The 138,700-nt window shown below is 37.6% G+C and overlaps 14 protein-coding genes and 1 pseudogene across 17 annotated transcripts; 10 read left to right on the top strand and 5 right to left on the bottom strand.

Moving 5' to 3' along the window:
• Nucleotides 1-385: 385 nt before the first annotated feature.
• Nucleotides 386-5,718, bottom strand: LOC145205254 (uncharacterized). Its single transcript, XM_080077929.1, has 4 exons — nt 5,601-5,718; nt 5,229-5,412; nt 4,945-5,162; nt 386-4,605 (listed from the first exon to the last, which is right to left on the bottom strand). Exons 1-4 carry the CDS (start codon nt 5,644-5,646, stop codon nt 842-844), a joined length of 4,212 nt encoding a protein of 1,403 aa, XP_079934055.1. The 5' UTR covers nt 5,647-5,718; the 3' UTR covers nt 386-841.
• A 3,331-nt stretch (nt 5,719-9,049) lies between these two features.
• On the top strand, nt 9,050-14,021 carry LOC145205604 (uncharacterized). Its single transcript, XM_080078337.1, has 4 exons — nt 9,050-9,065; nt 9,138-9,312; nt 9,614-9,843; nt 10,054-14,021. Exons 1-4 carry the CDS (start codon nt 9,050-9,052, stop codon nt 14,019-14,021), a joined length of 4,389 nt encoding a protein of 1,462 aa, XP_079934463.1.
• A 6,828-nt stretch (nt 14,022-20,849) lies between these two features.
• On the top strand, nt 20,850-23,173 carry LOC145205603 (uncharacterized). The gene has a single exon (XM_080078335.1). The coding sequence runs from the start codon at nt 20,850-20,852 to the stop codon at nt 22,878-22,880; it is 2,031 nt and encodes a 676-aa protein (XP_079934461.1). The 3' UTR covers nt 22,881-23,173.
• A 29-nt stretch (nt 23,174-23,202) lies between these two features.
• On the bottom strand, nt 23,203-30,576 carry LOC145203683 (tRNA-dihydrouridine(16/17) synthase [NAD(P)(+)]-like). Its single transcript, XM_080075947.1, has 16 exons — nt 30,422-30,576; nt 29,789-30,026; nt 29,485-29,641; nt 29,308-29,420; nt 29,111-29,244; nt 28,906-29,042; nt 28,657-28,775; nt 28,480-28,572; nt 27,225-27,298; nt 27,065-27,149; nt 25,521-25,625; nt 25,237-25,389; nt 24,945-25,029; nt 24,422-24,568; nt 23,645-23,833; nt 23,203-23,460 (listed from the first exon to the last, which is right to left on the bottom strand). The coding sequence occupies exons 2-16, from the start codon at nt 30,008-30,010 to the stop codon at nt 23,348-23,350; spliced, it is 1,926 nt and encodes a 641-aa protein (XP_079932073.1). The 5' UTR covers nt 30,011-30,026; nt 30,422-30,576; the 3' UTR covers nt 23,203-23,347.
• A 156-nt stretch (nt 30,577-30,732) lies between these two features.
• LOC145203688 (mitochondrial fission process protein 1-like) lies at nt 30,733-32,195 on the top strand. 2 transcript variants are annotated; one of them, XM_080075955.1, is made up of 6 exons: nt 30,733-30,951; nt 31,117-31,186; nt 31,289-31,413; nt 31,506-31,605; nt 31,785-31,926; nt 32,029-32,195. In XM_080075955.1, the coding sequence occupies exons 2-6, from the start codon at nt 31,123-31,125 to the stop codon at nt 32,096-32,098; spliced, it is 501 nt and encodes a 166-aa protein (XP_079932081.1). In that variant the 5' UTR covers nt 30,733-30,951; nt 31,117-31,122; the 3' UTR covers nt 32,099-32,195. The 2 variants fall into 2 exon arrangements, with proteins under 2 accessions (XP_079932081.1, XP_079932080.1); XM_080075954.1 differs by lacking the exon at nt 30,733-30,951 and having other exon boundaries at nt 30,963-31,186.
• A 2,404-nt stretch (nt 32,196-34,599) lies between these two features.
• LOC145203685 (tricarboxylate transport protein, mitochondrial-like) lies at nt 34,600-39,156 on the top strand. Of its 2 annotated transcripts, XM_080075949.1 has the most exons (10): nt 34,600-35,059; nt 35,369-35,562; nt 36,111-36,212; nt 36,385-36,490; nt 36,921-37,059; nt 37,427-37,511; nt 37,583-37,679; nt 37,878-38,001; nt 38,372-38,445; nt 38,691-39,156. In XM_080075949.1, the coding sequence occupies exons 2-10, from the start codon at nt 35,388-35,390 to the stop codon at nt 38,806-38,808; spliced, it is 1,020 nt and encodes a 339-aa protein (XP_079932075.1). In that variant the 5' UTR covers nt 34,600-35,059; nt 35,369-35,387; the 3' UTR covers nt 38,809-39,156. The 2 variants fall into 2 exon arrangements, with proteins under 2 accessions (XP_079932075.1, XP_079932074.1); XM_080075948.1 differs by lacking the exon at nt 34,600-35,059 and having other exon boundaries at nt 35,337-35,562.
• Nucleotides 39,157-39,422: 266 nt separating this feature from the next.
• Nucleotides 39,423-42,672, bottom strand: LOC145203686 (FGFR1 oncogene partner 2 homolog). Of its 2 annotated transcripts, none has more exons than XM_080075950.1 (5): nt 42,456-42,672; nt 42,199-42,340; nt 41,455-41,599; nt 41,260-41,344; nt 39,423-40,426 (listed from the first exon to the last, which is right to left on the bottom strand). In XM_080075950.1, exons 1-5 carry the CDS (start codon nt 42,513-42,515, stop codon nt 40,130-40,132), a joined length of 729 nt encoding a protein of 242 aa, XP_079932076.1. In that variant the 5' UTR covers nt 42,516-42,672; the 3' UTR covers nt 39,423-40,129. The 2 variants fall into 2 exon arrangements, with proteins under 2 accessions (XP_079932076.1, XP_079932078.1); XM_080075952.1 differs by having other exon boundaries at nt 39,423-40,414; nt 42,456-42,671.
• A 319-nt stretch (nt 42,673-42,991) lies between these two features.
• LOC145203687 (uncharacterized) lies at nt 42,992-46,049 on the top strand. The gene is made up of 4 exons (XM_080075953.1): nt 42,992-43,337; nt 43,407-43,556; nt 45,020-45,136; nt 45,792-46,049. The coding sequence occupies exons 1-4, from the start codon at nt 43,125-43,127 to the stop codon at nt 45,915-45,917; spliced, it is 606 nt and encodes a 201-aa protein (XP_079932079.1). The 5' UTR covers nt 42,992-43,124; the 3' UTR covers nt 45,918-46,049.
• Nucleotides 46,050-53,966: 7,917 nt separating this feature from the next.
• LOC145205118 (uncharacterized) lies at nt 53,967-58,558 on the top strand. The gene is made up of 3 exons (XM_080077766.1): nt 53,967-54,589; nt 56,565-56,765; nt 57,617-58,558. The coding sequence occupies exons 1-3, from the start codon at nt 54,283-54,285 to the stop codon at nt 58,234-58,236; spliced, it is 1,128 nt and encodes a 375-aa protein (XP_079933892.1). The 5' UTR covers nt 53,967-54,282; the 3' UTR covers nt 58,237-58,558.
• A 3,204-nt stretch (nt 58,559-61,762) lies between these two features.
• Nucleotides 61,763-84,705, bottom strand: LOC145204242 (choline transporter-like protein 2). Its single transcript, XM_080076731.1, has 21 exons — nt 84,626-84,705; nt 84,292-84,357; nt 83,491-83,541; nt 76,100-76,222; nt 75,462-75,552; nt 74,314-74,398; nt 73,656-73,862; nt 73,107-73,265; nt 72,616-72,749; nt 72,250-72,391; nt 71,812-71,914; nt 71,403-71,502; nt 70,610-70,790; nt 69,712-69,791; nt 69,125-69,222; nt 68,778-68,865; nt 68,118-68,316; nt 64,890-65,007; nt 64,468-64,586; nt 64,020-64,104; nt 61,763-63,472 (listed from the first exon to the last, which is right to left on the bottom strand). Exons 3-21 carry the CDS (start codon nt 83,537-83,539, stop codon nt 63,360-63,362), a joined length of 2,274 nt encoding a protein of 757 aa, XP_079932857.1. The 5' UTR covers nt 83,540-83,541; nt 84,292-84,357; nt 84,626-84,705; the 3' UTR covers nt 61,763-63,359.
• Nucleotides 78,737-80,599, top strand: LOC145204243 (uncharacterized). Its single transcript, XM_080076732.1, has one exon. The coding sequence runs from the start codon at nt 79,179-79,181 to the stop codon at nt 80,439-80,441; it is 1,263 nt and encodes a 420-aa protein (XP_079932858.1). The 5' UTR covers nt 78,737-79,178; the 3' UTR covers nt 80,442-80,599.
• A 466-nt stretch (nt 84,706-85,171) lies between the features above and the next one.
• On the top strand, nt 85,172-86,364 carry LOC145203847 (eukaryotic translation initiation factor 6). Its single transcript, XM_080076175.1, has 2 exons — nt 85,172-85,263; nt 85,339-86,364. The coding sequence occupies exon 2, from the start codon at nt 85,392-85,394 to the stop codon at nt 86,130-86,132; it is 741 nt and encodes a 246-aa protein (XP_079932301.1). The 5' UTR covers nt 85,172-85,263; nt 85,339-85,391; the 3' UTR covers nt 86,133-86,364.
• A 3,090-nt stretch (nt 86,365-89,454) lies between these two features.
• On the bottom strand, nt 89,455-91,791 carry LOC145203844 (poly [ADP-ribose] polymerase 2-like). Its single transcript, XM_080076173.1, has one exon. The coding sequence runs from the start codon at nt 91,197-91,199 to the stop codon at nt 89,574-89,576; it is 1,626 nt and encodes a 541-aa protein (XP_079932299.1). The 5' UTR covers nt 91,200-91,791; the 3' UTR covers nt 89,455-89,573.
• Nucleotides 91,792-92,457: 666 nt separating this feature from the next.
• On the top strand, nt 92,458-134,627 carry LOC145203845 (GPI-anchor transamidase-like). Its single transcript, XM_080076174.1, has 11 exons — nt 92,458-92,656; nt 92,963-93,013; nt 93,077-93,168; nt 93,351-93,409; nt 122,754-122,830; nt 123,950-124,061; nt 127,280-127,376; nt 128,122-128,239; nt 129,147-129,257; nt 133,595-133,773; nt 134,239-134,627. Exons 1-11 carry the CDS (start codon nt 92,564-92,566, stop codon nt 134,423-134,425), a joined length of 1,176 nt encoding a protein of 391 aa, XP_079932300.1. The 5' UTR covers nt 92,458-92,563; the 3' UTR covers nt 134,426-134,627.
• Nucleotides 134,628-136,175: 1,548 nt separating this feature from the next.
• Nucleotides 136,176-137,381, top strand: LOC145205602 (intelectin-1 pseudogene; annotated as a pseudogene).
• Nucleotides 137,382-138,700: the final 1,319 nt, after the last annotated feature.

Below are 138,700 nucleotides of genomic sequence, written 5' to 3'. Positions count from 1 at the left end.
ATGATTTAAAAAAAAAACTGAGTTGTGTTAACCAGATAAGCAACTTGATGATTTTTGTACTTAGGCCTACCTACCACACAAGAAAAAAAATTTTAAAACGCCCATGATAAGCATGCCGTTTTTACCAAAAAATACCGTGTTTCGTTATGTGGTCTTACATTCTCATTAACATGCACCCACACTGGATGCTGCAAACCTTCTGCTAAGAGCGATGTAAAAATAGACTGTGGGAGGATATTTTTTTTGTTTTTTTACTAATGATTGGTTCCCGGGTCCCGGCTTGTAAGTTTGTGGTCGCATAAAAAATATTAGCATTTTTCCCGGGTTTGCGAAAGGCTCCATCTAATTTTTACTAACTTACTAGGCAATGTCAGACAAATAAATAGCCAATTGACTTGCTTGTATTTCTACATTGCGCAAGAAGGATAAGTTTTTCGCACAATGTTAGCTAACCGGTCATAAAAAAAAACAATATCGAGTCCATATGATATTTGTTAAAATATGTGCACGCAACAAACGTATCAAAAATTTAGGAAAGGGGTAATATATTGTGGATGGTTTTCCACTAGTGACTTTGTATCAAAAACCTTTAATTTATCACATATGATATTTGAAAGACTAGCCTACGTATGTACAAGCACGACAAAAAGGCGGAAAAACCACCAAATGCTCTACCATGAAACGCGTGTATATAAAAGGTAGTACAATAAAATCACAAAAGAGCGAACGTTGTTATTGTTGCTTATACAATACATTTAATCAAAGGCATACAGCCATACACAAAGAGTTGGGCATGTCGCCTATAGCAAAGTTAGGTTTGGTGGTAAGGCTCCAATACACGCTAGTTTGTCACAGGTTGTATGCATCGTTGGCACTTTTTTCCAGTCTCCTTAAGTGTTATGACATCGTAGGAAACGTGGCAATTTTCGCAGCGTTCTTGCCTCAAAATGCGAACATGAATCGCTTCTGCCCCGTTGTACGTATGAAATCCAAGATAAAACTCAACTTTGGTCTTTTGTGTTGCGTGAATTTTTGCTAACCCATACTTTTTTGGATTGAAGTACACTTTGACTGTACATTGTGTATTCGGCCCCAACGAATCCACTGCAATGTGTCCGATTGACTCTTGTAGGACGTTGATAATACTTCCAGTCCAGACTTGTAGCTTCTTTAAAGCATCCTGGCTACTCCACAAAGCGTCGTGCCATTGCGTAAGTTTCCGTACAGTGACCTCGTGGTTGTCGTTTATTGCCTCCAATGTTTTGTCCTTGCCAGTGATATGGCCTTTTCGCATGCACTTGAGCGTTTCTTCTGACTTTTTGAGGTAGCTTCCTTTCTTGTCTACGTCGCTACCGAAAAGAGCAAGCATAAAATTCAGCACGTAAATGTAAAAGCTTGCCAGGTCGTGTTGCTTTCTAGCTTCCCACTGTTCAACCAGTTTTAGCACATCCTCAAATTTGTATACATTCTGTACGCCGGCGTAGCGTATGTATTTGAGCAGAATCATCATATCGACAGCAATGGACACAGACACACTGGGGTGTGACAAAATGTCGTTAATCAGCCGTTCACTAAGCTCCACTATTTCTCTTGCAGTAGATGCAGGATCGAAACAACCATCTTGGGAACCCACTTGTTTTTTAAGACTATTGATCTTGTAGGTTATATGGCTTCTTGCCAGGTTTACGCTGAGGTGAAGATCTTGTGTAAGCTCATACCTTGGTTTTAGATTCATGAAGACTTTTGTGTAAGTTTTGTAGTTTTCCGTATAGTTGCACCTTGCCAATTCCTTCTCATTGGAGTAGAACTTACATTTGTTAAAAAGTTGATAACACGTGGAGTACGATTGGCCAACGAACTCCGCTGTTTCAATTGGACATGTGTCAAGGGTTTCCAAAACGGATTGAGCGCAGGTATCGAATTTTTTACGGACGTGCTGAGCTATCAGGAGGCGCGCCTTTATTTCACCCATGTAACTGTATGACAATTTAGACCTTGCAATCATCCTGGATTGGCGAAAGTGGTCTACTGCTTTCTGAACATTCTTAGTTGCCTGGTCAAGTTGACTTTCCTGTTGACGTAGAAGATGTTTTGCGCTGTAAATGTACCCGTACCCAAACATGTTGTGTGTGCGAGCTAATTCCAGGGTTTGGGATTGGGAACACGACTCTATTGCAGCATTCAGGGATCTTTCAGCTTTTTCAAACTGCCCCTTGCTGCTATAGAATCTTCCAAGGTGGGCGTGGAAGTTCCCATTTTTAGGGAAGGCTTCTGTCAAGGCCTCAAGAACATCGATTCGATCTTTATCGGCTGGTACATCATTGAGAAATCGGGAATAGCTACTCTTCTGTGCCTCACCATCGATAAATGTGTAGTCACGTCTTATTATCATACCTGTTAAAGTCTCGACAAGTAAAGGTGAGTGCCTTGATCCATCAACATTTTGAAGTTCTTTGATAAAATCAATCATAAGCTTGTGTAATCCCTTGGCAGCTTCGTTGGAAAGGTTGGCGGAAATTTCTAGTCCTCTGTAATGACCAGCAGGCAAAAGAACGTATTCGAGTATTTCCTTAGCTACCTCGTCGTAAATGATTTTCCATTCGCCATCGTTGATTAATGTGATGAATTGCTGTGCTCTATAGGGGATGTCAGTCCATTCAACGACTCCGTTTGTGCCTAATAAGCATTGAAAAGCATTTTTATGGATTCCTTGCTGACCATAGTGCAGCAAAAGCGACAAGTATGCTATGACTTTTTGCCAGGGAAGAATTTTCATACGTACAGTTCCCATGTACTCTTGGACGTATCGTTTTATGCCCTTGTAGTGTTCCCCAAAAGCTGTCAGGCCGAACTCGTACATCTGGAGCCCTGTTCGAACCGCCTGGCTTCCTAATTTCTCTAGAGCTGCTTGGTTGTTTTCTGGTACATACCTAACCAGCACTTTACAAATCTGTGTCGCTTCTTTGAATGTGACGACCCCGGCCAGGTTGACTAAATCACGGTTCGGCTCCAGTATGTTTCCACACGGGTCGTGGGTTCGTTGTACGTGGAGCACTATCAAGTTTAGGTGCAGACGTTTGCAATACGGCAGCAGTTCGCAACTACTGCCACCATCTTGAATGGCAATAATCGGCATCCGCGTCTTTTTGTACAAACTCTCCAAACGATCAATGGTTTCGACCACATTTACAGGAAGACTCAAAATGAGACACGGAGCAATAGACTTAAGCTTCCATATTAACTGTCGAAAGAACGTTGTGCCACCCCCACTTGGTGTGTGGTATACATTAAACACTTTTGGTTCGCATACCACGTTGATCAGATTCTGTAGGCACCTAATGGTTTCTTGCAGCATCTTTCTTTCCACAGCTATGTTTCCATGGTCTAAATCATCCCAGGTCACCAAACCGCCATGTAAGAACTCTGGTGTGGAATCGAAACGCTCTCTTTGGGTTGGTGTTGCTCTATGTTTTATCGGTATCAACTCGAATTGCTGACCGTACCAGGCCATTTTTGCCTCATCGATTTGTACAACACACTTTTCCCCGTCTTCTGTCCTTCCTGGGACACTTGGTGTTTCTTCATACGGCTCTTCCGGCATAATATACGAGATACAGGAAGCAACTTTATCCGGAGAAATAGTGATCACTGAATCTTGAAGGTCGTACTTTTTTACGATCTTGACAAGCTCGTCGTTATGTTGTTGCACGCAAAGAATTACTTCCACAGGAAACCCTTTGATGCCTTTAGTTTTGAAATTCTTTCGAACAACACGTAATATTTCTCTCAAATAATCGAGACTGTCTTCGTCCAAGTCATACCACATTACCAGAAATTTAGCTTTTAACGTAGGGAAGCAAAATGAAGCCGTTTGTTTCATCACTGTTTCCAAATCATCCTCTTGGTCCCATTCCATAAACTTTCCACCATGTACAGTACTTGGTTCTCCGACGTGGCCTTTCACAAACAGCCAATCGGTAGCCAATCTTTCCAAATCCTTCACTGGTTCGGAGAGAGTGGACAGAGTAAGGTGGCGCTTTTCAGACATAGCGATTTCAACATGGTTTAATAAACCTTCTTGTCGACTCTGGGGATCCAAATCGAAGACTCGGAGCCATGAAACCTTTCCGAACGATGCCAGGTCAAGCGTTGTAGGGAGTTTAGTGCTTATCAAAAAATGTGCAACTGCTTCATTTACGGCAACAGGTCTTTCCATTTGGTCAATCAATTCTTGCATACTTTTACCTTCTTCCGTAGAGTCTGCATTTTTACTTAACCAAAGTTTTGTTTTTTCTTTCCTTGCCGGATTGCAGATTTGACTTTGAAACGCAATCCTTTCTTCAACCCGATTTTTCCAGCTTTTGAAGATCATCTTTCCTTCGTCAGAGAGACGCATTGCTCGGTTTGCAAGCATTTGCAACAACGGATTGCCCTCCAAAAACTTCTTTTCCCCTCCCAGTTGCAGGTTGGCAAAGGAGCCGTACGTTTTGGTAAACTTTCGAATTACTGTCTTGCGAAGTGTTTCAATATCCGGATCTAAAAGTGATGCGATCAGAAGGGAACCATAGAGCTTTTGTTCCGACAAGTCATCACGACGTTCGAATTCTACACAAAAAACATTTTTATAGCAAGGTTAGATAAACCTAGCCCAAAAACGCGCTTGTTCCATCAACAAAAGGGACACCGCTACACTTTTAAAATGGTAATCTCTATTGTAAAATCATGTAGACCTATCATTTTTTGCCCTTTACGGTAATATCAGTTCAGTTAAAAGATGGAGAATAACAATGTAAACGTAAAAACGTCTGAAATTAATCCAACAGTCAATATCTGTGAAATCGGTTGCGTAACCAAGAAAACGTTATAGGCTTGACCAAGAAAGCACGACCACAAAAATCTACAAACAAGAGTTCTTCAGTAATTTGGGCTATAAAATGCACCAACCATGTTCCTTGAAGGTTTCAACATATTGTGTAATCTCCTTTGCGACTTTTGGGGCATCTGATGAAACTTTTATGTGCTGCTGCTTTTTCAGCAGTTCACAGTTGGCCTTCTCTTCTTCATAAAGTATTAAAGTTCTTCTGCTAAGCAAACCTTCAGGAGAGTAACCTTGGAGCGTACTTTGAAGCTCTTTACTGAATTGTTTGGTCAAAACCACAATGCTGTAAAATAGAGTGAATGTAATTGAAGACCCACATTTGTAAAATGTCAGTTTTTCAACATTTTACCTATGCTTTGCATGGCGTATGCTGGAAAGGAGGTTGAGGTGCTTACTTCTTCCGGCGATTAGGTAACCCCTTACGATCGAGTAATTAGCTTCCAAATGCTTCTCAATTTCGCTAAGATATTCCAAATCTTTATCATGGCCAATCAAGGCAATGTCACCATCTTCCAAACCAGACGAAGACGCCTCTAAAATTGACAACTTTTTTCAAGACTTGTTATCCAATATCGCCATTTTGCCCAGATTAAAATGACATTTTTTTAGTTTGACTATAATCTATAAATCGTATGAACACTGTACATATTGTGGTCCTACTGCTTCATTAAGTCGTTACCAGCTACAGTGTAGATATAAACTTCATTAAACCTTTTTTTACCTGATTGTTCATCACAGGCTGCTGCTTTTCCGTGGTCTACCTCCATTTTGTTTTACACCAACATTGTAAAGTTCATGCTGTAGGCTATTAGGCTAAATTACGTAACTTCAACGAATTTTGCTGTAAGAAAAAGTTTACTTTACTATTATTTGTGACAGTTTGAGTAACGTTATTTCTAGTCAAACATTTATACCAAAACTGTCAACTAAAATGTAGCAAATAACCTACTGACACAGCTAAGATAAACTTTAATGAAAACAATGTGTTTATTCCCATTGTTCTTGCAGCGTATTAGTGTATCTGTTATCTCAAAAGAAGCCGTTAATAGCCACTAGTCATGTCACTTCTTGTTACCTACCTGTCTGCTAGCAGTGACGCTTGACTTTGCTGTGCGTTACTGACGCGATGTATGCCTTTGTGCGTCGAAACTTTATTCCGTCACCAGGGTATTCCCCGAAGTATGGGGTGACATGAATGCCGTGAAGCAATCATGTGAAAAGTGTGTAAACAGCAAATTCTGATTCTGTTCATAACACCTCTACTTCGTTAGGATGAGGTGAGGTGATTTTTTGTTCGCCCCAACACCAACCTGAAATGTGCGGTCACACCCTACTACACATAGAAATATCAGATCAAAGTCTAACCTACTTATAATTTCTAATAAAAATTGTTACGTTCTACAAAAACTAGGTTACCTTTCACCTAACCAATTCTTTTTAAAAAAATCTTGTTACGTGTGGTTTTAACAATTGGAATTGGCTACATGTTACAAAGTAGGATTATTTCGAGATAACCCAACATCGTTGTTTCAACAAAAAAGCAGAAAACTGATCACGGCCTATAAACAGTACAATGATAACAAATACGCTGTCAACTCGCTGTTTAGATTTACTCGCATAAACCTAAAATTTGTTAATTGGGGTAAATTTTAATTAGCCTACCATCACATGAAACCCTCTGGCATAATGCAATAGCATTTGTGCACTGACATCACAAGTAAGAGAGACCAATGTAGGCTAAGTAAGTTTATTTCGCACAAAATATTCGAACTACAAAAACAAAATAAATTGAAAAGAAGAATGTGCGTGGTAGCGAAAGACTCTGTGGTCACCGTGTCAGCAAGTTGCTTATCTGGTTAACACAACTTCGTTTTTTGTGAAAATTAAATTTTTCCCACGTCGCCTTAATTTCATACAAAACTATTGCCCAATTTTATTTACACCAAAGCATGTGGTAAATTAACCCCGAGTTGAGAAACTCTACGTTACATCAGAGAAATACCCCAGTCCTATTAAATTCCATGATTTCCAAGTGCTTCCTGTGCGTAATTCAAACCAACTAAAGTTTCTTCCTTCAAGCGTGAAGCTCACAGACCAAAGTTATGCCCTGCTGCTCATCTAACAAAGTGAGGTGCGTACAACACGCAAAGCTATGGACCGACAAGAAATTTAGGGAGTGACAAGGCCACACTACAAATGTTATATTGTGCCAGAGTCACAGTCAAGTTGGGTTGAGTTTATTTCGCTTGGTGAAAGTTACGTTCATCCAGCGAGTACATAAATAAGTTTTAAATGTTAATGTTGTAGTTTAGTTTTGGTCGATTCAACAAGCACACCAGCTGCAAATTCAGATCGTTATATTATATATTTACACTTCATAATTCTTGATACTATAGTCACAAATAATGTTAGCTTACTAAACAATTTTCCGCAAACTACACAGCCCAGAATTGCTTAGTTGATTTTTGTGTTCATGACCAGCTCGTGAACGCGTATGAGACTGGTCACGGCTTCAAGCAGCCCAAGACGGGGAAACCCAGGTAGCTGTACACTTTTGTCAAACATAGCAACCTGAGCGCCACTGGCACAAGAGGTTCAGAGATTGCTGGTGTAGATCAGTATGTAACTGATAATAAGATTAGGTGTGTAAGATTTATTGTGTTTTTTTAATGGAAATGATGGTATAAAGGTTTAACGACGATGTAATTGTTGGTGTAACTGTAAATAAGAGTGTAATTACCAATCAGTAAAAAATAAGCAAAAATGTAAAAGCCTTACGTCACAAAGCAGTTTTCAAAAATAGAAGCTTGCAATGTACGTAGTTAGCATTAGGCCTATCCATAAATCTCTATATTCACAAAAACAAGTGAGCTAAAGTATAATATAAGGCAGGGGTGTGCAACCTTTTTCGTCGGTGGGCCATATAATCAATTTCGGACATCAAGCGAGGGCCACAAAATTTTTTTCATGTTCCGTATTTACACTTTTTTACCCTCCTGTTGGTGCGGCTTGCATTATAATATCATGTCGATATTATTTCCACACCCCTGCGTTTTTTTATTTTGCGTTTAAAATCAACGTTAAAATGTTAGGCACAAGTAAGTTTCGTCGCAACACTGCCATTCACAACAAAGTAATTGTTTACTAGGCAAAGAGGTATATTACGTCACATTCGGTATAGATACGCAATAAGCACCCAGTGCGAATAGAAGACCATAGGTCACGGTCAATTAAGTTCCATGCGCTAGTTTAGCTTATTCTTGTTCAAATAGCAACTTAGGAAATTCCGAACACTAGCGTGGATTTTTTTGTCAAAATGTGCATTTTGACTTGCTCTGAATCAGAGTGTTGTTGAGGGCCACACTAAACGGCTTGGCGGGCCGGATTGTGGCCCGCGGGCCGCGGGTTGCACATCCCTGATATAAGGCCTGTAAACAATGGATATTCCAAAATTGATCTTGATGATTAGTTGCGTGGGTAAATCAGCAGGGTTCATCATTGATAACAACCGGAAATATTTGTGCATGCTGGAACGTCATGCAGTAAAAGCACAGGTTTGACAATATATAGGCTTAGTGCATGTGTCTAGAAGGGAGTGAAAGAAAAATACATGGCCTTGAAACCGCTGCACCCAATTATTAATTATTACTCTAAATTGTACCGACAAAATAAGCAGCAATAACAACAACCAATATGTTAAACAGGATATAAAAGGTAAAAGACTAAATAGCCAGTAAATTTTTTTTGCAGTTCGTGCATAGTTTAAGCAGACACTAAACTTCAGCAGGAAAGGTTTATTCACTTGGACAGGTGTAATCAAATGTACTTAGTCTAACAGCGTAGGCGACATATAAGGCTGAGAAAATAGTTACTTAACCACCGACAATACAAGTTACGCAACATCTTGTTTTGTACATCAAACCGTGGTCGTTGGTAGCCTACTTGCTGGAAAAGAGTATGCTAGTTTTGCGTTACATTTAAAGCCTTTGACTTTACGCAATGAATACGCTTGCGATGTCAAATTATCTTGCTGCTTTACACAGGTATAACATTATTTGATTATAGTTTCATACAATAATGCCTTACATGTACTTGCCACCATCCAAAAACGTTGATTGGAAGTAGGAAAATAACTTGTAAATAGCCACTCGCCGTGGGACAAAGGAAACCATGGACAGTCAATCATGTACGTTTCTATGAATGTTTAACATTACATTAGTGTCTTTATTTTTATGATTGTTTTCATGTCGTGATGTAGTTTCATCCTCGGGTGTAAGCGACGGACATGTATCTATAATATGCAAGCAGGAAAAGTTCAAACACAAAATCGAGAGGGCATTGGAGGCAAAACATTATACAGTCGTTAATAGTTGCGTTCCAGGAAGAACAAAAATTAAAAATGCCATGTCTCTGGCAAGGCACGGAATGACAAGGTTAGATTACGTATATATTTTATGAGTTCAATTATATCAACAATACTCTTGCCATGCCGATTGGCCAAAAATGTCTTCGAAAGGCGTACTATAACTGTGACCAACAATTTGTATTTACATTCCCTTTGTCCAAAATTGGTAGCTGTTGACTTATACGAAGTGAATCTTAACAACAAACACAAAGGTTTTCATAGCGCTACGAAAAGGAACAGATAAAGTTTCATCTCAGCGCTAGGCGTGTACACACGGCCATGAGTGTACGTCTTTAACAAACTGTAAACCAGCCCTGTTACATGTTCAGAATCGTCATTTTTAAAACGAAGAAGCTCGACGATTTTCAGCAGGAGCTTGCTCCGTTGATTGGACCACCACATCTTCCATTTAGTTCAACCCTCATTCTGGTCGACCAAGCAGTAAATGCAAAACAAATTGACAGCTACCTGCGACAATTTCAACGACTTAAACTGGGAACAGATATCAATGAAATTGTCATGCAAATTTCATTGTACATAGAAACTGCATTCGAAGCAGGTAGATTAGATAACATGTTCATTTACGTTTGCAAGAAATCGCAGCTATTTAGCTGTGCAATTAAAACCTGCGGTCACATAACCAAACAAGTTTTTTAAAACTTTAGTCTGAAAACTTTTTAGTAATCTCTAACGTTTGTTTTTAGATTGGGTTTGCATTTGACTCCATAAAGAGATTTGTTTCATAAGGCTGTAAATTCTTTTTTACCAGAACTTCAAAAAACGACGGATATGGGAAAAAAGAACAAACTCTTTGCTGAGTTACTTCTTTGCTTCAGTTGTATGAAACACTACGCTCAAAACAGCATTTCCATTTCGGAGTTTGCTTCGACGTTTGAACGTTTGCACGGGGGCTTCAAACAGTTGCGGGTTGGCAGCCTGAAGACGTTTTTCACTAATTGCGCATACTTTTTAATGAATGGCGAAAATGTGTCACTGACAGAGGAAGGTCTTGCACGAGCAATCGAGAGCCTGAAAAGAATTAACGACACTTCAGCCGGAAGGTTAACCAAACCGCAGGTTGTTTTTGAAGAGCCGTTATCACAAATTCTAGGAGAAAGTTCAAACCAAAGTTCCAGCAGTTTTTCTTCGAGCCAAGAACCTGAATTTCAACCGTTACCCGCAAATGTCGACAACTGGGTGGAAGCTATAGATTTTGATAAACCTTATGAGCCCGCTGACTCCAGCCAATATCCTTCAACAGGAGATATTGGATCTTTTTACAAAACGTTGGATCTTGCTAATCCGTGTAATGCCTTTGTTTGTATTTGTAGCAAAGTCGAGTGTCACGACGAACTACCAAATGTTGCTAACATTCCCTGGCTGCACGTATTTGATTTTGACCCACAAAGTCGGGGACAAGGTCTTCTTGGTTCTGTTGAAGAAGCTGTTAAGGAACAACGGGACTTGACCATTTCTGTTCTCTCTGATGGTGTCCACCTCACGTCCGACAGAGCTACCAACTGGGTGTTTATGAAAGGAATGGAAGACAGAGCCGATACCTTGTTTGACGGCACCGCGTACAAATGGCAACAAACCTACCACACTGAAGTCCAAGACCAATGCAGCAGTCTTCTTAACTACTGCATTTTTAGTAAAAGAGCAGTTCTGCTCATACTTTGGAACCAGGAAGATGAAAACGAATCAAAGTGTTTGCAATACTTTCTGACACAATTTGATCGCATATTCAGTGAACGTTCTAATGCGCTGTCGTGGAAACCTATTCTTTGTGTTCCGTCTTTTCCAGAAAAGGGCACAGCTCTGGGGCAGATTGTTGCGGATTTGGAAATTTCCGATTCCCAGATTTTTGTGGTTGACCAACCAACGGTCCTAGACTGGCTAGCGCGCTGCCCACGTCCCCAAAAAGTTCAGCTAAACGGCGTGACCTTACCAAAACGGAATGAAGATAACAGCACCGGCGAAACACCGCTGTCAAAACAACAACTTGCTTGGTTTAGTCGGATTCTGGAGATAGTGCCTTCATCTGTGCATGACGTCACAGAGAAAAAGGTAGGGGAAGATTTTGTCAGAGGTGGAACTTTAAGCTGGGACGACATTACTATGAAGGAAGTTGCTGTTGAAAGACAAATACATAAAAGTATCTACCACCACATAAAGCACGAAGCCATTGACAAATGCAAATCAACGGTGATACGGATCTTTCACTCACCGGGTGGTGGAGGAACAACATTAGGCAGACAATTGTTGTGGTCTTTGAAACAATCAGCACCATGTTGCATGGTTGCTCCAATGGCCATTCTTCCCTTTCAGGGGCTGATTGAGCGGATTGAGGTCATGTGCAAATTGACAGAGCTTCCAGTCGTGATATTGGTTGACGGAAGAAACGAATTTGAAGTTGAAAGGTTGTATGCTGCCAATCGCCGATATGCGGTCATAATAATCCACGTACAACGGTTTTGCATTCGTATCAAACATGCTCAGCGGGTAAAAGGGGGAAGTTGCTATCTAGAGGGCAATGTTACCGAGTCAGAAGCACGCAAGTTAGCTGACGTATTTACTAAGTTTGCACCAAAAAATCATAAAGCGCTGCAATCTCTGTATCAGGACGTAGCAAATAGAAAAACCAACAGGGAAATGTTTGAGTTCGGGTTGGCCGCCTTCAACCACGAATTCAAGGGGGTTAGAAAATATGTGCAGGGATACATGGGAACACGCGGTGACGCACTAGAGCCATGGAAAAAGATTGTAGTTTACCTATCATTATTGATGTATTACGGTCAGTGCGGAATTCCGGGTCAGGTTTTTCGACGAATAATCCCGAACAGCGGAGAGTTCCTTTCTCTTGATGATTTGACGTTCGGAAACAAGTTTATTAATAACCATGGGGGTCACTGGAAAATCAACTACCACGCTGTAGCTAGAGAAGTCCTCGAGTTCGCTTTGACAAGAGGGACGCCATCTAACGAAAACACCCGGCAAGGAAGGCTGTCCACCAACGCACAAATGGGGTTACATACACTTGTGGTAGAATTTATAGGATATTTAAGATCAGTGGCTGGAAATAGTCAACCGGATAAGTTGTTAAATCCCTTGGCTTACATGGTGACAACACGAGACTACAGATATGTCGATGTTACAGATGGCACTGAGAAAAGATGTTTGCTATCCAGACTGCTCGAAGACGTTGGCGATGAAAACAACAAAATTCGCGTATTAGAGGAGTGTACGCAAGCATTTCCAGAGCACTCCGAATTCCATGCGCATCTTGGACGCCTATGTAGCATCTACAACCGTTTTGAAGAAGCCGAAAAATCGCTTACTAAGGCTCTTGAGCTTCACACAAACAAAAAATTTCAGTACAAAAACGATTTAAACCAAGATAGGAAAGACAACGTCCAAGGAAGACTTCACACGATGTTTGGATATTCATACTTGCGCAAAGTTGAACACCAAGGCAAAGGAGGGGACCGTGTGGGAGCGCTTGTATCAGCAAAAGAGGCTGTGCGTCACTTTGCGCAAGGGCTTCGCTATTCTGTGCACAACAGGTTGTACGGTTATTTAGGAGAGGTCAGAGTGCGCCTTATAATGGTGAAAATGTTTCAAGAGAAATACACAGTTGAAAAGGCGTTTAGCAGGCAAGTACAAGACGTCGATTTGCAACTTGCGGACTTTGTACAAGAATCCCACGCAGCTTGTGATCAGCTACTTGTCCAATGTCAACAGTACACGAGTCCTGAGGAGTTGCGCAGAAACAATCTGTACGCCAATTGCGCACAAAACTTTAATTCTTATTTTAAACACACCAAGGTTTCTCTGCAAGGATTCACGGACGGCTATTGCCTTAACGTAAGATTGATAAGAAGCAAGATTGCGGCCATTAAAATGAAGTCACGGAACGAAGTGAAGTATATGGATGACATAGAAACCAAAGAAGATATTCTCGAAGTCGTTAAACTTCTTAGTTCCACCACACTTAACATCATGTCAAATGATTACCGGGACGTTTTCGTTAGTGTCGAAATGCAAGAATGGCTTGATGCTATACGGCACAGATTGGTGCCAGACCAGTATGATCTTATTGATGTTCTGCATCGTGTGGAGCAATGGGAATCAAGAAACGAATTTGGATTTGCCACATTCTATCTATACGTGGTCAACTTTCTGCTAGCAGTCTATTCACAAGGTCAAAAGCTCAAAAAACACTACCTAGAAAGGTCAAGGGTTCTAGCCATGAAGCTGCGTTCACAGTATGACCAGCATCTTATAAAAAGCAAAGAGCTACTAGCAGACCACGACAAGTTGACAGTAAGAAAAATAATTTCAAGAAGGGGTATGGGTTCATGGAACAAAGAGAGAAACACCTGGAGTAGACAAAGCGTTACAACAAAACTTCGGGTCTGTACAGGAACCATAGTAAAATCGGATCGACCTCTGATCGGTTTTATATCATTGGATGTGGAAGATCCCATAAAAAATTGCCCAATCAAGATATACTTCTCACCAATAAAGTACGAATTGCATGGGCATCGGTACACGGAGAAAGCAACAAGAGTGGAGTTTTTTATTGCATTCAACACCAACAACGGGGTTGAGGCACAGTCAATCCAAAAGTTGAGAAAAAGGCGATGCAAAGTTTGCAAAGTTTCCACCGAGGTTATCACGTTAAATCAACCTGAAAATGGGAAATGTTCGAAATGCGGCCACATGTTTTGTCAGTGAACCGCATCGTGGTTTCGTAATTAGTGACATCAATCTTATATACAGGGTTGCCATCTTGAGCCTAAAATAAGGACAACTGAAAAAAGTTTCCATACGAAAGGAAACAAACGAACGCTTTCGAATAAAGCTTTCCATTTATAAGACCCGTGACATATCACACTCCATATTTTAGAAACAATTTGTTCTGGCAACTCCTTGTTCGTAGAAAACCTCTTGTGCATCTCACGAAAGCTAAGATCTAAGTTTACTTTCAATTGTAGCCTGGATTTGACTTAAAATTGTCGAAAATAAGACAAAATAAGGACGCAAGTCAAAAAGAAGGACATTTCTTAGAAATAAGGACGGTATGGCAACCCTGCTTATATAGTTAAGCACTATACACCATAAGTAGTGACCTATCAAGCGATGGCTATCGGCACGTACTAATCATTGTAAAAAAGTTTATGAATGTCACATATCGAGCAACTAAAATTATTTTTTGAAGAAACATTTTTTTTTGCTCTGGTTTAAAACCAAACCAAATTTAAACCAAACAAATTGTTGAACAAAATTGAATGAATCTTTCTTTGTACACTTATCATTTTGCCCGATATGTTATTAGGCTGTGTTGATGGATTGGAATGGTCTGTGCTTAGAGATTGCTACATTAGCATTTTGACTACGAACCAGCAGTTCTGACGTAGAATTAAGTATGATGTATATCACCGCCACTCTTATATCACTACGTTTGTATTTGTCCCATCTTGAATTGCGTGTTTTTATAGTTTCACTTATTATGCGTACACTAACGTTCTGTGGTAAAATTTACTAAAATACTTTAACGAAGTACCGAATTCATATTTAATCCTGAACCCCCTAGACTAAACTTTTTGTACATTCATAGGCCTACACAATGAACTTCGGTAATTTGAATCTATTTTTGTACTTTAAACTTGTTCCTTTAAACATCTGTTATTGTTGGCTTGCTTTGTTCGGATAATGTGGTGAAAATGTTTATGCGAAAGTAGAGTTTTTATGCATTTTTGCTTTGATGTAGAATGAAATGCCACTTGATGTATACTGTACAGGTATTCTACTTCAATTTTTTTTTCCAAAATTGCACTTCTTAAAAGAATGTATATCCGTAGATTTTTGTTTGTTTAGCCGTTGAGTAGCAATATAGCCCGAACATCAATATTTGGGGCTTTTTAGCGTTGAGCAAAGAACCCCTGGAATGGGAGGCTTTATTGTTTAACCGTTCCAAACTGTGTATGTACGCTATGGACTAGTTTAGAACGCTAGCAGGGTAATTGGTGAAGCGGTAGGGTCAAACGTAACAATCCCTAAATCGCAATGTTATGTCAAATTTTTTTTTGAGGGAGGAAAAGTTGGCCCCGTACAGAGAGCTGGCAAAAAAACTGCCATAGGACAATCAGGTTACAGCGACCGACAAAAACTGAAAAGCAACAATGTTGGCGAATAAGTGAAAATAAAAATTTACTCACGTTTGCACAGTTCAAGAACCCAATTTATGTGCAAGAGGGGGAATTATTTTGTGCGGTTATACTAATCTGAAACAAGCCACACAGGCACTGTCGTGCAATTTAAGGCCGGTGCACACACGGGGCGATGAATACGATTTTTGGTCGCAAGACCTAAAACTATATTGACGTGAAACTAAATCGCGGTTCCTTAAAAAGACCCTACAATATTGTGGCCGGGGTCTTTATTTCTGGTAAACCATGTATGATAGAACGTTGCAAAACTGTAGTAATTTCGGGGTGCAGAAAATTAAAAAAATATTATTTTTTAATAAAAAATGATAAATTTTGTGACAAATCACCCGGTACTGTTCAACAGCAACAAAACCAAACACTGTTGTGAAACTAAACCGAGATTTACTGCCTAAAATACCAAAAGCCTTCCATCATAAAGTTCTCCGGGAACGAGAAAGACCACAGTTTAATAAATAATTGGTGGCCTCAATCTAGATTTCGTCTAGGGTAGGCTACAGGCGAGGCAAATTTTTACTTTAGGGCAAAGGTTTTCAAACATTTTTACCTTTTTGTCATAACAGTCCATTCGCAATTTTCTAAAACAGTCGCGGTCCAAGCTAAATATGTTTATGAAACTGAATATACCTAAGCAAAACAAAACCAGTGGTTAACAACTAAAAGTTAATCTATTCTTCGCAAACGTTTTACCACAACAACATGCAGGATAAATTTTATATTAGTTTCATAAAATTCATTCACGTAAGAATGTTTCAAAGGCAATTTTTACGTCACAAATACGACTTAAACAATAATGAAATTTTGCTCGAACTAACGCCTATTTTGTTTAGTGCTACCATATCTGAGTGGACCAAATTCCCGACAATTTCAATAAATACCTTTTTGAAACCAAATTGGTGGCATATTGCGTTTCAGAGAAGCGTGTATCAAAGCGCGCAAAGACAACAGTAAACCTTTTGCAGAAATAAGGAAGAAACCAAGCAGTCGGTTTTAAAAATTAACGTAATGAGGGATTTGCCCCTTTGTGAAATTCGAAACATCCGGTTGGCTTTGATCAACCGGTATTGTATCTACAATATTACCACATACCTTAATGTAGGCCTAATTGAAAGTCGAACCTTGATGGATTGCCTTTCTTCAATGGGCGTCAGTCTTAGTATTTACAGACTCCAACAGTCTAAGAAATTCTCCGAATATGTTTTTTGTTCCAACTTGCTACAGAGCTGGAAATCACCCCGTTCTTTGCTGTCTTTAACATTGGTTTTATCCAATGCTTTCTGTCCAAACATAGAGCAACAGGCTATTGCCAATGTTTCTTTTATTTTTAATATTTGCCCTTATCTCATTCTTTGTCATTTGTAGAAAGCTTTGGCAAATAATTTTTTGACATGTGAAAATTTAGACAGGCCTGTATTTCCAATTCCACACTGCAGTAGACAAACTGATGCGGCGCTTGTAGTGTAAAGTAGAGGATATGTGGCATTCGTTACAATTCACCGGTAGTATGGAAAAAACGAACATTGCCCGGTTATACACTTAGTTTTTGTGTACTTGTGACGCGCGTGTGTAACGCAAAACTCGCTCTTTGTGTGCATGAAACGTGGCAAGCATTGCGAAGATTTGGATACCGAATTTTGAGTGCATCAGTGTTGCAACCAGAGGTTTTGCAATTTCCAACGAAAAGACAAACAACGACACAACAAACGACTTCACGTTGTTCCAAACATCTAAAGCAACGTTTTGTCTGGCGTGCACAATTACATGTTAATTCTATGTGAAATAATAAAATATACAACCTTGTACCAAAACTAGAGCCAAGGCTACTATTGAAGAAAAGTTCATTCAGCCGCTTAGCACAGAACCTTCGATACAAGGCATTAGACTAGCAAAAAAAAATTAAAAACGAACACAATCCTTCGCAGCGTATAGGCTAACTAATGTATTAGTAATCTAACCCAGTGGTTCTCAACCGCCGGTCCCGGTCCGCGTCAACTTTTCTGCCGTTCCGCCAAATATATTACAATTTTAAATCTCAACTGCAAAATGGTGTTGAAGGCTTGTCCATTGATTAAAGAAATAAAACACCCAGTTTTAAACTGATTTAGAATTTCTCACGTTCCGTAATTTGCAGCATTGTGACGTAAGACAAAGTTAAGAGTCTACTTTGGACTATGTCGTACGTCACAATGCTGTAAGTGTGCTGTAAGGTGCCAAAATGTTTAAACGTGAACTCATTCAAGGCCAGTTGTATGTGAACGCTGAAGACTTCTGAACGAAATTTACCCAAATATGATAGTAAGACGGAGTCAAGCAAAAGTATTATCAAGTTCTTTCAAAAGAAAACCAACAGTGAAAATCAAGTTAGTGGTACTGGTGAGGAAAGAGGAAGGACTAGCCCTACTACTTCAGTTAGTGGTGAGTTACTGGTGAGGACAGAGGATGAAACTAAACCTACCGCATCACATTTGCAACGGCTTAAAACGATCATACAATGTTGTTATGGATTGCGCAGAAACGAGCAAAAAGCGAAAAGGAAACTTCATAAGGCAGTACGATAATAAGTAGTTGGAGCACGGTTTCACTATTGCTCGTAGCAGTGAAACAGTACCACTTCCCATGTGCTTCGTCTGCGCCAAAATACTTTCAAACGACGCAATGGAACCAAGCTTAGGGACATTTTCACTCGCGGCATAGCAACCTCGTTGTAAAGCCTCTTGCGTATTTCAAAAGATCACTGAGCGAAACTGAAAGAACTGAAATGCTAAAGATGACGGCTGATAAAGCCAAGGAATCGAAATATTTCGCTATACAACTTGACGTATCTACAGACTTAAACAATTGTGCTATTCTTAATTGCTTTGTTCGGTATGAAAATGAAGGAAGTATCATTAAAGAATTTCTTTGTTGTCTTTAAACTACCTTGACGGGCGACCAGTTCACAAGTATTTCAGTCTTTTAATAATTATGTGCAAAAGCAACTTTGATAGTGGGGAAAATGTGTCGGTGTTTGTACGCGGTGCTGCTAACATGACTAAATATCATTCAGGTGTAACTGTGAAAATTAGAGAAGTGGCAAACAAAGATTTGCTGATCACACACTGCGTTCTTCACCGGGAAAGCTTATCTGCCGAAAACTGTCTCCTGAATTTAACGACGTTATGAACGGCGCAGTGAAGCGAACATATTCAGCCGCTTAAACGACCTTAACAGTCCTCTGTAAGGTACGCACACCAACATATCTACACTCCGTAACAAAACTGATGCTTTCAAAATGAAACTAGCAAGGAGTAGCAATACACAGAAAGACGATATCGATATGTTTCCAGTTTTTCAAGACTTCGTGACAAATGCTTCTGTTAACATAGGAGAGTTATTTGCTGTTATAAGTCAACGTATAAAAGAGCTAAGCGTCAGTTTTGACAAATATTTTCCAAAAACTGCAGATCCTCGAAAGGGAAACTTTTGGATCGTTAATCCTTCTGCAAATAATTTCAATTCATGCCATCTTAACGCGATCGAGAAAGAATCGCGGATCTAACTTTTCTGCGACCCCACATTGATGTCCAAGCATAAAGATTTGCCATTGTCACAATTTTGGATTTCGCATAAAAGTTTAGACAGGCACGTTTAAAGTTGTTCATGCGCCATACCCTTTTTCTGTTGCCGGTAGCTTCTTACTTCACCAGTACGTCCACTTCGTTTTCTTACAATTTCTGTTAATTACTTGCATCTATTATACAAAAGTTCAATTGAAATGTGCTACTAGGTCATGCATTTGATAGTTTGTTGATATTCAACAAGAACATATAAGTGGAGTTGGCAGTAGTATACAAAGCTTACAGTTCAGGCTGCCAGAGTTGGATGATGTATTGTAGAAAGTACACAGTGAACCCCTGGTTATGAGTAGTGATCGAGGTACAATTCAATGTAACAAGTAAGCGAAAGCAGTTGTTATGTCCCACCAGGTGTGATTTACGATTTGGCCAAAAAGATTACAAGATGCAGCTAGAGCATTTTTCCCAAAGATCCAAACCGATGTGCCACTTCACCACCACCATCGATATATTTTACGGTAATATTTCCCTTTCGCCCATGACCCCTGATCCTACTAGGACATGAACTTACCAGGTCCACTTTGGGGGTAACGTTGCTTGCAGTTGCCAAAAATTGTTCTCGTGGCGATTCAAACACACGGAATAACATGCATATAGCCTCTGAAGTTTGTTTACAACATTCGCACAACCACGGCAAACATAGACAGCCATCGTAAAAAGAGTGCCACGTACCACTAATGACTATTCACTTACTGTTGCTCACCATTTGTCATGTCACCATCAGTGAGACCTTTGTTAATAAGAAGGCTCTTGTTTTTATGTGTACAAAGTCGTATTCGTTCAAAACCACCTAATCCAAATATTTTGCTTTTGTTTTCTGTGTGTGTATGTATGTAACGCAATTCATATCGCTTCAAACAGTAGAAAATAGCCTACCTTCGGGGCGAAACTAAAGTTTTGCTCTAATACCAAGTCGAGCAAACAAACCCAATTTAAGTCATGCTCCATATATTTTACAAAGTTGTCAGTTTGCACATAGTCGGCTGGGTACACCTTATGGACATTCTGTCGCTTGTAACTTTACAATTGAAGAATAATTAAGAAGTGGCAATTCAGGTGTTCTGTAATGGAAAAAGGTGAGGGTGTGTTTAATTTATGTAGGTGACACAAAGTAACTTTTTTCTGAAAATTTGTTCATCATTAATCTTTTGGCAGAGCCCATTAACGAAAAGTAAATTGTACAAGAGTAACGGTAGGCTGTTTGTACGCAGGTATAGAAACACGCCAAACAAGTTCCAACTGGTTAGTGCGAAATCAAAAAAGTGAGCAGGTTGCGGATGTCGATAAACTAAAAAGTATTCTCCAAGGCATAACTCCTCAGCATGCTTTGTTTCTTGCAACAAGTCGCTTGGATACAAGAAATTGCTTATTTGAAGGCTTTGTAAGCATTCCTTGGTTGCGTGTGTTTGATTTTGATGTAACATGCTACAGGCGAGGCTTTTTGGGTGCGGTTAAGGTGAGAATCGAGAACCGCAGGAAGTTAGCTGTATCCACTCAAAATGGTTATCCATTGAAAATAACTAATGGCCAGACGAACTGGATTTTTATGAACGGTAATCAAAATGTACACAATCCAAGTATTCACAATAGTATGAAAGAATGGATGAAAAAAACCAACAAAAGATTTTTTAAAGTACTAAAAGAAAGTTTATAAACAAAACACGGATGGTTCCATTGTGGCTCATTCTGTGGTGCGACACAAACAGTTGCTTGTAAAGTTAATGTCATCGGTGACAAAATCAACAGAGGACAAGTTAGTAGTGTGTGTACCAAAAGGGTCACCACAGCGTGATAGCTTTGCTCAGTTCTTATCGGAACAAAACTTCGATGCTGAGCTGCTTGAAATTCCCCTAAACAAAGTATGCGACATTATGACACATATCGACCAAGTACATTGGATGTATCTTCCTCAAAAATGTGGAAAACAGATTTTGTTTGCCCAACCCTCTGAAAACTCTGAATATATTGGGCTGCTGCCTGTCAATCAAAACTACTATAAAAGTGCGATAAGTTCAGTTGGACCAGATTTTGTCCGAGGAAAACAAATTACTTGGGAAGAAATTGCATCACAAAAAGTTGCTGTAAAAAGGGAACTGGAAGACATCGTTGTCAATAAGATTAAGGAGTTGGCAGAAAAACGCACATACATAAAAGTACTAACTGTTCGGCATACACGGGCCAGTGGGGGGACCACGTTTGGTAAACAGGTTCTTTGGAAACTGCACACAAAATATCCTTGTGGGGTGTTGCAAAAGGATGATCTCATGGACACTGAAAATCTAGCAATACTTATCAATAACATTAGTGGGCAAACAGAACAGCGACTAGTGTTACTTATTGATAACGAGTCACTACCTGATGTCTATGATGTTTGCCATAAAACCATAGTACCTCCAATAGTGTTGTACATGCAACGTGTTGCTAAAGATGATCCTTCATCCGACCTACACATATCTGATTTGGTTACCAACACTGAAGCGGAAGCACTTTTCAGCAATTTCTCAAAAATGTCACCGAACAGTGAAAAAGTTCTAAGCAATCTGCGTGACGACGTAGTTTTGCATCACCGCGAACGACGACTATACGAGTTTGGCCTTGCTGCATTTTATCCCAATTTTGATAGTGTAACAAAATGGGTTGTGAGTAGACTTTCATCCTATACCGATGACGAAGCATACTGGAAGACGACTTTAGTGTATCTTTCACTTCTAAAGTATTTCGGAAACACAGGATTACAGGTCACAGCGCTAGGCAAGCTCCTACCTCAAAATGTTACAAACCCGAGCGATATTCCGTGTGCAAGTGACTTCATAGTTCAAGACTTCGATGCGATTTGGAAAATAACTCATCGCCCGGTTGCAAAAGAAATCTTGGAGTTTTATTATGGCGATTCACAAAGCACAACAAGCATTGGTGAAAGCACAGACCTTAGCTTTGCATTGAGAATGAATTTGGCAGATCTGTTTATTGATCTTATCAAATACTTAGGAAGCATTTGTTGTGATTCCAAAAAGTATGAATATTGTAGTGGTTCAAGCGCTAATCAGTACATTCGCTTATTTGTGGATGTTTTGATAAAGAGGGAATCAGTTTTAGTTGAAGAGGGTGAAATACGAGAGAAAAAAAAGTTTAAAACCGCAAAAGCAATGCGATTTGCACAGCCGCTGGAAATTTTTCAGGAACTTGTCACTGCATTTCCCAACTACCCGGAGTTCCGCGCACATCTTGGTAAACACTATTGCCGAATTCAGAAGTTTAAACAAGGGTACAAGGAGTACGACATTGCACTTGAATTGTGTACTGACTATACTATCGGAAGAAATCCAGCTTTTACGGGAAATAGTTTTGGGAGAATCCATCACATGTATGCCACCAGCATTCGGACAAATGTCCAACGAAAAATAAAACCCGACGAGTTTAACGACCCTGGTGACTACGACATATCCGACATTGTGGATTTGACAAACTTGTCTTGCAAGCACTTTTCTGACGCTTTTGAAAAAACTCACAGAAACAAAAGCATTCCTCTTATTGATGAAATCGAGCTGCGGTTGAAGATAGTAAAATATATTCAGACCACGAATGACACAGACGCACATAGTTGCATGTTCTGCCAAGAGTCGGAGTTGAAATGTAAAAGGCTGTTTGAGTTATACATGGATATCCAAGGCCATAAAAAGCACCAATTTCAACGCAGGATAGCTGAATGTCAAAATATGTACCAGCAGCTTTTTCCAATGTCCATATTTTAACTAAAGAACTGTACAGTTACCCCTGCACTTCACAAACCTGGAATGAAATAAGTCAGTTGCTATATGTATTCCTTATCAAACTATTTAACTGTGCTTGTTTACATAATGTCATATATGTTAGGTTAATTATGCTCTCCTGGTTCTGCGTTCTTACTTTTATATACTGTTCACATATTTTTTAGCTTATTTGACCTTTCTGAACTTGAACTTTCTTTCTTTTAGTTCCTTCAGTCACCTTTCCTTTGCAAGCTGTAAAGCAATGCAATAGCATGTTTTTTTTAAAAATTGATTGTAGTCAAGTATAAAAAAATCGAAAATGACATGTTTTGTAAAAATTATTTATTGCACAGACAGAATACATAAACAACCCAGAAGCAAAGTCCGTTTTACTACACAGGACTTTAACAAGTAATTAAAACTTTCTTAAGTAAAAGTACATGTGCACAAGCACTTACATGCAGTTTATGTTAACATGAAGATTCAGTGTTTTTAAAAACATATCCTTTTCTGGGAGGAACTCCTGCTTCCAATGCTTTCCTCCAACATTGTGTAGAGTAAAAAGTCAAAAGTATGTCAAAAACTAAACAACAGAACACATGTTAATATCAGTCGGATGCTAAACTTTGCAATAGAATGGACACAAAAAATTATAAATTTAAAGTATATTTTTGATGTACAGAATTCATCACAATTGAAAGTCCTTGCCATACATGTACTATCAAATTTGGTTTCTACATATAAAACATGAAATATATCGCACATACCTTGGTTAATTGAATACACTGTTGAGTAGTTGGGCCGTCCTTCAACACGCTGCATATATTCCTGAACAGGTAAGCGACGAGTTATAAATCCATGTGCACCGGCACCATCCAGTGTTAACTTTTTGACAACTGTTTCATCCACAAGGCCTCCAAGAATGTACACAGCTCCAGGGCAGACTTCCATCAAAGCTTCATAAGTGAAAAATATACAGTAGGCCAGGGGTTGGCAACCTTTTAGGCGACGCGTGCCAATTTACTTAGTTTTTCCATGTGATAATGACCTCGCGTGCCAACGTTTTTCTGAATAATGGTGGTTCGTGCCAGAAGATATCAATAATAAAGAGAAAGCAGAGTGTTTTGTGCATGTAAGGCTGAATTTTAAGACAATGGCTTGATAAAAAACTGAAAGAAGCAGTGTACCAGGTTAAGTGTTACTTTAACACAAACACGAAAATCGGTTGGCGTGCCATGAAAAACCACCTCGCGTGCCAACCTTGGCACGCATGCCAGGGGTTGCCAACCCCTGCAGTAGGCATTATGTAGAAATGCACAAAATTAACCCAGTATTTTTACTATAGAGCAGTTACAGTTTTTACTAAAGGTTCAAAACAAATAAAAAGCACAGTGCAGATCCAAGACCATACATTGCCAAAGCAGGCCCAGAATCTATTCTTGACAATTATTTAACAGTCACAACTTTCCGAAAACAAAACATTTTTTGGTAATGACTAATTATTAGTTTCCTGGGTTTATCGCTGAAAAGAAATTGAGCAATACCTTCCTCAGCATCTGGGGTCAAGTAAATAATATCAGTGTTGCAAAATTTTTCATGGTAGGGTTGGGAAATCATGTGGACAAGATAATTTTCAAAACCATCATGCTTTCGGATACATTCTTTCCACAAAGCTCCTTTATGGTCGAAACCTGCAAAAACAAAACATACATTTTCAAAATAGATGAATCAGGTAAATTTAATAAACAATTTGCCCAGCTTTTTATGCAATTAAGTAGTAGTATGTGAACAATATTGTCGACAGGTGATATGCCACTGTTTTGCCGTGCCCATGCAATTAACCAGGTTATACGATTAACTGTTAAGTGATTATTCAGATATATCTGTGCCACTATTTTAGAAAAGTTGAAAGTTTGTTGGTCCCCAGGCCAAGATCTGTTCACCAATCTTTAATTCTATTCTACAGTTGTCAGTTTAAACTACAAAATCCACAGGACTGTTTTTTGTAGATATTCTTGTTGAGTACAACAAATATTAACACACATTCACATGAGGAAGAGCACATACTTGAAAAATACAGTCTTGCTGGTTTCTCAGCTTTACGATTACTTCCGTACAGTCGCCCAAGTTGTCCAGCCAATTTGTTAACTTCCTGAATATACATAGTAAACCTTTAAAATCCCTTGATTGGTAAAGGGTAATTTAAGAAGACAAGGTGACATTAAGTAGTTTGCACAGAATTTTTTCTCCAATAGTGTGACAATCACTGATTTACTATGATTTTCCCATCAAAAAGTGTTTTTTTCATTTCTACATTTCTAACTTTTCCTGCCACATCACTAAATTCTTTACTAACTACCTTTTCATTCATTGCAGCTGTCCATGACAAATCAATGCAAACAGTGATAGTGCTGGCATCTTGGTTCATTGCATTCTTCAATCGATCTGCAATAATTTCTTTCTTTTCACATTTGCGCAACACTCTGCCAGTTTGGATCTCTGTTTGTTGCAGCTGCAAACACAAAATCAGCCATAAAACGTAAACAAAAACATTATTATTATTATTATTATTATTATTATATGTGTTTGGGTGAAAAAAAACACAAAAGCTGTCTTAGCTTTATGAAGGGTAGGTAATTTTACCTGTGCTTTTTCCCTTTGTTTCTTTCTGTCATGTTCTTTTTTCCGTTTTAACTTTTTGACGGCAATCTTTTTTTCATATCTAGCGAATCTTCGAGCTTTATTTTTCTGAAACACATTAATTAGGAGATTAACAATCATTTTAAATCACATAGGTTTGCTGCATACTCTACACCAGGGGTGGCCAACTGGTCAAAGCCTAAGAGCCACATTTGTTACTGTGTAACCACAAAGAGCCACATTATACATGGGGCACACATACATGTTTATTGCTTTCGTCCATTCCTCACACAGAGAGACGTGTGCTTAGTCTTATGTATCCTAAACAGGGAGTCGAACCAGAACTGATCCCGAACCCGCGAACCGGTTTGAGCGGTTAGTTTCACTGAACCCGAACCGCTAATTACGATTTTCTAAAAAAAAACGAACCGGAGTTGAACCCCATATTTTGTTTGGCGTTGGACCCAAACCGGAACCAAACACGTAAAAAATGCAGTTTTATATTTTGTGATTTTTATCAAAACAGCGCACTGAAGAATGCACAAGATAACACTTGTAGGGCGTGTCAAAAATAACAGTGCACGGGCAAAATTCTTTTGAAGTCTGGTAAGGCCAGGTAGATGATGGGTAGAATTAAATTAAAACGAATAAAAATCTGAACCGGTTTAAAAAAAGCAAACCGGTTCGGACCGGATAATTTGCCCAAACCGGAACAAAATCCGAACCCAAAAATATACATTTTTAAAAACCTGAACCGAACCCGAACCTTTAAAAACAAAACCAAGTGAGCCCGAACCGAACCTGAACCCATATGACAAGCGGTTCGACTCCCTGATTCTAAATGTTGCACACAAACATAATAATGACACAATTTGACTCGTACAGACCACGCGCCAGTCATATTCAACCATGAATAGTTTGCACTGTCTAACACACACAAATTTTCAACGAATCCCACAAACAAAAACAAACAAACTAAAATGTCCTTTTTTCTCTTTCTATCAGTAACATGCGGTGAGATGCATGTCTGGGGAGGTACTAAAATCTTTTTTCTCTGTCATTTTGAAGGCTAACTTGACAAAAATTATTTACTTAAAAGATTTTCCCTGCTGAGAAACAAAAGATTTTCCCTTCTGAGAAAGAGGTATTTTCATCTAACGCGCATGCGCCTCGAAATTTACAAAAATGCAAGGTGGCGATACTAAATTCATTGCGACGCCACTAATGCATTCAACACCAACAATCACTCAATTCAAACCCATGACCAAAAGACAAACTGCCCATAAAATATCATGATCGTCATAACCCGAAAAACAGCAGATGAAAAAACTTTGTAAATTTTGGGACATGTTGTTGTTGCTTTGTGTCTCATTCGCATTGTACAACAATTGAATATTTGTCAACATAATCAAGCCGTTTGCCACATGAGGTTGCAGTTTCAAGGCCACATACTAACAAAATATTCAAGTGCCCCCAAACTTCGACAACAACGTGAGAGCCGCATAAAGCCAGGCAAAGGGCCCCTGCTCTACACAACCACAACTTACAGATAATTTCTGACTTTCACAAATTGCAATATCCTTCTCAATCTCCCCATTATCATTGGTTTTTGCAGGTGGTTGAATAGGTCTCCTGCAATCAGTTGTACAAAACTTTGATGATAAATATGTCATTTACAACATATATACCTAAAGCGTAACACTGTACCTGTTTGGTCGTATGTAAGGCTGACAAATCCAGTGGGGAGTACTTTTTGTTGAAAATGCTCCACTTTTCTCATCCTAACCAAACCAAGTTCATACATTTATTAACCATAAATTAGAAGGGTGGCTTAGCACATATTGCCCTTGCATATACACTATAACCTATTTGAAAAAAATAATATATTCCCTACACTTATTTTATATTGGGTCCCATATCACACACTGTCTTTTATAACATTAGTTGTTTCTGCAGGCAGACACTGATGGGTCCCCACACATGCAAAGTTGTAAATAATGCATTTCAACAAATAACCATGTGAATATTTGGTATTGTAAGGTCAAACACAATGATTGGTACTGAGCATAAATAAACATGCTATGCGGAGTGCAAACTATCTAAATTTTCTTCCATTCGGTCATTTTTAAAGGTAAATAGCGAAAAATTAGACTAAAACACAACAATCAGCTGCTATTATTGGAAAATTGCACAAGCTGTCCTAATTTCATTCAATTCAGACATTGTTTAAAAAATTCCCCCTTTTTAGGGGGCTAGCGGGTAAACGTTGGGGCTACAGGTTGGAAAACAACAATCAACACCTAACAATGGCACAATGGACAAACTGTCCAAATTTCATCCCAATCGAACAATACTTAAACAATTCACCCTTTTTGGGGGGCTAGTGGGGTAAATAATTGGTCTCTACACTAAAACTAAAAAAATTGCAAACCACAATCACCCAATCCACAGTCCTGTAAATTTTTGTCCAAATCGGCAAATGTTTAAACATTTGGCCACTGGAGGGGCTTTTGAGCAACAACCGTTGATGCCTCTGACGTCATAAGGCTGTTAACACCCCCTGACTGTCGACTGCAAAAACATCCACCAAACAACCCACAAACATTAGTAATGTATATATGGTTGCCTTTATAACATCGCACAAAACTAACGTTTGTGGTGCGCACCAACCACATTTTACATTTTGGGGGCTAGCGGGGTAAATACTGGGGTTATCATGACAAACGAAGCAGATGGCACATCTACATAACTATATCTACCATCTGTGAAAGTTTCATCCAAATCCATCAAACATTTCAGGGCAAAAAGGGGTGGACAAACTTCAGGGAAGAAAAAAAAAAAAAAGAAAAAAAAAGAAAAAAGAAAAAAAGAAATCGAGTAAAATCAAGATGTGTCCCCTTCAAGGAAGGGGACCCATAATTATTGGGATTATCACATTATGACAGCCAAAATTCGCACTTACTGCTATGCATCTCAGATTTAGGTCTTCATTACAGAGATTTAAATCCTCCAATGTGCTAGCCTGTCCAAATTTCTCTCTCATATCCTTGTGTACCTAATACAAAGACAATGATGTTAAATATTAGTAATAAACAAATTTGCAAATGTTTGTAAATTTTACAGTCACAAAGATACAGACCTGCAAGGCATGTGCCCACAGGTGAAACAAATGTGTCCGGACATACGATATAGGGCAAGGAAATTGTTTTACAAGTTTCAAATATTCTTGAACTACATCATTGACATATGATTGTTTTCCTGCAAAAATAGGAAAAATGTGTCATTAAAACAGTTTATTGCAGACCTGTGAAGTTTTCTTGGCTACACTTGAGACAGGATTGGATCACTAATATTTGCTATGTTGGGACAATTAACAATTATTTAGTACCTTCAAATATATACGGATTGTTCAGATGTCCTTCAGCTGTCATTACCCCATCAACACCAGTTTCTTGTAAACAATCGTCAATATCCTTTTTGTACTGAATATTTCCATTTGCAAACACTGGAATGTTCAAACTACTTCTGCAATGCAATCAAAGACGTTATGTTTAACACAATTCTGCTTTCCCTCCTGTGAGACAAAAAGGTACTTGACTGCTTTGATATGCAACCAGCTTGCTTTTCCAGTTAGCGCTCCTTTTTGTTCCCTTGTTCTACCATGTACAGTAATAAAATGACAACCTGCCTTCTGCAACATTTCTGCATATTGTATGGTTTTGCCAATCTGTGAAAAAATTGTTGCAAAAAAACGGCATCTTAAACTACCAGGAAAATTGTAACTTCGAACCTCAGGAAAAACCCTAATTTTTGCAGAAACCACAACAGACAGCTTTTGTCGTGCGCAACGCAGGATGTTTTGTATTAACTCCCAATCTTCTTGAAGAAATGCACCAAAATGGCCTGTAACAGACATTTTGAATAAAAAATAACTCATAAAATAATTTTAACCCAAATGTTGTCATACCTCTTCTAGCAATATGTTGTGGGCAACCAAGATTTAAATCAACTCCATCACAAAAAATTTCTACTAACTTTGAGGCATTGACAAAGTTTTCTGCGTTGTTTGCACAAAATTGTACAATTAAGGGACGATCTTCTTTGCATGACAAATCTTCTAGCACCTAACATTGTACAAAACAATCAAGTATTACAAAAAATAGTAATAAAATAGTAATTTATTTACAATGAACTGTTTGTCTGTACAGTTTTTCAGGTATTTTTGTTAGTCATCAAGATCTTGATTAAAATTATTTTTTTTAGTTATTTACCCTCTTCCTGTATGTTGCATCATTTATAAAAGTGTTTGCACTAAACATTGGTGTAAAACAGAGATTGGCTCCATGCCTTCTTGCTAACATTCTCCATGCCAATTCACTTTGATCAACCATTGGTGCAACAACATACTTAGGAGAATGCAATTTCTGTTTGAAGAGTTTGTAGGCATCATCCACCGAATCTTTTTCAGGATGTTGTAAACTGCTATTTGTCATAACATGCAGGTGGGATCTGAAAAAAAGCAATATTTTAGTCATAACTAGCATGTGGTAAAACACATTTTGGAAAACATAACTATTGGGTCAATGTTAATTAGATCCAGTGTAAACCCCTATACAACCATGGATTTTCCGGTGACTGACACAAACTACACAATGACAATAGGACATATATTTCAAATAAAAAAAACTCAATTGTGCAAATGAAAGTTTCTCCAAAATAATGGGATAAATCCAGTATTTACAAAATCCATTTTTAGAGGCTTGGGATATGTGTAATATAACACAATGCTTGGGAGTCAAATAATAAGGTTCAAAATGCGCAAAACTTCTAAATCGCGCTATTGTAGAAATTGTCAGAAATATCAATTTACTTGTAAAAAGTATATTGCGCACAAAAACATTTACCTATACTGAAGAAGTGGGTGGAATAAAGCCTTTTTTTATCATGTAACGCAAAAGCAAATAACAATAAACAAAACTTGCACTACATTAATTACAAGTTCACAAGTTCACAAGTCACAAGTTCACAAAAACAACAACAACGATAAAAAAGCGCAGACAATTTGATCACGTGTTACCGGTAAACAACCACTTAATCCGCACCACCACGATAAAAGTTTGATGAGGTGAAGCTTGATTGTGTTTTGAAGATATACAGCATCTTAAACTTAAGTATTATTTAATTATTAACTCAGATAGAAGAAAAAAATACAATAACTGTTGCATTTAGTTTTTTTTTCGTTTTTTGATGAATATACATTTCAGCTAAACAACTCTGACGTCACAATTGCTGATTATTCCGTAGTAATGTCATGTTCGGTGGATTTACCCAAGGTGAAATGCATCAGCATGAAGCTGTTTTTTGCTTTGAAATGCTGCTTTAGTTGGAAGTTGCAGCGGTACAACAGTTGTTAGCAAGAGTAGTACAGAATGAGGTAATGGTAGTGTTGTGTTAGTGTATTCTTTTAATAACGTGTTGGCTTTTTAGTCGATTTGCAGTAAAGTGAGATAAAAAAAGTCTGTCTCTGTATTTATAAATAGCCGGTGTTGGGTTCTGTGCAGTATTTGTCTTAAAAATGGAAAATGCATTACTTGAACAGATTGTGATGCAAAAGAAGACCGAAACTAATGATAAGGACATTTTCAGGGACACACCATTAAGATATCTTGGTTGGTGTTTTTTTATAGAATGTGTTGATTATTTGTTACTTGAGGGTTAAAGCTGTGTTGTATATGTGAAACCTTTAAATTTATTGATCTTGTTAAATACAGGATATGCGAATGAAGTGGGTGAAGCTTTTCGATCTCTAGTGCCCAAGTCGTTTGTTTGGGCCTCATACATGGTTGCAAGCACATATGTTTTAGCGGATGCAACTTCAAAGTGTCATTATGCACTGGTAAATTCGTTTTTCTTCTTCTTCTTTACCTTTAGTTGTGTTGGCCACTTTATTTCTAATAGCTTATTGTAAAGGCTTTTTTGTTTCTTCAGGAAAAGTCAAAAGCACCTTCGAACAATGCTGTAACATCCCCTCCAGCTTCTTTTGTCGATGCACTTGTGTGGCAGTCTTTTGCATCTGTTATTATACCAGGCAAGTATATGGAAAACAAAGGATGTATCTAATTCCTAGGCACTTACACAAAATTGAAGTTGATGCATTTTCCACCATAAATAGAAAGTGTGTAAGTAAATTAGCATGATCCAGAAGAGCAACTGCATATTCTTTTCGTACCAGTTATCCAATAATGATGCTAAAATGCATTTTTGTAGGCATAACAATCAATCGCCTATGTGCTGGTATGCTGTTCGGACTTCGAAAAACAATTCCCATTTTACCTCTAACTGCACACAAATGGATTTCAACTATTAGTGGTTTATTAGCAATTCCAATAATTATTCATCCCATTGACAGGTATATTTTTATTTTCTATTATACCTAATTTAGGCTCAAATTTGTTGAAATTTGCAAAAACTTTATCCTAAAATCTCTTAACATATTAAATTTATTTTTCAGATCTGTGGACGTGGTAATGAACAACTCTTTGAGAAAGCTCTATTTTACAAAACAATCCCCTGATAGATAACCATCCAGTTCCTTTTTTATTTATTGTCTATTTATTACTAGAACAAATTCTGTAGAAGAATGGTATTGTGGTGCAATTAAACACATTTTTTCGTTTATTTGTGAGCTCTTTTCTTATTTTAAGATAAAATGTGTTTTGACTACAATCTTGCTTGTCCAAATTTAGGTAAAAAAAGTGCTAAGATAGGGCCTTTTGTTTTCAAGGGGTAAGAACTAGTGACTGGCTTTTGGCTTATTCCTATAGTAGGTCTCCACACTTTCGTCTAAATAACGCAAAAAAGTAGTTTATTATTGGGACTCAAATTTAAAAAATAAATCAATAGTTTTAATAAAGACTTCCTTTGGTAGCGAACGATAAATAGCAGAGAAAATCTGTGTCCGGAAATAATTTTCAAAAACACTCTCATAATTTCCTGAATTTTAACGCCAAGTACCTTAATTACAGTAGTTTTCACAATTCTTTTTATGTGGGACCAGAAGGTTTGCATTACAAGTGTTGTCTGTGCGGATTTTGATGTGGGTGCACTCTTTAGAAACAAAACTGCGCTTTTTATCTTTGATAGTAGTGATATTTTATCAAAAATGGCACTGTTTGGGTTGGTAACGTTTAACAACATGCTGTATGGTGCATTGTATAGGAACTTTGGTGTCGCCTAACATAGTTATTAACACCGTCCGGAATTTTGCCTAGGCAGATATGGTAACCCTACCAAAACACATGATGAGAGTATATGTTGCACATCGTCTAATGCGGCACATGGCTTTATAATTTTGTGATTAGGCCTACCTTTGCTGATCGCCCTGTAAACGGCAGGTTTAAACTTCGTTTTTACTGCACTTACCGATAATAACAAAATGCCGTATAACCTGGTTTCGTACCATGGCCTCGGGCTCTATAGTATCAAAACATAGGCTAACCTAGCCTACATATGACAGCATAGTCAGCACTTGCAATTACTTTCTTTTAGTATTCTAAAGCGGTTGCTAGCAGTTTAAAAAGTATAATGCTATGTCGTTGTACAGTCCTACATTTTACAGTCACACACGATATTGCTTAAATTAAGTGGTGAGGATCATTATGTTTATCTCAGTCTGAATTTCATAGGCGGTTTTCTAGGCCTTTAAAGTGTTAACAACGCATAGTTTCGCTAAATTGGTGATAACTTAAATTGCTTTGAGAATTTCACACTTAATATGTTGTTAAAAATCACCCACGTCGCTACACGAGTAAATCGTAGAAAATACACCAGCCTTAGGAATGAGCAGGGTTTGTGGGGCAGAAACCTGTTTAGACATCATGCACTCGCTCAAGTCGTTAGCACAAGTGTTCACGGAAAATTTATACCAATCTGATCCTAAATGGTAGGTAATTGCGCTGCAGTTTTTAACTTTTTAAGTAGCCTACGCTTTTTGGTACGTGGTAGGCGCAATTACCCTTTCAAGCGACCGACGTTTAAATTTTATCCACTGAACCAAATACTTGCATGCTACACGCAATGGTCAAAGCATAGTAAAGATTTCTGATGATAGAAACAACGTCCCAAACCGAGATCATTCAACTTCGTTGAGTAGCCTAAATCGCAGCTCTAAACTCAGTTAACAGTTGAGTTGAGTTTATTTGGCTTGGTTTAGGAACACATAGCGCTAATCACACTAATTTGCTCCCAGCGCCAATACTTTGATTGAAACAGGTTATCAAGAAAGTTTTTGTTTGGGTCACGAACGCATGATAGCCCTTATTAAACCGGACCTCGGTGCATGTCTCCTTCCTGTAAAATAAATTAATCCATGGTTGAATGCGCACACGTATCGAGAAAGTAAACAAAAACCCTAATGACGTGTGTTACTGTGTTGTGTTGCAAAGTTTTCTCTTGGAGTCTGGGTATGTAGGGCGTTGCATGCTTGGTGTATGTAAAAAGCCTCCATTGACGTATAAATCTGGTCTAGAAGTTTATTCAACTCTAAAATCGTTAACTTGAAGCTTAAATATACATGGTGATGGTAATAATAATTTTGAATTTAACCTATTTCTGTTGCAATGCTAGACTGAAAATTTTACAATTAATGGAAAGTTTGATGTGAAATTTATATTTAACTGAGGAAGGAAGAATGATAATTAATAAAGAGTTACATTAGGATACACAACTGCAAGTAAAATTAAATAAAAATACTTAAAACTCTTTTGACAGATATATTTGAAATGGTTTGTGGCAAATGTGAGAAAAAATTAGGTAAAGTGATCACTCCGGATCCATGGAAACAAGGTGCTCGTAACACAACAGAAGGTGGTGGACGAAGAGTTAACGAAAACAAAGCTCTAACACAAAAGAAAAACAGATTTAACCCCTACAGTAGCGGGAAGTTTGTCAAGTGTCGTGTCTGTAAAAGTATCGTACACCAAGTGGGAGCCCATTTTTGTCAGGGTTGTGCTTACAAGAAAGGAATCTGTGCAATGTGTGGCAAAAAAATGGTGGACACCACGAACTACCGACAGTCTTCAAGCTGAAGTGCAAACTATTAATGATGGATTACGCTGATTTTGTTGCACATACAACAAATACTAATTCAAAGTGGCCCTAGCATGACAATGCATTTCTTTTGGAGTTAATGACACAACCAGTGATATCAAATCCAGCTGACTTTTCAGTTTTTGTTAAACAGTAGAAAAACTTGTATGGAGTTTGTAAAAAAGTTTTTGTTTTCTTCATCATTGCCTTAAAATCCTTTGAACAATTTATATTAAGCTATGATTTATGACCTAAAAATCTCTCTCCCTTGTTTTAAAGGACAAAATTCTATTACAGTGCCTGTAACTTCGTTGGTATTTATATGAATATTGCATTTATCGTTTTTACCATTCAACTGTTTTTTTTAGAAATTGTTATGTACAGTGTACATTTGAATATTTGACCCTAATGGTGTGTATATAGGATTTGCTTTCCAATTCTAACCTTCCTTTAAAGTGAGTTGATATTACAGATTCATTAAACTGAAGACAGTGCACACTATTTTGACCTATGAAGTCTCATCAGTGAAGCTGGTGACAAGAGATAGGCCTGATGTGACCTTATAGGTCAAAATAGTGTGCACTGTCTGTAGCTTATCATTTATTAGTTTAGTGCTTATACATAGATCCATTAAACATATGTAAAATATGAACTACTAAAAAATAATGTTTCATAGTGTCACAACAAAATTGTTTGCAATTTTATATAATCAGTTATGTTGTTTCAAAAAAATGTTATGTACGCCTGATGTATGAAATTTTTAGACCAATCAAGAGCACAAACATGACTGATCGTCAGCCATCACTATGGAATTTGCTGTCACCAACAGCAAATGTTTCCTCCTTACCAACAACAACACCTCTTTCATGCCAAACCACCCTGGTTCCAAACAGAAGGGTTGGTGCCCTTGCAGCAGGCAAAAATCAACCCAAAAACCCAGTTAAAGCTGTATTGGCAGGTTTGTTAACTGTCTTAGGGTTTAGGCTTAATTTTGTAATCAAATCGATACATTTTGACATGTTGTAGCTAAATTTTTGTAAGAAAATGTTATCAACAAAAAATGTGATGCATCCATACCAGGTTCCCAACCTGTGGTACGCGTAACATTCGTGGTACGCAAAGGTTTTTCAGTTGCGAGTAGCTTCCTTTTTTTCATAAAAACCTGGATTCACAACCCTATATTTTGTTTATCTGGTTAAATATGATTCGATCAAATTAGTTATTCTGTAAGAAGTGGTACATGTGGCAGTACATCAGTGGTAAAAGATGGTAAAAAGGTTTTGAACCACTGAGCTAAGCAAATGTAGCCAGAATTCATTTTTGCTGAATTGCCAAAAAAATTTGACATATTGGCCTTGATTTATAGCAGTGAAGGCAAAATGGTTCTAACTGATTTAATGGGTTGACAGGATGTTTGTTTTAGCAGTCCTTGACTGTTTGCTGACCAAAGTCCAAAACCAATGTGTCCTGCCTTTAGGTTAAAACAAATTTACCAATTTTATTCAGGTGGCATTGCTGGCGGAATTGAAATTTGTATCACCTTTCCAACAGAATATGTAAAAACACAATTGCAATTGGCTGAAAGTGTCAAGCCACCAAAATATACAGGTTTGGTTTTCAAATTACTTTCTATTGCCAAAATACGACTAAAAGTTTTTTTCCGAAATTTATTCTATTGCATCAAAAAATTAGAGTTCAAACAGTTTTCAACAACATTTTGTAAGCTGTTTTATACAATATAACTTATCAACTGATAAATAACAACCAATATTTGTTGTAGGAATTGTGGATTGTGTTGGACAGACGGTAAAAAGTCATGGTGTCCTTGGTTTATATCGTGGTCTCAGTTCACTTGTGTATGGATCAATTCCCAAGGCAGCTGTGAGGTAAAGTAGCCTACTATCATGTCCTATAATGACTTTGCCTGATAAATCAATTAATGTCAATTTGGAAAACAGGGTTCCATATAATCAGTGCTGCCCTAATTATCCAAACAGCTGTGGTCCTGTTACTGCACATCACATTTTTTTATGACCTTAATTTCTTAGTGGTAAAGTAAATGTTGAAATTTATTCTACCAAAGTCCATTTTTTATGCAAATCTAAGCTAAAACACCTACAACACAAATGCATAATGGAGTTATTTCTTCGAAACACTATACACGGATCTGTTAATAAGTTTAATAAGGAAAATAACGGCCCAAATAGACTTAAAAAGTGATATGCTTCATGCAGTTATTTCTGTAATATATAATCGTAGTTGGGGCTAAATAGAACTATTACAATAATGTTTAACATCGTATATTTCATATTATAGGTTTGGAATGTTTGAATTCTTATCCAACAAGGTACGAGATGAAAATGGAAAGCTGACCTCCACAAATGGTTTACTTTGTGGTTTGGGCGCAGGTCTCGCTGAAGCAATTTTTGTTGTTTGCCCCATGGAGACTGTAAAAGTAAGGACTTCTTTTCTGTATCGGTGAAACATGCAAAAAAGGATAGGCTTTTAATGGTATATTATCAACCATAACATTGGTCCATTTACTTTGAAAGGGGCAAAAAAGCTTTGTCGCATGTATGTCATATTGTATGTGCAAAAATATCCCTCAATGACATGACATAAATATAGATAAGAAAGTCACATCTCACATGTCAGTGTTGACAAGAGATTTTGACACACCCACAATTTGACCAATCAGGTTTCTCACACTGACATTCAATACCCAGTAATCCATAAGTTTATTTTTAACTCCACTGGCATGGATCTGCTTTGCCGGTTCATATAAACATTATCTTTTAGAAATTTGTTTTGACATTTTTTAGGTGAAATTTATTCATGACCAAACCGGACCAAATCCCAGATACAAAGGCTTTTTTCGAGGGGTTGTTCAAATTGTAAAAGAGCAAGGTAAAATGTTAGAGACAAACACTTTTAAATACTTGCATTTGGGTTAAGCATATTACCAATAAATATTGCAGGTCTTAGAGGCACTTATCAAGGTCTTACTGCTACAATGTTGAAACAAGGCTCCAACCAGGCTATCCGATTTTATGTTATGACGACATTAAGAAATTGGTAAGTTAGTGTAAGTAAATAAATTTTTTGCACATAACTCCACATAACAATTTTAGTGGTTTTAATTTACATTTATGCCATTTGAGTAAAATGTTGTTAACTTTAAAAGCTAAATATTTTAGGTATTTTTTTGAGACTGCAATGTTCAGTAACAATTTCTAGCTTAAAATGCTTGGCTAACGTGGAATGATGTTTTAGGTATAGAGGGGACGACCCAGGCAAGGAGGTCGGTCTTTTGATGACTGGCTGTTTTGGTGCCATAGCTGGAGCAGCATCTGTGTTTGGTAACACCCCATTGGATGTAGTAAAGACACGAATGCAGGTCAGATAGTGATGACATAATGACGTGTTGCTAATTAAGCATGTATTATGATGTGATACTGTTAGTAAACATTAGTGGATCTGGAAATATGTAACTAAATTCTGTTGTTTTGTCTTTTGTCCCAAACCATTTTTTCTAGTATTTTGGTTTATAACAGTATATTTTTTACACTTTAATCTTTTTGTCATAACGTTATATGAAATATATGAGCAATGCATTTTGGAAACTTTGTTCCAATTTTTTGCTGGTTGCTGAGTTGGGTGTGTTTGACTGATAAACAATTTGCATGTAAACATGATAGTGTTTGACAATGTATGAATACCACTTAGCATTAACAACAAAAGCTTAATCCTTTTTTATATGTCTACAGGGTCTTGAGGCCCACAGATACAAAAACACATGGGACTGTGCCAAGCAAATTTGGCAGAAGGAAGGAGTCATGGCGTAAGTACCATTTTTTACTTGTAAAAAAGTGTTGTTCGCTTGTGTCAGATTGTCAATGGACTAAGATATTAGAAAATGTTACCCAATCCATTTTAGGATAACTTTAGTGTAGATATGTATGATGTTTATCGAAAACCTAAAATATGTCACTAGATATTATCCAAATCAAGTAATATTTTGTATTGGTGCAAAAGCATACAGTGGTTTATTGCCTCCAATAAAATATGGCAATTTATGTTTTGCAGATTTTACAAGGGTACAATTCCGAGACTTGGTCGTGTCTGTGCTGATGTTGCCATTGTCTTCATGATCTACGAACAAACTGTAAAATTCCTGAACAAAATCTGGCCTGAAAAGACATAAACTAAACAATTGCCAATCTAGTAGCTTATTACTTAACAAAACCATATCCAGCATAAAAGTAGACGTTGAAAACCCTGTTTTGAAAAGTGCACATTAAATCTTGCTTGGTTTACTATTTTGATGTCTTTCCTCAAAATTGCATGAAATTGTAGTAACAAATTCTTTATCTCTGTTATGATAATTGTGAGTGTATCTTGTTTGAAAAGTATTATGCAAGAATCTGTATTGACATTTTTAAGGTTTTTCTTGGTCTAACGTATGTACCATGTGAGTTGCAGTTTTTAAATAATAAACCTTTAATGTTGATTTTCACAATGACGCTTTATGTAATACAATTACCTAAATCAATGTCATGTTCCAAAGACTAGCCTAAAACACAGACTTAAAAAAATATGTGGTAAAGAAATAGCTTGTGGCAAGGTAGTTAAAAATCAATGCCATTTGCAGAAGTGTGTTCTTGAAAAGTCTGTGTGAATATTTTTTTACCAATGTATATTTGCAATTTTAGGCATTGCAGAGTAATCCGGAATATGTCATCAGTCAGTGCCTGAATGCTATTACATAGCCAAACCTAACAACACTTCTGCAACAAAGTTAGAATTTCTACAACCATATGGAATGTTTCAGTCTAAATTTTGTCATAACAATGGCATCAAAAAAGTTTAATCACATAAACTTGAACTATTTTAAACCATATAGAAACAATGTGGGAATTTAGGGTACAAAATTACCAAACAGTCACGGCTGTACATCAAGCGAAAGTCCACAGACTTTTTTGTCAAATGTTGCAGGTTTTCTTTACTGTAAAACTAACAATATTTTACTAACACATTTGTGTACAATGCATAAACAGGCACCAGGGCATGAAAGATGTTTAAACAAAAAAGTATAGGGAAAATTAGAACTTTACATAACATTTGCCCAGGATATATGTGTACAGTGCTGTTTTTTTGATAAATGTAGCACACTTTAGTATACATCTCTGCAAGGTCTAATAAAACCTGTTTAATCAGTCAATGAACAGGTTTCAGCAGTACAGATAGATACAAAACCTGGTGTTGTAGGCAGGGTTGGAGTTCATTGCACTGCCGGTTAACAAAACAAAAAAAATGATGAGGTGTTTGTAAGCTAACATTACGTTGCATTAAAATAACAACACTTCCAGTTGCTGCAGTCCTTTCACAGGATATCACATTTCTGTTGACTCATCACTTGCCATCCTGCTTGGCCTGGTGACTTCAATGACTGTCTGATCAGTTATCACATAGGTGCTAAAAACACCTTTTCCTTTCATTCCTTAAAATTTGAAGATACAACAAAGCTAAGTTAGAGGGTCCTCAGATTCTGGTGCATTCGTACATGAATCTGACATTGGGTCACAGTTTTCCACAACAGTTGAAACACTTTGGTTAGATTCCATAGCAGCGTCAGAGTCTGTACATGTATTTGCAGTAAAATGTGACCCTAATGCTCCATTTGTGATCAACAACAGGTCCCGTAATCCACTGTTTTCTGCCTCCAAACTAGATATGTACTCCTGGTGGCTGTGATATGCTTGATCATCAATATGAATTGCTTTCTGCATCACCGCAGCCATTTCATATATCTTCACAGGGACATGTTGAAAAAATTAGATTATTAATGTGGCCATGTTTAAATGATAAAATACTATAAACGAGGTCTTCTTAATCTATGTGTTTCTATGCACCTATGGAAATTTGGCAAAAAATAGAAGATAGTACAAACTTGGTCATGCCATGCATTAAACCAGGGGTCACCAAACTTTTTTCACTGTGGGCCGGGCCGGATAAGTTTAACAATGATTTGCGCGGGACGCATATTTGACATGCCCTTTAAAACTTAGCTCACAAGGCGATTATTCTAGCTGCACCAAGGTATGGTCTTTCTAAAATCCCGTTGAAAATCTGGTGATGTGACTGTTAAATTGTATAGGTCTCTCTTTGCAATGCTTGTATATTACTTCAAAAGTAACAAACGAAGGCAATTGTTTACGCACAATTGACACTTGTCTGTGACATAACAAACTGGCTTTGGATAAACCCTGGGCGTTGTAATCCTATAAAACTAGGTAATATTATTTTACATATCGCAACAGGAAAACTTTCGTGATGAGTAGATCAATTTTTGAATGTTGCAAAGTTATCAATACGGGCCTGCGGGCCGTAGTTTGGTGACCCCTGCATTAGACTATGGTGGGCATTTTATTTGATTTTCATGTTAAAAATTGTGTACAATTAAACAGTGTAGCTAACAGATTTAGAAGCCCTGGTATAAACAAATCAAAATCAAGGTAAACATGTTTCAGCTTTTGTTCACATAGATATCCTACATAATACGCAACACCAACACCAGAAAAATAGTGGTGTAAAAATAGTAAAGTACATTGTTTGAATTATGTTTAAATCAAGTTTAATTCTTGTAAATAAATACCTTGTCCATCAACATTTGTGTTTTTACAAGGTCTTGCTTTTCATCTTCAGAAAATGTGGATTTGGAAGGAAAAACTTGAAGCAAACTAAGAAATAAAAGAAAACAAAGTAAAACAACCTCTTAACTAAAATATATAGTGTGCACAATTGATAACCTAACAATAAAATATACGACACCATATAAAAATTGACCAACTTTTTGTTGTTCATGAATTGAACCATTTGATGTCTATATTTGGTCATAATCAGTTCAAGGGCATTTTGGTGATCCGTTAAACTTTGACGTAATTCATCGTTTTCATTTTGCAATGACCTTATAGCGCAGTTCTCTTGTTGAATACCTGCAAAATAAATCATTTTGGACTTTTGAAAAAGAGTTCATTGTATAGAAAATACAGACATATAATACCACCAAATTTGGCCTGTTATAGGAAAATAAATCTCAAACCAGGAAACTTTTTTACATGTATAAAAATAAGGAAATAATGGCAAACACAACTAAATTCCCCAACCCCAAAGACACATTTTTTTTATGGTGAATCAATAATTTTATTCAATTATTTTGATTCGTATGTAAGTTATTTGTGAAGCTTTTTGTTAACTAAACAGGGTTAGTACTAAACACCACATGATCATATCAGACCAGAATATATTTTTTATTGCAAACCCTTACCTTTACCCGAATAGCCCCAGCCATCAGCATATCAATGCCACAAAATTATAATTTTTACATAGAGTATATGTCTGTTCAGTACAACTGTTTTATGATGTGGTGTTTCGTAAATCATTTTGCACAGTTTTGATATACAAATCCATTGCACAGCATAAAGTTTTAACACATTTTTTTGCCCAAAGTCTATCCTTCTTTGTAATTTTTTTTAATTGATATAAAAATACACTCAAACCACTAGAAAGTAAACAAAAATGACATTATGGGTACCTAACACTAGTGTGGATCTGGGCCTGTGTCCAGCAACTTTGTTCAACTCTTTAAGGTTTTCTTGATAAGTATTTCTGGCCTCTATGTCTTTTTGCAAAGAAGATGTCTGTTCAGCAAGTGCTTCAGCAGCAACATCATGGTCCTACACAAGGCAACAAAATGGGTAATTTTGCATTATAAGATACCTTATTAATGAAATAAAGTATTATATAGTTTACCAATTATTTTAATTAAGTAAAAACTATATATTTACTGACCTTTAAACGACCCACAAGATATTTTGCATCTGCCAGTAGACTTTCAATTGACACATTCATATTAGGAGAAAAAACGAACGTATTTCGACTTGGAAGAAAAATACAGTGGTTGTGATGCACCTCGGCAATTTCTTGTTTACAAATTCTTTCGCAAATAGTAGGCGGCAAAATTTACGGAAACTAGAAACACCGACCTCTCTTGGAACTTTCCTAGGAAAGAGAAGTGAGAAAAACAAAAGGTCAAAGTTCAACTTTTCACGATTTTGTAATGAAATTTATTTGGGTGTTTGAATTGAAGAACAATTTCGTATTTATTTTAGCCACACTTACCATTTACAAATGGTCAATGAAATTTTTAACTTAGTTTATATTACGTACTGTAGTGGTGGGGATCATACAATCATGTTGTTTTCACGCATCAATGAAGAAATAAAGTTGAGTAAAATTTTGTATGACATGTTTCTGTGGTAATATTCATTACACCTGTAATCAGTTATTTTTCTTGAAAACGTTGTTTTTTCTGTTGTTTTAAACTATTTCTGTTTTATCTACGATAGGTGCCTAAGGAAGAAGTGTAAATGCTGCGGCTAAGCATTAGCTAGAGCCTGTGTAGTGTAGTGTGTACCTGTGTTCTTTCTTGTTTTCAATGTGAAAGTCAATTACAAAACCATGAGGGGATTAAGCACATTGTTTCAAACTGGATTATCGAGGATTTTTAGCAATGCGTCATGCAGAACATTTGCTACTAACAATGTAACAAACAACCTGACGAAAAACTGTTCGGGGCAGAACAATTCAAAGTGTTCGTGGTCTATGCTCCCTTCCTTACAATTTGCTATTTCTAAGCAGTGCAGCAATATGTTTTCTACAAGTGCTTGTTTGGTAAGAAACAACTTATCTATATGGAAGTTTGGAACATGAAAAAGTAATGTACACTAACTTTTTTTTTAGAATAAACAAACTTTAAAAAAACCTGAGAAAAATTTCTCATTCAAAGAGATGGACCGAAGAATGCAAAAATTTAATGGTCACTTGTTTAAGAAAGTCAAGCGAAGGTCTAAAATGTGGGGCAAACCTCAAGTGAAGGGTGTGGTTCTTAAAGTAAGTTATACTTTTTGCTACAGACTTATGTTTATTAAATCATGTTTTGATGTAAGCAATAAGCTGTTTCAAGAATTTACTAATTATGGGTCCCCTTCCCTGAAGGGGACACATATTGATTTTACTCAAATTGTTTTTTTGTTTTTTCTTCTTTTTTTTTCTTCCCAAAGTTTGTCCGACTCGTTTTTCCATCAAATGTTTGATGGATTTGGCTGAAATTTACACAGATGGTAGATATAGTTATGTAGATGTGCATCCCACTTTGTTTTTGTTAATAACCCCAGTATTTACCCCGCTAGTCCCCTAAAATGGGTATTTTCCCCCCGAAGTTTGTCCGACTCGTTTTTCCATCAAATGTTTGATGGATTTGGCTGAAATTTACACAGATGGTAGATATAGTTATGTAGATGTGCATCCCACTTTGTTTTTGTTAATAACCCCAGTATTTACCCCGCTCGCCCCCTAAAATGGGTGTTTTTACCCAAAGTTTGTCCGACTCGTTTTTCCATCAAATGTTTGATGGATTTGGCTGAAATTTACACAGATGGTAGATATATTCATGTAGATGTGCATCCCATTTTGTTTTTGTTGATAACCCCAGTATTTACCCCGCTCGCCCCCTAAAATGGGTGAGTTTTTAAACAGTGTCAGAATTGGCTGAAATTTGGATTTCTTGTATAGTATGCCACTTATAGGTGTCGATTGTTGTGTTCAACCCTGTAGTCCTAACATTTACCCCACAAGCCCCTAAAGTGTAAAACGTATTTGTACTGGGCACCACAAACGAAAGATTTCTTTGGAGCAATAGTGTTACATGGGCAACCAGTTGTATGTTGCTCGTTGGTGGGTTGCTTGGTGGTCGTTTTTGCGCCATGGCAGTTAGGGGCTTGTTAACAGCCCTATGATTTCAGAAACATTAACGGTTGTTGCTCAAAACACCTCTAGTGGTCAAAATTTTAAACATTGGCGGATTGGGCTGAAATTTTGCGGTACTATTGATTGAGTCATTGTGGTTTTTATATATTTATTAGTTTGTGTGTCGAACCCAATTAGTTGCCCTACTAGCCCCCTAAAATGGGTCAGTTTTTTAAAACGTTAAATAGGACATACTTTAAACAATATTTGGGGTGAATCTAATTTTATAGTTTGTATTCTACATAGTATTATTATTTAAGCCCAGTGCCGATCACTGTGTTTTACCTTACAACACCCGACTTTCTCATGGTTATCTTTTGAACTGCATTATTTTCAACTTTGCATGTGTGGGGACCCATGAGTTTTTGCCTGCAGAAACGACTAAAGTTATAAAAGACGATGGCTAATATGGGACCCAATACAAAATAAGCTTAGGAAATATATTTATGTTTTAAAATAGGTTATAGTGTATATGCAAGGGCAATATGTGCTAAGCCACCCTTCTAGTTTTTTCCTTAATTTTTATTTAAAGTAACTACTCTTTACAGTTGGTGATCAGAAAACCCAAAAAGCCAAACAGTGCAAATCGAAAGTGCTGTGTTGTTCGATTAAGCAACGGAAAGATAATAACAGCATTTATTCCAGGAGAAGGACACAACCTTATGGTAAGCATTTCAATGAAAAACTACACTAATTAAATTTGACCTACTTTTCTTACATGTTTTGCATCAAAGTTCCACTGAGGCCTGTTTAAAGGTGTAGCATGATGTTAGCTTAAAAAAATTTGACCCTTTACTTAAATCGAATTGTTATTTTGTTTTTTAAAGATTAACAGTTTCTTAAGATTTTTTAAGAATATACAGATGAATGTGATTACTTGCACAGTTTATTGTTTACTGGTAAATGACATATTCTGTTTTATTACATAGTGGTCCTAATTCCCAACAGTCCTCTTTATTTAGAAAATTTTTCTGTTAACCACACAATTTAGTTGATTGCATATAGAGCTCAAAAAGTAGTCATGCTATTAAGTGAACTTTTCTGTACGAAATGTTAGGCTGTCATTAATCAGGAATTAAAATATGGAAAACCAAGACAAAGTTGAGATTTTTCTGTCAAAAACTAAACAAATGACATATCAGATAAAATATTTGTATTTATTCTTCCCTACTTACCTTGTTTCTTTAAAATAAGACAAAGTAAAAAAAGAATTGTCTCAGAAATTTTCCATCAAAATATAACAGCATGATGTTTTGATATATGTCGAAGTATAATGATTTCATTTTGCTGTATTAAACAAGAGACCTGCTTTTTTCTCAGGAGCATAGTGTGGTTCTAATTGAAGGAGGAAGTCGAAAGGATTTGGTGGGATCACATCATCGGGTAATACGTGGTGCTCGTGATTGTGCTCATGTTATCAAGTCCAGCCCATTGTCGTTGACCTAACTGTAACAACGCCCTCGTGCGACAAGCATCTTACAAATACCTTTCCGCGAGTGGGCGCTCAAGTACCACACTGCAGCTGATTTTCGTATTATCGTCAGTTTGGTTCGTTCAATAAACGATAAGGTTTGTGTATGTGGTGAACCTATAACATATCTTCAGAGAAAGGTTGTTAGCCAATTTATGTGAAATTAAATTTTACAATAGGTTAAACGTTTTTAAAAAGTGGTTAAATTGGGGAATCCATACTGTAAAAAATACTCGTTTCTGGAAATTTGTTTTTCGAGACTGATTTTGTTTGCGTAATGTTGGTCCAACACGGCAGTGGTCGGCAACCGCCGGTCCGTGGCCCAGTTCCTGTCCGCGAGGAGTTTGTTACCGGGCCATATACTTTTTAGGTTTAATGCTTTAAAACATTTTGCCCATGTATCCCTGGGATGATAAACTAATTTAGGCGTTTTCATTGCAAAATATTTTTATTTTTTAAAGGCTGGTCCGCGATAAAATTTTAGTTTCAAAAACGGTCCGTAGAGCAAAAAAGGTCGCCGACCCCTGCAATACGGGAAATAAAATGGATAAAACCCACAACCCTTTTTCGTAACACAAAGACATACGCAGTTACGCACTATTGCCACGCAGTGCTAAACCAAAACACACAAAAAATATACATGCGTCTTTGTTCGCTAATAAAACACGGATTGACATTCTAGATAACCGCTACATTGCGACCTCATATAACGTCACAACGATGGAAATACCGCTGCCACATTTGTTCAAGCACGTAAATACCACCTAGCGGTTGTTGCGGTTAAGAACCGAAGCTAGACTGTTCAAAATCACAACACAAATAACTGTTTTTTAAAGCTGAAAACTGATGTCGCGTTGGTCCTAAGAATGCTTGATGAAAGTGGTGTAACATAGTGACTCTTAGTAGCGTACGCTAATAAGCAGTGAGCGTGGATAATACCAGCATCTTTGTGGCGCAGAGCACAAGAAGCAACATCCTATGCGGTGAGCGTGCCGCGTTAATTGAAACTTGGGTGGAGGCTTTAATTGCTGGGCAGCGTCGCTCGTGCCATGGTACGATATCGCCTCAACTTCAGTGGTTTTGTGGTTGTGGATTATTGCAGGTCGGCGGATCAAAATCAAACAGGCTTCCGATTAAGGATTCACACGTATCGGTGGACAGACACCATTTATGAATGGGACAATTTCCCACAATTTGTGACCGCGTAGTAGTATTCTTAACCGTTGTTTCCTGCACGAAGCCCAGAATTTTAAGTGGTAATGGCCACTAATGGGCGGAATGAATAAACACGCCCTGTCAAATGACACAGATGTTCAGCTCTAGTGCTACAAATGATTTTGCGTCCGATTTTAAAGAATTCAATCTCCTAATTTTAGGACGTTCAGCCACGCCTCATAGCAACATTAGATTACACTACAATGGTTCCCAACCTTTTTTTGTCGCGACCCAAATACTTACCAAAATTTTGTTTTGTGGCTTCTCGCGACCCAAGGACATACGTTCTTACTATTTGGGTTGTATTTTTGTTTGTAAATCAGAAAAGCTTTTCGAAAATTACTATGCCAGTTTGAAAAATAAAAAATATCAAACAAAAAATATTTGTTTTTCCGCCAACTTTAGAGCTGGTTCAAAGCATTATGAGCGAGACAACGCTTAACAGTGATCTCACACAAACATTATGACGTCACAAACAGAATAATTCAGTACCACGCCAAATAGTCATAAAATTGTTATTGGGAAACAATTTATAGCCTTGGGAAATAACAAAATAACGCTACGAAATGTAGATGCTCTTACTGTCACAAAAACTGGCGACCCAACAGAATTTACAGGCGACCCAACTTTGGGTCGCGACCCATAGGTTGGGAAACACTGCTATAGGTTACTCGCGCAAATAACATTCAATTGGAATGCCTTTAATGCATTTGCCTGGTTCTTTGAGAAATATAGGGCATTTTTACACAATACAAGCAACTATTTGAACATGGCTTGGAACTTGACTATAGAAAATGTGGAAAAAAATGTGCCTTAAATTGTCCCCATAAATTCAAATTATTAATTGAAAAAGTTTAATTAGGTTAAAAAACACAAATTTACTTTAACGAACCAAGAAGCTGAACGGACATGAAATTGAGAGTAATGTTAAAATAGTGGATATAGATCACATAAGATCTGTAACAAGACAATTTTACTGGTTTAATCATTACCAAGTTGAAGTTGCAGCGTTGTTCATTTGTATTCCAGTAGGATTTATCTAAAACGTAACCTCGCTCAAGGCCATAAAAATACGGTCTTCAAATTTTTGGGAGGCTATTTCAATAAAACAGAGGGGCTTTGTTGTAAGGTTCAAAAACCGTTGGTCGTGTTATGCCTTTTGTTGGAATATATCGATCACAGCAAAGCCAGAACAACGGCTAAAAACAGGTAAGTCGAATTTTACAAGACGTTTTCTTTTTTGCTGTGGAACCATACATTCAAACCTAATAACACCCGGCCAATCAATAAATGGGGTTCAGCACGGTTTGTTAGCGGTAAACAAATTGTGTATGAACCAATGCAAAGTTAATTTAGGCCAAAAACGTTGCATAACATTCGGCCGTGAACAGATGCCTTTGACAGCTCAAATCGATAAAAACATAGTACAAAATCTAATTAGCACCTGTAGCACTCCAAAACACATTTATTTTAAATGTTTATTGCTTTTAAATTACGTTTGGGGAAATGCTTAAAATATAAATCAAAAGGAAAAATAAATTGCGTTTCACATGAGCCAGTGGTTCCCAACCTCTAATTCCTCCCTTCACAATTCAAAACATTTTCATTCCTCCACGAAACACCATATAGTAGATGTTAAACCACACGAAAATCATTTTAAAAAGGTCTTTTATCAAGTTTGCTGGTTATATTCCCATAGCTGAAAGTTTCTATTTACAAGTTAGGAATCACTGGCATAGTCGATTTTTAGATGCTGTCTTGGTCCAAATTCGCCCATACAAGGTGAATCATTGACTGTTTGTGAAGGCTGTGACGTAATAATTGGGTGTTAAGTCGATTTATGACAACATAAGGCCCCTATTGGTTGAAAATTGGTGATGAAGAGATTAAGTAAATAAACGCCGCCGACAGCGGGAGGTTAAATAAACGTAGCCGTCGGTTAACTAAGGCCGAGTCAGGACTGGTTTGTTGTCAAAGAGTGAATTTGAAACTGCTGAGTGTAACAAAAGACACTTTGTTTTGAGTCCTTATGTTGCACATGTGAATTTATAACAGGCTAAAGCTGTAAACATTACTACACCATATTTTAAATCAAACTGAATAAAGTAAACTATTTCAAAAGGTTAAGTGGCACAAAACTTTAAAGCCGTGTTTGGTAAATGTCATTAACTAACCTTAAACCGGGCCTGACATAGAACACTATTTACTTACGCAACTTTCAAAATTCCTTAAATCCGCAAACGTTTTGACATTTCTGTCCCTGTATTGTACTTTGAGGACATGTGGGCCGCGACAACAATACGTGGAACCGGTACTAACTAGTGTTGACATAGCACAAGGGGCCATGAATGGATTTCTCCTGAATCCACAAGACGATGACGATCTCTGTTTGGAAAGCAAACAACATTTGGGTAATGAAACTTCTAGGAAACGGAGCGAGGCCAATATCGGTCGTTTGTCAACACTTAGAATCGGAAAACGAAGTTTTTATTGGACACAGGACAAAAACACATTTGCTTTTGACCAAAATAGCAATAACTTGACATTGGGAACTTTAAATCAAGCGAAACGTGATTGTCACAAAGCGAGCAGTCCAAAAAGGTTGTTTTTCTAATTTATTACTTTCGAGCTAACAGGCGTGTCTTGTAAAATGCCAATTTTAGGATAAATATGCACACACTTCCGCCTCTACAAAAATAAGTCTATAGGCATTGAAAGACGGTTTGTTTTTCCTGGTAAGAGAAACAACATAATTAAACAGGTTTCATAACAACAGATGCTTTGGGTATCGTTAAATTCGTTACATAGTACATGCCATGAAAACTCAATATTTTCGCCTTGATATTATATTTCGCTCATAACCACAATGTACGCTGTCTCAACCCAATAACGTTACTGGTGCAAAATTTACACAGCAATTAATCGTTTTCCGGCAAATTCCTATTACCGCTAAATTCGTGATCGAAAAAGAATTCTCACGCGCCGTCGCCACGACAACGGGTTTTCCGAACATCACTGTAAGTGACGTCACAAAGCGGTCTCCCGCGTGACGCGACATAACAACTATAATTAATTCTTGACAAGTGTCCCAACGGGTCACACGCATTTAAGCCGCTGACGAGGAGACCTAATCGCTTGCACCCTTTGCTTGTTATTGTCGGGGCCATAAGAGCGTGACCGCCGTCGTGAACACGTGATTATGATATAATCCCGACAAATTTTAGTTTGTGTCCTTGTATGTCACGTACAGCTCGGAGACGAGTTCTTTATTGGCGTGTGTAAATGGTCGTCGTTGTAAGAGGATTAATAAGGTGTAACACCTGCGCATGTTCCATTATTCATAGCTGCAGGATGAAGTAATGACTGGCTGTGGGCCTTTTTGCCTCTAGCACTCTGTTCTATCCTCATTATTGTGGTGACAAATTTGGAATGTTTTATTTGAGAGAGAGTCACATGTTCGCTGGCACGATGTTGGTACACGTGTAAGGTTACTTCATCAATGCACTATTTCGCCATATGTGCCGCGGTAATCGAATTTGTTTGTTTTGTCAATGCTTTATGTGTTTGATTACACACCGGTATGGCATGGAAATAATACCACCTTCGATGTTACGTCATTGGTTGATTAAGTGATGTCATAGACTCTTTGGTCATTTTTGATGTAGTTTTCAATCCGTGTGCTCTTGTTTACCTTTTGGTAGATTTCAAAGATAAAAAATACACAAAATTTCTTTTACCACTTTAATTTCGCATGCTGAAAATGTTTGCCGAAAAATTATTATATCCCAAAAACATGTCAGTGTTGCCCATCGGGGGTACTTTCCCTTTTACCTGAAATTTTTGGTCATACACCATAAAACTGGGATGAATATAAAAAATAGCCGTTTTTTTCGTGCATAATTTGGTGAGTTTGTGACAAACTTTATACTACTAAACTATAAGTATAACCTCCAACGCGCAAATACAGACGTTAGAACCGTTTGTAAAAACAACTCATATGAAAGGATGTAAACAATGCGTTGGCAATTAACCAAACAGGTCCATTTCCCGTTGGTTGGTTGTTTTGATGGTGTTAAGTGTCTTTCTGAATACACACAAGGCTTCAGTTCGCGCGTCTGTTACCACAACGGACCCCACGCTTGTTTCTTTATGTGGACTTGTCGAGTGTATTAAGTCAGCGTCGTAGTTTGCCGCGGCTTTGTTCAATCCATTTTCGGTCCTTCATTCCTTGAAAGAGAAGAATGCCCTAGCGTTTGATGGAAAGGAAATAACATAGCACGAAGCCGTTGGGAGCGCTTTATTCCCATAAGTCGGATAAAGGCTTTTCGCCGTGTGGAAATTTTCCAATGACTGACACAAGATAGCCCGGTTTTGAAACAACAAACGCGGCTCGGTGGCCATATGCTCGGCGCGATCACGTGGTCCACTGTCTGGCTTCGCGATCACAAGACCCGCGTGAATTATTTGGCACCAAACGCGCCACGTTGCCCGCTATGACGAAACACGAGGGTTGATATATTTGTTACCGCCCTTTTTCGGCGGCCTGAAACGTGGAAGCTAAGGCCGGTTTGTCCTGACTAGAAGTGGCGTGGTGATTGTGTTGCTGTCCGCCGCATTGTTGCATCATAATGCACCAGTTACTTAGGGAAGTGCATCAAACGCCTGTCAATCGCGGTGTTGCTGTACTCTTGAACTGAAGTGTAGTACTCAACACAAAGTCCAATGACTATTGATCAGCAAAAATATCATGTTACCACTTCTTAGCGCATACCATTTTCGTACGTTATTCTGTGCTGTCATTTCATATTCATACCATACTTTACTTGGCGGTTGGAGTGTTATTACCCTGATAAAGGCGACCTTAATAGGACGTTGAAACGTCGGTGAAAACAATACCTTTGCCAAAAGGGCATCATTCAGTCGATGTATTGTGCCTGACAGCAGCAGTTTATATATTGAGACTTAGTCAAGCACATTTTTACGAAACATGACATCTGAAAATCAAATTAATGTCAAAGAAAACTTCAAAAGATATATTTGCCGTACCCTAAGACCCATGTACATCACACGGCCACAGATGACAAAAAACAACTTAAACTGTTGCCACTACAAAGTAACCCAAAATTAGTGCTGTAACAGTGGTGAAAATGTCATGGGCTCCATCCTAATCGACTTACTGGATGAAGCAATTACTTCTGACAGCTAGACCAGACGGGATGTATTAGGCATGATTGAACTACTGCCGACGTTTCCATGCTTGTACTCTACATTAGGGAATTGTGCTGATGGCCTTAGTAGATGGTTCAACATGTAAGGCTAAGAACCCCAAGGGTATTGAAGAATGCTCCGTTGCACCATACGACCGAGCACTACGGTTGCCAGCATTATGCTGCGGATGTAACATGCTCATTAATTTTTTATAGCTACGGGAAATTTGTGCCCTGTAACTCTATACCCAGGCCCCTCCCGTCGTGTTACATGTCGGTTGTGGAAGCTGACATAACCGGTAATTTGACAAATGCCCAATACAGTCATGCAGGAGGACTTTCATAAGGCTACACTACATGTTGTGTAACTCCAGAGTTTTATTTCGCTGTTATTGCTAAGGCTGCTCTAAATGTACGCGTACAATATCCGAAGAGGATACATTAAGGAAATTGGTATGTATAGGCGGAAGCTTATACTTCCATATATACACTACGTGGCATGTGAATATTTTATGACACAGGTAGGCTGCTGGTACCTAACAACGCCATATTTGTTGGGTAATTAAATGCGGCAACAATTCTCCTTTATGCTTTTAAGACCTTGATGATTTAACCTCGGTAAACAATAAGAACAAAAGTGTTTGAAACTGACTCACTTTTGTGATTGGCCTCTTATCTCAACAACAAAAGATGACGTTTCCAGCAGTTAAGTGGTGTGATGTTCGTTCGATTTTATCGGTTGTGAAAAGCTGTAATCTCAATTTGATTCCACAAAAGCTAGGTTTTATTTTACACCGTCTATACATAGAATGTCCCCAGTCACTGTAAATTATTTATGGCCTAGAATTTATTCTATTAAATGTACACGCCAAAATACTGACGCTTGAAGATTAACCAGTTTATAGCAGTAACAGTCAATACAAAAATCGTGCAAGACAGTTAAAACGAACCGGTAGTGTAGTAAAGGTTCGCGGAAGGAACGTTTTTCCTCCTTGCCCGCCAAAACAAAGTTGCGCAACGCACTGAAAGATTCACGCAGTGGTGCGCTGCGTTTCAAAACATACAAGGCTCGAGCGCGCACACACACTATATTCGAACCATCCATTGTGACGCACATTCACTCGCCTGAATCGATCGCGAGGTCTCACGGGTCCGCTGCGCGCTCAACCACAAATAGACAAAGAGAAAAAGAGCGCTGCAGCATTGTGACGTAATTCGGCGCTCATTTTAGTGGCTGGATTAGGTGGGTCGATAGATCAATAGCGCGGAGTGCCCTTCCAGCCGTTCGTACGAAAATAGGGAAACACGCAGTCGATTGCCGAGCGCTCGTTGCCGGATCAATAGAAGTGGCGCGAAGGGCATGAGGAAAAAGGGTTTTGGAGCAGGCAGTTGAAAAGGGAAAAAGGCCTCCAGCACTCGGTTTACAACACTCATATCTGCCCTATGAAGATAAGCCCTCGTGGTAGCCATTCTAATTTTCCTGTCCTAGCTAGTTGCTTGTGTTTTGTTGGCAAGTTAGAGCGCTGGTTACTGCAAAAGGTATATAAGTGTTGGATACAATTGTCATTGTGTACAAACAAAGCCTTTGTGGCTTGAAACTGCTGGAAACAAACGCATGTTGTTTGTCGAGAACTTGGGTTTCCATCAGGGTAATATATTCTGGATAGTGGACAGCGCTATGGACAGATGCCAGATTGTATTGAACTAGCAATTGGTGTATTACATATATTCACTGATTCTTGTACAGTTGGACTGATGTCCTAACAGTTGGATTAGTGTTTAAGGCCAAGCGAGACGAGACTAGAGTACTGTGTTGTGTTAAAGTTTGTTGTTGTTTTGAATACTGTTCAGTGGTGTCTCTTAAACATGCCAACATATTCTTGTTTAGAAAGACTCTCTTTTTGAAAGAACATTAAAAATGCTGTTGGACATGGATGCCGAATTACAGCATCTCATCAGCATTTCAATCGACAAAATGACATCGGGCGCCGGTGGGCCTAGTTTGGCCGGGCGCAGCGATCGAAAGTCCCGCGGAATGGATCTTCGTAAAGCCCTTCTCGTCGCACACGTATTACAGGAGGTACGATGCGCTTACCTTGAGGACGACTACACGATCGTAACGAACACAATATCGGAAATGCGATCCAATAGTTTTAAAAGGGAATGCGAAGACCTACAAATCAACGAAAACACTGTGAAGGATATTGACAAAAGACGAAATTCAGGTAAATATTTTAATTAGGTTTAAGTAGCACAAACACAAGTATTGCTGTAAGGCACCGTTAGTTTCTCTGTAAAGCAGTAATGTCCCAATGTAAGACCATGGCACAAATAGTCTGACGCATATAATGTGTGCAGTTGGCTGTAACACGACCTTTGGTTTTTGCGGTCATTAAAGGCATTTGCTGGCAGTGCAGTAATATGATGAGATGCCAAAAGTGTAAATTTCGTGTTTTGTTAATATATCGCGTCGCTTACTATGTTTTCGCACGTGTGATTATTCATCATGCACGCATGCATGCACACACACGCAAGCTTGGCAGCAACACAAAGCGCGCGCAGTGATGTAACTTCCCGTTAGCGTTAGAGGAAATAGCAGGAAGACGGTCGATGATAATGGCAGCGGGCCTGATGAATTTTCACACGCCTAGTTTGCTGTACTCGCGACCCGCGTTAGTGGAAAATGTGTCTGTCCTAATATAGCACAAGCGTGATGACTAAATTGGTTCTTCCGTCTTTGCTTCCACTGCGTCGTAAAACTGTTGCTGGCGCATGCACACATCCATTGCACTGATGAGTGTTTGCTATGTGTTATGTGCAACACTGTTATGTGTTGACCAAACGCTATGGTTTGTAGCCGCTAACATGCTACGTGACTACAACTGACCCGCTAATGGTGATTGAGAACAAAATGGTCCCACGGTCAGAACCCAGAAACAGTTATTATTACTTCCCAATGCCAATTGACCTTTCCGTTGCGGAGCGGCTGCACCCAATTTCATTCTAGGGCAGCACCGTTCAGAAGTAATTTACCATTCAAATGGTGCGGCATTATTTCTTTTCAACGAGCTGCTACGAAATTTGAGTCAGCTTCTATTTTTGTTTCCACCGTTTTTGTCCGCCGAACATGCGCAGCGGGCCGGCACTCTTAAGGCGCATTGAAGCGAAGATAAACAGTAAGCGAACTGCGAGTTAAAAGAGAGGGGATTACGTTAAGCCTTGTCTCTATATCGCTCTGGGAGTGAAAATCCGCGTCTTTGTGTGGTTTTGTTGAAAGGCCCGCCTCCTTGGGGCGTTCCTCTCTTTGGCATTCCTGTCAGTATTGCTCTTTGCACTTGAAATATGGGTTGTTTTCCCGGCGCTTGTAGTGCGCAGAAGTACGGACGGAGATGCGCTGAAAACACAATCTTTTGTTGTGTTTTCCGCGGATGCTCGCTTGAATGAATCCCAAGATTTCGTCGCTCCAATGATAATGGATTCATCGTGACTAACAGTGAAAGAACGGCCATTTGTTGCCTTCCCATGGAGAGTAATTAACTGAAAGGCTTTTTGGAGATTAATTGAAATTCTTAAATGGGAATGACTGTCGCGCAGCGCAACGACAAAGCTTCTTAATTGCTTATCAGTTTCTAAACAGCGCTGACCTCTCGATTGTCCTTGTTTTATCAATTACCAGCCGTTGGCGAGACGACCACCCGTTGTCGGTCGGCAGATGTCCATCGGGACGTTGACCAGACGTCGTCGCTATTGTAAACAAACGTAGCGACGTTAATCGTTTGCAGCGCCGCTAGGCAATCACTGAATGGTCCGTTGTAAATTTTCGCAGCAATGCTTGTCAGTTGTCACCAGCCGTGCAGAGTCACCACCAGCAATCTGATACAACTTAACAAACCGCAAAACATGAGTTTTGGTCTCTAGTATCGAATGAAGCGGTGTAACAAAAAACTTTGCGTGTAACTTTAAGCCTTCGTGCCGATGTTTTTAAAAACTGTTTCTCCTATGTTTTGTCACCACATTCGCGACAACATCACGTTGGGTTGTATTCTTGGCCTCTGCAAGATTAAGTTACCAGTCGACAAAAGGCTCACACCGCTATTAAGTTGCAGTCGTCCTTTTGTTGACCGCTTGAAGTCATTCCGCTGGAAACAGCCCCACCGACCCGTGAAAGGCATTTAAACCCTCGTTTCTTTATTTGCGCAGAATCCAAGACCTACCTCGCGGAAACTGATGATGATATTTCCTGCAACGCTTCACCTGTCTCACCGTCCGCGCTGCAATCATGCGTGACGAACACGGATGTCACTGTTTCGCGAATTTCCCAAGTCACCCAGCCTGTGTCGGTTTCGGTCAACACGGCGCATGTCATGTCATTTCAACACCTCCCCGAAGCCACCGACAAAGGTAAATGTCCTTACTTGTGCAGAATCTTTCGTATAATATCAAAATATTAGTAGCAGTGGTTAGGAAAGCGCTACTTTCAAAAACATCCATGACTGAATAAAGTTTCTGTAGGGTGTATATAGTGTATACAAACACAGCCATATGGGTCCATGATTTGACGCTTTTGTACTATATCCTTTGGCCATAGCAACATTTGTTTTTGCTAAAATATCTGCACAGTCGTTTTAAGCATAGAAATGGTACAATACCGACTTAATGGTTACCCGCTGTGAACTAGTCCAGCTTAAATCCCATGGATGTTTTGTATTGGTTCATCCGCTTGACCAACATATGTGTGTTAGGCTGTAAACGCAATGCGCCATGTAGAGATGAAATTGTTTATAGCTCGGAATTAGACCAGAGTTCACATCCTGTTGTATACGTCGCTTTTACTGAGCTCATTATGTCATAAAACCGTAGGGTTAATGTACAACTAGCATAAACCACGAGTTGTAACAGCCACTCGCTGGTAAACACTCAGACTGCTGTGCCGGTTGGGTCTAGTTACGCAATAGTGGCAATCCAAAATGCCACCGGACTTTGGATTCCGGTGTTTTATGCCAAATCAGCGCATCTGCGTCATAGGCCATAGTTGCCAGGCAAGCGTCCGTTTCAGGCCAACACAGCTAGTGTGAATTGCCAAACCTGTATTTAAACCAGGAAGTAATGCAAAATCGATTACGTGGTGCACGAAAATTGCGGGCAACAGAAACACACGTCAGGCTGGGGAACAGTTACTGCATATTGGGTTTTCCCTGCATCAGAAACTTCCTATTGCATTTTTGCTGACTCAGCTTTTTTGCATTTTGCAGATTCCTCGGCCGAAAGTGATGACGATTCTTCCGCGGTTGTTTGTGAGGAACTCGAGCTTTCGCATTGTTGCGAAGTCGAATCCACATCGTGCGATGACGACACCACCGAGCCACGTGACCACGAAACACGTGATCTAGTGTGTGCGGTAAACAGGAAGCAAGGGGAGGACGGAAGAGCGATTGAGTCACACACGCTCGGTCACAAAACAGAACAACAGTCAGCGCCTGTGAGCGTTATTCAGCGCACGACCAGTTGTCCTCTGCCGAAAAAGAAGCGCCCTTTACCGAAAGAGTTCCTTCAGGACACGCCCGCCCCATGCAAATCACCGAAAATCGACTGTGTAGCGCCACCGTTGCACACAAACTACGCGACAACCACTACGTTAGCGAGCACTGTGACTATGGAAAGCAGAACATCGACTTCTATTTCAACCGTATATTCGACGATCGGCACCACGTCGTCATTCAGTACCACAAGCAGCAAATACGAACCTGGACCCAAAGTCGTGGTGCAGATGACTCAGTCATGTGACACATATCTACCAATCACATGTACGCAGCTTGGGAAACGCTTGAGTGACCTCAGTAACTTCACTTTGTCGCATAGCGCATTGGCGTAACAGGGTCCCGCGAGTTTGTTCGTTGTTTCGTCTCGTGCTTTTAAAGTTCACATTCTTGTTTTTGCACAATCAGTTTTGTTCTTGATTTTTGTGTGTTTTCGCTTTACTTCGGCGCAGTCGCTTATTCGATGTGACACGAAACGCGCATGTTTTTTTTCCTAAAGGAAAGTGCAATTTTAGCAGTTCTTTTACGTTCACTTCGTTCGTTTTTTTTCTGTTTTTTTGACGTTCACGCGCTCAATTTCCGTGAGCACTAAAAGTGTTGACTTTTTTGTGTATTTTCTTGACGATTGACGTTAACAAGGTTTTCCCACAACGATAACGAACTGTCTGGTGGATTATTTTATGGCTGGCAGGCACAGGATAGGGGAAACACTATTTCCCTAGTGAGTCAATGGAGTCGTATTACACTAGTGACGAATTTGTGGTTTTGGTTTTACACTTACGGTTGATAGAAAGTCAGCCTGTATGGCTTTTCTGGGGTCATAATCCCTTCGCCACAATGTAGGTTTAAAAAACTTTGTTGACATTTTGTCAAGGCAGTAGTTCTAGCCAGAGTGATGATGCATATGTAACAGTTAAGCAAAATCTCAACATAACTGCCTTTTCGTTAAAAGTTAAACACCCGTTACTGTCACTAGAAATTGGCTGTTAGTAGCAAATGGCGCACTTGGCATATTTAATTCCAATGTATGACTTGGGCGATAAGTTTGGAATTGAACAACAGAAAATAGCCTTTATCAAATAAATTGCAATAACATGACTGCTTTGGTTGACATAAATGGTTTCTGCACAAGCATTGATATGTTATTCTCCTTATTTAAAGCTCAATTCAAAAACGTCAAATCGACAATTTTGAGTAAAATTTGTAGATAAGATATCCATCAAAAGCATCCTTAATCTTTCAGAAGGCCAAAAACGTTTTCCATCCCCATAAACAGCGATTTTATCATAAGATAAACTTCCCTAAAAGATTGAATGATAGGTAACGTCAATTAGAGCAAAAGTTATGAGCAAGTAAATTTGGGCCAGACATGCCGTTAAACCTCAATTTCCTGCGAGGCATTTCAAGAGCACAACTATTCAAAGAATCTTTTTAACCGACGATTTACAAAAGTAGCCATACTTATAAATGACTAACTCGCATTCCTATGCTATATGCAATTGACAATCCGGCATCTCTGCTAAAACTAAAATGGCCTTTTCTGTACATTTTTAAGGCATTTTTCCAGTTTTTGGTAAATCCCTATTTGTCGAGATGATAGGACAGTGTGTGCGTATAAATAAACGCTTTTGAATTTATTGCTTAACGCATTGAATCGGCCTCGCCGCAGCCAAATACCACAACATCCCTTCCCAGGCTTATTATAAACGCTGTCAATCACAATTTTACCCTTAATATACAGGATTCGTTGGCGCAATTGGCCTAATAATTACCACATAATGTTAAATGCTAATGTTAGAATGAACACAAGCTAATTGCATTGGAACTAGCAGGTGAGAACATAAATGTTCATTTCCCTTGTGTATTTTTTCCCACAGAGGGTTCGCAAAAAAACGCGTAACAACAGGAAAGGGCAATCCATTGCTCAATTAACTAAACTAATCATCACGCCATTTATGTGTTTGACTCAAATTGCTCACAGATGGAGAAAATTGACATACTAACGCCAATTAGCCAAACGGATTCGACCTTAACACAGACCAAACTCTTGACCTAAAATTAATCCGCTAAACGTGCTGAGCCCGCGGGCTTTAATATCCGGCGCGCCAAAACATACACCATCATTAAACTGCACGAACTTGAATTAAAATTCGACACGTTTCTACGTAAGAGCTTTAAATTTCAAGACGCAGTTGTTAGTAGTTTAGTCCAAACTAACTTTTAACGAGCAGACCACAACATCTTACGCTGTAAGTGCCTTATTTGCATGTTTACCTTGTGAATTAGACGGCAGGCAACAAAAGATTTGGTTAGGATTATCTGGTGCATCGGATTAACATTCTCTCGTTTGACTGGGAAAACAGTTCGACGAAAGTTCTCAGCTTTACCTAAGCATGTTTTTGCATCAAACAAAATGGTTTTAAACCGATTATGACCAGCACCAACGCAACGAGGCGAAAAACGGTGTGTGTATTTTAGACTGTACTAAAAACTAGCAGAAATTGAGATGTTATTGTATAATGACCTGTTTTATTATATCTAGGCACACACACGCACATGGAGACGTTTTAATTAAGTTACTGAGTCATCTGGGAGAACAAATATCAGATTCTTGACTACAGTAAGTTTATTGTGTTATCCTTCATTAGATTGTGACACAAATAAAATTACGTTTCGGGTTGCCATTCATCCAACCTAGACGCGTCCTTTTAAGGATCACGACCGTTTGTTACGTCAAAATAAAGTGAATTTGTAATGAATTTTAATTTTACCTAATCAATTTTTGCACGAAAATAGATTTTTCCTTTACATAAAAACGCTTACACAATTATTTCGTGGTTTTTGCTGTTTAATTTCATTGGGGCCTTGTTACATCGTAGATATACTACGTTGTAACTATAAAAATAAATCGTTTTTTTAATCGAGAATTCCTTTATGTTTTACAATGCAATGTGGCATTTTGCTTTGCTACATAACATGGTTTTGAAACCACGAATTTCCCATCACATTTCCGCAAGTTTAATTTTCGCATTTTCGAAACCAGTTACCGCAGACCATTAAATGTCAATCTCTCATACACGTCTGTCAACGTAAATTTAAAACGCCATAGAAGGTTTGGTAAATTCCTGCAAAAACAGCCTGCAAAATGTTAGTGAAATTTTAGCAAGAGCGTATTGTCGCCGAAAGCCACAGTCATTGCATGATATGGAAATCAAATTTGCATTGAAAAACCCTTCGTTTGTTTTAAATGGAGGCGAATGTGCACAGTCATGTCATTCTACCCTGAAGCGTCAGACGACATTTTCGTCTCCAGTATCTATTAATAACGGGGCACAAACGTTGAGAAATAGACGGCAGACCTGGGATTATTTATTTTGTTATACCAGCTGTCGCTTAAAGCGTCATATAATCTAAATGCGTTTCTCTGGAATATGACGTCAATTTGTATGACTTTTTAGATATCATAAGTTTATTTATCGGTTAAGGGTTTATTTATTGTTCTAAGTTTAGCACCATTGATAACCTGTATGTGTATTTGCCTAATTTGAGCCACTTAAACTTTTCCACTTGCTGTGTGGTTTGTTTAATTTTTTTGAACGTTTAAAATAGGTGACAAATGATAATTAGGTTTGCATAATTCAGTCAACCAAGAACGAAATTAAAGCAGAATTTTTCATGACATACTTTGAAGAACCTTAAAGTTGAGTAAAGTAAATGACAAATTTGACACAGTTTAATAATATTTGATTGTGCGCAATAATGTTGTAGCCTATATTGTTTGGTAAAATTCCATGACGTCATGATCAATTTCTGTTCGTCAAAACTGCCATGATCTGTTGTCGTATACATCACTTGCAGCAGTTTTGCATTTCTAATAAACATCTTTATTGAAGCGAACGTCACAAACAAACAAAATCACGTCATAAACAGGTGTTTTCACACCGATTCAGTGGCCCTCGGTCGTTAGTCGTCAGTCCATTAAAATACAAAATAAAAAAACTTTAGGTTAATTTTCTACTAACACGGCGTATCAAAATTTTACTGGTCATGTAAACCGTATATTCTGGAAGTTCTTTCCATCACACTTTCCAAAATATGTAAGTTTGAACTTTCGTGAAACATCGGATCAGAGGAACGTAATATACACTTGCAAATGAAATTCAACCAAAATCAACAAACACGTTTTTTTTTCGACCAAAAAAAACTACTTGAAGCAATATTCAAAAACTAAATCAAATGTACACGATCTTTGATTGGCTAGTATAAAATCGAAAAAGGAAAAATCAAGTCGCAATATATGTGTATGCACATGAAAAAAATGTCAGATGAAAACATTTAGTACAAGAAAATATAAAATGTTCAAGTTCACAATGTTAAAAACTAAATGTTCGGTCATGGTTTCAAAAATTTTGAGTGAAAATTATACTTGAGATAATGTGTATGATTAAACTATGATGTAGATATTGTGATGAAGAAAATGGCTTGCACCACCAAATTTAAATTTGAAGATTTTAATTGAAATTTGAATAACTGATTTTACACTTTTATTAGTAGGTCTTTTATGCATACTGTTTTCATTAATTTTTTTTGAATCTTTCTGCTTGTTCGTAGATACTGACGATGCTGTAATAGCGAAATATATATATCTTTAAAACCAAAGGGTGAACGACTAAGTGGTTTTTCGGAACTTACATCTATTGAATAACTGAAGTTGAAATATTTACTTGGTTGTTACAATGGCTGTGGCTTTGCATTTTAGGGTTATCAGTCTCATTAAAGGGTTGTTGGTTTAGAAAGTTTGATAATATTTGATTTGTACTGGACGCTTTTATGTGATTCATACTATCATTATATGTTTAACAACATATGTTAGATAATCTACATTTAACTATACATTTAAAAGAACCTTTGCACGATTGAAAAAAAATGACACAAAAAAGTAAATATACACAACGGGATGTTAAATATACAAAAAAGTAGCGCTAGAAGGAAAATCCACTACAAGGCAACGTTGTGGTGAAAGTGATTCGCCAAAATCGAGGTTTAAAGATGTTATATCCGCAAATGAAGAAGATATCGGCACTCATAAAACACAGTGATTCTATAACACGTCTTATGATCAGTGAGTTTTAGTATTTTTCCTGGTGAAAGTTACTGTATTTGTTCTGCAATATTTATCGAAGTAGGCTACCATGACACCTATTATTGGTGAAACGAACCCAAAGGAATTTTGTAAGCGCTTGGTTTTCAAGTTTAGGCTACAACTTTTTGGTTTTAAAAACACTTGAAATTGTTTTTGGAAAATTAATTTGTGTTTTTCGTTAGAAATTAGTGCAGTACATGTTGCAATGATAAACTACGAAAAAAGTAACGAAAAAATGCAATTCTACGCGACAAATAAGTAACTAAATTGCAATCAAAGTCATTCACAAGTAAGGCAATAAAAACGAGACACCCTTTAAGAATCGCTATCCTTTCGCTTTTTGTTTTTCTTGCCCAACACCTTCATTAACCCCTTGCTCATGTAGTAGGGTTTCTGTTCACTTCCGTCATTTCGCTCCAAATCCTCCACTGTATAAGTTACAATAACGGTTAGATACCTGGGACGGTATAAGCCCTAATGTAGTTTGCCATGAGACCAAAAACCGCATGTTGACACGTGGTTCAATGGACAGAAATTTACTCTATGCAAAAGTTATATAATTTGCAGACTTATAAAAGTGCTGATGTTGAAACTGCTCGCGTTGGAGCGATGGATTGTAATAAAAAAAGTATAATCGGGGCTCAAAATTATTTATGGCATATATTTTTATCTGCGGTATCGTGAGGTGTTTAGTATATCCCGTATGATTTGTGGACAACTTGTCAGCAATTAGAAAAGGCGTAAAACAAATGTTTATTATAATCAAGGTTTCATTTAACTCTATACAGGCGAAATCCAAGAAAAAAGTATCAATGAACTGAAATGTGCAGTTTATGTTCACAGAAATGGTGACGAAGATTATTACCTTAGCCGGAGTTACACCTTAGGCCTGATTTACGGGCAAAAACGGTTTGATATGTCACAAATAAATTACTTTAAAAGCAACGTTTTGACAAAATATTATACTGTACTTACAGAAACATAGGAAGATTGTGTCCACTGCCATACCAAAAGTGTTAAAAAATCCTGCAGCTACAAAGTAAGCGGATACTCCGATTATCTGAAAAGCAGGAAAAACGTTAATCACCAATATGAGGTTTCTGCGATTTGGGGCTAAAGTAGGATTAGCTTTCCAGGGTAAACGATATAGGTACTACAGAAATATTTGTTCTGAATGGAAGTTTTTTACCCATGAAAACACACGTATTGGACGTAAAGATTTCACTTAAAAACACGTTTGCAATGCTTTGCTTCCATGTCAATTGAAAGTGTCTGCTAAGGTTTTGCTTGCAACCTTGACCGTATTTTGTTTATTTATTTTGTGCAGTGTTTCTAAGCTTGTTTTACATAAATATAGGTAAGTGCACTGCTCTATAGCTTTTTAACGTATCAACAATTCAATCCAAACCTATGCAAAACTCACAATAATAGGCATCCAGTAGTAGTTCAAGTTTGGTGCACTGAAAGACAAAACTTCGGAAAATTTGTTGGTAAAAAATGCCCAGGACAGAGCTCCCATTCCCACGGTAACAATCAGTTTTCCTGGAAGAAAATTAATCGATAAGAATAAAATTTGAAACGTTGCGTAACATGAAAATGCGAAGGTCGGTGTTCATTACAAAAGGTTGACATTTTTAAAAAGGACAACTTACATGATATTGACACACTAAATGACATTTCCAAACCTTTATATGGCTACAGGCATGGTGTACTATCACACTTTAAGACGTCATAGAAGCCTTTTTTTTTACCACAAAATTTGATTTTTTTCAATGGATCGAATTTATTTAGTTTTGATTTTATTGTGGTTGGAAAATGAAATAAAATACGACGCATGCGACTTACCGACAAACAGGATAAAATCTGTGACCTTGTCAACGACAGCGACTCTCAAAATATTTCGCATGAGAAGTTTGAAGGCGTTCTTTGCCGAAACGCAGAAGTTTTTGCCGTAAACTGCAACCTATAGAAAAAAACATGAAAAAATTTTCAACTTTGTTATTCTATTTGAATAAGGATAGGATTACGTCACTAAGCAAAATATGAGTGCACTAGTTGGGTTGTAGTTTTTTATGAAGGAAGGAATCTCAAGAGTGCAAAGAAACTTATGGTAAAACCTAAATAAGCGCATTTTCGACGATGCAAAAACGACAACACAAGTTTTTTTTTGTCCACAAGCCTAATGGACGTTAAAAGAAAATCAGAAGTTGACTAAATACACAAACTATACAAAGTACCACGTTTTCTCAAAAGCCCAAACATTTGTTTTCGACCTTCACCAAAGTGCATTTACCTTTACATGCACTTAAAATTGCCGCGGAACTCGACAAGAGATAGCGATCCACTAAAGTAGTTCAGGCTTGTTTGTCGAAAAGATGGGCGACGATTTGGATGAAGACAAGATACACCAAGGGCGAAACACAAGTCTGGCGAGATGGTCAACCGATAATGCATGGTGTTATCAGTTCTCTAGTCTACACAGTTAAGCCTTCCAAGAACTGCAAGCCATAACGTGTTATCGATGTGATCTGGGCAGCGCTGAGACCAAATTTCTCATACTCTGGGAGCAGAATCAGATGGAGATGTTTAATCGCGGAGGGGTGTTCTGCGTAGGTTTGTGTGCTGTGATGCGTTTGACTATCAGGATACACATCAAAGGCCAATAGACACCATTACAAATTGATGTGAACTTAAGGATTACATAGCAGAACGTCACTTTTTGTTATTATGTAGCAAAACAATGGGGCAGCCAAAAACGACAATTTTTTGCTTGAAAATGTATTAGACAATTGTTTATGAACATTATGTTACATGCAGTTGTCCATGGTTCTGAATAAAAAAATACTGCTTATTGTAAACATAACAGGTGCTCAAACTTATGTATTGATTGCACCAAAATGGCAAGTTCGTCGAAAAGGTCTATGTTTGTCTCGTTATAATACACCGTATAACCAGACCGATAACGGAACGAAAAAAAAGGAGTCAGTGGCGGGTCGTGTTCGTGATAGATCTGCTCTATAAAAAGCTCAAGACCCAAACAGGCATAAACACATTCCAGGCAAGATGGCAATCTGAGTCTTGAGCGTGTTTCGCCAAACTCCCGTTCCGCGGCACTACGCAACGAACAAACACGAGTTACTCACAGATCATGTACAGATACGGTTGGATTAAGAGCTTTATAAATACTAATAAAAAAATAAGTGCTCGGCATAAGCGGTGTTGAACCAGGAGTAAAGACGGTTTGTATGGGCGGTTCGATTTGCATATATTTCTGCACCGTGTAGTTTCAAAGAAGACGGAGTCTCATTAAGTTTATGTTGTGTAAATATACCGTCAACCCGCAGTGTATTTTGGCTTGCGAGGCTACCGTGAACGCGAAAGTTGAGGTTGCCTACTGCCTCTTGCGCCATTAAGCAGCTTATGATAACATTTTTCAAGCACCAACTTTTAGGTACACAGTAAGGGCAAACGTTTTCCCCAAAAATAAGGGATTTTAATTGACATAACGCTACAATAAAAAGATATTTTCCACCCTTGGAAAGCTTCAATTAAACGTTGTACTTTTTTCCTTATTTAAATCTAACACTTTTTTACGTAAAAGCCGCATATACCTACATTACACACACTGTTTAATATTCTTTTGCGTTTGCAGATTCGCTTTAATTGCTTGTTCTAACTTTAGCAAGGGACGTTAAATGCTTTGCGTGTTTTTGATCTGTGTACGTGCATCTCTCTCAGGAAGGCTTCTTGCAAGAGCAGCCAGAAACCGTTGTTTGGTAAACAACAAGGTTACTTGCACTAACATCTGATTACGCGGAACAATGCTTGTTGCCGCAACATGAGGTTTTTCCGCGAAGAGTTCGACCGTTAAAATGGGTCGAAATTAACAAGCCAAAATTCCTCTACCTTCGCTTGCTGCCGACACGCCCATTAAACACCCCCCAGTGAGTGTTAAAAGATGCAAAGATTTTTTTCTGTGCCGGTCTCGTTGATGGATTGCAGGTCATCACGTGATTACAGGCTTGTCCTTTGACGTGACATGTACATGTACATGATTAAGTGAGGTATGTTGTCAAATATAAATCGCTATTAACGGGCCAGCCTGAGCTGAACAACCGATTCTACCACCAGATTGCATATAGTTAGTGAAGTATTGCTGATGTACAGTTATAGAAAGTAATCGTTTAGTTATGGAATAAGTATATTTCTGTAAGCCGTGTTATAGATTTGTGCACAATTTTATTTTCATTTTTACCGCAAAACATTGAAAATTTTTAAATGTTTACGTTGTGTCAGCATGTTGTCTCTCAAAATATGAAACTATTTGACAAAGCGCTCTGGAAAAAATGTGCACGCACCACTGAATAAGCCGCTGAGTTTGCGTTATTTCAGAGAACTGAAACGAACCAAAAATAGAAAAAAAGCTGAATCTCAGGTAAAAAACATCAATTTTGTGGCAAGGGGGCTTTGAGGCTCAATGGGGGATTTGCCAAGCGTAAAAGGAATGCGTCCTGCCGGGTCATATGGAACATTCGAAACTGTTGCTATCAATGACTAGCCTGTTTTGCATCTGTCAAGCTTACAAAACAAAGATGTCTCGGTTTAGTAAATCGACCAAAGTTTTATAACTGTTCTAAACAAAAGTTCCAAGTTAAAAATGTGATTTAAATAATAGGGGGGGTGGGGGAGTTTTCAAGAAACCAGCCATATATTTGTAAAAAAACGAAACGTTTATTTCAACAAACGTTACATGTCACTCTCAAATCTGAGATGACATATGAATTGTCGAAACGTTTATTAACTTACAAATATATTAACGTAACTGTTTCTTTTCAGAATCTTGAAACCGTGAATTGTGTATCTTAGGGAAATGGGCTTTAACTTGTGGTTGTGCTTTACATTTGAACGTAATTAATCTACAGAAATCCCACTTGACAAAAACCAAAATCAGTCCATTTCTCACTCCACATATCTTTCGCCACTATGGGGCATTTTCATGCTTATCTTCTACATAACCACAAGTACTGTACTCCCAGCCAGTTTAGTGAGTCAGAAAACCTCAGACAGACTAACCATGATGTAAGCGTTTCTGTTCAGGAACTTAAGAAATTTTTCCAGACACCAAAAACAACATTTGAGGCACTTGAGAACGAACTTGGCCACTTTGTTTTCGGTTCCCTTCAGTTTGTGATCAGCATACTCCAAAAGAATTCGAATCATTTGCACGATGGCAATAATGAGAGCTCCAAACGCCAAAGATCCAGTATGGTATCTGGATAATATTCAACGTTTAAATGGATGTGCCAAAATAATTTAAAAAAATATTTTAACGCTGAGATTATTATTTGCAAAGTTAGGCCTGTTTTGTTTATTCTGTATCTATGCCTATCTACGGTAAAAAAAACAACCCCTAATATAGTAATTGCAGATACAGAGCAGTTTTAAATGGTATTTTTTCGTTGAGGCTATTATTTGTAGAGTGACTTGGGCTGTTTGCTTATTTCATGTTTTTGTCTATCTATGCTAAAATGAGAAACACAATCAAAATTATGTATATACTGTGTATCATACGTCAACGAATGCTATTTATGTAGACATTTATCTATCTTGCGTTGATCTATGTTAAATGTGCTTTTCCATATACACGAATGTTAAGCTATCTATTTAGGACTTATAGCCAAACAAGTCAGTCCAAGCAAAAGGCTGATGGCTTTACACAAAACAGTGTTTTACCTTAGAGCTCTTCCAAAGCTTGTGTAGAGCGGAAGATAAGGAATGTCAGCTGGTTTTTTGAAAGCCCAGTAGTAGGAGGCAAAAGCACCTGAAAAGTTTGAAGCACTTATTAAACATGATTCACCTTTTAATAGCAATTTAATTCGATAACTGGTAGTTGCTAGAGGCTAGATTACTTATAACCTTTTGTAAATTCACAGTGAAACTGGACATCACCAAAAATTTTTTTTTTGAACTTTTTGAATTGAACTCTGCATCGCCACCAAGTGGATGTAATATTACTTTTATCAATGCAGTAAAAATTGGAATGAGAAAATGTGGCGTTTTCGGATCACAAACCAATTTACCTGCGAGGGAACATTGCCCAAGTGCCAGAACCCAGTTCATTATCCAGAGCATCCCGAAAGCTTCGATTACTTGAAGCCAAATCACATTCTGGTGGAAACTGAAACGAAATCCAAACATTTTACTAACTTGAAAAACAATTCAGATTGTTTTATTCAAATTTCGACAACACAATACTTTAACAAAATTTTAATAAATCTGTACTTTACAAAGGCAACACTTCACCAAAACGGTGGCTTTTCTACATATTACAAAATTCTTTTTTATAGATCCCTTTTAATGATTTACCATATACAGCAGTGATTATCAACCTTTTTTATTGACAGGGCCAAATGGTAGCTTTTTTAGTGTGTAAGGAGCTCAGAAAATCACTAAAGATTATAACCTTGAAAGCTAAAATAGCAATCTTTGGTGATTTTTTTAGGTCTGGTGTGAGCCGCAAAATAAGTAGTTGGGAGCCGCATGCGGCCCTGAGAGTCGCGGTTGAGAATCACCGATATACACTATAGACCATATGATATGTTAACCTATTGTTTTTCCAAGCAAGGGGAGCCTTAGTTATGCACAACGTATTTTTTTTACAACTTACAGGGAGGTTCCACCATAGTTAAGGAAGACACACTTGATCGAATCGTTCAGATAATATTGATGAGTAGAGTTGGCCCATTCCTGCATGAAAAAAAGAGTTAATTGCAATTTATACAAGCCAAAGTAAAATCAAACAATTAAGCGTAACATGTCAAAAAACGATAACTTTAGTAATAGATCAAAACCATCAACAGCATGTCTTAAACTGACGATCACTGTTTGCCTTTTGAACTTTAATACAGTAAAACCGAAAGACTGTAAACCGACTGATTCTGTTTAAACCAAGGATTTACAGTCTTTCGGTTTTACTGTATTAAATGTCAAAAAACAGAACTTTGTTTAACCTACTGCAATGCAATATACCATATGAACCGTTAAATGTTTTTAAATGTTCCAGAGCCACATGTGGTACGTTTTATAAAGTCTTAATAGGAAAATGAATGACAACACTTGTATTCATTCGTGTTTCCTGAGCATAACATGGGCTCGTATAACAAGACTCAGAAAATGGAACACAAGCGTATATTGACTTATATTTTCCCGGTAAAACGGTCAGGACAAAATATAATCAACACCAAAAATGCCAATGCTCTGTTAAGTGCTAGAGATATTAACGTGAGAACTCAGATCACTAAAAGTTTGATAGATGACATAAAGAGCACAGTTGTTTCAGCTTAAAGAACAAAGTTTTACGTTAGTTATATTGTTATGTTCATTATGAAACTTCACCCCACCCAAATAGCCCGAACCGCCAGCATTTTCAATCAGTTTTGCTTTTAAATACTCCGTACTGCTCTTTGCGCCACCCATCGGCATTTCGCAAACTTTTTTTGAATTGAGCTCTCACGTTGGAAGCTTCAACAAGTGATGTGAGGTAAAAAAACACACCATAGACTCACCAGAACGTTGCAGGTTGTTCCCTCTAAACCTGATACGTTAGTTTGATCGCTCACAACGTATTGCGGATCCCCGGTTGAGGCCAGGAAGAGGGCTGTTGCCGCCCAAAAGGAGACAACAATAAGAACTAAGAGGAATGTGACAAGTGGGTAAAACAGTGTAGAGATCATGTAACCAATCGCCCTGTTAAAAAAATAGGAAAAAATATATAAGTGGACTGGTCGGAAAAATAGATAAAATCAACTGTAGAAGAGTTCCCCATATTACAAAAACTGCAGTGCATGCTTACAAAAATAGATGAACAGCTGGGATCAGCCCTGAAGCGTCGATGCAGACCAGCGATCATGGCACACTGGTATAGGCTTACAGTTTATCCTTACAGTTTTTCTTATAACACCAGTAAAAGGCCAAATTATAGAGCGAACAGTTCAAGTAGGCGATTCTTAACATTTCACCCTATTACTGATAACTGACAGAAGTTAAGCGATTTGAAATAATTGTCGTAAAATATACAACAAACTACAATTAAACTACAAGTTTTTTAACACATCGGGTGCTTTTTTATGTATGTTATGTAATAAATATTCTAAACCGTATTTTAACTTTTACTAGGGCTGAAAGAGCCATTGTTTCGACATTTCATCCTTGGTTAAAAACCCTTGTTCTGTGCGTTTTCAAGGCACAAAAAAGTGTGCTACAAATATCTACCCGGGGTGGGGCCCGAAACAGCGCAATGGACAAAACAATTTTTAGGACTTTTTACCAGCCGGGGCCACCGATTTCTGAGTTACCCACTTGCTTGCTTGTCGGATGACTTGAATTGCAATCTGGATTCTTTTGCGAAGAAAGAGAACAACCAAAATGATGATGAGATCAATCACCCCAAGTATAATAGCTGTAAATTAAACAGTAAATTAGTTTAAATTTACGGTTACTTCGTTAACTATTAAATTGAGAAGTGATTTACCAACATCTATGTTTTGCGACAAAGTCTCAAAATAATGTTTTTGTAGCTTTAAAAAAGCTTTACTAGCTAACATTTCATTGACGGGCATTATTACCATAAGATTTAAGATACCTGGTACGTGGGGTAAAAAGTTGGCAAAATCAATGGTAGTTACAACAAAAATTGGGTAAAAAATCACTTCGGTCACCAAGACGGCAGGGCGTTTAAATGCCATGAAAAATCGAGCCTTTCTCTTACCGAATGCCAGCCAGGTGTCAGTTAGACTGAGATATGTGTCCAAGTTGGTCGTCAAGCCAACGTTAACGAGCGATTGGTTAGCGCCAGGAACAGTCAACAAACGCTGTCAAAAAACAAAACGTTTTTTTTCTAGATATTATTTTTCGGTGTCCTTGGTATTTAAATATATGTTACACATGAGTTATAGTCAGTGGTTGGATTCAGCCAGTTCGCACCGGTTATATAGAACCATCTCACGAAATTTTATGAGATCAGCGAACCGGTTAGCATTGCTGGTTACTGTCAATGGACTTTTTGTAACAGAACCCGCTGAAGATATCACTTTTTTTAATAGAACCGGCTGACAAAAAAGTTGAATCCCACCACTGGTTATAGCGATAGTTGATCACCAATGTTTTTTTACCAAAACATATGAACGAATTCTTTTTAGATACTTACAACGTATTCATCAGCGCAATACCAAGTTCCAAATGTAAGAGCGGCGATAATTCCAATCAACGTTACCCAAACCATGATTCCAGCCACCCATCGCATAATAACGATCCACAGGAATGCCACTACAGCTGAAATACCAATCAGTCTACAAAAAGATAAATCGTTGTTAGATGATTTGATAGCGTACAAAGCAATACAAGGTTAACTATGCGTTGATCTTATCAATAACTATGAGACCTGTACACAAACCATAAAAATTGAAGGAGTGAACCGCCTATATTAAAGGCGCAATACCGAATCAAAACAAAATGCTTGAAAATGTGCGATTTCAATGCGTGTCATGAAACAGAAAAGACACAGGAAACTTACGCGAGAAGCCAGTACCAAGAGCTTGTAACATCGGCAAAGATTTTGTCTGCAATTTGACGAGCTTCCAAATATAGCTTGATGCCAACGGTACCTAGGTCTACTGTTGTCCCATTGATAGTGTTGTTGTTTGCATCCTGCAAAAAAAAACAAGCAACTTTACTGAAATGTAAATGACACTAACCTTTATTGAAATGTAAATGAATTAATGTTTTTGAGAAAATTTAATGTGCTTGGTCCTACGTAGGCAGAAACTCATGGGTCCCACACATGCAAAGTTAAAAACAATGCATTTCAAGAGATAGCCATCAGTCATTTTGGTGTTGTAAAATACAGTGATCAGTACTGGGCTTAAATAATCATGCTATTAAAACTATGCAAATCTGATTTAATTCATACATTGTTTGAAAAAAAGAAAAAACATGTAAAATCAGGATGGACGTGTCAGATGAATGCCTGGATGTTCGGATGTACATATCAATGCTTTGTCTTACCACTATAGGCACAGAAACCGTAAGACCGTCTTGATCTGTTAACGTTGCCAGCTCGTTCGCAGCGTCCTTAACGATTGTGGGAATGCACCGGCCGACCACAGGCGTCATTGGCATGTAGTAGGGAGCACATTTACCAGCCAACACAGCTTCATGTGGTTTCTGCAAATGTTTCGTATCTGTTTAGTGCGGACCTATAGCAACCGTTTAGTTTCATCTTTCAATATTCAGATACTTCAAAATACACCCTTTGAATTTTAATCCTTAAAGTTGTAAAAAACAAGTTGTCATGTAGTCTTCGATAACTGGCCACTAGTCCAGTGGTGGGATCCGGTTCGCACCGGTTCTATAGAACTGTCTCACGAAATTCTATGAGATCAGCGAACCGCTTAGCATTACTGGTTACTGTCAATGGAGTTTTTGTAACAGAACCGGCTGAAAAAAAAAAAATGAATCCCACAACTGCATCGGTCTAGCTGATCACATAACTTTACCTTGCTAAGTTTGCTATCACAAGCATTAAACAATTTGTATTAGGTGTTTTGAACTCACAATGTTATTGTTTACGAATTCGTTTCTGACGTTGAAGCCATATGTACAAATGTATTTGCTCCAATCCAAGAAAAAATTCGTCTCTGCTTGCACAGCTGCTCCTTCTCGGCTAGTATTAGCAAGATTGGCAGCCAGTATTCCTGCCTCAATCTTGGGTATGTCCAGAATGTAAGTCCATGTATCGTTCGGGCAACTTTGAACGCAAATCTACAATGAATGGTTGCATACGTTAAAAGCGTAAATCCGTCAATTTATCAGACGGCGTATATTTTGCATTTTAATAAAAAAAACTTTTGTTCTCTTGTGATTAGAACATAGTATCATGCAGTAACATAGATATTATACAGCCCTTATTTTTTTTTCTTATTTATTATTTTTTTAGTTTATGTATTGATTGATTTTCTGTTCATGACTGATAGTGGAATGCTTTTTTGATGAACATGGTCTTTTGCAATGTAATATTTACAGGTTAATTAAAGAATTTTGAACGTTTTAGCTGATTTAACCCCAAAAAACATAAGTAGTAGTTAAGGATACGAAATGACAACACCCTTCAACCCCTCGAAAAAAAAACTTTTACAAAAAAACAATCTTAAACTGCTTAGATATATTTGCTTCAACTGCTTTGAATGTGGATTACACAACAATGTGCTATTACCTGTGTCGTTGCACATTGGAACTCTATGAGTGAAGCTGGATTCCCACATTGTGTTATGTCGAAGTAGAAGAGGTTTTGCTTTTGTCTTTATAAGAACAATATAGGTTAAAGTGTTGGTGTTGAATTACAACAAAACTTATGTTTATCGCAATGCTAGTAATATGCATTATTGGCCTATGTAAAGACGTTTTTGAGGTGAAAACCCGCTAATACTGATTAGGCTATAGGATTTAGACTCAGTGTAAAATGTACATGCGCATTTAACACAATATTATGTAGGAGTTTATTTAGGGTCTAAAAATGGCACACAAGTTTAGAAAACCATATACTTGGGTTAAAAATCACGAATTAGTGACCATTCCTTAACTACATTACCGACAGTTTCTGTCAAAAGTACCCTAATTGCGACTGAAAAAATTAAAAGGTGAAAAGTTTTTGAGTTTAAAATCGAAGCACAAAATAGGTTATTTAAGACATGGCGTTGTGAACGTTCGTTAAAGAGCTTTTTTAAAACTTTCGCTTCAGCGAAAAGTTGTTTTAGTATTGTGTTTTGACGAGACCAAGCTCTCCCAGTGTTTTATCCTTTCAGCAAACAACTTAACAAAAGAGTTAGGGAGGGTTTTCCCAACGCGTCGAGTCACGACGACTTGAAATACAAAAATAAACGGAGAGGCCAAACCCTGTTTTGCTTGGGTAGAGACGGCCCAATCCACTTAAAAACTTCATATTTTAATTTTATGTTGAGATGCATGAATGTTGTATTTTGGTCTAGCCGTAGTTTAAAAAAATACCGACTCCCTACTGGTATTGTTGACCTTTACAGCACTGCAAATGAACATTTTTTGGATTTTTCGAAAAATGCAATTCGAAAATTATTTTGAATGTTTGATCGAAATGTTTACTGGCTTAGTTGAACAATTTTATTTCGCAACAAAAATATTTTCTTAAGCTTAATTTTCAATCTTACACCTAAGCTACCGACAGATAATAAAGCCCACCTATATAAAACGTAAATAAATCTGTGTTTTTTACAGAACGAAACTTTTTAAATCGGATGGGCCCAAATCCCTTCCTTTGTGCATTAAAACATATTAGCGGTGGGCCATAAGACCTTACATAGAGCAAGAATTGAGCAACCTTGGACCTACTGTAAATTCAGGTCGGTGTAATCAACCCCACAGATTCTTCCTTGGTTGTCAGTGGGGTACAGCAACATGATCGGGTCGCCATTGAGCCAGGCTAAAAATAAAAACAACGTTGTCACCATGGGAAAATATTTCACCGAAAGTGGAAAGGGTTAGGCCCAAGCCTCTTAGATAAACTCTTAGTATAGTTTCGTAGTCGCCAAATCTCGTTTCTGAGTTCGTAACAGGGTTTAAAAGAGCGAGAATAACCAAAGGTGCTGGTTGAAATGTCAAACATATCTCATAAACATGTGTCGTCTTGTAACTACATTTTCCATTTAAAGTCACACATTTTTCACAATGCTTTCAAAAACGTGTGTGTATACAGCACTATAACCAGTGGTGGAATTCAGCCGGTTCGCACCGGTTCTATAGAACCGCCTTACGAAATTTTATGAGATCAGCGAACTGGTTAGCATTACTGGTTACTGCCAAAGGACTTTTTGTAAAAGAACCGGCTGAAAAATATGACTTTTGTGATAGAACCGGCTGACAAAAAATTGAAATCCAACCACTGACGATAACAACAAAAACATATATTCTATCAGGTTTGGGCATTTTCGGAAAATAAATTTATTTTAAGTTAGATTATTCCAACCCACCAAATATTCCGATGACAATGTATCCGAGTATGAAGACAAAGAACAGCAGGCAGCACAAGATATCCGTGCACGACCTGTTTTTCATAGGACCCTTGAAATCCGGGTCGAACTCTCTCGCCTTTCCTAAAACACAAAAATATCATTCGTAAAAAAACGGTAGTTCGTTGGTAGCGTTTCTATCTTACACAAAATGCTTTTAAGAATTGATAACACTACTTAAAAAGATTTTGCTAAATAAAAACAATCATCTTAGAATAATTAGGTTGTACATGGAATTACATGTGATTTAATATTTCTATGATTGACATGAGAACGAGAAACGGTGCCATGACAAATTTGTCATTTTAGTGACGCATGTCTAAAACGCTAACGGTACCATTTTACCAACAATACACGAAATGAATTGCTCAAATAACACATAATTTATCCAGTTTTTGTCACAATTTTATGTTTTTTTTTTCATATTTTGAGTGGTCTGCCAACAGCTTTGGAAATCGAAACTTCGAAAGTTAGTTTATTAAACATTGATATCATATTGTATTCCCAAAGAGCGTTCAATATATATTATCAAATTTTAACATGGTGCAACCGAATTGGTTTAACATGTGAAGCAGCCATATGTGCCTGTTGTTGTTTAATCGTATTTTGAAATCACGTGATTGGAAAGCACTGTCACGTGATGGGCGTGAATCGTAAAACATGTTTATTCGAAAACAACGCATACAATATTAAACGCGTAATATATTGAAATATTTTGATATTACAAACAGCCAAAGCCAAAGGATAGCCGTATATTTTTATGGCAGTATATATAAAACTACCTAATAGGGTTCTTGGTACCTACATACAAACTTTCAGGGGTAGAAAATTTTCCAGGCCCTTCGCACGTAGGCAGAGAGCTATTTCCATCGACAGACGAGTAAACAGGGGGACAAGGGAGAGACAAAGAAAAACGTATTTGCCAAAAAATTTATTGTGCTGTTGAGCCGTAAAGCTTTTGTTCAAGGACAAAGCACCAGGATTTTACTGCCTGTGTGACGTATTTTACCTGAGCTCGATTTTCCGCAGCACCCTCCCATAATGAAGGTTCAGTAAACAATACAAAAGTTTCAGAGTGAAAGTATTCAACAATGTTCACCTTCACCTACAAGCTAAAGTACATGCAACCAACGGAAATAATGTTAATTATACTAGTTACACCTGTTCATTTGTAACGTACAGCTCTGATTTTTACTCAAAGTGCGACCGCATAATATACCTGCTGTTATAAACTTACAAACAGTTTTAACTGCGTCATAACAAATCTTGTCACATATTTTAGATAACAATTAAAATACTGTCATATATCTTAGATAACAATTCCAATTTAGTGAAATATTTTGCAAATATATTCGTCCTGTAATAGATTTTTAAAATCACTGCCACAAAGCTAGTTAAAACTTCATTTTGAGCAAGTCATATCTCTCGGCCAGCTAAGAAAACAGTTCTGTTCGGGCATGGATGAATGACAAATTATTCAGGCAGTAATAATGATGATACACGACGGCATAGCTCACTACAAAGGCGCTGCGTATCGAATTTTGTTACTAGAACATAATACCTGGGTGCCAGAAACAAAAGTCGGCAGTACACCAATGTAAACAGCAACAAGAAAAAAGTCTTACAAGTCACTTTCTCAATCAGAGTTCTTCGAATTTACAAAGAATAGGGATACAGCAACAACGAATATGACTTTGAACACTTTGTTAAATAAAAACAAGTCAAACGCAGTTTTACAACACATGTATGTATAAGGCTGATCAAAACTTGCAGTATTTCCGCCTAACTTTATAATATTTTGTACTTTTTGTTTGGCAAACCGTTTTTGGCTAAAAAGCTTGCAGTTGCGGTTACAACTTTCACACTGCTAATGTCTGAAACAAAAAACAATATATCCAAACGTATATATTTTTGCCATGAGCCTACAAGCCAACAAACGAATTATAACTCAATTACACGTACAGTCCAATGCTTTCTGGAGAGAAGCCTACCACTTATAGGCCGAACTGACCTAATCGCTTAATGGAGACTCGCACTACGAAACGTTTTACCTGGCTTCACATGAGCACACAACTAAAAACGGAATTTCAGGTTCGGAATACATTAACGCCTTCAGAAGAAACCGTATTTCATAACATTACCTAGGACTGACATGATATACATCCTGTACTTGTCAGGCTAACGCGACAAAATACATGTATTGACAAGTGTGAGATGATTACTGAGTACAATTGTCACACACGAAATCATGTTGTAGTGAATAGGTAGGTCTATTTATAGGCTCTGCGTATGTAACGTTCTAAACGCTTTTTCATCACGCCGAAACAATAGAAAACATAAAACAACACACGCAACTTATGTAGCAATTATAAGAATATTTTTGTGAATAATTATTGAAAAAAGTGGGAAGCATTTGCTTTTTTAAACCTGCTTTATAAAGAGTTTATTTTTTTAGGTACTTTCTCGTCACGCATGTTTGAACACGTTCACGCTTCAGTGCGTCAGCCGACAAGTGCTGAAAAACAGGAACTAGTTTAAGTTTGATAACAGCTAAGGTTTAGATTGTGTTTGTGCACGCTTTTTAGATTTGGGCACAGCAGATTAGTACAGCGTTGAATTTGAGATATTGTGTACTACGCAAACTAAATTGGCTATTTTGTTTTAGAAGATTAACAAGGAATTTTAAAATGTACCTGTCCAGTAAACTGAAAATTATAAATGCTGCAGCATTTCTTCCAGTGAAATACAACGAAGTTTAATGTGGCAATAAACTTTAGCACTGCGTTTATATTTTTGTTAAATGTTAGATAATGTGGTCAGTTTAAACTGAATAATTTGTGTGCTGTTTTGTAGTTTTAACACATTTTGATAAATGCAATCTGTTAATTTAGAGTAGCGACAGTGTTAACATAAATGTTTTCACTGATGTATTAGTGAACAAAAAGTAACTACATTTACTTTTGATTCATAGTGCTTAGTGTACTGTAATTCCTGTTCAAAAACACATTTCAAAGTGTTGGTGTGCTTCAACGGCATTATAATGTCTGAAACAACCAGTTACTACAGAATGTATGAAAAGCCCCTGCATGGCCACTTGTATGACTACTTAGATTACCGGAAAAAGGACAACTTCAAAACTGACAACATTCTGGATGGACTTGAGGATTTTGACCCCAAAGTGCAGCCATTTAGGTCTAACTTGGACACTGTTACTATAATGGCTCTTGAACAGGATGCATATGCCTTTATGAGCATATTCGACACTTATTGCGAGAATTACGCTGATGAAAGGCGGGATGTAAAAACCATAGATACACGTGACGTATACGGCCGAACTGCACTTCAGTGGATAATTGGTGCACGTTACTTCAAAGGATTTACCCGCCTGCTTGAAAAAAAGGTGGACGTTAACTATGGCACACTTTTGGAAGGTTTTACGCCACTGATGGTTGCTTGCAGACAAGGAGGTGATATACGTTTTGTAAAGGAACTAATTACACATGGGGCAGATATTCACAAAAAGGCCCATTCAGGAGCCACTGCTTTTCACATTGCGACAGCAAGTGGCAGCAGAGACTGCATGCGCTTACTGGTTATGAATGGGGCAGACCCTAAAGCTATGGTAAATGGCAAGCACTCTCTTGACCTTGCAAAAGATGACAAGACAAGAAAAGTAGTACACACATGTATGCGATCTTGTATAATTCGGGAAGAGAAAGAAAATGCAGTGTGTGCCTTCTGCGAACAACCATCAAAAGAGCTTAGGCGATGTGGGGAATGTTATGTTGTGTTTTACTGCACGCAGGCTTGCCAAATAAAGCATTGGATTCAACACAGAAAAACTTGTGCAAGTAACATGATTGCCAAAATTGATGAGGGTACCAATAAATCAGATTCCAAAGGCAGTGAGGACCCTGCCCCAAAACAAGTTGACATTCAAAGCCATGACAAAAAAACATTTTTTGTGGAGGCCTATGCTTGTTTTTCCAAAATAAACAACACTCCTACTGAATTCATAAAAGTCATTAATCCATTAAAGAAAATTACAGCAAGGATTGTCCCTGATGGCGATGAAGATGTGGACTTCAAGGCCTTGCTTAATTATGTAGTGACCAATGGGGAGGGTAATAGACAGAGTGTATACTTCTGGGCCAAGTTTGCTAACGAAGCAAAGACTGAGCTGCTGGTGTACCATGGAAATAAGTTGCCGAGATATGATGCAGAGGACACACCAGACCACAAAAAGGAAAGAAAGGAACAACAGAAAAAGAAAATTCGATCCAGTTCACTTCTAACAATATAATTTACTGTACAGCCGATTTGTGTCTTTTTGCACTATGTTTTCTGTTTTTTGATTCGTGACAAACAAAACTTCAAATAATCTTTTTTTTATTGATTTTGTACTGTGCTTCTTTGCCATTATCAATTCATTAAAAAAATGATTGGTGTGCAAACATATAATGGTCTGGTTTGTCTACAAAAGGGTTTTTGAAAAGGAAAAGTACCAAAGGGTAAAGTGATACTGGATTTTAAAGGATAAGCATGACAGTCTCAGTTAAACAAATAAACATCTACGTAGGCAATTGCAAAGCCTAAACTACCAAAGCAAGTCTGTTTATACAATTGGGCGAATAAAAATCATTGCAAAAGAAATTTATTGGTGGTTTAACTGTGCATTTTTTTTTGTTTAAAAGGTGTAAGTTTGAAATGAATTATTTTAGTTAGTGGATTTTACAGCAAAACGTAAAAACAAAACCACCAAGATGACTGAGTAGTTAACACAACCACCTTGTTTAGAAAGGGGTTCTAATATCATCTCAAACAACTATGTTTACCTGAGCAAGAAAATTAAGTAACATCACTCTAACCAAGTAGAACCAGTTGGGTAAATTAAATTTAAGTCACCAACTTGAAAAACTTGAAGGGTAGCTTAGCACATTTTTCCAATGCACATGTTTATTGTGCATTGGGACCCATATTAACCAATGTATTCATAACCCCTCAGGCAAGAGAACACAATCATTCAACAGACTTGCAATAAAACAGGCAGCTCAACGACCTACTTACTGAGAGCTTAACGCATTCAAGCACTGGCCGTCCACAGATAAAAATCCAACCTCAAATGTAACATATTTTGTCGGAAAAGTGAATGTCTCTAAACACGCGAGTTTAACGATGAATGTCTCTAAACAAGCAAGTTTAACGAGTTCTGTCGTATTTACGTATCTGGTGTTGTTTCCATAATACTGCCGTTTTACTGTATTTCGAACAAACTAAATAGTAGGCCTACACGTAATAACGTAGAGTGATTTCGGTTTTAGGCAACGCAATTGTACTGTATACAGTTTAAGTCTATATAAACGTAATTACATCACACGGAAATACATGCATGTAAGTATGTTTTAAAACTTGCCCCCTTCTTGTATAACACAAACAAAAAAGATTTAGGATTGCTCTAATTACAGCAAGTGGGAGTAAAAGTAGAAGCTATTGATTGTAGCCATACCACGAGGACATGAAGGCCTGGCATTTCCCGGATATATGCCCACGTTCAGACAGACGCCCAAGTGTTGCAAGAACTTTGCCCTGTACAGAACTTGGCTTGGCAAAACACGTTCGAAACAACAAGTCTGCTTTGTAAACTTTGGTAAATAATTCCACAAAAATATTACACCGCTCAATAGAGGTTACTTTTTCGAATTAAAAACAAACCGTTATACTTAAAAAAAGTCAGCATAAGCATGCATTTGTTTTGGGAGTATTAGACGCGAAACTACAACAAAAAGCATTTTCGAATATAATTCCACAAAAATATTACATCGGACAAAGAGGTTGCTGTTTTGAATTAAAACAAATTCGATTAATTTAATTTCAAAAAGGTCAACATGTTCTTGTGTCCGTTTTGACATTTTTATCAAATCTTTCGAAAAGAAATAACCTCTACTTGACTTGGTCTGTCAAACGCTTGTTTTATAACTTGAATTTATGGATTGATATGATTCACGTGTTTAATGGCGCTTCATTTTTCAAATGAGGCAAAATAGAACCTTACGCATTTCCTGTATATGCTAAGCGTATTGGGACGTTTACGGGAAGCTGAACACAGGCAGGCACTAAGACCAGTATACACTTGTTTTCACAGTCATTCTACATACGCAAATGAAATACGAGTCACCTATTTTCACAAATCACTATGGACGAGATAGGAACACAAATGACGCACTGCGTTAACGGTACAACTGCCTACTTATCGTGGTGAGGTCCTATGACGCTTTTCAAACTCGCCAAGCTGTTTTTATTGCGTTAGGTGACGTGACTGGCTAATTTGGGTCCACTATATTATGGTAAACGGGGTCGTGTATATCATTACAATGGTAAATACTCGTGTAATTCTAATGGCTATGTTATACATAACACGCATTGTTATCCATTGTGAAACAGAAAGGTATGCTTTATGCTTCAGCAGTTGCTATTGTTACAATTTTACAAGGTGTTTTGTTTTTAAAAAAACACTTACTTTCTTTGCAAAACCCATTTAAATGTTGATTAGAAGTATTAAATGAGGATATGCAGTTTCCTATACCAGGTATTGCTTTCATGTTATTTGACCTCAAATGACAAACAGACTTCATCATTGTTCAAACAAACTCTCTTTTGAATGGAGGTAGTAAAGGGGTTTATGACGTTGTTCTCTGACAACGGCACACAACACCGCAGAACAATATTTGATCATAGCTTTTCAATGAAGAGATAAGTGCACTTCTCACAAGTGAGGACTGGCTTCTAGTTTGTTTTGCTATTTTTGAACTAAAAGATTTGAGCACACACAACTTTGCTAAACCCCAAAACTTTTTATTAAAGTTTTTTAGCTTGCTTAAAATGTCATGTAAACTAAGTGTGTGTTTTTAAATTGTATTTTGTTCACATACATTTATTTTCAAATTGTATATCGTTCACATACATATTTTTTAAATTGTATATTGTTCACATAAATAATTTTTTCAAATTGATTATTGTTCATGTACATATTTTTGCTTTTTAATTTGAAATGTCATAAAAACCAATGTTTTCAAATTGTATATTGTTTGCATAAATATTAACTCAACCATCCTTTGTAGATATTTTTGTGAGGAAATGAAACATATCCTGTTCAAATTACTGAGCAATACAGTGATTCTTTAATATTTAATTCAAAAACACACTATTATTTCAACAATCACATGTAAAAAATCAGTGATCATTAAATATTTACATGAACATATCAACACAGGTTTACATTAGGTAAGGTATAATAAATTATGTAAAGGTTTTAAGCTCTGTTTAAGCTTGTAATGTTTTGAAACTGTACTCACCATATTTTCCATCTTCAGATGAATCTCCATCATCTCCACAACACCCCATGTCTAAAAGATAACAAATACTACATTTGATTGTTTGATACATTTCTGCACATTTATCACACACACATATATAGGTCAAGTCGGTTGGACAATTACAAGCACCGACTAATTCATATTGTTATTAATAACACCAAAAAAGTCTGGGACGATGAATTTTTAAAACATTCAAGAAAGGGTTTGGAAAATAATTTAAGGTCCTAACCAATGCGTCCCTTTAAGCTGTGTACTACTTTGGCATACCACGCAAACCTCCATTCTCAACACATAAGAAGGTATATTTTACACCTAAAGTGGTGTGTGCCTACAACATATACTTCTAAGTAACTTATAGTGGTTTTAAGTTTACTAATTGTTTTTATTTCAAGACGCATTGAAAACACAGGAATGGTGTTACCAACATAATTACAGTTTGCTAAATCCAAAAAAACAGCAAATCAAACCTACATCTGACTATTTATTTGAAGTTTTGCATAAATGAAGTCCATTAAACCAAGGTTAAACCAGATTCAGTTACTCATCTATGTCTAATTTAGACAAAACTTAAGAAACCAATGATTTGTATTTTGGTAAGGCTTTGACTAACCAACATTCGAAAAAGACCAATTTTTTGGTCTAAACCAAACGGGTCAGGATTAACTAACGTTTTCTGTACAATCACTTGCAATGGTTGCATTAAACCCGGCAATGCACAATATAACAAAATAATTTTGATACAAAAAGTTATCTTCACATGTTTAAACAAAAACAACTTACCAAAAGTTTCGTACTATCAGAAACAGGTGAAAGTCAAGTTCAAAAAACGTTTTCTAAAATAGTTTTCTGCCAAAACATAACCACAAAACAGGTTTAACAGTTTGGCATGGACTTAGAAACACGAAAAAAGTTAGAGAAAACATACATCAATTCTAACAGTGCAAAATACAACTAACTAAACTGCCAATGCTTAAAAATTGTATTTCATATAACTTCCTTTAGTCAAACTGGAAGACAATTTTCTATTTTACGTAGGGCAGGTACAAAATATAAAAGAATAATTACTTTTCTAGCCAATTAATTTACTCGCTTTTGTTTCGACAGACTCACTTACTGGATATACCTCTGCGCCAGGCTGTAAAGAGCGTACATGAGATAACGGCTTGTGACTCACAAGTGCACAGCACAAGAGGCTTGGGCGTGCTTTTGTTTTGTGTTTGCGTAGCTTCACTCAAGCGTAACATTAACAGCTGAAATCACTAAACTGAAACGAAGCAAATACCGGTCAAAATGAAAATGTTTCTATGTTTATTGACTGCTTATTGAAAATAAATTTAAAAGACAACATTTCGAGGCGAAGCCGTTTGAAGTTCAATATTCTTTCCTGCAATTAACAATACCAAATATATATATTTGCGTTGTTTATTTACTCTTCTGGCCTAAATACATGAAATGTTTTTCATGGGTCTAAAGTAAGTTATTGTTGTTTGTTGCATTTGAAATTTAATCCAAAATTTCAGCAATAATTTTTGCACGAAGAATTAAAACACGATTTTACAAATATATATTTGGAACGTAAAATTCGTTTTTTAAACATAAAAAGTGCAGTCTTTTTTAAATCGGATCGTTGTGAAAATAAACGCACGTTGATATTTCTTGAAGTTGTGCAATTTTATTCATAAACTTGTTTGTACATGATCTTTGCAAGAAGTTGTGCAATTGGTGGTTTGATGTAAAGTTAAAAAGGTCCAGGTGAATATAAACTTTAAATAATTATCAGGTAAGCATTTGTATGACTTGTTTTTTAACCTAAATCTATTTCTGCAGCTGCAGGGTGTAAGCGTGTTTTGCAAACGAATAGTACATACAAAGTAGCAAAAATGGCTGTTCGCGTACAGTTTGAAAACAACAATGAAATTGGAGTATTTTCCAAGCTCACTAACGCCTATTGCCTTGTCGCCATTGGTGGTTCAGAAAATTTCTACAGTGTTTTTGAGTCTGAACTTGGTGATACAATTCCAGTAGTGCATGCCTCAATAGGTGGATGTCGGATTATAGGCCGAATGTGCGTTGGAAATCGGCACGGTTTGCTCGTACCCAGCTCAACAACTGACCAAGAACTGCAGCATATTCGTAATTGTTTGCCTGATGAGGTAAAATTGCAAAGGGTGGAGGAACGTTTGTCTGCTCTTGGTAACGTTGTGGCTTGCAACGATTATGTTGCACTTGTGCATCCAGACCTCGACAGAGAAACTGAAGAAATGTTAGCCGACAGTCTAAAAGTGGAAGTCTTTCGCCAAACTGTCACTGATCAAGTTTTAGTTGGGAGTTATTGTTGCTTCAGTAACCAAGGAGGTTTAGTTCATCCTAAAACTAGTGTTGAAGATCAGGACGAACTCTCTTCCCTTCTGCAGGTGCCTCTTGTTGCTGGCACTATAAATCGCGGAAGTGAAGTCATTGGTGCTGGAATGGTGGTAAATGACTGGTGTGCATTTTGCGGTTTGGATACAACCAGCACAGAACTATCGGTAGTTGAAAGCGTTTTCAAACTTGGGGACAATCACACTGCCGCCGCGGTACAAACCAAAATGAGAGATTCATTAATTGACAGCATGGTGTAACAAAGAGGTGGTTTGTTGTTTTGTATCAAAGTTTCATGATGTTGCGATTCTTTTTATAATCTGCTGCAGCATGCAAAACATACTGCCAAAATATTTTTGCCTTGTTGCATTTTGTCTGTTTGGTCTACTCTACCTTAAGTGAGCCCCACAAGTAGATACTAATTCATCAAAATATTTACAAAAGGTAAAAATGTTGCTGGATTGTTGCAAATAAACACTTTACAATTTGCAAGGTATTGTATTTTGTATTACAAAGCAAATTAAAAAGATAATGTATTTAATATTGTACAAAACAACAGGAAAAAAGTGCATTGGTTTAAGATAAACAAAACAGCTGAGGGATTATTTTTGTGTGTTGTGTTAAATTAAAATTGCTATTTGTGTAACAGAAATTTTTTTGTAACTATTTGAACTGCAGTTTAAAAAAAAACTTTGGTCTAATCTGTGCTCTATTGCAGTGCTTTTCAACCGGGTGTATTGTACACCCCAGGGTGTACCATAATTTTTAAAGGGTGTACCACTTTGATGGGGTGTACTGGGGTGTACCAGATACAAAATATAATATACCCATGACTAGGTATCACAATAGGCAGGTTTCAGTTTAACAGACTGACTGGAGTGTACAATATATGGCACAACATGCATATCAATTAGTGTACGTAGATTTTGAGATACAAAACTCTATTTGTGACGTCATAGTTTAACATTTCATTTCATAATCGATGTTAATGGTAGTTCATTTTGAAGTAGAAAGTGGATTATGGCTTGTTGGTATTTTGCTCATCATTATTTCTGTTAGGACCACAGAATCAGTGTGTTACAGGGTTGAACATTTTTTTCACTGGGGTGTACAAATTTTGAGTGAACGTTAAAAGGGTGTACCGCTTCAAAAAAGGTTGACAAGCACTGCTCTATTGTACACAATGTACTCATTATAGATAAGGATTTTCTATTAAAATTTGCTTAAGGTTTGCCAGAATGAATAATAGCACCATCAACCATCAAGTTTTACAGCTTGTTTTGTTTCTGGTACTCTTTTCCTTTGGTACTGGGCTTTCCAAGTGTCAACTGGCAATTTATCAGCAAAATAGTCTTGTTTTACTTTTTCATCCATGGCACTTGCAATATAATAGTTAGTGGACTTGGAAACCATGTCTGGTGCAAAAGTATACTGCCTTGCCAATCATGTAAGCACATGATGGCTGATGGTGCAATTCTCAGGCCCTGTTTTAACATACTACACCAGTTTGTAAGTATTAAGTCTTGTCACAGAAGTCCTCGCGGCAAGCTCTTTCAAAGTTTTGGTTGTCTTGTTTTCTATCTAAGGGGGACACTTCATTTCATATTCATGTGGGTTTCAAATTTACTACAGACTTAGGTTTTCCTCAGAATTGGGAGTTAAATATCAGTCCTATTGCAGCTTGAAGAGCTTGGGATATCTTCATTATGGGTCCCCTTCCCTGAAGGGGACACATATTGTTTTTGTCCGTATTTTTTTTTCTTTTTTCTGTCTAACGCTGGTTTGTGAGACACGTTTGGTCAAGAAAGAGTGCTTTAAATTTATTCAAATTGGGACAGATGTTTGTTATTAATCCAAATTTGATCCTCCTGAAGTTTGACCCCAAACGACCCAGCGGTTCACCCACAGGCCCCCAAATTGAAAAAAAAATTAAATGGCCGTACTGACTAAAGTACATAATCTGAGAGTTTCATGCTTTTTTGGTTGGTGCAATGTACGGTATTCTAAAGAATTTTGTAACTTTTTATTGGATTCACCCATTTTACCCCTTAAACCCCAAAATAAAAAGTTTTAGGCCAAAAATACAAGCCGTAATGTGCTGAAATGTTAAACAATCGTTTGCAGTAGGTTATTCGTTCAGTATTTAAAATTTTGCCCTAATCGGCCAAATAGTTACTTTTACAGCCCATGATATGTGTACACTGTCAGTCAGACAGAAGTCTCAACTCTCAAGGGAGTAATTCACTTGTTTAAGGAGGGTGAATGCAGCGGGAGTGCTCAGCTTGACGTCCGGACGAACGTTTTACGAGACAGTCGTGTCGGTGATTAGAAATCAGCTGTTTTTGCGCAGCTATGCTATGTTGTTTTATTAAGTTATCAAGCACATTTTCAGTTGTGGAAAATTGTGTTTAAAAACTGACCGTGAACTGACCTTATTAAGTTTTTTCTTAAGAATCTCAAAAAATAACCAGGACGTTTGTTTACGGTATATCCGCACAAACGCGCATGTGGGGACCCATTAGTTTTTGCTTGCAAAAACAATCATATGTGTAGATAAAACGATGTGTATAGTAAATTGTTAAATATCGTATAGAATATATAAAATGGAAGTATATCAGAAAGCCACCTTTCTAGTTTTTTTTACTTCATTTGCAGATGTTGAAAAAGTGTCTGCTCTCCATTTTGTTGGCCTTTTAGAAGCCCCCCTTACTGATACAGCTTTAACCAGCACAGATTTTTTGACTCATTTTAAATGATACATTGGGTTCTTTATTGAAAACAAACTTAAAAAATAGTTACAATTGAGATCATTATACGTAATTGGGTTATAGCCAAACAGCAATGTATTATGTAGCTTTTATTTGCAAACACGATGTATTTTAGTTTGTCAACTGCAAGACATCTCTATTTTCTCACTGCCTAAACCTGTATAAAACGCTTTTTGAAGTCACCAACATGACAGTTTCTATAGCAAACCATTGAAAACACAATACTTCAACAACCTCTGGTAAGCAATGCCAAGCGCTTAAAATCCTACGGGTAATTGTTGATTACCCTTTTTAATTAGCCAAACTTCTGATTAACTTCGATACCAAATGTTTAATTAAGAGAAGGTCTAATACAAAAAGTAACAAACTATAATTTATCCCCCAAACAGACAGCATTGGACAAAGTGGACACGCATATTTTATTGGTACCCATCTTTATTTCGAACAAACAGTACAACGAATATGTTTTAGTACAATCAAAAACACCTGAAGTGCATGTACACAATTTGCAATTAGATATGTGCTGAAAACAATAGTTAAACATTTGAATTGCACACAAACTTTAAAATATATAGGGAAACTTGATTTGGGTAACAGTGATTATGAAGTACATGATATATTTACAGAACAATAACATGACGAGTTGCCAGACAAATTTTCACTGGTTACCGAAAAGAACAATCAATAAATGAAAACATTTACAGGTTTGCACAGGACAGATTTGGAACTACAACAATGAACACATAGTTTGAAGAAGAGTGTGCATGCATGCATGCTCACAGAATTATAATATGTACCAAAATCAAGTGCTAAGCAATAAATCAACACACATAAGTACTTCTAAAACACTAAAATCAATTTGAAATCACACTGCAAACAGTAAAACTCTATGATAAAACCACCTCATATCATTTAAAAATTTTGGGTTTGACTTCAGTACTTGAAACGAGCTTTTACAAGGTACCTTGGCTTTATTTGTGCAGTATCGTATACAATGTATTCATTGTAAAACAAATATGCATTCTTCTGATTGACTTTTTTAGGTTTTCCATAAGGTAAAACTGCTCCGTCTGGTAATTTGGTGGCTTGCTTTGGATCAGGTGCTGTCTGACCTACACCTTTTGTGCTGTGCTTTCCATCTGGAAGTTGGTTAGCATAGCAATCAGCATGTAACTTTTCATTCATATTTCCCAAAGCCACCTCACAAACAAGTAGAAATCCAATAGGTTGCCTATGGCTTGTGAAGCAATAGTTGGCAGACTTTGAAACCATATCTGCAAAGTAGACACCTTTTCCAAACATGTATCCAGTTACTGGGGCCTCAGGGGGTGCAATTCTGAGACCTTGCTTTAAAATGCCACACCAATTGGTTAATCTAGATCCATGCCAAAGGAGCATTCTAGTGCCAATGTCTTCTTTGAATCTTTTGCTGTCATTTTCTCTGTGAACTTGAAAGATATCTTCAGCTTCCAGAGTGTATTGCCTGTGTGTGCTTCCATGAGTATTTTTTAGATACTTTGCAATTTCTTTGTACTCACTGTCAGTTTTATTCAGTGGCACCAAATCACAACCAAGAGACTTATAGTATCCATCGAGGACATTGACATTATCGTCTTCAGGCTTTTCATCCAAGATATTTATTGCAATTTGTAGGTCACCAAGAGCTTCAATTAACTGCAATTTTTCTTTCAATTCCTGTGGTGTTTTAATAAGGGGTGGACGTTTCATTCCAAAATCATGAGGAATTCTGGTGTAGAACTCACTACATGCTTCAGTTAACTCATTCCCCATCTTTTTATTCTGAATGCAAGTTTCGATTTTCTTCAGCGACTCATATCCAGCTGTTATCTGTTGATTGGTCAGTTTTCCTAAAGGTGCTTTCTTTATATCAAACTTCATCTCTTTCACTGATGCCTCCCATTCTTGAGTGTCGAAAATTAGGCGTAAAACATCTTGAACTCGCTTGTCTAGTTTGGATGGGACCTCAACTTTTGGTTTCTTTGGAGCAGCATCAGTCTCCTCTTTTTGTTTATCATCGCCATAATCAATTTCAACCATGTCATATTTTCCTTTCCTCTTTTTAAAGTTCTCCCTAAAATGCCAAACGTTGCCAGTCTTTTCCTGAAACTTTCTTCTGAAAAGATCAGCAGTTGACTGTAATGTGCCTGGTTTAAATGTGGTCCCTGCTACTTTCCCTACCCTACCCCATCTAAACCAAACGTGGTACTCTGGTAGCTTGTTGTGCTTAACAACCTGCAGTATATAGTACTTGTTATTGTTGAAACCAATGTTGGTCTGGTTTAGCATTGCATTGTACACTGTATCGCCTTCAACTGCTACATGATATTTTTTCACGTCTACTGGACACTGATCATCAATTGGAACTGCACCAGAAAATGTAACAACTTTCTCTTGTTTATCAGAATCGGATGAGGTGCTAGGTACATCATCTTCTTTTTTCACAGTAACAGTTTTTGCTGCATCATCTGCCTTGCGCTTGGTTGGTGTCTTTTTTGGAGATCCAGCAGTTTTTGCAGCAGATTTTTTTGTTCTAGCCATTTTTGCAATAACTATTGTAGCCTATATTGCATGTTCTGAAAATTACAAACAAATTAAATCATGCTCTCTGTAACTTGTTTAACCACTTTTAAGGAACTCTACAATCAATATATTGTTTTGTATTAGTGTATTGGGCAAATAAAAAAGTACTTTTTATGATAGTTTACATTTTCCAGTATACATTTTTAATCTGGTATGGTAGTTTACCAACGTTTTTGCAGCAGTTTACACTAAAAATCCCTTATTTCGTTAGTTGTTAAGCAAGAAAAAAGTCAATCATGCCACACAACGAGACCAAACGATCAGAAAAAGGCGTTCAAACGAAACTTGGCAACCGTCCATTTGTCTGTGCCATAGCAACCGGTACCACCAGCAGTCACGTCTGAAGACATTTAACAGGCCGTTCCCTCAATATTTATAGATAAGCTTTGACATGTTATGGGTTTTAAATGGTGTGCATTTTGTCACGAATGTGCCTGTGTAGTTTTAAATCAATACTTAATGTTTGTTATGTTTGGCAGTGTACAGTAATTTATTGACTGTTTGTCAATTGTTCATCCCATTCAATGAAGGGTTTCAAAAACAAAATTTCACCCAGGGATCCTTGACACAATATTTATATTCCCAAAACTCAAAAATAATAAAATATACCTCTACGAGATGCCAAATAACCCCTTGGTGTAAATTTAGTCCCAGATAAAAAAAAACCTTGCCCTCCAACTGTTTTTTTTTACCTTACATAGTTATTTTCACTTGCTAATTTTTTCGCTGATATATGGGTACAAAATTTTTGCACAACGTTCTAAAACAGCATCCGTTATCAAAACGCATGAAAACATGTGCTGATACGAGTTATTGCACGCATGGGTAGTTTGGCTCGCAGTGGTTACCCGAGCCGATTCGCTAATGCCAGGAAATTCGATTTAGCTTTGCAAATTTTTAAAACGCGGCTTACATGACTGCAATTACTCATTAATGCGGATTTTGCAGTTTATTTACTTTTTGCGCGTATATGTTTCGATTTGTACATTGGTATCGATTTATTGTAGTTTTTATTGTAATAATTTTGGTATTGCTTGTTTCATGGTTTATTTAGGCAATTATTGTGTACACCTGTTTTAACACAGGAATATTTATTATTATGTATGCTTGTTTATGTTATATTGGTATAACATTGGTACTATGCTACAAATTACACAGAAAATATGCACATATAAAATGTATATATTTGTAACAAACATTTTTTTGCAATACTGCTGCCATAAATTTTTCTTTAGCACTTCAATTTAGGATTAAATTTTTTATTAGTTCATAGTTCTGACTCCTATGCTTATTGTAGTAACACTGTGATTTTGTATGGCAACATGCATATTAATATTACTCCATTAGCTTTTCTCTTGTACATAATTTCGACCAGTCATGCTTCTTTGGCAAAGAATACAAAAGTTACCCAAGAGGTTTGTAGTTTTATTGAACATTTTCAATATTGTATCATTTGTTAAGTACCACAAAGGTCAAGCAATAGTTTTTGAATATTAGTAGAAATGTAATAAATGTCCAAGATTTACACTTTCTAACACCTTAATTATTTGGAATTAAGTGTTGTAATTTTTGACAATGTCTTACAATTTTACATACCAGCTGCCAACAATAATTCACAATTGTGCCTTGATTTTAGTATTGTCTGTGCCAGTCGAAATATATAACCATTACATATTGAGAAACAGTTAGTACGGTGATAGAATAAACAAAATGTTTTTCAGGTTAACAAGCACTTTTCTGGCAGTTCCCATACAAACAACTGGGCTGTATTGGTAAGAAACAAAAAAAAATTCATATCTACAGGAAAAAAATAACATAAATTTTAACTTTTGTAGGTTTGCACGTCAAGATTTTGGTTTAACTATCGCCATGTTGCCAATGCTCTATCTGTCTATAGAAGTGTGAAAAGACTGGGCATTCCAGACAGGTTTTTATATTCTTCTGTTATTTGTGTTGCACAGTACTATTATTCAAGTTGTCAAATAAAAATACGAATAGAAAACTAAAATGGAAACAGCATTGTTTAAAATTTAAATATATGTTGTGAGTAAATGTTAAATATCAATTATAAAAAAATGTGTTAACTTGCCACCTTTTATTTATTTTTAGTCAAATCATTCTGATGCTTGCTGATGATATGGCTTGCAACCCAAGAAACCCAAGACCAGGTTAGCAAAATAAATGTTGTTTTACCTCTTATTTTGTAGTAGGGCAGACATGTTGGCTTCTTATTGTGTTGGTTTGATTATTGGTTTTGAAATTTTGTTTGAATTTGGCGGCAAAGTGTATTTCAAACTTAAACCGCTAGATGGCGTTACTGAGTTAACCCGTTTGCTAAGTGATTTGTTATTTTTCCGTCAGCATAGGATTTTTTGTCGATAATTGCCTTTTAGTAACAAGTCTTTTGTCTTTTGTGTGGGACAAGAAACTTGTACCACGACAATATGGTTTTTGGCCCGTTCTTTGTGATTGTTGCAATTTAGTACCGATTTGTCGCATTTTTAAATCTTTTTATCACTTGCATGACGATTGAAATCAATGTGCGAAGCTCCTGCCCAATCCCACAATTACTTTGTAGTTACAACTGTGTGGTTGGAGCTTTCACGTTTTGACCTTGGCGAAAAAAACGTCCTTGACGATTTCTAGGAATTCGTATTAGGGCCGATCCTCAATAAATCCACAACTCAGTGTCAATCTTACAAATTTGTTTTCGAGTTCGTAGTTGCTCATGTGTTTTCTTAACGGTTTCCGAAGTTCCCAGTCTGGCGTCTACTGCGCTATTGACTTTCATTTCATCTTGTTTGTTCCCGATGACGAGTTTTGCGCTAAATTTTTTGGAAAACGGTCGCCATTTTGTTGGCCGACCACGGGCGAACTCGTCTATTGAGTTAGTCGTTAGGAATTTTAGCTGTAAAGGATTTACTGACAAAACTAGTCTGTTTGGATACATTTGTGTGGCCATATTTTGTCTCGTAAATGATGTGTATTTACAAAGTTTTAAAATATTTTTAAGGAAAGTTTCTTCGTCTTCCTTATGTGCAGGAACGACACATAACCGTTTTGACCGTTTGCGACCGTTTTGGTCGTTTAACTTTGTTGAGCTTAAGATTTTTCTGTTGTGAGAAAAACATGAACATGGTGGTTGTTTAAGGTCGGTTTTGTTAGGTCTAAATTTTATATTGTACTCCATTAGCGCACACAAAGCGATGGAATCCAATGAAAGACGAATTTGTTTGTATCATACGTTTTGTACAGCTTTTGTTTTACTAACGTTTTTAAAACTTTAAACTAAATAATCCTCCACTGTCAAATGTATTTTTTTTACAAAATGTTTATTAAACTTTTCTGTCAACATAAATAGTTTTAAAATTTGGTTGCATGTTTTGTCAGTATTTCTGCAGCTTGTTATACCCGAACAACATACGTTCAGTTAGGAAACAACATATAACAGACAAAAAAGTCTGTAAAGGCCGAATTTCGGTAAAGTTTGTTACATTGGTACATATCCGTAATATACAGTTGTTTTTAACAAACGGATGCCACTATTGCTTACAAAAATAATTGCGCAACACACTTTTAAACGCATAAAATCGATATTTTCTAAACAATTTCGCTTGGTAATAATACTAGAAAGAGATCGTTTTTTCATTGCTTTGATGTAAAATACTGTGCAAAATGACATGCCTTGAAAGTTGTCGACGGGCATTGATCGTTGAATTTTATTGAAACTTTACTGTACTTTACAAACTTGAATAATTTACAGTATTTTATCGATTACAAAAAGCGGAAAGTTCCATAAAAATTATTCGATTTTCAAATCATTTTTCCCAGATAGATTTAAGACATTTTGTATCCAAATCAACACACTAGTTTCTAATTTGTCAAACAAACTGGCAAACCAACTTGAAATGAGTCACAAGCGTTGGTGGCCGAATCCTAATTTAAAAGCTGTTTCATGCTTGAAACCTTTCCGTGCTCGTCTCGCCGCAATGTTTTATATATCACCGCCCGCTTGTTTGCCCAATTCGTGACTGAATCAACTGTTTGTCAGATGAAGCTATCGGTCAGCGCCGATGTGAATCACTGTTGAACGAAGACTTGATAAGGCATTTATTGTCCTTATGTTCCGCCTAGCCAGTCCCTGATCTTTTGATGCCACCCTCCTCGCGTCTCTTTTGTTTCTTTCTGATGATTCATATTCGTTGCTTTACAGTAGACAGATGTTCATTTTGACGTGTGTCGTTTGATGCGCGTCGAAAGCTTTCTTTGGTTTCCCAATTTTTCGAAAGTTGTTTTTCGTCGTGGTGGTCCTACGCCTGCCGCCTGGTAGAGTCACTAACCCCCATGGCACAAAGAAAGCGGTCAACTTTTATAAAAAAAAAAAACAGAATGACTTCATCCACACTGATTTTAAATTTTGCTTTTTAACCTTGGACTTCAATTGCTTGGTTTCCCCAAAGCTGATGTATAATGATTGTCTCGATTTTTTTTGGTGAATTTTGAAAGCTGTTTTACAGTTATTATTTTTCTTTAACTCGATGGCTATTCAAACGATGGACGTTAAGACTGATTTTCCTTTAGTGTTTTGTTCGTTTTAAAGTTAAAAGCAACAAAATTAGGAAAGTGTTGGTCTAAACCTTTATTAATATAACTTTTAAAGTTAGGTAACACATCAAACTTTTTACTTTGCCGAAGACATGACGATGTACGACAGAGTGACGCATATGCTCCCGCCCTAAAATAAATTTGTTTTCTCAAATCATATCCGCCGGGGGCAATTCAAACTATCCCGCCCAATATTGTATTGCTGACTCATATAATCCGACCGTTGACCATTTTTTGTCGATATTCCGTCGTGGGAAAATCACAAATAAAATACTTCTTAATGGTTGTCAAGCATGGTCACGTGGTGACGTTGCGGAGTTAAATGTAGCGGTGCTGAAACGTTCATGCTCGAGTCAGATTGGTGCCGTTGTTTTTGGTCGTTTTCGAACTTTCCAAAGTCACCTGAACCACCAACGTTGTTTGTCGAACGTTCGATGAACTCTATTACGTCACAATGAGGGTGCGCGTGATCGCTTAAGGGGAGCGAAGTGTTTTGACGGTGATTTCAGTGGCGCAATTTGTTCGAATGTCTGTCGCAACCTGCTTCATCGCGATGACAAGTTTTCGAAAACGTTTGGTTCAACTTAAGAGGGTTGGGTGGGTCATAATAATTCTGTTTAGAGAGTTGTTATGTTGTTGGTTAGTACTTTTCCTGTTTTTTCTTCATTTAAACAAATGTGTTTTGTTTCATTCAAGTAAACTTTTTGTAAAATCATCGCCTTTCGAAAACAAAACTGCGTAAATGAGGTTAATTAAATTTTTAAAAAAAGTATTAAGATGAATTAAAATGTTAAACGCCCATGTCCACTTAAAAATATGTTGGTACATTTTTCTTGTCCGTTTCCTTTAATTTTTTGTTTTAAAAATTTTGTTCCCCGAAATATTGGGTTCACGTTACCTTTACGTGCGTATAGATTGAATTTCAAGTTGAAAAGTTGAACCAAATTATTCAAATTCTAATTTTCTCCCGTGCCTTTCCGGTGTAACTATTGTCACTTGAATATTTTTAGAAGTGACTTCAAGCTCCACAATTGATCCGTAACGTAAACGTCGTCTCGGTTTGTCACTTGCCTTGAAAAAAACTTTTTTACCTGTGATTCATGATTGTATGCAGAACCTCAAAACTACCAGGCTTGCCTAATGGTTTTACCGCAACTATACAGCAAACAGTAAGGGTGACATTTACAAGTGTTTAAATATACGTACAGTTTCAACATTATTAAAGTGATTTTGCGATGCACATTTCTGCAATACCAGTTAGAATGCTCTTTGGTGTTGACTACTAGTAATATAACTTGGTCCTTTGGCCACCCGAACACAATGTTTTCAGATGGGTTTTATTATTCACGTGGAAAATGGTGAACTGCACGGAAAATATGGTGTACTTTTTATAGTAAATCACTTTTGTTAAGTCTATGTTTGTGTGTAAATCATAAATTAGGGATCTTACTAAATGTTCGGTTGTTGTTAAAACATATAATCAATACGAAAATTTAGATAAACCGTTTAAAGCAAAAAAGTTTGAGTAGTGGATCTTACTGTAGTTAGATACCTCTAGGCACAAATTTTTCATTAATCACGTTAAAAGTCCAAAGCACCACAAAACACATTTGCAAAAGTCCGTCGTGATGCACAAAAACCAAAAATGACATAATAATGTCCAATTTTGGGTTCACCACTTTATACAACCTTTGGGGTTGTTGAAAATTGTCGTGTATTAATTTTGCAAAAGCCACATATGCTTTTCCAACCTTCTCGGGGTTTGAATTATCAAGTGCCGGTTGGGAATTTCTGCTGATGATTCACCCTGTTTTCCAACTGAAATTATGTCATTGCACACACTTTAGTGCCTGCCTTTTCCGTCTGAATTATTTATCCGGAGTTAGGCCCTAGTCGGAAAGTACCCGAGTCATAAACGGCTGTTAGAGGTGGAATGAACTTGCCGCAGGGGAAACTCGCCTTTCTAAATCCTAATCCTTCCGGAGTTTGTTTGGATAAGACGCGACATTATAAAACATCTGCTGATGTAGGTTCCAACTGAATCACCTTGTTTTCTCGTTTAATCTCATTCATATTCTTCGAGTCTTGGTTTCAGTTTGCAAATTGCGTCGTTGTTTTGAACATCAGCTTTGGTACGAGTGTTTCTGTTTGTTAAAGATTTGATACTTTGCTATCACCCTTGGTTTCTGCCTGAAGCCATTTTTCCGTACGCCATTTTAAAGTCTGGTATAGGTTGTCGCTCGCCGAATTCCAGCTCTAGCAAAGTCTTTTTAGTTAGGTGTGAACGTCAAGTTATGTGAAATAATTTGAACGTATTTTTAAACACAAATATGTTTTTTGCAGTTTATTTCTCCTAAAAACTTTGCTGCTTTATTTTCTTAGAATTGTTTTGTTCTGCGGACATTTTTTGGTCACTTTTGAGGAGTTTCATATCCCAAAAGTTTTTGCCCAAATTCCTTAAGTTTGCTGCAGTTTGTTGTTTCAAAAACTGTACGTGCTGTAGGTGTGTGAGGCATAGGCTGCCCAACATACAATAAACTTGCTTCACTAAGGTTGTCCTGTTGAGAATGTCATGCCTAACATCCAATTAGTCTGACAAACTTGATGTTGACGACCTATGAATCACACCACAATTATACACACAGAGGGCGGACAAACTGGTCAAGCACGATAATACCAACGTCAGTTGAGAGCAAACCATCAATGGCATATGAGTAAGAAACCGCATTGAATACAAAACACACCAATGATGTATGTTATTCATATTTCCTCGAAAGTGTAAACAATTGTTCATTTATCTAATTGAATTCTATGAAGTCCAAGTTAATCTTGTAAAGTCGTTTCAAACAGAAATGATCTCCTTTTAACTCAAAGTACAGTTTATACGAGATTTTGTTTTGGTTGATCATCTAGAAAACTTTGTTTACAGATGACAACACAAATCGTGGTCGTAACCGCTTTGAATGGCCACCAAATGTGTAAATTACCCATACGTGTGACAGCAGCTTTGAAACCTGCGGATATTGTCATGCTTTCTAGCGGAAGTCGCTAGTGGAAGTTGGAAATCCTTGATTTGTTATTAGGAAGAGAATAAATGTGATTTCCCTTTGGGGAGCTGTTACCCCCGGTGGGAACGTGCCATCACACATCAAAGTGGTTCTTTGATAGTTTTCTGTCTGACCCAATCCCTTCATAGTGGGATTTGTTCTGTATCAAATGGTTTGTTCTGATACCTAATCACTGTAATATGTCCCTGCTTGGTGGCGATCTTGTTTCAAATTAGCCTGCTTTGGGATTTAGTGGACATTGTTTGGTCAAAATTTGACATAGTGTGACTTTGCTGCAAGTGCTGAACTTGTTCTTTCCATGCATGAATGTTTCGTGGTTTCGTCAAACAGACAAATCAAAGGATATTAATCCAAACCAAATTCAGTCCTCAACGTTCATCTATGTGTTTGATTGATTACAAAACACACATAACGGTTACCAACGCCATTCCCTACACGGAAGCTCTTGTGTTTCGAGATTGATTTGCTGCTGACGTCAGTTGTTATGACGTACCCACGCAGAAGTGCGTCACTTCCGCTCGGTGCCCGGTTACCTTTCTCGCTCCCTCTGGATTACCAGTTGTTTTCGAACTGCCTCGTGTGAGAAGCCCAGGATACGAGGCTTCCCGGCTTCTGGGAAATTTATGTGTTTTGGCATTTCGCCGAACCAGCTCTATGTGGAATGAATCTGTCAACCGATTCGTTCAGTCCTACACACAGCTGTATGGATTCCACATTTTTTTCTTACACTATGTCCTGTTTTTTCGACCTGTCCTAGAATTCAGGTGCTATTGTGTTAGTTTTGTAACACAGATGTAAATTATTAGAAGATTGTGTCATTGGCTTTGTTGGGAGCAGTTTTTAAAACACCAACAATGTTTTTATGTGTTACAATTTGTCCCATTTGGGCGTTTAACTGTTGTTTGTTATTTAAATTCCCAAAGTGCTAATTTCAAAATGCTTTATACAATTTATTTAACGACCAGAAAAGCCTTGTACCACAAAACACAAAAATAAACTAGAATCAAAACTTCCTATCAAAAATATCATATTTTGTTTGCGTAAACTAAGCTAGTATAAATTGAATGTCCAAGCGCGTATTACATGGGATTAAGGTATGTGTTTTACTATACTGCGTTGTGAGCGGGTCTCTGTACCGTTGATCCATATTTTGTCTTTCACCATGCTGTCTTGATTGGCGTTTCCATGTAAAACTGAAACATAATAACCGAAGGGTGGTGGAATGATTTTGTGGTGGCTTCAATACATATGCTATACGTGAAGAGTCTTTGGTAATCGCCTTTCTTTGCGAGTACAAGAAGGTCGGGTTGTTCCGTTTTTGTGTTTGTTTTCTTTTTCGCCATGTTCAATCAACGTTTCTAATTATTTTCACCCGCGTCACACATCTTTTAAAATGTAGGCATATATGTAAGAAGAACAAAGCATATTTGGATTTAAACAATTTTCTTAAAATGTCTATGTGTGATTTTGATACTGCCAGTTTTGTCGTAACGATTATAATTTGTCATTGATTAATGGTACCATTTCTAGCAAATGTCACAAGCTGTGGTATCATCCTTTACCTTAGCCCGGGTATCGCCCGCGCCCTTGGCATTAAACTTAACCCACGCAGCGAGTTATTTAGTTTAAATGTAAAATTAAACAAAGTTCAAGGTTGTCCTTTTTAGATCTTTTTCACATTTCTGTTTTGAAATGTTAATCTTTGTTTAAGTCGAAATGTTTTTCCAATATGCCTAGTATTTCATCGAAAAATCTTCCTTATATCCTCTCCACTAAAACAGCATGGTGCCAGCTTATAACCCGAACAAAATGGTTGCCATAAACCCAGCTCTATTCGCTACGGTTTGAACTCTGCCTTTAGAAGTGGTAATTTAAGCTTGAGATTCCAGCCGAAGTCTATTACTCACAAAAATGTGCTTTGAATTTTTAATTCCGACCGGCGCTTCTGCTTGGCAGATGTCTGTCTGGTCCGGGCGATTCGGGGCAAATTTGAGGATCAAGTTGTTTTTTTCGCGTGCATTCTCACTGACTCACTGGGAGTTCCCATTTTTTTGCATTCCGTAGATTCCGCTCCTGCGAAAACGTCCTCCCGAAAATGACTGCCAGGCAGTTGAAAAACATGTGAACTATTTAAACGATGTTCCTTTTTGACACAGATTAATTGGGTGCATTTTTTCACATCTTATAAATACAAATTTGCGACTTAGATAGGATAGACTTATATAAAGTGATTTTGTTATTTGCTATGTACTATCTAAAGTTGATTGGATTTTGGACATTATGTTCTTATAGTTATGATTAAAAACATACATTGCCCAAGAACCACAGTACGCCAGGCCCATTGAAGGCGCTATACCGAATCAGCCGGTCACCAAGCATTAGACGCTTCAGGGTTGATCCCAGTTATGAATTTATGTTCATCTTAATTGCCCAAGAACTTTATAAAATAAGACAGCGTGTACCTTTCTAAAGTTCGAAAGAGGGGTTAGGTAATAAAATCGACCAACAAAATTCGAAAATGACTTAAAAGATAATTTTCCCGCTCCTGATTGATCCAAAGTAAAACCTACGAAGTAAAATCCAGTCTCCAAAAATCAGGCGTCAAAGGCCCAATATGTGATGTAAAATGTTGACCCTGCACTACTTTGCAACTACAGTGCTAATTTTCGCTGAATTATAAAACTAAAATCTACATAACATTTGCATGCAAACACCTCTAAGGAAGCGCAGGCTGAATCAAATTTATTTATCGATCCCTATAGCCGCGAACACCGCTGTAAAGCAACTTAGGCGTTATATAGAAATCAACAACAACCGCAACCCCTTGTCACATCCGTCAAATTAAAAGTGACCAATCGGGTTTGCAGGACGTGTCTTTTCCGTTTCCCTTATTCGTGCATTTGATTAATTAACATTTCTGTGAATTTAATCTCTCTCAAAACAACCTTTCGCGACAGTATTGACGTTTTTCCGTTGCAATTCCAGCTTGCATTACGTTCGGGAACTAGGAAGGGCGTGTGTGTGTGTTGTTTAAGGTTGCCTCACGTTAATACCAATGCATGGTGTGTTTTCGGGTCATATACTAAAGGCATGAGCCAAGATTGACACATGTGTTTTGGTAAGCGTGATTGAAATAGTAAACAAAACCATGTGTGACAAAAGATTGTGGTTTTATTAAGACGGGCACTTGGACGTTTCGTTCTTCAAAACGACAAACTTTCGTTCCATTATACTTATAGCTTTACATTTAGGGCACTTTTTTCTTGCACCAATTTTTCATTTGTGTTAAAATGCTTGTCAAGTCCATTCGCACATTCTTGTCATGTGATTTTCTAGGGTTTTGAGCCTCATTTTATATGTCGAAAGTTGTATTCTTTCATTTTCCGCAAGACAAATTTTTTGAACAGTGTTATAGCAAAAACTCCAGCAAACCATGGCCAAACACGGAAAATTTCAAACTAACAAGTTCTCATTGGTTTAGCCATCAGCCAATAATCCTTCTAAAATTCGTCACGTGACAACATGTTTTCGCGCCCGCCCCGAGTTACAATGAAAAAGGCCAAAATTGCGCCAAAAATGCTTCATAGCCTACAGTTTTTGCGTGGGCAACCCTATTTGTTTGCAGCAACCATTAAAAGCGTAAAATGTTACCTGGCGCTTAAATTAGCATTGAATTTGGCGCAGTGTATGGTTGTAGTTTTCGGCGTTGCTGTTCCGATAAAGTGTAGAGCCGCCAATTCTTAGAACTCGCGCAGAGAAAATGTTTAACGCGAAAAGTCGTGGAAGAATTCACAAGGTAAGTTGTTGGCACATTCCACAATGAAATATGCAAAACGCGGGCGGTGCCGTTTAATCAGTTCCAGCCCATAGCTGCGTTGACTGTTTAAAATATGCTGGTTTGTGAATTAGTATAGATATGCGTGGTTCAAGAACCTCTGTAGACAGAGTTTCCATAATGTCCTTGTTCCTAAGATTTGTCCTTATGTGATGGATAACATTTTTGAAAAGTGAAATCATTTCTAAAAAATGTTCTTATTTTTGACTTGCGTTTTTACTTATTTTTTCGAATGTCTTTTTTGCACATCACTGCAGACTATGAAAGTCATACTCTTACAATACGAAATACTAAGCAAGACATTGTTAAACATATTTAGCACAGTAAAGTAGTATGGTCAGTTTGGTATTTTTTTTAAGCTATTTTTTTCTTTAAACCTTCGGAATTTTTCTTGACAAAAACTATTTGACATCGTTTGCACAGTTAAATGTTTCCCTTAATAAATTACTTTTGATGTGAAAATTAAGTTACGATGTGTTTCGGTCGTACAATTGTTTACCCCTATAGGTCGACGACTACTCGCGTATATAGTTTGTTTGTTACAGCCGTTTGTTCAAAAACAGTTGTGTGCTTGGTGTAGCGTGTAACCAATTACCTTGGTCGTAAAAACGTTACGAATTGATTAAGAACCAAAAAGTTTTGTAGTATTTTGTCAAGGTTCGTGCTTTTAAACTTTCTTACGCGAAACCCTAGGGTTCAATATAACACTTACAAAGGTTTACTAAGCCGAATGGGTCCGATAGGTTTGTAGTAAGAATTTCACACGTAAGGATTTGCTGGTGTATATTAATGTTTGGCGTGTTGGTGAAAAATAAGTGTCTTGTTTATATTTTTCTTGTATTACAGTATGTTGTTAAAGTTGTTAATTAGGTTTTCGCAAATAATTTCAAAATACCTTTCCGCGGCGCGAAAAAGGTTAAAAAGCATTGATTTAGATAAATATAAAACTATATTTACGGAGACAGAACCTGACATTGACGTATTTTGAAATAAACTCATCAACGATCGCTTTTGTCTTTGTGGCAAACTTGTTTATCAGATTGTAATTTTCAACGGTCAATGTTCAAAATCAACGAATGTGTTTAGCTATCGGGAATCGATATTGATTATTAGCGTAAGTATTGGGCGCAAATTACTACTTAACATGACAAAAGATTCTACTGGAATGTTACTGGGATTTGGTGTATTAATTAAAACACACTGATTCGTGATTTTTATACAGCGCAAAAAAATTTCTACTACGCTGTGATATGAAAAAGTAAAACAATTTTATGTCTTTAAATTAATTAAACACTTTTTATACCTCCACAGTGTGTAAGTATTACCGACATATGTGTTTGCTGCAAATCTATTAAAAAATAAACTTTAGTATCCTGACGTTTGGCGGCCGCGTGTTTCCAACCTGGCAGAACCGGTCGCCATTTTGTTTTTCAACGCTTTGCAAAATTTGAAGCGAAACAAACAACAGCTCTGGCGCCGTTCGGCAAATCGCGGTATGACTCATTCCCACGAAATGTGGGCGCGTCCAACAATCTCTTCACAATGAACTTTTGCGTACAAACCTTCCGGTAGAGCCACGGATAGCCCTTTGCCCGCGGCGGTATGATCACGTCGGTACGGCGCTTGGTCTTGAACATCCCAAAAATCGTGATTTCAATTTGATTGTGTAGCCCGCTTTACCCAGCTTACAGGTGATGTCGATTTTTGAGGCCTTTTCGTGACTAATGACCTGTTTTGTAATATAGCCCAGTTAGAAGTGGTTCCTTTGGCACGTGTCTAAGGGTTTTCGTGCCCTGACATGCCACACGTTGCCTGCCTTTTGATCCACCATTGGATGCGCATGTTATGTTGCTGCTTCCTAGGTAACCAACAAACGTCAATGTTATGTTGATTATATGTTTTAATAACTTGGCAAAAAAATTCGATCTTAGTAGTTGCGGTTCCCACTCATTATTTCGTTTTTAGTTCTTTTTTATTATAAATGTGTGTGTATCAAAAACACAGCAAATGCTGTGCTAGTTGCTGGGGTTAAGTTTGAAAATATTTGGGGGTTGTGTTGTTTATTGGGCGAAATTTGTTTATGGTTTATCTGTGAACAAACACTGCCTATTGATTCCCAACAAATACACAAAAATGATTGTAAGTTATCAAAAGTCTTCAAATTTGCCTCAGTCGTGTCAACAGATGATCAAGATTTTGCTTTAGTTCTTCCTTAAGGAAAAAGAATAGTTTATTGTACAAACCTCATCCCGTTCCAGCTCTATCAGCTTTTACGACTTCTTCTGTCCGTTCTTTGATCCCAAACACGCGTTTAGCACCTGTTCCTGTATCCTGTACTCTGGTGTAAAAGATATAAAGTTACCCCTTACTTGTTACGCTTCAAATCGCGGCAAATTAGGAATTTGCCAAGACAGACACCATAGTTTGTGTATTGTCAACGAGTTATTCATGTCTCAAGCATATTTTTTAAAATATACGTATGAGTTACACGTTTTATGTCAAACTGGGAAACCTCAGGCCATTAAATCTTATGTCTGGTTGTTAGTTATAAATCTCGTGTTTTTGGCAATACAGGACCCTTTTTCTTGTGTTTTGTCAACGAAATTATTTGTGTCTGGAGGGTGTGTTTTAATATCCGTATGATTTACATTTTTTAATGTCAAATTGAAAAGCTCCCGGTCACCAAATTGTGTTTATGTCTGCTTATGAAAGTCTCGACAAATGGAGTTCTTGGCGAGACAGTACCAGTTTTGTGTATTGTCGCAACAAATTGTTCGCACTTGCAAAATGTTGTAAAATCCTTTGTGGCAGGAGATATTTTTGTGAGGTGTCTCGTTTTTACGGAAGTTTCAGCCATGCTCGACTTATTTTCGAACGGTTGCGCCACTTCTACCGCGTTCCTGACATACCAAACTTCACCAGCCACGTGCTGGAGTCTATTTCCCGCCTTTTTTGGCCACGCTTCGGTGCCTTTGATGCCATATTTGGTAACGATTTCGATTTGAAACTGTTACAAAATCTACATGTCTCAATTGGGAAATAACGTCTTATCTATGCTTTAAGTCTTGCCTTATATAGTTTTCTGAACGCGGATTTAGTATCAAACTAGTAAATGTGATTATGCTGTTAAGGGTAGTGTCTGTTTTGTTGGTTTGGTGAGAATGTTGTAATGAACGTTTCCCCAGCACTTTAAACATATAGAAAGGTGCTAAAGCTTTACAAAATAAGCTACACTTTAAATATTGAATCAAGCGAGTGGACTCAGTTATGACCCGCTGATGTTTACTGGGTATAAACTTTGACCACTAAGCCTCCTAACGCTATAGGCGCTTCGCTATAGGTTTCAGTCGTGGGTTCGAATACCATTTGAGGCCAATTTGGGAGACCTGTTGATTTAGTTAATATAGCTCTTGTGCTGTCGGCCTGGTGTGTTGTTACACAAAAAAATTGAAACATTCTGTGGTATCTTGCAATGATAGCTAACTTTTTTATTGTATATGGCCTATTGTCAACGATTTGAGTTTTTTTTATGCATTTTTGAACGCAAACAAAAAAGAACCACAAAATAGGCCATTAAATTTTGATGTAGTTTTGGATGTGTATAGGCGTTTAAGAATTATTTAATCAATTTGTGGAAACCGCATTAGCTAGCATAATACACAATGACATTTGCAGCGCTTGTTTAAACTGTAATCCTAGGTACATTCTCATTACTTGGTAAATGACACTTAATAAAAAAAATCCCGGGTCTAACTAAACATAAAAGCGGTTTTATCCTCAATGAGTGAGTCATTTGAGTCCATAAAAGCGACCTTTGAAACCGCTTGGGCTTGTTTACTTCGCTTAGCGTTACCTGACGTGACCCTGGTAGAGTCTTTTGCGAAAGGCATTCCAAAGTGCCCGATTTCGGCCTGGGGTACGGTCCCATTTATTCACGCTTGGGCCGTTACGTTCCTGGTAAACAACAGCATTCTTTCAATGATCGTTACGAAATTCAGCTTCCTTTTTTCCATAAATCTTGTAAATAATCAATTCCTTCGAGTCGGTTGCGACATTACTTAGTTTCTGGGAAAAGAAATGTTTTTCTGTGATTTTTCGGTCGAAATATTTCACTTTTTTGCGAGTGTGTTTTATTCATGTGTGGCAGTATCCCTAACGTAATAATCAGGCGTTTAACACGTAATGTAAATGTTCAAAAGCAAGGAAAAGAAGTTTTTAAGGTTACATGGTGCTAATGTGATAACACAAAACGTTTTTGTATGTTTCGAAAAATCACCAAATGAGCAGCTTAACACAAAAATCGCAAGATCGTAGCCAACATTCGTCTGTAAATCTTAAATGCATACCACCCACCGCAGTTCAGTACAGAAATACAAAACGGACTTGGGTCACAAAAAAGTCAAACTCGATTTTGTCGGTGTAATATACAATTAAAATGGATTCAAGTGACATTTGCGCCACAAGCTACTTTAAAATTTACTGTCAGCGCACAGAGACCATGTTCCACCACACAAGTTCGTTGTAGACCGAACCACAAACACGTACACCAATGCGTAACGACCTCAAGACTCATAGCACAAAGTCCGGACTTACAAAAATGAATAACGTTCTCGTCACAGTTACAATAATACAGGATGTACTTGTTGCACTTTTTCTTCTTGTCCGAGTCTGAAATATGGTGTATTTTTGATGATTTTTTTGTCATAACAAGGCACCTACAGTAGTGCATAAACAAATCCTTTATTATTGAGCTCAATTCCCTATACTGGGATAAGCCCTAATAATCATCTACAATACTAAGTTGTTTAACTTTATCATCTAAAGTTTCTGTTAGACATCTGTTACAAATGTGAGGTGAGTGACTTTTCTAATTACTTCGAGAAATTGGTTCCCAAAATAGTGGTAAAACAAGACCAGAATTTTATTTTCGATTTTGACTTTGAGCTGGTTGTATAATTGATCAGTAGTCCAAGCTTATGATTTTGTCGTTGTAGCATTTTGTTTGCTTACTAAACAGGTCAGATACAAAATCATTAAACGACGGTATTCTAAGTAAAGAATGCTTTCAGCGATTTGTATGCAAAGGCCCAAGTTTTATAGGGGGTTTCTCTGAATGACGTAATAATCCTTTTTTGAGACTTGCAAGGTTCGATTTTGGATTCAATCCTGAGTTTGCTTCTCAAGGCGCATTTTGCTGGCTCAAAAATGCATGAATAAATTATCATGGTTGTTCGTGCATGTAAACTCGTTAAAACTTGCGACAGTTTGAGATGTCGCAGGATTTAATGCCTATCGCCCTCGTTAAGGCATTTGCATTGCGTCACCTCTAAAGTGCAACAGGCCTATGGCGGTGTGTGCCGGTTATGGCCAGCTTTTCGACCGCGAGAGAAAAAGGAAGAAGGCATATTCATGTCACGTCTCCATATTTGGCTCTGGTTCTCTCGCTTTCCAAAACCCAGTCTAACACAATTTAATAACATCGATTTTTTACCCATCTCGTTAGGGCAAGTTGCAGTTACGTCATCCCCTTAATTCTGTGTGATAATTTTTGCTTTACTGTAGCGAAATAACAGCTCGTATGCGTATAATTGGTGTATCTTACGTTCGTTGAATCCTTTTCCGTAGAAACGCACGTAGAATTCGGTGAACGTGCATTTCTTCACAGTGAAATTCAAGCCACATCAGTAGCCGGCTGTACTTGAATCACTTGCGTATTACTATCATAGTTAGTGGTTTTTCCCTTTATTATTGGTTTTGTAATCTCAATTTCGCGTTCCGCAATAGTTGAGTGGTTTCCAAGAAGTATAGGTTATATCTCAGTAGTCGTTCCACAAATCGTGAATCCTCCTCTAAACTAATCCTTATTTAGAATCGTGTATTGTATCGCTAAAAATGACCGAAACTCATATATTTTAAACTATGCTATTAAGTTATGATGAATTTTCATGAAATCTTTTCAAACTTTTTTGTGGTTCTGCGCCTCAAAAACTCTACGGTTTAGAAAATAAAAACACAATCGAATGTAATATAACCGTCATTTAGGACTAATTGACAACGTATTAGGTTCATGTTTTATAGGAAAGATGAATATGGATCAGCATGAAACTAGAGGAATAGAATAGGGAATGGCAACTTTCTGATTAACATTTTAGTAATCCACCATTTGTGAACTTGCTTTACTTTGGAAACGAACTTCGAATTTTTGATGTTGCGTAACTATTATCAAATATCTGTCTTTTTCCTGCAACTCACAGCCAGTTTAAAAGTTTAGCATTGAATGCATTGGCGGGTCACAAAAACCTAAGCCAACAAATAAAATGGAAACAAATACACCTACAAAACTTCAAAGGGAGCCGTTGCTGCTGTTCAAATATTAACCATAAAACACCCTGTATAGGCCAAGTCTGTATGGTGTGCAACGCATTTTCAATGAAAAATCATTCAATGACATGTTCAAGGTAACATTTTAGTGTGATTTGTCAAACGATCCTTTAGTGACCGCTCCGTTTTTCTGTTAGGAAAGCCACCCACGCTAACTGGAATTATAAGCGGGTTTAACATCGGGCCAGAACCCGAAACCCGACTCGAACCCGATTGTGTTGTCAAAAGCCCATATTAGCGCCGAAACTAGGTGGAATTGCACAAACAGTGTAAAGTCAGGCCCGAATCAAATCCGTTTTATTCAAATTGAAGCCCGAAACTGACCGAAAAAGTGCGGCCTGTCTCGCAATTGTGACGCTAACACATCCGAAAGAGCGTTTTATGACGACATAAAGATTCCAAGGCTGCGTTGGTTTGACACGTGATCAAAGCAGCTTTTGATCTTGCAGCCTGAAAATTTAGAAAATGCTTGAGGTTTTGCACACATTAAAAAAGTTCTGATCATAACGTATATCGTGATTTACGTGTCTTTAAAACGGTGCAGCGTGTGTAGCCCTAGTTCTATTATTTATGATAATAAGGCTAAAAATGGTTGATTAAAAAGCCTTAAACGCCTGAACGGCCGTGTGAACCAGTGCACTTATTATGTAAAGGTTTTTTTGCACATTGCTTTTGGTAACACTTTGTGACACCAACCTTTTTTGACAACGTGACACCTGACCTTCTACGTCATACTACAGCTGACGTAGATCATTAAAACTGACGTCTTTTGTGTCGACTGCATAAACCCCCTCAAGTATTTATTGATGTGACATGTATGTACAATAATTAGCGCCGTCACCTTGACGCTCAAGCCATAGGGCAAATCACTTGGCTTTTGTTACGTCACAGTTGCCCCGCAGGCGACGTAAGATGTTTTTTGCGTGCTTCGTGTACGGCCGATCGATTTTTGCGTGGGATTTGTGTCACGGTGCATGCTCGGTTAATTTTAAAACACACGTTTTTACGTGAGGCCTTGGACCTTTCGGAAAGCTTTCGTCGAATCTGCCAACTTTACCAAGAAAATATAGGCTCGAGTTTAGAAGGAGGAGATACTACCGAAATAACTGTAAGGGAAAACTGGCATAAAATGATGAAATACTTTCCCAAGTTTATACCTCATAAATTTAAATAGCTTTCTTTGTGAAATTTTCTGATGAAAATGTTATCATTGTATTGTGTTAATACAACTTAAAAACGTCCCACACTAGACCAGACAATACTAACTATATGCAGATTCTGTCCCAAATAGCCGAAGTGTTTTAAAAAACAATCAGGACACATAAAGATGAAGAAATCTTTTTTTATGTTCGCATGACTATGCAAGCTACATTACATTCAAAGCTGCAGTGGTTATGTTTCTAAGCTACGATTCAAAATACTTCTCAAGATGTGTTTCTTACTTTTCATCCAAGCCTTGAAATGTATTCAAATCCACCTGTAGAGTCCTAAGCAGTTTCCTTTTCGTTATGTTGTAGCTTCAAGTTACATCGTATTTGATTAAAGTATTTACATGGTAAAGAGTTGGGAAGGAAATATACACCGGCGTTTGTATGTTAATTGCCGGGCTTTGCATCGAAAAATCGAAATACAATCGCCTATATTAGAATGAGGTATAGCTTGTATTCACTAATTACCTTGCAGCCTTAGTGTACTAGTTCCTATAAGGAAAATTTCGTTAAATCATCGTATGTCTTTTGACAGCTGTTTTCGGGATGTTGTTGTCGGTCTTTGTGGCAACTTTGGTCGTTTTTTCATAACGTTTGGGAAAGCTATGGGGATTTAACAGCGTGCTAGCATCAAGGGATGGTCGACATATTTTACCAAGAATTGAGATAATTTAATTTGTATTAGCCTTTATTAGGATGGTCTTAAATTGACGAAGGTCATTAAATGTTATATTTTAAATATGATTCAATGAATAATGATAATAATATTACTTAACATACTTTGCCAATTTTCCAAATTTAGTTTTGTTGATTCAGAATTATAAATATGAACTATGATTAAAATTCAAGAAAAGGGCATTTTCAATATGCCGTGACTCTAGTATCATTATATTACTAAAGATGAATGTAATAATTCGGAAAATACGCCCGCTGTGTGTTGCGCCGTCCCATGAGGAGTGAATCACTTTCCTGTGATTGGAAAATCGTTTGGAAATTTCCTCATGGTTACCGCACGCTGAGTGTCCAAATCACACAACAAAAACCTGTACCGTGCGTTGGTTTTACAACAGTGTTCCGTACACTCATTCACAAAACGAACGGCGACTTTATCATTCCTACGTCATAATCACCCACTGTGACGCATGTGTTTCGATTGTCTCTGTTCGCCAGTGAATTCCTGACATAACTCAAATGTCAGTAATACACGTAGGCGGACAGATTTATTTTCTCTAGGTCCAACGAACTCAAGCGTTTCGCTTTACAGATCACTTGATGTTTTCTCTCAATATTTACTAAAGTGGGCGTCGTTTGAAATTGTCAGGCGAATCACCAGTAAGGCTTCTTTGGTATGTAACAAGGGTTATCTGGTCACCCCCTTGATTACCGCATCCTTAGTGATGTCCGTTAGTTTGTTTTTCTTGCGTCGAGTATTGATACTAGCATGGCGGAACAGTTTCTTCTCTGCCAAGAAGCCTAGTGCGTTTTAGGAAGCGAAAAAGTAAAGTAATACGTTGTATATGTTGTACTGTATTGGCAATTTAAGCATACAATTATCTTGTGTATTAATATCAATAATTTACAAAATCAAGTTATAGATTAGGGTGTAGACAGTGCACATTGATTCGACCTATAAGGTTATATCAGTGCAGCTGGTGACAAGAAATAGGCCGCATTGGCTAGTGTAGCCATCGAAAGGCACCTAATACTTTTTCAAAGTTGTGACCCAATGAAGTATAAAGCTGGGACATTAACATAGTGCCAAAATTTTATACCCAAAAGCAGATACCCCTACACATAAAAAATACACAACCAACTTTATACATGACACTTTGCTTTACATAGCACCGATGGCTTAGGACTGGTTTGAGTTTCTTGAATTTCCAGTTCCGCCTAACCGCGAATCCGCGTTCAACGACAATTCAAAGCACTTGAACTTCTGGTGAATACTAGAACGGTCACGGTTGAGCTCATATGCCCACGTGTCCCAAGCGCCCGATCACGCCTTTGGCGCGTGACTGCACCTCGTGTCAAAACTTAGGAGAAATTCCCTATTGACTGTGGCTGAACGATCAGTTTCCGTACATTTTGTCTACCGCTTCTTTCAGGTCTACATTTTGTCGTGTTTATTTAGTGATATGGCACTGCTCTATGACGTTAAAAGGATGATACTCATTGTGCAGTCACACCTACAGGCCATTGTCATATAACCGCAACCGGTCTACCATACACCCCTTGAACAATTATTAGTTCAACTGTTTGACGTGAGTTAAGGCACATTGACCTGTCTGGATACATTTTTAAACAAACATTGTGGTTTGTGGATGTAACTCAGGGCAAAAAGGTCAAACTTTCTGCTTGACAAGTTACATGATGTTAATACGAGCGAAATTTTAGGAAATTTTTGGATTTATTTTTATTTATCCTGTGTGTAGTATAGTTTAAGGTATGACTTAACATTTCCATTGAAAGGTCCAAACACAAGTTTTGTTCAACGATATGGTGACTGTCAAATTTTCACTGTTCGTTTCTCATAAAGTAAGGTTAAGATTTTATTTGACTTGGTAGAGTCCAATTGTGTAACATTACGACCTGGCAGAACATGCAAAATTGTGTAACATTTTTTGGCAGTCAATGTTTGCCGTTAACTGTTTTACACCAGTGGTCTCTAAAGTCACAAGGTTTTTGGTTCCAATTCCTAAGTGGTGTTCTGTTTTAGCTTATCAAATATTGTGAAGTAAATACGATTGGTTGATTTCAATAAACATGGAGTTTTAAACCAGTATTGCTCTTCCAGCAGCTTTATGACAAACCCCTTATTACTAGAGCTTTGAGTCGGGGTTTTTTCGTTTAATTAGATAAACAACCTGTTTGTCAGGTATTGAACATATTCTTCGTATTTGTTAACAATTAAAGGACTGACCTATTGCTAAGCAATACTTGCGTCCTCACACCTCCATTGACCACATCAGACATTTGAAGTACATCAGTGTGTGTGGGCCATACTTACGACATGAAGCGAATCACAGTAATTTGTCAAAAGGATGTGGCTTTCATTGTAAATGCCAAATTGAAGGTTGCCAAAGCATTTCCGGGTTTTTATTTCCAGCTGATATTGAGAAGGCTTATTTGTCTATAAACTTGACGCCTTTGTGTTGACGACATGGTTATGACTGTGAATGGACTGTTGTAGTGATGTTTCTAAACTCTGTTGCCAATACACATAACGCTTTATGGAACTGCACTTTCTCCTCAAATACAAATGGTGCAACAGTTTCTTCTGGTTACCTTTTACCTGATTTACTTCCCTAGACTAGTAGGGTTTGACACCCTTTTAAAATCCGAGTAGCTTTTTGAAATTTTGTCAGAACGAACCCTAAAAGTAGTAATATTTTATTTACAAAATTTGTTTTCAGACACCTGGCTCAAAACCCAATTTTGCACTTGTTTGTTGTAAGTGAACTTCTGTAAGTTTCTACATCTTGTTGATTAGGTGTTCAATTCAACAGTGTTTTTTTACCTGTTGTTGCCAACTCAAGTGACATAAGTTAGGCCTTTTTGTATTACTCACAAAAAGAAAGAGCACCTTTTTAAAAATATATACTTGTGCCGTGTACCCAGTATGATATCATCAATGTGTACGTGACCTAGGATGTGAAATGTGTTACTTTCTAACAAATTTACGTTTTGTTTTTGTGTGGAAAATATCGGTTCAATATTTACTGCCTACCATAATATATTTCCGGTTGTTTAACACGCATTTGTGTTGAACTGACTTGAGGCGCTTTTGGTTCTGTGTGTATAGCTAATATTAGCATTTTTGTAGACGAAATATTTCCAGCTAGAAATTTCCTATTTTTTCATTGTGATAAGTTGCCAGTTTGAGACAGTGTTCGTTTTGCCTTCCTTGAAACTGTAGCTTGTTTCGCTTCCTTTTGTTTAATCGTTCAACAATTCACTTCTTTCCGAAAGCTTGTATTGCGTTGATTATAAACCGAAACTGGCTGAGAACGCTTTATGTTTTCCGTTATTTCCGTTTGCTAATACTTGTCCTATCTCAAAACCATATGGCACCAAAGGTTTTGATCAACAGCAATAATGCTTTATACGTTCCTTTATTACCTGTAAATCAATTTTACCATAGTTTTACAAATCGTACAGCTGTTTTCCTTGATTAGGTGCTGAAATTGTGCATCCTATCTTTCATAAATTATAATTTCTTTGACAAGCAAACAGTAATAAATTGGGAAGTATTTCGACATTACCTCATGGCAGATAGTTAGAGTCTGTTGAAATTTTTGCAAGTTGCGATAAAGTGAAAACATGCGTCTATGTGATAAACCACTTTTTGACATCTTTATTATACAGCTTTATACACAAGACCTTTTCACTTTCTCTACACAACAGCTCGTATTTCTAGTACATGGCATGTAATCTATTCGATCGATCGTAGAGCAGAGCACATACATCCGTGTCAACAGATTGCGACAAAACACAGTCTGGAAACCACAAACGTCACGTATCATTTGGTCAGATTGCCCTGTGTTATCGGGAAATCACAAATGACATGCAGGCTACCACCATTTCTGGAACACACTTTAGTAGAACGTGTCAATATTTAATGTATTTGGGTTGTATTTTACACCACTTTGCGTCCTAAAACGGTATGATCTGCTTGTGATTATATTTTATTTCACAACGAAAATATCAAAATCTAATGATGACTTGCACATGCTAAAACATTTACGAACCAACTGACCATTTTTACTTTCGGCTTTGGATGATATTTTCCACTGAAAATGCTTAAAGTCTTGAAATCCCCATCCAAATATTAAGTGCTGTGTCAATAAACCCTTGCTTTTCGTGGAATCCACATGCCTAGAAGGAATAAGAACAGGCCGTTGTACAATATGATACTTTGTCTCGCTGTTAACAAACAGAACGTATAAAACGTTTTTGTTTTGTTGTAGGAGTAACGCCTGCTCAATGGAAACACCCGTTATGACACTACAGCTGTTAGATGTACGTGCTAGATAGTATATACGCGTTGTCAATTTTTTTGAGGCACCTGCCACTATCGTGTGAGCAGTTGAAATTGTGCCCAGCCAACTAAAAGTTGATTTGGTATGTGAAAATTATTTTGCCCTCGATAGTTTTTGATGCTCTGGCACTTTTGGTCACTGAAAAATGTTCTCAAATGTAAATAAGATAAGTATGATACACTGTTTGGACCTGTAAGGTCTCATCAGTGCAGCTGGTGACGAGAGATAGGCCGTATTGGCCATGTAGCCATTCAGCAGAACAGATATGTATCATAGTACAGCGAAACCGTTTTTGTGTCAGCAAACGTATTTATTTTGTTGTGGAGATCTTAAAAACGAACTGTGAAATGTTCAACAAAAGGCGTTTAATTTACCACCACAACAACATAAAAACACCTAATCATGCTGGCCACACAAACAGACGTAAATATTGAAATTCAAAACAGGACTTGGATGAGTTTGGACAAGTCCTAGTTGTTCACTAGCGTCCGAAATGCACTTGAACTTGCTTTTCTAACGCCACGCTCAAATCCAAAACATCACACACTGTTTGCTCTTGTCGCGTGGGCCCCTTGTGCTTCCCTGTGGCACTCCAAAACTCAGCGTCGGGTTGGTTTTAACCACCTACACTTATCACGTGTACCTCCGCTAAGGTTTGTGTTTTTGTGTTTCCCCACAACAACTATATGTTAGTGCTGTAAAATTTTTAAGCTAATCTTGAAAAGGCTTTTTAGTCAAAATAAGATTTTTTTTGTTTCCCCTGCTGGTTTGTATATGCCAACTTAGTTTACACAAACGCTTTCCTGAGGGAAACTCCTTAGATTTGTTGCTATGTTGAAACATTAGTAGTTTGTTTGTTTTCGGCCATACAACCTGTATTAGGTGCTTGGTTTGATTGTAAAAAATGGTAGTTGCTAAGCAATTCACTTACTTCAGTTTTGAGCAATATAAATTCCATTCCAGGCGTTAAAACTTTTTTAGCTCAGAAGATAACCTTATCAAGTAAACCTGAATTAACTGACACATATAAGCTACATAACTGAATAACAACAACCCAAAGAGTTCTGCACCTTTCTTGGCTTAAAACGTTCTGTTTTTTTCTTTGTTTGGCCTATTCTGTGTATATCAAATACATGGTTCAAACATTTCAGGCGTAAAATGTGTAATATTTTTTAGAACTTTACGCACGCATGCTCTGGATTATAATGATTGGCGTAAGGTAAAATGTTAGTTTAGTTGTGCGTTGCGCCACCCACAGTATTAGCCGAGTTCTATCAAGCGAGGGTTGGTGTTTATACAGTAGACATAGTGACAGTCTGATATTTCCATTCATTATCGAACCCTGATTCATACGGATCAATGGCCTACAAGTACAGCAGGGGTCTTGAATGTCAACAACGTTGAGTGACTTGGATTCTCGAATCATCTGGCATTACACGATGTTTGTTGAGAATAATCATCTTTATTACGTAACTAAGGACCTTCCCTCGCCACTTTCCAACATCAATATCTCTCGGGAAACGTCTGGAAGCTAATGAGGTCATCATGACGTAATTCGCCTTGATGCGTCTGGAACTCACCGGCAAAACGACACAGTTAATTTTTAGACAGTGAGCAACAAAACAGCGGCATTTGTGGGCGCAAAATCGTTCCTATTAATGGATTCAAGGTTCCCCTAAATTTGGGACGGCTTGAAGCGTCAGGGGTACCGAATAGCTCGGCGCCGTGTGCCTCGGTTCTTGGTGGCCGTTTTGGTCACACATGAATTCGATTAGGTGACGCATATCCCGTCAAACGTTCCGACGCATACGTATATCCTAAGCTGGCATATATAACGTGGCCACTGGGATTTTTCACCTCACTTGTCCAAAGACGAGTTGGTCTGTGGTTATTAGATAAAGGTGTGGCTCTATCACTAACGTCAGTGTCTACCAAGTTTTCAAGCTTTGACTATATGTCCAGGGCGTGGTATATTGTGTAACTTGTGTTGAATATATAAGTCGTATATGTTGAACACGCGAGTGTCTGTCTAGCTACTCTAGCATATTCTGTCCAACAGTGGCGTAAAGATTTAATGGAGTGTATTAGAGTCCGCTATGAACTAACACTGGTGCTTTGATATTTACCTGATAACACATCGAAGTAGAATATAAAGTTGGTGGATGTGTTGGTGTTTATATGAAATTACAGTATTTGGGTCTTAGGTTATACTGACATGTACGTTTTCAGTAACAAAAGTTTAGCTTGTTACATAATCCAAGTAGTCCCAACTTTGTATCCTAACCTAACTTTGAAAAAACTTACATGACCAAACCACTGGGCAGGCGACGTAGCAATACTGTTAAGCCAACGCAGAAGGAATACGAAACAACGGCAGGGACTTTTTGCTTGTTGAATGACTGACGTCAATTTGAAGCGTTTTTCTCTCTTTTATGCTCCGCCTTCTTCCCCTCGGCAGGACGAGGCGAGTTTAAACAATCTCAAAGTAGAACGGTCGTCGTTCAGTTTGGCCTGGATGCTTCTGTAGCCCCGTTAGTGTGCGTAGGGTTGAGAATTAGATTGCATGGTATCCTGTCCATGTATATGTGTGTATTTATTAACTGATAATGAAAATTACTGTATGCATTGTGCTATTATTGGCCGTTAACAGATTCTTGGTTTTTGCTGTTCTAAGACCACCATGTCGAAAAAGTAGTTAGTTGTACAATGCTTGACGGTGTAAACTAAAGTACGAGACATATGAATATAAGTCGTAAGCAGAATCAGTAGTTTAGAGCTAACTGTTGAGATCAACGTTCTTTAAAATATATATGGTTTAAAGAAATAGACCAGTCAAACAGTGCTTTTTTAGTGATGTATTTTACATTTTCTATTTTTTACATGGAACTTGTTCCATCATACGTTAAATAAGTCTGCCAAAAGTAGTAGACAAATTTGTGAAAATGTAGAGCATTTGCTTTAAAGATTTAAGCAGTAAAAATGTAATCTGTGCGCACCCTATTAGCTGATGTATAATAACCACACTACTATCCCACATAGGGAAACAGCGGCACAAGGCAGCGCTGTTCTGCGGCGTCGGGGTCGAGCGAAGTAAGACCTGTTCGAATTTTGCTAATTTTTCTCTGCGATTTTTTTTCACGGTTTGCCAGACGAGTCTACGTGACCTGTCAAACGCAGTCGCGGCCAAAAAACTGATGCTACTTTCCCCTAGTTTTTCTTTCCCTAGTGACTGGTTGTAAGGCTAAAGAGACATTAAGGTTCAGGATGGCCTTATTAGGTCCAGAATCCAGATGGTCAACAGCGTTTGCAAACAGCGTTTTTTGTGTGTGTTGTGTTGTGTATTTAGAAGATTTTTTTTTTTTAAGAAACTTAATTGCTAACCTTTCAAATCGGCCTACATCAACCAAAACCTATGCCGCCCTTTTTATGTCAAAAAGTGTTTGGATTTCAATCTGAAACGTTTTGATCAATTTAAGGTAATTAAGCCACTTCGGTGTTACACAGCAGTGCTATAAAATATGTCTAGTCTGTTGACTTAAGTTTTTTACACTGTAAGAGCAAATTGAAATTACACGAATTGGCACTTTTAAGGGCTCGTGAAAAATAAAAAATAAAACAGGTTCAACCAATCTGGTATGGGGTCATGTTAACGAATATAACGCCGGATGGAGCTAGTGTCGTTTGTTTTGTCTGGGTCGCGCCTTAACCCGGCTAGACAGTTTGCTCCTATCTTCTTATTGACACAAGCGTCGACCACAACATGACTAGACTTTATGGGTGATATTAACCGCCTTCGTGACATGGAAAGCGGGTTTACGAACGAGCTTCATGATGTCAACCGCAACATGTCCTAATTTAAAAGAGCCAATACACAAGATTTCAAATATTCGATGCCAAGTTGCTGACCAAAGTGTTCAAAATTTTGGAGGCCGTATATTTTCAATTTTGTGCCGTTATAAGCCTGATATGGTTGTTTGTTTGAGGTTTACTAAATAAAGCAGCCTGTTTTGTCGCGAGGAAATGGATTTATTTCCATGGTCCCGTTTTACCATAAACAAAGTGTGGGTAAGGATTTGAAATTGACTCGCACTGTCTCATGACCTTTATGTGCCGCTGTCGGGTGCGTTAAAGATGGAACGATCGCGTGTGAAGTAAATTTGTTATAGCTCGGAATGGAAAAGATCAAACAAAGATATTTCCTGTTGCCCACGGTTAGTGGCGTTGCGTAAAAATTGACGCGGTTCGGGAGGACGACTTTTGAATCCGTCGTCACCCACAAATCGTCTGCTCTGTTCAGTCTGTCTGGTGGATTTTATGCGCGTTAAATTGACCTGAACCTCGATTTAAAAGAATAAGACGAGAATAGTTTTGGCACGAGCAAAACAAATGATTCATACTAGCAATTTACATTTAATAAAAGGCCTACACGGAAACCATCACGTAATTGGTTGAAATAACCCTTATTCGCGCCCACTATAGTCAGAACATACTTCTTTCCTTTAGGTTAGGACATAACCAGTGGTGGGATTCAGCCGGTTCGCAGCGGTTCTATAGCTCCGTCTCACGAAATTTTATAAGATCAGCGAACCGGTTAGCATTACTGGTTACTGGACTTTTGCAACAGAACCGGCTGAAAAATATTACTTTTGCGATGGAACCGAATGACAAAACATTCGAATCCTACCACTGGACATAACCTTTACGGCATATGTGGATTTTTAATGGCCACCCTAGGAATAAAAAAAAAACAATTAAATTTTCATGCATCCTTTTAAGTGTGAACAGTGTAGGTCATTATGGCGTAAATTTCCGATAGTGAACTAAGCGAAGTTTGTCTTAATTGTTATCCACTGCATAATAACGAAATGTCACCCGGGAACGCAAGCGGTCTCCACTATGACGTAACAACCGGCGTATATCCACGTCATAATCCAGAGATTACAAGACCTGGCGCACGTTTTCAGGCGAACACAAATACGGTGCCAGCAGGAGTTCACAGAAACCAAGCCCTTGTTATCGGTAACTGATGAACTACAGTTGTTGGGCGATGTGATTTGGCCAAGATAAGCTTCACTAAGATGGGCAAAATTTTAGGGAAATTCTTCCACCTAGGGAAAGAGTATTACTGCATGAGTGCATGAGAATGGAACGTTTGATGGTGTTTTTGTGGTCTTGTAGTTAGATTAGGTTTTTTCGTACACCTTTCAGTGTAGAAAGGTCGCTACCGTTTTTTAAAACATAGTCGCTACCGTTTTTTATCGAAAAATCTCCGGGGATTGCATAGTCATGGGTACATTGTATTAAGAAATCAATTTTTGTTTGTTGAGAACACTGTGAAAAAGAATGGTCGGTTTTAAGTAGCCTTATGTGTTGTTGAGTCTTGTGTACCTGAAGTAATTGTGTAAGTAAATAGACCAGAGTTGCATAAGGCCACCAATATTGCGCAACTCCGTAAACCTGCCTTCACAAACGCCACTTCAGCAGTTTTGTGTCGGTTAAGGAACAATGCAGACATTGGCCCGGCCGACTTCTGTAACATTAAACCTTCAACTGACCATTTTGTCCACGAAAACGGACACGCAGACTTCTTAGCTGTTACAGTAGACGTGGCAAAGCTGCCCGTTGAAAGACGCCAAGAGCCAGACAAAGGCGGAGTGAATCACACGCGAATCACGTGATTGCTCTTGCGAAATCGCGATGACGTCACGAACACGTGGTCATGTATCATCAGTGATTTCTATGTGCAAATAAATCCCTTGTGGTTCGGAAATTTTTCGAAGCTTTTTATATCGGGCAATTTGGTGTGGTTTAGATATTAATGTCGCATAATGGTTCACGTTTTTTCCACATTTAGACTCATAAACCTATTTTAGTGATTTATTTCTGTTTTGTTGTTGAATATGTTTACTTCTTGAAATCCTAGCAGAAAACTAATAATTTACTTCATTTCGCAGCAATAAAACTTGTGTAACTTAAAGCTAAACGCATATCATATCTTGTCTGTGTGTGTTTGTTTGTGAAAACAATCTTATCTGGAACATGAAGACGCTGTTATGCATAATATCTGAGGTAGGCATATTTTGCCTTTACGTAACACCACATTTTTCAGTGACTTGACAGAAAAATCTACCAATTGCACCAGACAGGCGAAATAGGGCGTCGAGGGATTGGAAAAAAACTATGCCCGTGGGCTTTATCAACTCTCTGGCGCCAGAAGTGTCTAAATGTGTCTTTGTTTGCGCACGACAAAATAGGAAACGGTCATTTTTTCACCCTATACTGTTCATTTTATTGCTAGTTATGTAAAAGTTACGTAAGAGCCAAATTAGATCCAAAAATGAATATACAACCAACTGAATTAGGCATTGTATAATATCTTCCCCTTTTGGCTACTAAACGCCGCAAAAGCACAGTTTTAAACTTTTTGTATGTATTTTATGACTTTACCAGAATATATTTCACAAACTGTCGCAATTATCTATCCATATACATAAAACAAACACCACCCTTTACCTCATTGCCTTATGTCGCTACATAGTTGTGCTACCGTAGTCTTGATTATCTCGCGTTCCAATATTGTTCTACATGCATTGTTTAAATTCCTATCACGTGTCGATTATCGACGTCACCACTACGCGCGTTTATCGTAAACCGTTTGTCTCTTATCGGAAATCGAGGAATCGTTCCTGAGCCACAAAGTTCGTTGATGCGCGCGCGCTGCCATTGTTACGAAAGAAACGATGCTAAACCACAAAATACACAAGTTGTTGGACCAATATACGTATGTTCAGAGTGGTTTAAACAAGGCCAAAGTGACTATTGTAAATTCAGCCTTAAACTTTTCTGTACTCGTATTAGATAGATTCTTGATGTTATACTGAATTTGGAAAACGTCTATGCTTTGACACCAATGCGCCATATATAGTGTCTGTGATATATTAACCCAGTTAGACCTCATTTTAGACAACGGTCTGTGTGGGTGCCATTACACTTACTGGCCCGTTATCTCTTACCCGATCTAAATAGAACAGGGTTGCAGTGGTATCATATTTCCTGCCCACTGCCCGCATTTTTAATCGAAATGGCGCAAATTGTGTGCTGGCCTTGTCACATTAACCATAGACTCTGTAATATGATACCGTCCCATGATTTGCTCAATGATAATTGATGCTCGCTTCGTGCACCATGTACAGTAAAATCCCATCCATATACCCCTGTGCCATCGTATGAGCGTGTGCTATTTCCACGGCGCGACTGTTAGGTATGGAACTCCCGTGGTGCTTGGTTTCCGAGTTAAAAAATGACTCAAAGGCGCAAACGACCTCCAGTGAGCATGTTTTTGCGTTTTGTTTTAGCGGTGTGTTTTATCGTTACAGGCAAAGTCTACAACAACAAGGATCAAGCGATTGATGTTTATGGATCCGATGTAGAAGTTGATTATCGTGGATATGAGGTAAGTGTTGATGGGTTTTCATCGTTGTTTTGAAGTTGATATTGTGTAAATACTTGCCGAAAAGTGTTTTGTCGCAGTATTATTTTTCCTTTTTCATTTATTTTTTCCAAAACATTGCACAAACAAAAACCGAAATTAAAACAATCATTTTCAGTTCCTTTCCCAAACACTCCACAAACAAAAACCGAATTAAAATCGTTTAAACTTTAAAATGATAGGTGTTTTGGGCGTATAGTGAGTTTGCAGTACACACAAAAACACAGTTTATTCCAATTATGGTCGCACATAAATTGGATTTGGGTTCACAAACTTGCTATATTTGTCATAAAGTCGCGACCGGACGTAGCTACGGTCGACTCACACCTGACAAAACATTTTGTCAGTCGATTCGGGCCCAAAGTCGAGACTTTCTGGTGAATCATCCCAAGTTGCGTCGCCTTTTCTTCCTTAGTGTCATCAAAATGACGACTGATTCAACAAATGTTATGAAATCTGAACCCTTTTTACCAAAATTGGATTGTTTTTTTCACCAGTTCCATTTCTATCTTATAAACATTCCAATCTGTTGGTTATAACTGTTTGTAAATTGGTAATATTGAATTTTTTTCTTATCGATCTCATTACTAATAAATACACTTGTAAAATCATATTTCATATGGGTATATTTGTATTTGCCGAACATTGTTGACGAATTTACAACAAATTGTACATACAACGCCCTAAAAAGTACATTCTAGTCAGTTTTGTAGGCTTTAGCTACAGTAAAAGGGGTAACGAGTTTACTTACAAGACGACCTTTACGAAGCCCCACCCACAGTGGCATTTATCCTCAATGGCAATATTTTGTTTCGGTAAAACACCTTGGCCAAGTTGCCGACATGCAATTAAATAACCTGCAATTATACTCACGAAGCATTCGTATGCGCGATATAGTCTGGTCCTTTCCGTTAGCAAACGCCCAATCACGGAAGAGGCGTTGGCCTGGGCCAGCAATTACCGCCACATTCTACATTTTGCTGACATACATATCCAGTAATTTGTGATTGGGTAACGCCCTCCTCGTCAGACCAGTTCCGAATTGCTGTGTATTCTGTCTCACTAATGTGTATTTATTTCTAGGTTACTGCTGAAAATTTTATCCGAGTTTTGACTGGTAGATTGCCTGCTGACGCACCTAGGTCGAAACGATTAAGCACTGACGACAGAAGCAATATTCTTGTCTACATGACTGGTAAGATATACCTTATTTTCAGGCATACCGAGTGAAATTCTATGTTAAGTTTTAAACTGGCTGACGAAGTGTTTTGCTTCGACTTAAAAAATAAAATTTACCCTGATATAAATTTTATTAATGCATTGCAAAGCACCCGGCAAGACTCCTGTCGTGAGTTCGAATCCCACCCCACGCTAGATTTTTTTTGCCAATGCCTTGCCATATGGGAATGCTTGGTGACCGGCTGATTCGGTACAACGCCTATGAAATACACGAGTCAGACATGATCACTAGTCTTCATGGACGCTTTAGTGCTGATCCCAGTTATGATTTTATGTTTGTCCTAACAGATTGCAAAGCAGTATCGCCATTTCCAACACACAAGAAGGACTAATGTGATAAATACAGCAGCCAAATAAACTAATTCCAAATACGTTATAACACAACCGATACTCCATTGTACGATGTGACTATATGGTAACGAAACCCGGAAATTAGATTTCTCATTCTGCAATATAGCCTAAGCTAATTTCGATTCCATTGAATACTGTTAAAAAAGGCTACGCCACTTCGTTTATTACAAGAAAAGTCACGCTTGTCATATGTTCATCAAGATAGAAATCATAAGTGAATCTTATCTCAATCCGTCTCACCTTAGCACCTTGGTCACCAATGTTGTTCCTTCTAAATACAAATACGAGCAGCGTTGGCGAAAGGTGAAAAGGTGGCGACGAGTCGTCTCCAAAACACACACGCTCGGGATAAATGAACAAATAAGCGTCCTAACGTCATCAGAGGGCAATTTATTTGCAATATTGTGGCTTCTGTGACGCAAAACAGGACCAAGTTTGTGTTGAAGTCGCAATTCCACGGTTTACGTAATGTCGCTGCAGACGGGGCAAGTTCACGTCCACGCCCTCGAGTGACCTTTGCGGGATGACCTATAGTAACCTCTTGCGATGAACACCTTAATCACCAATGTGATTGTGATTTTAGTCAAGCGCATTGGATTAAGGTGACACTTCGCAAGATGGTGTTATCAACTCCCCAACTTGTTTTCAACAACTCTTGAAAGCATCAAGTACCTCCAGGCGTAAGATACTGCATCGGACACGTGATTATTATCGTCCAATGGGGACGCGCTGTGACATGAGACAGTTATATAACCATTGCGTGAAATTTGTTACGATGTGCGTAGGTATATAGTAAAAGACGTCTGAGAGCTAAAAAAGGCTTTCTAAACAACATGATTGTGTAACAGACTTGGCCACAATCCGTTTGAGTCGATTTCGGTACAATGTGTTGCGAATAATTTACATATTATCTGCGACAGAATTTGCATACTTATCCCTCATAGAGAAACGCTAGGCTTTTCATGGTCTATGGGTACTGTGTATGTCATGAATTTAATGGGGCTTTTCATTCAGTCGGAAATTCCCGCTTCGAGTGTGGTCTTCGAGTCGGTGGAAAGTTTTCTTTTTATGTTCTTCGAAACTGTTACCGAAATTAGAGTCGAATTAACGCTTGCGGTGGAAGTTATTAGCAAATTTTGCCTCCTGTTATATTTTGCAGCAACCCTAAAGAGTAAAATCGATGCAAAATAGCTAACAAGTCATTTCACCACACCGTTAGAGACATCAAATTACTGCGTTTTTTACTGCTTTCATGATTTGTTTGTGCTCAAAATGCTCTTTAAGTCCATGTTTTGTTTAGGCCAATGGTTGTGTTTTGGGCAGCAATTGCGTGGCTTGCTGCTGACTACGAAGAACGCTTACATTATTGATAATTCACAGAAACCAATTTCTAAGAAGTAGGCTTGCGGAAAATACAAGGCAACTCTTTAAATTTATGACTTGGGACGACAAAAAATCGATTTTGTAGTAGAGCAGCAACTGCATTTACGTTTTTTAGTGGCTTTGTAAATTGTAAAGTTTATAAATTGCATCAAAATGTTTTTTGCCCAATTTTGCCATCTGTCCAATTATAAAGTTGTATATATATGTAGTTTGGGTAACCCTGCGGTAAGTTTGTAACCCTGCAGTAAGAAAGGCTGAATAATGCACCAGAAAACTGTATGTGCTGACCTAACCTGTCTATGGGTAATCTTTCTGAACGTAGAAACAAATGCTATTCTATGTAAACTCCCGAGAATTCCAGGCCCTTGCTTGGAACGGTCTCGTATGATGCACTGTTAACTTCCAACTAATCACAAACCAAGAAACGGGCATTGTGCGTTTTTTCGGCTTAAATCTCAAATGAATAGTCGCTTTGTTGCAAAAGGATATTCGTCATTATATCTATTGCATTGTGTAAACTGTAAAGTGTTACAATTGTATTGCACCAAAAGAGACTGCAAACGTATGCCATAATGTGTAATTTGTAAGCGTTTTTTGTCACGCATAAACATGATTCATAATGTTTCGACATGGAACACTTTCTATGCTACATATATTTTCGTTTTAATACAAAACATGTGTTAGCCACACTAAATATGATCATAAGTGCAAAATTCATCGCATAAACTACAGTTCGATTTAAGATAAAATATAAAATTTCATCTTGTTATATATTTTGTCTTAAACATCATATAAAAGTAAAAAAAAATGCCTGTTTGTAAAATAGATTACCTATAAAAGCCACAACAAATTAGTAACATTCGGAAAACTCCTTTGAAAAAACATTTCAATCTATCCTCCCGAAAACAGCTGTTCAGCAATTTTTGCAGTCGGATATATTTGGGTTGTCATGTGCGATAACTAAATTCCTTTGTACTTCAAGTTCAGCTGACTGGGCGATTTTATGGCTCTGAATTCTCCCCTTTAAAGTTCATAATCTCTGCAGCTGCAAATTTCGAAGTATAACTCCTCAGACAGGATGTTATTACTGTGATAAATTTCATTGCTAGTCTGCTTAACTTTAAACCCTAAAACGACGGCTTAGCTAAGCGGACTTTCGATATCTTAATATTGATAATAAGTCTTCAATCACGTTTTGATTTTTAAAGAAATCTGCTTGACGATATTGGCATTGCATTGCAGCAGAATTTTTTTTAATTTGTCCTTGCAATGATAGCTACAATTTCATTGCTGAAGCGGGTAGTTTCTGCAAAATAAAATGTATAAGTTTTTTCACGAAACTTGCAAAGTTTAAATTCAGTCCAGTAGATTATTGTGTTTAGTATTTTGCTAAACCTTTAAAAAGATCGTCGTTTGACCTTTGACATTTTACCTTTCAAGGTCACGGCGGCGAAGACTTTCTCAAGTTTCAAGATGCTGAGGAGATTTCTAACGTGGAATTGGCCGACGCTTTTGAGCAAATGTGGCAGCGTAGAAGGTGAAGAACATTTGACAAACGGCGACACAATAAATTTTCATGCCTTTCTGTTTTCACTTTTTGCAATTTGCTTGCGGATCGTAACAGATGATACCTGGTCTCTTTCCGGTTCTTCTTAATTGATAGCATTGTTTTTGCGCATTCGTTGTTTTTTATCGTTTTTGCACATGTGTTTTATCTTTTGTTTGCATTTGATTGTTACGGAGTTAAGTGGGCTTTTAAGGTTGGTTTCGGCATTCAGGTTTAATAAACTGGGTTGTTTGGGGTCCCGAGTAGGCTAGGGCCATTAGGGATACTTAGCAATTTGTGTCGTAAATTTAGCTTAGTTAATGATACGTTCGAACATAATTTAGGCTTTGTTCAAACACAATTTCAGGTTCGGGCTTGTGCTACCGGGTTTGGGCCTCTTCAGGCCCGCTTATAACCTTGGACTGATTAATATACTTAAATTGGTAAAGCTAACGTTTGAACAATAAAGCATGTCGCTTTTTACGTCTATTTGGGCCGTTATTTTCACCATTAAACTTATGAACAGATCCGTATATAGTGTTCCATGGTAAAGCTAATTCTATGCATACGATTGCACGACTTTTTGCCCGAAACCTAATAATAATGACTTAATTTAATACAAACAAACTCCTAACTGTGTGCATGTAGTACACACATAATACAACAATATTGAGTGTAGTGTACATTTGCATACATTTCACCTGACTATCAGTAAACAGTACCTCATTTTGTATAGATATCATGAGCTTTTATTCATCATCGATACCTGCCAGGCTGTCTCCATGTTTAAAAGATTTTATTCCCCAAACATTATGGCGATTGCAAGCAGCCAAGTAGGCGAAGACTCACTTTCGGTGAGTACAACTTGGGTTTTAAATCAATGGTTGTGAAACACCAGACATCTAATACAAAACAAACAGGGGCCATGTATGGTAAATACGTAAAGTAGACGTGTTTTTAACAATTGCAGATCCAGTGGTGGGATTCAGCCGGTTCGCATCGGTTCTATAGAACCGTCTCACGAAATTTTATGAGATCAGCGAACCGCTTAACATTACTGTCAATAGACTTTTTGTAACAGAACCGGCCAAAAAATATGACTTTTGTGATAGAACCGACTGACAAAAATTTAGAATCCCACCACTGGTTAGATCTATAATAAAATCTATGCAATATTACAAACAAGTTAATTGGTAGTTTTGGATTTTGTAACCTCTAAAAAACTGCAGGGGCTTAATAAAACTGTTTTTGGTTTCAATGAAAGTATTTTACATTTTTAAGAATTTACACAACTGGAGTATTTCTGTGAAAGCATAGAAAATAACCAAGTGGTTTGAAGTGTAAAAAGAAGCACTGTTTTAGAACATAATGCGGATTAGATTAGAACCCGGGACCTTACCGGCAGAAATCGCGTATTTTGATGCCCCAATGTGAAATCGATGCGATTTACTTACGTGCGAACATTTACAAACGAAATCATACCGCTAATCTCCTGACTGCATTGCATCCCGCTTTGTCTCGACGTAAATCACTTAAACTATTTGTTTTTCCTGCTTTGTGGTCGACTCATGTCTTCGCAAAGTCACCAGACACCGACAGTGCTCACCACATGATTGTTGCCATACCAACCCTAGTTTCCCAGCAACAATAAAGCAAAAACAGCAACCCATTGTTGTGACTTATATTGTTACGTAACAATTCCTACATCCTGTATTGAAAAATATTTGTTTTTATGACGTCATTATGCTTTTTTTGTTGTAGCATCACGTGGACCCAGCTATCGGTGTGTACATCATAGATCGTTATACGTATCATTTGCTTGAGTTTTTGGAAAGAGTTAGCCCGGGAAGCAAAGAAACTATGGAACAACTGGTAAGTTTTTTAGTGTAAAGTGGGGATTAACAAAAAAAGAAAATGAATGCCCAAATTTGGGAACACAATCGGCAGCATGTCGCTTTTTATGTCTATTTGGGCCATAGCTTACTTAATAAACATCCCAAAAGAATACTTTTAAACACATTTATATGATTGCGATTTGGTGGTATACATGTACAAAGCCCCACCAAAAATTGCTAAAGGCATTCGGTCTTATACTCAACACACCTTCGGTTTAATAAAACGCTAAAGTAAACATAACCAACTTTCAAGTCATGACGTTAATAGCCACAAGCACACAAGCCCATGTCACGAACCAACCGTTTTTGCTTTTAACTCGTTGTGGGTTCAAACTTTTTGGCGGCGCGCAGGTGGTCGAAATGCGGCGGAAAACCCCAACCGTGTCGAACCTTTCCTATTTTCTTTCACGACTCTTTTTGTTTCTCCCCGCTCGCGTTCAGTTTCCGTCAGTATAACGAGAATAAGTGGTGAAAAAAGCCCTGCGTGTAGGGTAGGCCGAATTTATGGCTCGTTGATACGAAGTATTAATGGCATTACGTTGGTAATTTATTAGCTAATGGGAACTCTGGTTATTTCCAAGTTCTAGGATCCAATACTAAATGTGTAATGAACGTTTACACCAGTGGTTCTTAACCGGGGTTCGATCGAACCCCAGCGGTTTGGCAACGCCGAATCAGTGGTTCGACGAAGGTCTTTTTTGAAGTACCATACTAATACTCGTTTTTGTCAAACTTTAGGGTCTATAGTCGCTTAAAAAGGCAATTTGTACACTGGAAGGTTAAACTTAGGCAGGGGTGTTTTAAACTGCTCTAAATAGTTTTTGTGGTACTAAAAAGAGTATTACCAGCCTAATAACCATATGTGTCAGACTTTTTGTACGGCTATTGTGTGCCAACAATGCGAACAAAACAGGTACCACAAGCATCACAATATACATTATGACATCATAAACACGTAAGACTGATCACTTCGCTGTGCAGCTCAATCTGTGCACCAATCTAGAAATTAATCCGGACTTTTGGGGCACTATTAGATGATATAAACCAAGTATTTGAAAACGAAAAAGCAGGTAAATGGCGGCCGTTGGTGAAATAAGAAATAAAAGTTAGACATCAGTCTGGGCTTTTGGGACCTTGCCGGAATTAAAGCAATCATGAAATAAGTTGCCTGTACTATTATGACAGAATTTAACAAAATGACAAACAGTAACTGTTGCCACTACGTTTGAACAAAAACTAATTATGACCCACCAAACAGAATGGGTTAAAAACCCAGGATCTAACTTTGGGGTCGACCAAAGGCTGAAGAATATCGTAGGGGTTCGACCGTGATAACTTTGGGGTCGACCAAAGGCTGAAGAATATCGTAGACGTTCGGCCGTGATAAAAAAGTTAAGAACCACTGGTTTACACTGATTATTAAGTCTTCGATATTGAAACTTCTGTTTTCAAACAATAAAGTGGGCTCATTTAAGTAAACATGTTTTTGCACGAATGTAGCCTTTACACGTTGACACTCATAAACAAAATCTTTAATATAACAACGTCTGTTTTCAATTATGAATTACCGGTAGTAAATTTACGTCCGAATTTTACTTGTTTGCAAGCGGGTTTGAAAGTGTTACCTTTTTATCATGAAAAAATTGTAAATCAAAATTCTAAGTTGTTAAAACTTTAAACGATTTATAGATAAAATTTAAACAATGAAAAATTGCCTAATTGTCTTACATTACTTTAGTAGCTTTGTATTCACACATTTGCATTTAGCGCAACGCAAACTACTGGGTGTTGAAACTTGTTATTAATTTCGGATATATTACATCACCTTATTTCGGATGAGATAAGGCAATTAGTTACGTAACTGTTTATTTTTCTCTGCGCGCAAATTTGACAATGTAATTTCAACGATGGTTTGTGTCAAAAACGGTCAACGCCTATGGAAGTTTATCTTAAAAAGGATTAAGAATTATTTCACAAACAATAAGCGCTCTATGAGATATCTTGATTCATTATCATATCATGTAAAAACGTATTTACTGATTGAATACGAAAATACTTCATTTTAGAGTTAGACCGTTATGTAATGGTTAGGTTGTATAATTGGCACCTCTTCGTATGTTGTTTTACATTTAAATGTAAACATTATCTAAAACGGATGGAAGAATTGAAGTCCCTAACAATAAACACATGTCGGGCAAAATCAGTTAACATTTACAGCAAGTCTGGTAACAGGAGAAAAGCCATTGTTTGCTTGTTTTCAGTCGCGCAGACACCGTGTTTAGATGTAATCTATACAAGCTAAACGTTTTGGTGGTTTCGACCCGTTCGGCGCCATAACATTCGACCTGGTGCTGTTGCCGCAAGATCGGTGCTTGACTGACGCTAGAATCGGAATGAGAAAGTTTCTGCGAGATTAGGGTGTTGTTCTGCAAGACCGAAAAAGGGTTGTTTGTGTATAATGGGCTATTGTGTAAAAAACGTGTTTATACACAACATTTTTGTTGGTTTTCAAACGGTTATTAAGAGATTAAATCTCTTATATGTTTGGAAAATTCTAAAAGCTTGCTAATTTGCATCAGTTTATACGAAATATTAACGTAAAGTTAATAGCTATCCTGTTGAAATATTGATTTTTCGAAATATTTTCGATCATGAATACTTTCGCCAAATGTAATAATACAACTTTGGCAAAAAAACAACATAAACCACAAAAAAAAACGTCTAAAGCAGTGGTTTCCGACCTTTTTCGACGACTTTCTCTCTTTTTTCAAAACATTTTCATTCCTTCCTAACATACTACAGCATAGTAGAAGATAATTTGGTTCTTTTATCAACTTTACAGGTCAAATTCCCAGAGCTTAAGTGTCTATTTACAAACCACATGTAAAAGTGAAAGTAAATTCTTTCCCTCGAGTTTCAAAATTCCTCCCTGGTTTGGAAGCACTGATTTACTGCCTTACCCACTTTCGATTTGCAATTTGAATTGAATTTTTTAGTAACGTTTATTGTGATTATTAAAATGAAGGAAGTACTCAAACGAAAGATAAATAGGATACAATGCAACGCACTGTGAAATGGAAATTTCACTCAATGCGCAACTAATATGAACAATGACTTTCCTTGTTTCGAAAGCCCTGTTAAATTGAACCAGGAAACAATCAATTATCACTTTTAAAAGGCCTTTAGCTTTTTCATGCACCCCTTAAAAGCTTGGTGGTGCAGTAAAACTTTTGTAAGGTTTTCTGGTGTAATCTGAAACCGCGCGTAATTGTTAGCTGGGAAGTCTCATAATCCAAATTTGTAAATAAATTTTCAACTACCGAAGCTGTGATATCAACTTTTCCAAATATCGGTTTGCAAATTATCGATAGAGGTTTGAGATGAGAATGTATGATCTCAAAAGATAATGTTGTTTTAAATCAAGCGCGTTTTGAACATTCTAAGCATTATGCTACCAACGTGGTTTTTCTTTGCAAACGACTTTACAATCGTTTCACTTAAGTTGGCTGTACGTTTTAGATCTTTTTGAAAATCTTTAAAAATCAATTAAAAACTGCGAAATCTATATGCCAATGACAAGCTTGACTATTTACATATTTACTAAATGTTCATTACAGCAAAACGAACTACATTTCACCTAATGAGATTCGTAATAAATAAGGATTTGTTAATACCGAATAGGGTATATGCATATTCTTTACTTAGCACTGTGCTTTGCTTACCAAGAGTCTAGTAAAGTTGTTGTTGTTTTTCACTCATTCCATTTACCAATAACTTTCCAGCCATTGCCAATGTTATGCTCAGTTGGGTCTGGACTTGTTCAGGTGGCTTGACTTTAGCTTTACGCCTACACGCCAACTACTTACTGATAGCCAGTTGACCTTGAGTTAACTTAGCATTCCCACGAAAGCATTCCAGCGACGGCTTCTATTTTGGGAACAAGGTTTTGTGCGTCATAGGTGTTAACCTAAGTCTCAAAAGGCATTGCTTTTACCTGGTGCGTAATAACGGACTGTTATTTCGTGTCATTAAATAGGCATCGTTATGATGCGTTTGCCGTTGCTTCGGAAATGCGAAATTGATTTCCATTGATCTTACGGTTATTTTTAATACCCTACGTACGTTTGTTTGCGTCAATCGATAAATAATTGAGTGTACGTGGTTCAACTGACGCACACGTAATACGTAGAAATGCACAAAAATATCTTACTATACCAACACCATAGTAACCTCCATACGAATCCATAATAAGGGGTTAAGATCGGTGCTGTTGGTATTCGAACCCGTGACTTAATGTTTTCTGTTTGTTTCTAGTTTAAAGTTTGTCCGAAGCATCAATGCATTTCAACTCCTGGTTTTTCGACGCATCTGTTTTCGCGACCGATTTCCCGAACTCTGATTTCGGATTTTTTCGGAAGTGTTCGGGATGTGGACGTCACTGATTGGTCGTTTACTGCTAAACCAAATCCTGAAGTTGTTGACACAAACAAAAGGTAATTTCAATTAAAAAACAAAACAATTACAAGTATCAACATATGTGAGACAAAAATATGCCTGTTTAAAGTCGACCTTAAGTTATGTTTATTTTTCATGATTAGTTGAAAAACGTTTCATTTGTAGATCTACTTTTTTTTTACAAAATATGAACAAAACATTAGGTTTGGTGTAACAGCATGGCTACGCGTCAACTTAAATAGGGAAATGTATTGGTTAAAAATAAAATTGTTCAGTGCATTGAGGTTCCAATTCCTTTTTTGTTTACAACCCGAAACTCTTATCCGCTTAAACCGTGCCACTGAACATTACACCCTTAAAACGGCAGTCCATTCATAAAATACCACAACAACAATTAACCTAAAGGTTACCAAACGCGTCGGCCTCCAAACAACGCGATCAACAGACCCAAGCTTCCCAATTTACCTTCGTTTCTCAATAAAACCCTTGTTGATTGAACTCAGGACAAAGGCGAGTGGAAATGAGTCAGCGAACAGGAGGTACTCGTATTCCCAGCAGTTCGTAACTAAAGACAGCACGTCTGATCGCCTTGGAACGGTGGAAAATACCCCACATCCTCTAGTTGGAATTGCTTCGTCAATATTCTTGTGTTTGATGGTTGCTACCATGATGAAAACGCTGAGTTCATAATATCAAGGAGTTATGACACTCAAATCACAAAAACAATTTGCCTTTGTTGAGTGATAAAGTGCTTTGTGTTTCCGTACCATGAATACATAGAGCCACCTGAGTGTTGATTTCAAATTTAACGTCGGCCATTGCGACCGTTTGTTAGTTCATTGTACTTGGAAGTCGTCAGTATAGGACAAATACACAACCTTTTTTAACATTGTTTTCTCGTCTGTTGCTTGTAGTAGGAAGTTGGCGGCGCAAAAAATGTACCTGTAGCGACCCCAAGTGGATTAAATATATTTTGTACTTTGTTTCACAAGATGTCGCTTTTAGGCATATTTAAAGTAATTTTTATTAGCAAAAAATGTTTTTTACTTCCACAAGCTCACAGCAGCCAATGTATGACAGGACAACTGCGTCATCACTGTAAGAAGGCAAGGATATGTACAAAAACTCAAACAAGACACCGCTAGGCGGCGCAAAGAGCATTCGCAAATATTTGAAATGCTGTTGGAGTGAGGTTTCATAATAATAACAACAATAAAATCAACCGTAAAAACTTGGTTCCTTACGTTAAATGTAATCCTATCCCAGTCTCATCGTTAATTCAAATAACTGTGCTCTTTACGCCATCTATCGGGTATTTAGCAATTCTCTATGTGTACATTCAGTCTAAATTTCGATGGCGTAACAATAGAGTTTGTTGGCAAAAACAAGATTATACTCCAAGATTGCGCTAGTTTAAACCTAGCTAGTATTGTACGAGTTACTCTGAAGGAACATGAAAAAAAAATAATGTAAATTCTCGTCAATATTTGTGCTGATGTTGGCAACAACGCATTCAAGCCTACACTCTTTGCAACTAAAAGGACTTCGGACCAAATGCAATCAGTTGTTTTATGTCTGTATAGAGGTCAGGCGCCCTGTACCATTTGGCCTGTTTCCAGATTTGAAACGTATGCAGTTTTGACAAAAGCTGGTAGCTACGTCCGTTTACGGACGGGGCAACAAAGGAGCATTTGTTCGGGCTATAAACTTACAGCAAACAGAACAAGTAGGTAACCATGGGAACGACAAACATGCGTCAGCATTGACCCTGCCTTTGAAACATCAGAACTTCTAACAATTTGCCAATTCAATTATTTGCCATTAATCGCTACAAGAATTGCAAACATCTTGTTCAAAGAAAAGCAAATAACACAACGTTAACAAAATGGGCTTTATGTTTGTGATTCCTAGGATCTAGCCGCGACCCATGGAAAAATTGAAACTTTCCGAAGTCTTATTAAACACCATCGAAGTTCTAACTTTAATCAGTGGCGCTCTGTCGGTTGTTACAAGAATCCAAATGTTTGGCGAGTTATAACGGCGATATTACTAATATATGTTTTTTTGCAATATATAAGCTTTTGCTGCCAGGCATAATATCAACTTCATAGAGCTGTTCTGGCAAAAGGGTTTTTGTGCTAGCGTTTCGACGTCCTACAAAGATCGCCTTCATCTTTTCACTTTGTTTATCGTGCACTGTATGCGCATTCAGTGTTATTTACCGTGATGAAGGCGACCTGTATATAACGTCGAAACATCGATGCAAAAAATACTTTTGCCAGAAGAGATCCACAAAGTTGATATTTATGCACAAATTGAATAAGATTTGATTTTTTTTTTCTTGCCAGAAGGGCCAATTACATTTACCATTTAAGTTACATTTAAGTGTTATCAGCAGTTTTCTGTACAGTTTTCAGAAAGTCAAGTGTTTTAAAAAAAGATGTTCAATTTTCTGAAAATATGTGTTCTGCTGACATCAAGTTTGTCTGTTTTACGTAAGTACAAAAAAAACATTATTTTAAGCAAAACCTATTGTTTCAACAAAAAAATGTTAAAATGGAAATAAAAAAGTCCAACTCGCTTGTAGCATTCTTTACTGTGCAGACGGAATGCAATCCTGTCAAAAAAACAAAGGGAAAACTTTTCGGAGCGGTGTGTACAATCTAAACACAACAGATGGAGTCGAGTACCAAACCTTTTGCGACATGCTTACCGACGGCGGAGGATGGACTCTGATCGCATCAATACATGAAAACAACGTTCACGACAACGGAAGATGCACAGTAGGTGATAAATGGTCCAGTGAGCAAGGTAACAACGAATTGACCAAACATGGTGATGGAAATTGGGAAAATCAAAAAACTTTTGGCAACGTTGCATCAGCGACCAGTGACGACTTCAAAAGTTTGGCTTATTTTTCCATCGATGACGCCAAGGACATTATGGTCTGGCAGGTTCCCAATGATACTCCGTTGTCCATGTGGAGAAGCAATTCGTATCTTCGATATAGAACTGACGGCCAAGTCCTTACTAGCTTCGGTGGCAACCTCTTTAACCTGTTTCATAGCTACTATCCAATAAGACAAGGAATTTATACTCCTGGAAGCGACAATGGGCCGAATTTTCAAGTTAGATATGATGAAGGGTCAAGTTAGATATGATGAAGGGGCAACTGATTCTCTTTCCCACTTCGGTTCATCCACTCAACCCTATTTAACGGCAGGATATATACAGGTTTCATTCATAAAAATATTTTTTTGGTTCGAATTTTACTGCGGTTTTTCTAGCCTGTGCCTTATAGGAAATGCTTGGGAGAGCGGCTTGATTTGGCGTTAAGCCTACAATGGGCCTGGTGTACTATGGTTAATAAACTAATTCAGCATCAGTTAATTCATAAACCAAATGCTTTTTTCAGTTTCGAACTGTAAACAACTTCCAAAACGTCAATGCCATCTGCCCTGGAGTAAAAGTCGACCCAGCATGGGGTGGCTATGAACATGCTTGTATTGGTGGAAGTGCAAACTGGGATGTAGTGAATAGCTGCGGAGATTTCAGTGGAATGACTGAAGATGGTTATGGAACAGGAATTAAATACAGCGTTGACAAAACTTTAATCGAGTCAACTTTCTTGACATTTTATCGTTAATTCAATGATATATAACGAGTAATTTTGTGTAATGGTTCACATACTGGCTAATTTTTGAAAAACTTTAATTTGCCAGTAATTTTTTAGTGTACAATAAAATAAATTTGAGAATCAATTTGTTGTTTGAATATATTTTTGTAAAGCTAAACTTATTAGGTGATTTAATTGTAATATGGGTTCTGTCCACCTCTTGGGGGCGTTTGCAACAAGTTCTGCATTTTTTTATTACTTTAAAACCTAATTAGTATTCAACACAAGTGTATGGCAAGTTTGGTTACATTTTACCAACAAACAACTCACAGGCAATTTGGTCCAACAGTTTTTATAAGACTGCTCTCTAGTTTTGTCACGAAACCCTAAATAAAACGAGTGGGTGAAAGTTCATTTTACTGGTTCGTTAAGGTGTGTTTTGTTACGACCAAATCATTATTTGTTTAGTGTAAATATAGATTAATGTATCAATATTTGACCAGCACTGCACATATTAGCCTACATGCCTCCATGCCATTCAAGCACAAAACGGTTACGGTCAGAAGTTTTCTTTTCTTGGTTTGTTAATGTGTTTGGGAATGACCAAATTATTATTTGGTTGTTTCATGTCTGTCCTCTAAGCCATGATGCGGCCTGGTTACTGCAATTTACTTTAACATATCAGGGATTGGCCAACATTTTACATTGTCGCCTACGTGCATCAATAAAATCCACGCCCAATAAGCAAAAACGGTTAAGGTAATCAGATTTTACAAAGCATTATCTACAATCTACAGAAAGAAAGATTTAGTAGCCAGCTGCACTGATGAGCCCTTACAGGTCGAAACAGTGTGCACTGGATGCCGCTTACTTATCATGCAATAGTCCTAGGGCCTAGGCTGTTATTTTATCTAAGTTATAGATAATGTAACATTATTACTGAACAAGCCCCACAAAATTGAAAATAATATACTATTTACGATTAGGCTTGTTGCTTACAAATTCTAATAAAAAAAAACGGTTAGAGGCATACAGCAGTGAAATAGTATATATTTTTTACATGCCCAGACAACTTTTTAACTTTTTACTTATTTGGATGTTTTATTCACTTCACGTTTTTCGTTGTCACACCAATTGAACATAGCAGCCCGATTTCAGCGCGTTGATTTCGTCATTGCGGGGGATAGCATTATTACGTCACAGTTAGTAAAATAGGTATTCGAATGTACAGGGATAGCGTGGGCAATACTGGAATGTGCTTTGTGACGCATAACGGAAAAGAACTCACTTCATTAAAGTTTTTCTGTTTGTGAAAAAAGTTGCTGTGTCACGTATACAAGGCATATAAA

The sequence above is a fragment of the Phallusia mammillata genome, chromosome 8, assembly GCF_965637545.1.
Source record: "Phallusia mammillata chromosome 8, kaPhaMamm4.hap1.1, whole genome shotgun sequence".
NCBI classification, from domain to species: Eukaryota; Metazoa; Chordata; class Ascidiacea; order Phlebobranchia; family Ascidiidae; genus Phallusia; species Phallusia mammillata.
Note: the sequence above shows the minus strand (reverse complement) of the source record. Positions and strands in the feature narration are given on the sequence as shown.

Bases quoted from the DNA above. Each gene is read 5' to 3' on its own strand.
- LOC145205254 (XM_080077929.1), bottom strand. From the start codon at position 5,646: ATGGAGGTAGACCACGGAAAAGCAGCAGCCTGTGATGAACAATCAG. The intron at 5,163-5,228 runs GTAAAATGTTGA...TCTATTTTACAG, and splicing joins ATACGCCATGCAAAGCATAG to CATTGTGGTTTTGACCAAAC. The intron at 4,606-4,944 runs GTTGGTGCATTT...TTTTTTGTGTAG, and splicing joins TGAAACCTTCAAGGAACATG to AATTCGAACGTCGTGATGAC.
- LOC145205604 (XM_080078337.1), top strand. The intron at 9,313-9,613 runs GTTAGATTACGT...TTACATGTTCAG, and splicing joins GCAAGGCACGGAATGACAAG to AATCGTCATTTTTAAAACGA. The intron at 9,844-10,053 runs GTAGATTAGATA...CTTTTTTACCAG, and splicing joins AGAAACTGCATTCGAAGCAG to AACTTCAAAAAACGACGGAT.
- LOC145205603 (XM_080078335.1), top strand. From the start codon at position 20,850: ATGTCATCGGTGACAAAATCAACAGAGGACAAGTTAGTAGTGTGTGTA.
- LOC145203683 (XM_080075947.1), bottom strand. From the start codon at position 30,010: ATGACAAATAGCAGTTTACAACATCCTGAAAAAGATTCGGTGGATGAT. The intron at 29,245-29,307 runs GTTCGAAGTTAC...ATTTTTTCACAG, and splicing joins AAATTAGGGTTTTTCCTGAG to ATTGGCAAAACCATACAATA. The intron at 27,150-27,224 runs GTACAGTGTTAC...AACTGATTGCAG, and splicing joins CCTTACATACGACCAAACAG to GAGACCTATTCAACCACCTG.
- LOC145203688 (XM_080075954.1), top strand. From the start codon at position 31,093: ATGGAAAATGCATTACTTGAACAGATTGTGATGCAAAAGAAGACCGAA. The intron at 31,606-31,784 runs GCAAGTATATGG...GCATTTTTGTAG, and splicing joins TGCATCTGTTATTATACCAG to GCATAACAATCAATCGCCTA. The intron at 31,927-32,028 runs GTATATTTTTAT...TTTATTTTTCAG, and splicing joins ATTATTCATCCCATTGACAG to ATCTGTGGACGTGGTAATGA.
- LOC145203685 (XM_080075948.1), top strand. From the start codon at position 35,352: ATGTATGAAATTTTTAGACCAATCAAGAGCACAAACATGACTGATCGT. The intron at 36,213-36,384 runs GTTTGGTTTTCA...TATTTGTTGTAG, and splicing joins CAAGCCACCAAAATATACAG to GAATTGTGGATTGTGTTGGA. The intron at 36,491-36,920 runs GTAAAGTAGCCT...TTCATATTATAG, and splicing joins ATTCCCAAGGCAGCTGTGAG to GTTTGGAATGTTTGAATTCT.
- LOC145203686 (XM_080075950.1), bottom strand. From the start codon at position 42,515: ATGAATGTGTCAATTGAAAGTCTACTGGCAGATGCAAAATATCTTGTG. The intron at 42,341-42,455 runs GTCAGTAAATAT...TGCCTTGTGTAG, and splicing joins ATCTTGTGGGTCGTTTAAAG to GACCATGATGTTGCTGCTGA. The intron at 41,600-42,198 runs GTACCCATAATG...TTTATTTTGCAG, and splicing joins CAGATCCACACTAGTGTTAG to GTATTCAACAAGAGAACTGC.
- LOC145203687 (XM_080075953.1), top strand. From the start codon at position 43,125: ATGAGGGGATTAAGCACATTGTTTCAAACTGGATTATCGAGGATTTTT. The intron at 43,557-45,019 runs GTAAGTTATACT...TACTCTTTACAG, and splicing joins TGAAGGGTGTGGTTCTTAAA to TTGGTGATCAGAAAACCCAA. The intron at 45,137-45,791 runs GTAAGCATTTCA...CTTTTTTCTCAG, and splicing joins GAGAAGGACACAACCTTATG to GAGCATAGTGTGGTTCTAAT.
- LOC145205118 (XM_080077766.1), top strand. From the start codon at position 54,283: ATGCTGTTGGACATGGATGCCGAATTACAGCATCTCATCAGCATTTCA. The intron at 54,590-56,564 runs GTAAATATTTTA...TTATTTGCGCAG, and splicing joins TGACAAAAGACGAAATTCAG to AATCCAAGACCTACCTCGCG. The intron at 56,766-57,616 runs GTAAATGTCCTT...TGCATTTTGCAG, and splicing joins CCCCGAAGCCACCGACAAAG to ATTCCTCGGCCGAAAGTGAT.
- LOC145204243 (XM_080076732.1), top strand. From the start codon at position 79,179: ATGTCTGAAACAACCAGTTACTACAGAATGTATGAAAAGCCCCTGCAT.
- LOC145204242 (XM_080076731.1), bottom strand. From the start codon at position 83,539: ATGGGGTGTTGTGGAGATGATGGAGATTCATCTGAAGATGGAAAATAT. The intron at 64,587-64,889 runs GTAAGTCGCATG...ATTTTCTTCCAG, and splicing joins AGATTTTATCCTGTTTGTCG to GAAAACTGATTGTTACCGTG. The intron at 64,105-64,467 runs GTGAGTTTTGCA...CCTGCTTTTCAG, and splicing joins ACTACTGGATGCCTATTATT to ATAATCGGAGTATCCGCTTA.
- LOC145203847 (XM_080076175.1), top strand. From the start codon at position 85,392: ATGGCTGTTCGCGTACAGTTTGAAAACAACAATGAAATTGGAGTATTT.
- LOC145203844 (XM_080076173.1), bottom strand. From the start codon at position 91,199: ATGGCTAGAACAAAAAAATCTGCTGCAAAAACTGCTGGATCTCCAAAA.
- LOC145203845 (XM_080076174.1), top strand. From the start codon at position 92,564: ATGCATATTAATATTACTCCATTAGCTTTTCTCTTGTACATAATTTCG. The intron at 127,377-128,121 runs GTGAAGAACATT...CATTTTGTATAG, and splicing joins CAAATGTGGCAGCGTAGAAG to ATATCATGAGCTTTTATTCA. The intron at 133,774-134,238 runs GTAATTTCAATT...GATTGAACTCAG, and splicing joins GTTGTTGACACAAACAAAAG to GACAAAGGCGAGTGGAAATG.